General features: G+C 47.7%; 2 protein-coding genes and 2 pseudogenes across 2 annotated transcripts; 1 reads left to right on the top strand and 3 right to left on the bottom strand.

The window, feature by feature from the left end:
• The first annotated feature begins 67,858 nt into the window (after nt 1-67,858).
• Nucleotides 67,859-77,002, top strand: LOC114693805 (cathepsin B-like). The gene is made up of 8 exons (XM_028870335.2): nt 67,859-68,038; nt 68,561-68,646; nt 70,218-70,332; nt 71,053-71,171; nt 73,324-73,409; nt 73,656-73,799; nt 74,282-74,398; nt 76,897-77,002. Exons 1-8 carry the CDS (start codon nt 67,913-67,915, stop codon nt 76,962-76,964), a joined length of 861 nt encoding a protein of 286 aa, XP_028726168.1. The 5' UTR covers nt 67,859-67,912; the 3' UTR covers nt 76,965-77,002.
• A 3,945-nt stretch (nt 77,003-80,947) lies between these two features.
• On the bottom strand, nt 80,948-103,856 carry LOC114693804 (annotated as a pseudogene).
• Nucleotides 103,857-109,144: 5,288 nt separating this feature from the next.
• Nucleotides 109,145-121,686, bottom strand: LOC114693803 (endonuclease 8-like 2). The gene is given in 4 exon segments (XM_028870334.2): nt 109,145-110,147; nt 113,486-113,682; nt 116,820-117,169; nt 121,168-121,686. Coding segments are annotated over 4 exon segments (1,380 nt in total). The 3' UTR covers nt 109,145-109,833.
• Nucleotides 121,687-127,291: 5,605 nt separating this feature from the next.
• Nucleotides 127,292-132,817, bottom strand: LOC114693802 (annotated as a pseudogene).
• Nucleotides 132,818-143,834: the final 11,017 nt, after the last annotated feature.

The following is a 143,834-nucleotide window of genomic DNA, read 5'->3' as shown; positions in this document are numbered from 1 at the left end:
TCATATGGATTATACATATCATTATGGCTTATGTATATCATTATGGATTATGTATATCATTATGGATTTTGTATATCATTGTGGATTTTGCATTATCATTGTGGATATATGCCTATCATTTATTTTCCTTTCTGCTGCCGTGGTAAAACTTGGACAAAAGCAAGCTGGCAAAAGAAAGAATTTATTCGGCTATATACTTCCAGTCTCAGTCTTTCATAGAAGAAAGTTAGGGGAGGAATTCAAGCAGGAACTTGAACCAGAAACATGAAGAATGCTGCTTGCTGGCTTTATTTGGGTTTATTTTAGCTAGCTTTCTTATGTAGCCCAGGACCACTTGCCCAAGGAATGGTGCCACCACAGTGGGCTGGACTCTCCCACATCAGTCAACAATTAATACACACCCTCCCACAGCATGCTCACAGGCCAGTCTGATCTCAGCCACCCTCAACAGAGACTCCCTCCTCAGATGACACTAGGCTGGGTCAAGTTGATAATTAAAGCCAACGATGACACCATATAAGGCCCCAAAGTGTCGGGGAATAGAGAAGGATCTGGAAGGTTCCCACAGCAAAAATGACAGTGGTGGCTGCCTCTCTCAAAGCCAGCACTGGAATGAAGGCGGAAAAGGGTCTTTTGCATTAGACTGTGATCTGAGTTGTTCTAGAAGAGAAATAAGTGTCTCTATTACTTGTGGAAAAGAAATCACAGGATTGTAATTCACCAGCTTTAGATCTGATGATCCAAATACAATCAGGAAAAAAAAAAAAGTTCTTCAAGACCTTGCTTTCAGTGGCAAATGCGTGCTGGGGGTTGAAAAGGAGGCAAGCGCAGACATGAGGTGGCGAAGGCTCTGAGTCACGTGACACCAGGTCTGCCTCCACACCTGGTAGAGAGGGCTTCACTGGAAAGCAACAGCCCAGCAGAGGCAAATCCAGAAAAGAGTTCTAATTCAGGCTAACTCTTGTTTTGTTCTTTTTCTCCACTCTAGTCACCTGAGACAGGGTCTCCACGGAGCCTGAACCAGGCCCGTGGCCAGTGAGCTCCAAGCCATCCTTCCTTTCCGGCCACGGGCAGCGCTGAGGCTGCAGACACATGCACATGCTTGGCTCTTCAAACGAGCTCTGGGGATCTGAACTCAGGTCCTCACGCTTGTACAGCCAGCCTTTACTGCGAGCTGTCTCCCCAACCCCAGTTTCTACTTTTCAAGGCAAAGTAATATTTAATGTTACATATCTATCACGTTTTTGTCTGTTATCTATTACATTATTTGTCTGTGAGTTTATTCCTGGTAGACTCTGGGTTGCTTGGGACCAGTGTTTAACATGGGAGATGTTTGTGACATTTAGAGCCTAGACAAAGTCCCCTCACCTACAGGTGGGTTTTTTCAAGGAGCTCCATCCACTGAGCATTCTGCCTTTCAAGAACCCTAATTTACGAGGGCCCTTGGATCCTGCTATTCTTTACAGACCTCAGAACTCGTCACCCACCACACACACACTGTGAGATGCAACACCCAGGCATCTGGATAACAGGATCTACTTCTGGTCAACAGGATAGCTACTTCCCAGTCAACAGAGTCTGCTTCCTGGTGCTCAATACCTGTCAGTCAAACTCCAGCCACCCAAAACAGCTCATACTTAATAGAGTCTTCAATTCCTCTCCATGTCTGGAACCTCAGGATTCTTATCTTGCTTTGAAGAAAGCAATTGAAGACATAAAGACTTTTTTTTTTTAAATCCAAGACATAATTCAAAACAATCACTAGCATAGGGGCTTTTTTCTAATTGTTGTTGTGTTTGATTATTTTGTTTGTTGTTGCTGTTGTTTGGTTTTTCGAGACAGGGTTTCTCTGTAGTTTTGGTGCCTGTCCTGGATCTCACTCTGGAGACCAGGCTGGCTCCAACTCACAGAGATCTGCTGTCTCTGCCTCTGAGTCCTGGGATTATATTTTTAAATATATAGAAACAACCTTAATTAAATACAGATATGATGTAAATAAAAGTGCAGGATGTGCCTGGAATTTTTTTTAAAGATATTATGAACTTGTACCAGAATTGTCAACCACTGCTGCTGGCTTTTGCAAGGTGTCTCTGAACTGAGGCCACACAGTGGAGTGGGAGGTGTGTGACTGTGTCTACAGCCATAACTTGACATGATGCGATATCTCAGCAACTTCTTCTGCCCCACGTGAGTTCTTCCTTGCAGAGTCCAGATCCCACGCTGTTGATGTTCAGATGGTTCCTGCAGAATCCTCCCGGGAAAGGAGCGTGGTTTGTGACAGCAGGTAAATGAATCTGTCACACATGTCCCTGTATTGTCACCTCTGCTGAAGGGCACCATTCTCCTCCTGGCCACACGTGAGTCTGGTGGCTTGCGCAGTTCCTCGGGTCCACTCCAGGAAGCCTAGAATTGACAGAAGCTGTCAACAAGCAGGAAGTACTCCTGCTATTAACCCAGTTGCTGCAGGGTCCAGGCTACACATTTTACATGTTTGACGTTGGTTTGGTTTTTAAGGTTTACTTCATTTTTTTATGTGTGAGTGCCTGTGTGTATGCATGTGTGTTATGTGTGTGCCTGATGCCTAGAGCGGTCAGGAGAAGATGTCTGATCCCCTGGAACTGGAGTTACAGACAGTTGTGAGCTATCGTGTAGGGCTGGGAATTGAACCAAGGTCTTCTGCGAGAGCAGAAGGCACTTTTTAACTGCTGAGTCGTCTCTCCAGCCCTCTACATCGTTGCTATTTATTACCCTTCTATGAATGTAGATAAACAACATGTGGTGACTCAGAATCTCATATAGCATAATAAAGAGGTTATGCTATATAACCTGATCATTGCTGCTAATATGGCAGGCTATTTTAAACACAAAGACAAGTACATGAGACCGGGTCCAATATGAGCACCTGTGCGTTTTAATGGATGTTAATACTTTGCCACATCGGCTTTAGACACCTGCAGAAAAAAAGCCAAGCATCAGCAGTACAGCGGAGACCTTGGTCAGAACCTCTATTCCAGCCGGACAGATGAGCCTGCCAGCTGGAGGCTCTGTTCATCATTTACAGCACGTTGTGAGCTATTTCTGAGCATATACTTATAATATGCAGACAGAGCGACACAAGCTCACATTTTTTCACTTAAGTTCATCGCATTGGCGTGTTACAGGCACCTATGCAGTGCCTGCACACTCCAGTAGGTGCACTAGAGTTTCTATCAGTGAGGATTTTTTTTTTTTTAATTTTTCTTTATTTTTTTCATTAGTAGTTAGCTATGCTTTGCAGATTGAAGACAACTACCTGCAGAACACAAAGCTTTCCGTTTCTCTGTTTTTGGAAACAATAACCTGGAATCATTTCTTCCGATTCTTTCCCTAGACGGATGGCTCGTGGACAGAGGGCCTGAGCAGAGAAGTATGGGACTGCTGTGCTGTAGTTCAAGATGCTTGAGTCAACTGTGAACTTGAGGCCTGGTCCAAAGACAGGCTGGCTAAGGGACAAAGCAGCACCGCATAGCACCTCTGATTCCCTGGCACATGGCATGGCTCCCTCCAGACGATGGTTCTGAGCAGACAGACAGGAGATGGTTCTAGAAGTCTCCAGTTTGGAATCCACTCCTGCCTCTTGATGTGCGGGATAGACTTACAAGCCAAGGTTTTGAGCATCTTTCCCTTTGGGCACACACAGATTTAGCTGCAATGAATGGAAGGCGTAGTAGGTGAGGCGTTAGGCCGAAGACTCAAAGTCAGAGCGCAGACACTGGAACTCTCCCAGCGCTGTGTGGGCTATGATCAAGTCTGACTTCTCCTGAAGATTAGCCTGGCCCCAAATCCATGGCAGCCAGGACACAGGCATCCACTCCTAACCTACCCACGAAAAAGCCAACAGATACAGTAAACTGAGGAAATGGAGCAGCCACTCTGATGACCTCCAGGACTTCTGGTGCATTGTCTACCATTACATATCCCGGGTCCTGTGTCCGGGCTCAAGGACCCACAAGCAGACCTGGGGTTTGTGGAATCTCGGGTTCCCAACAGCTACCCAGAGGCTTAGAGACGTGCACCCGCACCACCTCCTCTCCGGCCCCTCCCTGACCTGCCCTCTCTGGCTCCGGGCTGAGAAGGCCTGGAGAGGCCGTGGGAGTTTGGCTACATTATCAGGCCTTATCAGCAGTAAGTTCGGCGACACGACCCTCTTAGTTCAATGACGAGGGCCGCCGAGGTCATTCCTGTCTCCAGAGAGCGGGCCTATCTCAGCGACCACGGAAACTTGGCATGAGCTCATGCTTTCTGACGACAGAGAGGGTCCTACACTATCATAGCAGACATCCCCCAACCCACCCGGGCGTCTGGCATGAGCTGGTGAAGGTCACTATTCTCACTGAAATAGCAACACTGATAATGCAGCAGACAGAAGTACATTGACGAATCTCCATTCGAAAAGCACTTTCTCTCCTCTGCTTGGTGCAGCCCTCCTGGGATGGAACGAGCATACAGGTTGAGTCGTTTCCCGACATAAGAATGTGAAGATGGTACCATCCACAGCCTGCAGAACCCAGGCTAAAGGATGCTTTTCCTCAGGCAGAAAAAAATGCTTTTGGATGCCTCCCCATGCACTAAGATGCTGGTGAGATGATTTGCTGGATTTGGTGAGGTAAAAGAGAGCCAGGAGTGGGAGATAGTCCACGGAGCATGTTGAGGAATCCCTGTAGTATCAAACAATCATAAAGCTGTTCTTTCCTGGCAATTTCATCTTTTGGGTACAAAGTTACCTTTCTGGGTCAGGCCATTCTACTTGAAAACTACTATGAAATTATTTCGGACCAAGAAACCACTTTCCTTCAAAGAGAATTCTTTGTTAATGCTTCTCCAGACTGCCATAGACAAGTTCAAAGCTTACCGCTCCTTGGACACCCACACCATGTGATTCACCCCTGGGAACTGGCATACATCTGGTTTAACTGACTTTGGGGTGTAGCTCTTCAGGACACCTGCACAGTGTGGGGAAATTTTTCTGTTCAGTCTTTTGACTGATCTGGGCTCAATTTATTTCTGTCTTTCATCTCTGAAAGGCTCTCAAACAAACTCCAGTTGGCTAGGAATGAAAATGTCTCCAGGCAGAGTGGCTTCTAGACTCTACTGGTATCTCTAGGGACTGTTGAGACTGGGGTTTGGGTCTGATTTGGTCCATGTTAATGACTGTATCAAATATTTGCGAGGATATTCTTAGTCTAAAATTTGTGCTCACAGTCTCCACAAGGGCTCCTCTGAGGCTTGGTTAGGAGGGAGGGAGGGGCTTCTGAGTCACCACACTGACTGTTGTGTGTGGGAGGGGGTTCCTTTGGGATGGTGACATGAATGGCTCAGCTCCAGTTGGCTACGGGCCAGTGACTCTCCTGTGCTTGCCATGTGGTCCCCAAATCTTATCTTGTCAAAACATCAAGGACAGTCTGACAGCAAGACCAAAGTCAGACTCCTGGGTCTAATACACAAGTGACACCGCTCTTGTGGCTGGTTACTAATAACCAGAAACAGCTACCGTGGGAATTCCACAGGTCGGGATACAGACAGCTAGGACTTCCAGAGACACTCAGAAACTGGTCGCACAGCATCCTGAGAGGCTCTTAGGCGTGGACATCATAACCTAGACCTGAAAGTGTTCTGTGGGACACTCCTCTGTTAGAGGATGCTGCGTTTCAAAGCCTTTATGCACAAGAGTCAAACCATTGATTGCGTTCAGCAATTACCTCCTGAACCTTTGTATGCTGGTCTTTAAACTAGAATAATGAATAACCCCCCACCTACCATCACCCACCACCCACGCCACCCCACACCCCCCCCCGCAAAGCTCATGCACCATCACAGCCTTATGCTATTACAGTATGAAATATTTACAGATTGCTTGGCAAAATCCTAGTTTCTCCAGCCTCCTGGATGTCCCTTGGCATTCCTGAGTCTTAATCCTGCCCCGGATCCCCTGAACTCAACTCTCCATCAGCTTGTGGGGATATGTCCAAAAACGGCATGTTGGCAAGTTAATGTAACAAAACGCTGCCGATGACACATACTCACTGTCACCATTTCTGTGGGCTAGGGGTCCAGGAGTGACAAGCTGGTCCTCTCTTTGGGTCTCCCACAACGTGACAAACTGTCAGCTGGAGCTGGGGCTCCTCTGAAGACCTGAGTCACCCACCTTGCAGCAAAGGCCCATCTGAATGTCTCAAATAACATCAGTGAACATAGTGTTGAGCATAGATGTTCAAGCATCCAAGACAACATTCAATATACAGCAAATTCACTTTGCTGATTACACTCTAAAATGGCGATGTGTGTGTGCGTTTGTATGTGTGCTTTTGTGTTGTGTGTGTGTGTGTGTGTGTGTGTGTGTGAGAGACATTTGCCAGCACTGAACTCAGTCTTGCACGGCTGTGCACACACTACACACTACACACTATACCACATGGCAACACCCTCATGGAGAACTTCTATAGTTGTCTTTGTTTTTTTTTTTAAGATAGGAGTAGCCCAGGCTAGTTTTGAACTTGTTATTTAGTTAGGGATGCTATAATTCATTATCACTTCCCAATGCTAAGACTACAAGCATCACCACAAAAAATTTTGAGGGAAAAAACAAAACAAAACATGGAGAGGAGGCTCCTCAGTCTTCTCACCGTGTGATCCATTAACAGGAGAAGCCAGAATGAGCGATCTAGCCTCTTCAGTTCTAGTCAGCAGTGGCCCAAGCAGGTCACGTCATTGCTTAGAGAGCACCTCTCGCCAAGCATGAACACCAGGCATCCACTTCGATACCATGTAGTCTGGTTATTAGAAGGCACACAGCACAATGACTGAGAAGGATTTGGTTTGCTTGGAAGAGCCTGTGCCCAGTGTTCCCTGCTGCCCCGAGGTGCTGGACCTGCCCGCTGGTTTCTTCCAGCGCAGCAGCCATGAGCTACATGACTGGGATAAGGCTCTTCAGCTTCTCCACATGTGGGTCCTTCTGGCTGCAAAGACAGTCTAGACTCTAGAGTCACTAGCCACCTGAATTCCACATATGTTCCTTCCGCTCTGGCCTCTTGTGGCCTGGTTCCCATCTGTGCCTCTCTTACGGTGTCTGTAGAGATCAAAACGAGTTTTGTGTTTTATAGAGACCTTAATTGCGGCATATTCAACAAATACAAGCTATTATTTTGAAACATTTTCATTTTCATTTTATTTTATGTGTGTGGATTTTGCCCGCATGTCATCTGTGTACAGCGCATGCGGTACCTGTGGAAGTCAGAAGAGAATGGAATTCCTTAAACTGGAGTTACAGATGGTGTGAGCCACCATGTGGGAGCCGGGAATGAACTCAGGCCCTCTGGAACAGCAGCCAGTGCTCTTAACTCTGGGGTGTATGGAGTTGCTGGAATCTCAGGTGAAGATCTTATGACCCTCTCACGCCTCCTTCTACGAGGGACCGTCCGCAGACCCAACATGGAGGGTCTTTTGTGGGTAACCACAGCTACTCTGATTAAGGTCGTAAGAGATGATGTGCTTGGTGCAGCATTCCACAACAGCGATGCAGGTATGAGACTGCAGAGCTAGTTGGGACTAGTGTTCACAGACAGATCCCCAAACTAAAGATGGGGAGAGTTGCCACTCCATCACCTTTCCCAGGACCTCCTAAGGAGACGCTTTGGTGAAGATGTTTCCACAGCAGGAAGCTTTAGCCTCTGAGCTACTAGAAGCCCCAGGTGGTACCTGATCCAAACTCTCCTTTGGTAAACAGCACAGTCACACAGAAGCCAGGCACACGGTTCGGGGAACTGGTTGACACACAGCTCCAGGCTCCACACTAGAGGAGGCTATGTAGAGAGGTAGGTGCCCAGAGAGGGTGTGACAGAGCCTGGCTAAGGGTGCAGGAGCCTGACCACCCTGATCCAGAGTTTGATATGACCAGCTTAGCTGGGCCAAGTCACGTGTCTGACCCTGTTCCTTCATCTCTGGTGGACATCTCTCCTTCCTTTCCCTGCCTCCCTCCGGTAGACCAACTGGTAGTCCTGGTAGGTGGCAAGCTTGACAGTGTGTTTCCTAAAGCATTTTCCAAACTTGGATTAAGTCTCGCTTGCCTGGCTCTGGCCCCTCCCTGCTCACCAAAGCAGCGGGTGTGAGATATCTAAGAATCTGCTCAAATCTAAATCCTGTCCCACATCACTCCAGTGATTGTCCCTCTACTACTGGATGCCTACGAGGACATACTAAACTTCAGAGCTTTTTTTCATATCTTTCCACCACCTGTTAAAACAACCCTCAGCCTCCAGCTCTGCATGTCATCCTGTGCTCGGCTCTTGACCTGGGCCACAAGAGAGGAAAGTCAGCTCATGAACCAGGAGTGGCCAGGGCAACAACCTTCGAAACAAAGACGTGGGAGGACTGTAGAAATTGGGTCAGGGTGCCTACCTACCTCCCTGAAGGCTTCCAGGAAGGAGACACCGTGGCTGAGTCTCCAATACACACAGGTAATGAATGGTCTGCTGCAGAGAGGAGGGCGGGTATGAGAGAAGAGATGCCTATGCAAGGGAGGTGGGAAAGAGCAGCGTGTCTCCGTAATCATGACAGAGGAGGGGTTAGTATGGATTGTCAACTTGAGAGTCACTGAGGAGACAACCCTCTGGACCTGTCTGTGAGGGGGGTTCTAGGCTGGGATAACTGAGGTGAGAAGATGCCCCTCCCTATACCTGGAGCAGCACCATCAACGGGTGGGATCCCAGATGCATAAAAGGGCACAACCGTGAGGTGACATCCATCCACATTCATCGCTCTCTGCTTCCTAGCTGTGCATACCACCGCTTACCTTAGCTCCTGCTGCGGTACTTCTCCCCATTACAGACTCATCCAGGGGCCGCAGCAGCGCCCCCACCCGGATGTGCTCGGAACAGCAGCCCAGAACCCGTCTGCTCTGTGTCAGGGGAAACCCGGGTGTCTTGCGCTTTCTCCAGGGCTCTTTTCCAGAGAGTTCTTTCTTCTTATCTCTGTAACTCCACCTTCCCTCAGTTGACCCCTGAATCCTTCTTCCTCCGGCTTGAGCTCTCTGCTCGTTTCCAGTCCCATCCCACAGCCTGTGAGCTGGCTGCTGGGCTCAGTGTCTGCGGCCATATCCGTACTGGTGCCTCGGAGGAATTCCCAGGCCAGGGCTAATGGACACGCAGGCAGACTCCTGGGAAGACTGTGGGGTGACGAGGGTGCAAAAGGTGACGGGTGATGAAAACAGGAAGGTGGAGGTGATAAGGGGGGAGCCTTGAGGGTCCTATTTTTAAAACAGTGAAGTTTAGGGAAGTCCTGAGCTGCGGAACAGTGGTTCTGGTCATCTGGCTCAGAGCAGAGCTGTCCGGAAACAGCATCATTCATTCACAGGTCACAGAGGAAGATGTGTCCGTGTGCTGCTGGGATTCTCTGGAGGCTGGTCCTCCTCATTCAATAAGGCCGTTGTTAAGGGGCTGTGGCTGTATGTGCACGCATGCACGTCTGGCCTGTCCCGGGCTTATGTTTCCTGAACATTCCAGGTGCACTGCTGCATCAACCTTGTATTTGATTTTTTTTCCTCTGCCTGATTAAGTTTCTGCGGCCGTCCATTCCTCATGTCACTTCTCAACAACGCTTTACAGCATCATGCTGTTTAGAATTAGAGAGCTACTCCCAGCTCACCCACGCTACCTGCTTTCAAAGTTCCTAACTTCTAGACCTGCCTTAAAGCTGAGTAAACTGCTGACCTCAAAAAGAGCTGTTGCACGCCCCACGCAGATGAGGATTTTGACTTTGTTACTGACACATTCTTAGGTTATTTATGCTCCTAACAGAATCTGGCATACAGTTGGAGCTCCACAAGTACTTGGAGAAGGGATAATGGACTGGGTAGTTCCAGGTCCCGGGAGAGAAGCCGGGAGGGAAAGATGTGTGTGCCTAAAGCTCCCTTGTTTTAGAGAGCTCTGACAGGAAGGTCACAAGGTGAGTGAGGCAAGACTCCTTCGGAATGGACAAAACCCATCAAGGAACCACTGAGCTCTGCTCCTGGGAGACAGTGAGGATAGTGTGCTCGTGGTGCTTTACAGTCCTGTGCAGAATGCCCACATCAGCGTAGACACACAGCCACTATGTGTGGTGACCCAGCTTCAGCCAGGCTCCTCAGCCCTCCTGCTCTGTCCTGGTCTCAGCTTTGCCACCTTGTCTTGGGAAGAATCCATCAGGTTCAGTTTAATCACAATCCTGAGTGTGATACCACCTCCGTCTCCAGATGTGATCAAGTTCCCATTCCTCATTCTTTGAGTCTTCGACTGCTTCAGCCAGAATCCTCTGCCCTCAAGACCTTTAAATAATGTTCAATCACTGGCTTCCTCACCCTGTCTTGCTACAAATGCTCCCTCCTGGCCTTGTCATAGTAGGAGTTGGAACCGATAGTCTCAACTCACTGAACTAGTCTTAAACTGACTCCTGATGTTTAGACAACTGTCAAAGGAGAACTTCTCTTTAACAGGAATCCAGCATTCATTAGACAGGAGCCTGACTTCAGAGTTCCATCAGTGAGAATTCAGATGCACAGATCAATAAGCAAATACAAGACCACAGGAGTGCAACAAAGTGTGATCGAATGCTGTCCAACTGCCACTGAATACTTACTTTACACCCTCATCACACTGATCAAGTGCGAGAACAAGAGACCATTGATTTTCAACCCTGACTGGGTCGTCTGTATCAACTCCCACCCAAGGCTCGGGACATGGTAGGGGAGGAGATGGAAAGACCGTGAGAGTGAGGGACTGGGGTGAATTCTGTGGATGTCTTCTGGATGTGACACAGTGACACTTGGATTCACTGTAGTTGGTTACGCACAGGATCAACCAACAAGATTGGTTGGCACGCCAACAGGCAGCACTTACTGGAATTGGGGGGGGGGGGCAATGGGAGGGAGAATATGATGGAAATGTCTCGAGGTGGGGCGCCGTGGGGGTTGAGGTGGATAGATCAAGATACATTGCATATATGTATGAAATTGTCAAAGAATAATAGAATATTTTCTTAGCAAAAAGGCATGGACAGATACTTCAGCCTGTACAAGTCACGGTCCTGCAGAAGGATCATGTGCCTAGACTTGAAGGATCATGAGAGTTTTGTACTTCTACAAGCTCAGAATTAGAGGCAGAAAATAATTCATCTTCAAAGATCGTCAATGGCCAGGTGGTGTAGTGCACACCTTTAATCCCAACACTAGGGAGGCAGAGGCAGCAGATCTCTGTGAGTTCAAGGCCAGCCTGGTCTACAAAGCAAGTTCAGGAAAGTGCAAAGCTACACAGAGAAACCCTGTTCAAAAAAACAAAAAAATAAAAAATAAAAAAATAAACCAGGTGTCCTTCACTCTAGGGGTTGGGGATCTAGCTCAGTGGTAGAGCACTTGCCTAGCAAGCGCAAGGCCCTGGTTCGGTCCTCAGCTCTGGGAAAAAAAAAAAAAGATTGTCAATGTACAAGATCCTTGACATCTAGAGCAACTGACTTTTTTCTTCATTTTTCATTTGGAGTGTGTATGTGTGTGCACATGCGCATGAGTGTGTGTATTTTCACAGGAAAAATCACCTGGATATATTAATTGAAATCGAGTGTGCTCCAGGGTAGTGCAATATGTCGATCCTTACTTTTCTGCGAGCTGTTTTGTACAGAAGCAGATCACATCATCTTGACGGTTAGAACTGTGGAGGTAGTGACAGGCTCATCCCACACCCACAGAAGAGCGTGTGGGTTTCAGGATGAGCAGCTGATGAACGTGTTTCCAGGCCAAGGGAATATACCCACAGTGTGGAGGTGGGAAAGCATGGAGTGTTTGTGGGGGGACAGGGAGAACCCACCTGTCTGGGTACAGAGTAGTTTGAATTAAGACTGGGAGATTCTTGGCCCTGAAGTTGCAAGGCTGGTGAAGCTTGGGCCCCTAATCTACAGCCTTGGGCCTTCGAGCACTAGTTAAGCAAGGAGGCCCTCTTCTCAGCGTTGATATCACTCTATCTTTTTCACAGGTGGCAAGACATTCAGAATAAACACAGTGGGGTCTAGCTCAAGTCACCCGACCCTGGTTCAGTCTGGGCTAAAGGACCCAGGGTCAGACACCTAGAGTTTGGCAAGTACAGGTTCCGGAGCTGGTGTGAGGCAGGACTGTGGAAGCATGCGCATGGAAGGGCTGATGCAGGAGACAGAGGCGGGGTGCAGGAGGAGATGAAGGTAGAGCTGTGTGGTAGGTGCAGATGGAGTGGAGGATGGGCAGGGGCTGGCTGTGGGGTACCAGGAAGGGCACAGGTGCAGCTGGAGGTGGAGGAGCAGGCAACAGAGGAGCTCACTGATGGGCAGGGGGAGGGGAGGGCATGGAAACCAGGCACTTGCCTTCGATGTGCTGCAGGCCCATACAAACTAGAGGTCATTAGACTGACTCACAAGAGGATTTCTCACTCTCCAAACACATCCGGTCTACAGACCTTGTCCCACAGAAACGGGAAAGGAGGAACACCAAAGTCATGGCAAAAGAAGTCAGGGCGGACAGCACTGGAATGTTCTAGCAGGAACACTGGCATTCCTGTGAGAAGAAAGCGCCTACTGGGAAGGGTCCATTCACTCAGTTGACCCTTCCTGCACCAGATTGGACACTTGGTGGCGCTGTGAGCATGAAAGGAGAACATGGCAGTCAACCAGCCGGTTGCAAAGACCAGAGCCTTGACTTGGGGAAAAGGCTCAGTGCAGTTTAAGGATCCCAGCCTACATCCAGGCTCCAGCTAGAAACAAATGAGACACCAGGAGGCAGACGGAACAGAATGAGGACCGTCTGTCTCACGGCAGGAAACGGGCCTTGAGGTTATGGGACCTACTCCGCTTTCCTTGACTCACTGCGTTTGACTAGGAAAGGGCATATGTGTGCCGTAAACATATGGGGGGAGGGAGTCTACAGGGAACTGGTGAACTCAAGCTGTCCCAAGAGACCTCCGGGAGTGAGGAAGAGGAAGACTCGCTAAGTGACCAGAGCTGGGAAACCTACAGTTCAAAAGAGTGAAGCAGAGAGTGTGAGGAAGAGCTCAAGGTCAAGGCTTGACTGAGGCATGGGTTTCCTCCATCCTCTCAGAACCCTGTGCCTGTTACATGGGGACATTGCACAGTAGGGTGACTATAGATGACAAAAATAGACTATAGGGTTAAAAAGGAATTCGATAGATTCATTGTTTTTGAGACGGGGTGTCTCTATGCAGCCCTGGAACTCACTCTGCAGACCAGGCTGGCCACGAACTCATAGAGATCTGACTGTCTCTGCCTCTGAGTGCTGGGATTAAAGCTGTGCACCATCATGCCCCGCTGCCTTAGTTGGGGTTTCTATTGCTGTGGAGAGACACATGACCATGGCAACTCTTATAAAGGAAAACATTAATTGAGGTGGCCGCTTAGAGTTTCAGAGGTTCAGTCCTTTATCATCATGAGAGGAGTATGTGGCGGCAGGCAGGCAGACGTGGTGCTGGTTTGTGGACTGTGACACTGAGTGAAGCTTAAAAAAAAAGAGACTCCAAAGAGTGGCCCTACAGTGGCATACTTCCTTCAACAAGGCCATACCTCTCAACAGTGCTGCTCTCTATGAATTTATGGGGTCAATTCCATTCAAACTACCACACGAGCCAAAGGACTGGAGTTTTAAGGCTGTGGTAGATTACTTGCCCAGCATGTAGAGGCCCAGGGTGAAGAGAAACAGACCAGGGGTTGAGATACTCACTGCTCTTGCACAGGATCTGAGTTTAGTCATCAACACCCAGTCAGGTGCTCACAGTCACCTGTAACTCCAACTACAGGGCACCTGATGCCTCTTCTGGCCTCCTTGGGAACTGCACTCACAAAGAGGTATAAATACAAGTATTTTTCTAAGATTGTTAAGAGAGAGAGAGTGTGTGTGTGTTTTCAGAGCCACCACCTTTTTTGTTTGTTTTTTCTTTTTTTCATTTTTGAGACAGGGTTTCTCTGTGTAGCTTTGTGCCTTTCCTGGAACTCACTTGTAGTCCAGGCTGGCTCGAACTCACAGAGATCCGACTGGCTCTGCCTCCCGAGTGCTGGGATTAAAGGCGTGTGCCACATCACCCAGCCCACCTTGTTATTTGAGGCAAGGGTTCTCATTGGCCTCAAGTTTGGCAGAGTGAGTAGATGGCCAGCCAACAACCTCCAGCAAATTTTACTCCACTTTGCCAGGGCTGGGATTATAATCCTGCCATCATATTCAGCTTTTCCATTTGAGCTCTGAGGATCAAACTCAGGTCTTCATGTTTGTGCAACATCATCATCGATTTACCAACTGAGCTATCTCTCCAGCCCTGCTTAATATTTTAACTGATACATAAAGACATACAGTTGTACATATTAAGGAAGCACTGTGTGATGTTTTGATGCATATGCACATTCTATAATGTTTAAATACATTAAACACATCTATTTTCTCAGAAATTATTCTTTTTAATTTTTCCTAAGACATCCCCAAAACAAACCACAATTATCTGTGTTTACACTAATCCTCCCTAGTTTCACACTATTGGTGGCAAAAATTCCTGAGTGCAACTTTTATACAAATCAAAGAGGTTGGGCGGTGTGTATGGCCCTAATCTCAGCAGTGGAGAGCAGAAGCAAGATCAGGAGTTCAGGTCATCCTTGGCTACGTAGCAAGTTCAAGGCCCACCTGGACTATGTTTGTCTTATGTCAAAGAACCAAATAACAAAGCAAAACAGAAGCAATCAAAACAGGGAGGTTAGGGTGTAGCTCTGGGGTAACTGCACTGTGAAGTCTCCCTGGCACCCCCACACCTGAAGAAAAGAAGGGCAGGTGGGGTTAATCTGGAAGCTTAAACCTTCATGTTGCTCGGCTCTAGAGCCCAGCTGACACTATGAAAAGGCTGTCTCTCTGCTGAACGCTTTTTTGCTGGGCAGCGTGGGCAGTGTTATAACACGTGCAACGAGAGTCTTCAATGGCCCCTGCCTCTGAAGTCAGTTATTCGGTGGCCTCTGTTGCACATGGCTGCTGGCAAAACGGTCACAGAAATGATGGTGTGATTTCACAGACCAGGTCCTAAGGACAGTCTTGCTTTCTCTTAGGTCACTCACTGTGGAGAAGTCAGCCACCTTGTTGTGGAGAAGCTGAGGATACCTGCCAGCGGCCAGCTCCAGTTGCTAGCCATGCATGCAGTGAGCCACCTCGGAAGCAGATCTCCAGCCCTAGTTGGGCACTGGCTCTCCGCAGAAGAGGCAGTGTGATGGGATTCCTGCAGACCCTGAGCCACAGCAGCCTGCCCCAGCCCCAGACTCTAGACTCTGCAGAACTGCTCCATCACTGATCCAGTTTGAGTAGAAAATGTCCTCCACAGGCACGTGGATTTGAAAACCTGGGCTCCATCCGGCAGTAAGGCTGTGGAAACTTCTGGACATGGGGCTGCTGATGGCCTGAAGCTTAGTCTCCCTTGCAGCATACGGTCCCTGTTTCCTGGTTCAGTCACCACTTGCGAAGCTCAGCCTCAGGCTCCAGCCTCTCTAGCTGTCATGGTTTAATCATCACGATGAACCCAGTGCCCTAAACTGTGAGCCTTGAGTTGCTTCTGTGAGAAAAGTAACTAATGCGGTCTTAAATGATTAATTGATAGTTGAAGTTACCTTTGGGAGGAAGCTGTTGCTCATCATAATTCAGCAGATGGAGTGTTTGCCATGTAGCATGACTAGAGTTCAGAGTCCCCAGAACCCAAGTAAAAGCCAGGTAGGCATCCTACTTTCGATCCTAGCATTTAGGTAACAGAGGCAGGCAGAACTGTGAGCTCGAGGTCAGCCAGGGCTATGTAGGGAAACTCTGTCTCAAAACCAAAGCCAAAGTAAAACAAAGTAAAACCCCAAATGAGCAATGAGCACCTGCAATCCCAGAGCCTTGTTAGCCAAGACAGGGGATTCCTGGAGCGAATCGACTAGTTACAGGTTTGTGCCCTTCCTTTTTTTTTTTTTTTTTTTGACAGGGTTTCTCTGTGTAGCTTTGCTGCCTGTCCTGGATCTTGCTCTGTAAACCAGGCTGGCTTGAACTCACAGAGATCTGTCTGCCTCTCCCAAGTCCTGGATTAAAGGCGTGTACCACCACTGCCTGGTTTTTGGTTGGTTTTGTTTGTTTGTTTGCTTTTTACATATTTGTGTAATGGAAGTATTGTAGGAAAATTGGATTTAACCACTCAGATTTTGAAGTAGAATTTCACAGATCCAAACTTATGTTAATAGCAACTTTTCAGCGTCCTTTCATGAGGCACAGTCATTTCTCTCTCCTTTCTGTCCAGTTTGCAGAGGCCTTATTGACATCAGGGAGTGATTTAAGAGGGTCCCTTGCTTAATCTGACCAGAACACCTCACAGGCAACCCCAAGCACAGGGACTCTGGCAGACAAAAGGGGAAGGGAGATAGCCTGGAACTGTGGATCAGGACTGTCTGCCACAGCCCAGGTCATCATGAGCCCTGCTACATGGAGAAATCAGAGAGAGATCAAGGAAGACACCCAGCGTCAACCTTAGGCCTCCACATACATCAACAGTAGCGTGTGTGCGTGTGCACATGTGTGTATGAATGAGCACACACACACACACACACACACACACAAGAGGCGCGCACGCAGAAAGCAGACACAAGCTGAAGAACTGAGTTTCTGTTCTGCTCCACCATGAGCTGTGTCATTTTCTGTCTTTGAATCTCAATTGCCCTTTAAAAAAACAAAACAGAGCTGGGGCATAGCTCAGCACTAAAGTGTACGCTTGGTGTGTGTGGTGGAGGCATGAACGTGCTATTTGCCTCACACGTAGACTTATGGGACCAAACAACTCGAACTGCACAGCACTAGGCCAGGAAGGGACAGCACTGATCCTGCAAGCACACACTTCTTGCTATCACTCGCTCACGTGGATGGGTCTTTCTATCTCCTTAGGGTGCTGTGAGAGCTCGTGGAAATCTGTGTCAACAGTCAGCAGGCTTGTAGACGCCGCGAAGACTTTGTGATCACGCTGGAGTTAGCATCTGAGGATCTGCCAGCATGACTTCCTCTGTTGGAGATTAACATGCAGGGTTTACTAGGGTTCTATTTTGCCACTGGTATACAAGGCTGTGGGTGGAAAGCAGCAGGAAGCCTGCTCCCACCCAAGGACATCCGTAGCCACAAAGCTGAGCTACTGGAAAACTCAAACTCCAAAGCAGATAAGGCATGTGATCCAACAGTCAGGAGATGCTGAACTCACTGGGGGTGTTCTAGAAAGGAAGAAAAACCCAGAGTAAAAGGTCTTTAGTGATGACGCTTGAAGAAATACGCTGAGCTCTGCTGTGCTGGAAATCTGTGTGTCCACCCCTTCCTGGGGCTGAGGGCAGAGCAGCCCTGAGTCCACAGTTCCAGGCTGATCTCCCTTTCCCCTTTGTCTGCCCCAGAGTCCCTGTGGCTTGGGGTTGGCCTGTGAGGTGGCTCTGGTCAGATTAAGCAAGTGACCCTCTTAAATCACTCCCTGATGTCCAATAAGGGCCTCTGCAAACTGGGGACAGGAAGAGGAGAGGAAATGACTGTGGCCTCATCAAAGGATGCTGAAAAGTTGCTATTAACATAAGTTGGTCTGTGAAATTCTACTTCAAAATCTGAGTGGTTAAATCCAATTTTCCTACAATACTTTCCATTACACAAATATGTAAAAAGCAAACAAACAAACAACCCAAAAACTAGGCAGTGGTGGTGCACGCCTTTAATCCCAGGACTTGGGAGGCAGAGGCAGACAGATCTCTGTGAGTTCAAGGCAGCCTGGTCTACAAAGCGAGTTTTAAGACAGCCAGAGCTACACAGAGAAATCCTGTGTCTAAAACAAAACAGAAAACAGAGAAATCAAGAAATAAAAGCAGAAAGTGAAGACGCAGCTCTGTGGTAGAGCACACCACACCTAACACACGCCACAAAATTAGGGTTATCTCATATTTGGGAGAGAGAAAAGCACTGGATGTGCACACCTGTAGTCCTAGCACATAGGGGTGGATTGTGAGTTTGAGGCCAGCCTGGGCTACCTAACAAGATCTTGTGAGGGGAAAAAAAAATCCTATAAAAGGAAATTTAACTGGAGTTGGGTGGCACAAACCTGTAATCCCAGCACTTGAAAGGGTGAGATGGGTCCATGACTGGTTTGAGAATAGACTAGGCTACACAGTGAGACCCTGTTACCAAAAAATGAAGAGAGGAAAGAAGAGGGAAGGAAGCAGGGAGAGAGAGAGGGGGAGTGGTGGCGCACACCTTTAATCCCAGCACTGGGGAGGCAGAGGCAGGGATCGCTGTGAATTCGAGGCCAGCCTGGGCTACCAAGTGAGCTCCAGGAAAGGCGCAAGCTACGCAGAGAAACCCTGTCTCAAAAAACAAAAACAAACAAACAAACAAAAAAAACCTCTGTGTTCTCTCGTCTTCTGTTAAGGACACACAGTGACTAGATTTAGGGTCCACCCTAACCCACCATGATCACAGTTGAATCTGCAGTCACTCTCGGAAGCTGCAGTGGACACAGACTGTGTTCTACCCTGTTGAACCCACAACTTTGATGCAGCCATTGGAAATACCAAGAGCTGGTTTTTAAAAGGAGACATGGATGGGCTCCCACAGGCAAGGATTCCAGGTTGATCGACTGCGACCCCAGGCCATATTGCAGGAAATTTGCTTCATGGGCTGAGAGTATGGCTCGGAGATACAGCACTTTGCCTAGCATGTGTGAGACACTAGGTTCAATTCCCAGGGACAGGGGAGAGGGTGGGAAGATTCCACTGAAAGATCGTGGAGAACTGTCCTTCCTGCTTCAGCAGCGAGGCACTTGGAAGGGGGACAGTGGCCAGGGCTTCTCTCACACCAAGGCTAGCTGGGATCTGGAGTATGCTATATCTCCAGGGTGTAGGACTGCTGGGATCTGGGATGCTATATCTCCAGGGTATAGGACTGCTGTTTTCTCACTGCTGAGTCACAGCTGAGTATGAGCTTTGTGCCTGGATATGACACAAGCCTGTGATCTGCTCCTGGGGTCAGAAATCTGGACCAGAACCGGTGGGGCTGTCCCTTTATCCTTCACAAGGCCCCATCATGGTGGTGACCACAGTGAAGGGGTCCACCTCCAAGCTCTCCTGTGTGGCTGGCTGACAGTCACTTCCTTTTAGGAGGCTGGACCAAGGGTCTCAGTTCTTGGATAGCTTTGACCTACAAGCACCCCAAGCTCCTTGCTGAGATGTCTAGACAGTCAGGGGGCTGCTCCCAGCATCATAGCCAGACAGGCAGCCTCCTGAGTGTCCTGCCATCTTCTCATGGGACCCTCATGTTTTTCTGAGGCCACCTTCTTCCTGTCTCTCCCAACCTCTCCTTGCGGGCAGCCATACAGCCTCCGTCATGTTCTCAAACGCAGTAGGCATCAGGGCTTCTGCCTTCATCTCACTAATACTCGACCCAAAATGTTCTTCCTCCAAACGGATGCTGCTCAGCTGCCCACCGTCCTCACCTAGGAAACTTTCCATGCATATTAAAGTTGTAAGGGGGAAATGAAAGAATGAAAGTGTAAGCCGCCTGCCCTCCTTTGGGACTCCCACCCACCCTCCGCTTTCATTTTCTCCATTGCTTATTACCATCTGATGGGACAGGCTATTGTTTACTTGTCTTGTTGTCCATTTCTGACTATGCACTCCAGGTTCTGTGGATCTGAGATTTGTTTCTGCTCTGAATACACCCTCGCTCCCAGAAAGACAGCTAGCAAATCGTAGTCACTTCCATAAATAACCGAGTTGCTATTTACTGTGACTTTGAACAATAATTTAGGGGGAGGGGAGGATTTGAAACAGGGTTTCTCTGTAGCTTTGGAGCCTGTCCTGGAGCTCAATCTGTAGACCAGGCTAGCCTCCATTCTCAATGATCCGCCTGTCTCTGCTCCCGAGTGCTGGGATAAAGGTGTGTGCCACCACCGCCAAGTGACAGTATTTTTTAAACTCAAGATTTTATGAATACATGAAAAAATAAAATTATGGTCTTTCTAAAAAAAAACTGTAATTAGCAATAAAACAAACAAACAAATAAACAAACAAACAAAAACACCAGCACTAGGGAGGCTGAAATGGAAGATTGGAAGTTCAAGGCCAGCCCGGATTATGTAGCAAAAACTTGTCTCAAGAAACTTATAATAAGCTGGACCTGAGGGCACAGGCCTATAATTCTAGCTCCTGGGAAGCTGAGGCAGGAGGATCTCACGGCCAGCTGGGTAACTTGTTGATACCTGCTTTCAAAATAAGAATAAAAAACTGAACTCAGTGGTGGGGCATTTGCTCAGCCTGAGTAAGGCCTTGGGTTTAATCCCAGAACAGGGAAAGTAAAATAAAATTAAACATCTACTTCTTGGCTGCCTGTGGTGATTTGGCAACTCCAGGCCTGGGCTCCTCCAGCAGCTTTCACAAGGCGGCAGGCCCCCAGCCTGCTCCACACCTGCCCTGAGGCACAGGAAAAAGGGCAGGAGCCTCCAGAGCCATGTGTCAGCCATGTCCCCGCCCTCCTGGTGCCCTCTTGTGTGCTCACAGGCTCTTTCCTGTGTGTTTCCTTCTCTCACCTTGAGTGAGCACCCAGGGACCTGTTTGGTCTTTAAAGCGATTCTTTTTTTTTTTTTTTTTTTTTTTTTTTTTTTCTTTTCTGAGACAGGGTTTCTCTGTGTAGCTTTGTGCCTTTCCTGAACTCACTTGGTAGCCCAGGCTGGCCTCGAACTCACAGAGATCCGCCTGGCTCTGCCTCCCGAGTGCTGGGATTAAAGGCGTGCGCCCGCCGCCCGCCGCCGCTTCTGTTTGTCTTTAAAAAACCCAACATGTCTAAGGTGCACGTTCCCTCACAAAAAGTGACCTGAAATTTAGACCTGAGTGGATGGTTCAGTCATGGACAAAACTGAGGAAGTCCCTAGATTTCCTTTATCTCCCCCAAATAGACACCATAAAGTACTGAGATGCCAACAAGCACCTGGAGGCTCCCTGAAGTGTTAGACCTGGACCCTAGATTTTGGGTTTCCGTAGGGCTTGGATATGGGCAGAGGATTCTCTACAGCTATGGAAGGGTTCAGCATCCCTGCATCCAAGATGATCAGTCACCCTGGAGACAAAAACCATCTAGCCTTGCTAATCAGGAGATTGAGAGTGTATTGACCTGGGCCATATCAGGAAGACTGTGGTACTAAGATGGTGGCCAGGAGGCAGAGCCATCAGAACAAGGGGACCTGGGTGGGACAAAAGGGATCCCAGGCCTAGAAGTTCTTCAGGAAGCTGTGAACAGGTTCTACCAGGGACAGATGGAAAGAGACTGTCACTGTGAGGAAGTCCACCATCTCCCCAAATGCTGAAAGGGGCTCGCTGGCCAGAAAGTCTTCAAAACAGAAAAGTGTACCCCAGAGTCCCATTTGCCCAAAGCACAACCTCCGATGACGTTTTTTTCTCTACGATGGTTCACGTTTTTCATCGAAATCAATGTTTTGTTTTGTTTTTGAAAGAACCCACAACTTTGTTCTTTGTGTGTGGCAGGCGGGGGGGGGGGGCTGAGGGAGGGGATAGAGAGGTCAGCATCAGGTGTCTTCTCTATCACCATCCATTTATTTTTTGAGGCAGAGTCTCTCATTGAACTTGGAGCTCACTGATTCAATGGACCTGCCGGCCAGCGGTCTCCAGGGACTTTTCTTCTCAGCCTCCCCAGTTCTAGGATTACAGGTCTGCGCCACCACTCCCAGATTTTTATGGGGATCCCAGCTCAGGTCCTCAGACATGTACAGCAATCACTTTACACTGCCCCATCCTCCCATAACTCTGGATTCTTCTTCTTCTTCTTCTTCTTCTTCTTCTTCTTCTTCTTTCTTCTTCTTCTTCTTCTTCTTCTTCTTCTTCTTCTTCTTCTAAGATTTATTTATTATGCATACAGTGTTCTGCCTGCATGTATGCCTACATGCCAGAAGAGGGCACAGATAGTTGTGAGCCACCATGTGGGTGCTGGGAATTGAACTCGTGTCCTCTGGAAGAGCAGCCAGTGCTCTTAACCATGGAACCATCTCTCCAGCACCCAATGTCTTCTTTTAAAAGTTTTTTTAAATTAGATTTATTTATTATTGACATGTGTGAAGGTCAGGTGACAACTTATGGGAGTTAGTTCTCTTTTTGACGATGTGGTCCTGAAAGTTCGATCTCAGGTAGTCCATCAGGCTTGGCAGCAAGTGCCTTTACCCGTTGAGCCATCTTGCCAGCCCATGAAACCAACATCTTAAAAGTAGGAAGCGAGCTGGAGAATAGCTCAGTGGTTAAGAACACATAATGCACTTCCAATGGCCCCAAGTTCAGTTCCCAGCACCCACTTTGGGTGGCTTACAACCATTTATAACACTAGCTCCATGCGATCTGATACATCTGGCCTGGATGGGCACCTGCACCCATGAGTATATAACAACTAGCATGCATGTATTTTTTAAATAAAACAAATCTTTAAAAGCAAAATAAAGCAGGAGTCATGATGAGGCATGTCACTCCCTCCCACTGAGTACTGCTGTCAGGGTGTGGCAGTACTTGAAGGAAGCTGAATAGGTGGCCCACCTCTCCTTCCTGCCTCACACAAGAAAGCTGGTCAAGATTGTAATGTTGAATAAAACAGGGCTTTGGTTGTTGGGTTGTGATGTAGAAGACAGACTATGTCTTTTCATATGCATGCAGCTCACTGAATCCATCTGAAGTCCACACCGTGACTACAGGACGAGCATGGCAGAAGACCTTCTTCTATAGAGAGCCACATATGAAAGGTACCACATATTGGGCTGGAGAGACCGGTGGTTTAGCATGCTTATTAGCTCTTGCAGAGGACCAATGTTCAGTTCTCAGCTCCCACACTGGGCAGCTCACAACTGCCTTCAACTATAGCTCCAGGAATACCAAAGTCTCTGGCCATAGCAGGCACCTGCACTCATTCCCACAGACACACACTCTAGACCATAATTTAAAATAATGAAAATCTTTAATAAAAAAGAAAATGCAGGATATATCCAGGATGGAATTTTATTTGCTGTTAAGAAAAAAATGATGATGAAATTTGTAAGAACATGATGGAACTGGGAAGTAATATATATATAAATTTTTTAAATAAATATAAGGAAAATTTATTTTGAAACAATTATTTGCTATATAGGGAAGTATTCTATTAAGGGAGGTGCCCCAGCAATCATAAAAACACCATGTGTTCTTTCTCATATGCAGATCCTAACTTTTAATATTTGCATTTATGCAAATAAGGGGTTATGAGACCATGAGAAGGGAACGAGCGGTGCTGAGAAGGGGAAGGGTGTGAAACATGTGAGAGGAAGGAGGTTTCTGGGGTGGGAGGGCATGAGGAAGGGAGGAGGGAGTGACGAAAGGGGAGAAACAACAGAAAGAAATTTTATGTTAAAACTCATAATAAAGCCTAATCTTTATAAGCTAAAAAATAGTGATGGTAAAAACAGGCAAGATTTTATTACATTTATTTATTTATTTAATGTGCATGTATATATACATCAGAGGACAACTTGCAAAACTCACGTAGTCAGGATTGGTGGCAGCCCCAAAATATTTTTTTCAGTGTGGTTAGAGAGTAAATATTACCAAAGAACTTACATACATGTACAAAATGCCATCGTGAAATCCACTATTTGCAAAATTGATAAACACTAATGAAAAGCATAAAATAAACCTTTGAATCATTTCTTACTCGACTATTTGTTAAAGCATGGAAAGATGGGGAGGAGCCAGTGAGATTAAGGCCAGGCCAGAGAAAGGAGAGCCACTATGGTGGTTTGAGTGAGAAATGTCCCCCATAGGCACCGTGTTTGAACACTCGGTCTGCAGTTGGTGGCAGAGCTTGGAGGTGGCGCCCCTTGATGAGGAAGTGTATCATGGGGTTGGACTTTGAGAGCTTGTGTCCTCACGGACTTCCGGATCTCCCTGTCTGCTCTCTGATTCATGACCAAAGAAGTGATCCTGCCTTGGCAGCTTGCTGCCATGCCAAACCCACCAATATGGACTCTCCTCTGGAACCCTAAGCCAAAATAACTCTTGAGTTGCGCTCTGCTGTGGGCTTGTCACAGCAACAGAAAAGTAATGACCACAACCACGATGACAGAGTTTGACCATTTCAAAGTCATGAACTCGAAGGAAACAGGGACAGAGTAAACAAAAAGGAGGTTTAGGGACAGGGGTAAGGATGTAGCTCAGTTAGTAGAGTCTTTGCCTAACAGGCATGGTCCAGGGATCGATCCCCAGCACCATATAAAACCCAACACATGCCTGTAATCCCAGCACTTGAAAGATGAAGCAGGAAGATCACTCAGTGATACACCAAAAATTCAAGGCCATCCAGAGCTACACAAGGCCTATTTCGATAGATATGATAGATAGATAGATAGATAGATAGATAGATAGATAGATAGATAGATAGATAGTAGATAGATAGATAGGTAGACAAATAGACAGACAGATAAAACTAAAAAGCAGCTGTCCTAAAGGCTTCTCCCACAATGCATCTGTTCCTGAGGCTGCAACTGGCTTTTGTGACTGCTGAAGTTAAAATCCTGGCCAAAAAAAAAGGGCAATCGCTGCAGGCAAGATAGCTGTGGCCCAGAAAGCACAGCTTCCTGCAAAGGTCAGAAGACTCCAGCCTAGAAAGCACCTGCTCTGGAGGCAGCTGGCACGAAAGCAGAAGAGGAGATGGACAAAAAGAACAGAGGTTGCCAAGATGTGTTGGTGTGCGGCCATCGCCCTGGCCCTGGAGGTAGAAGTCAGAGGAACCAGAGCGCAGGCTCTTACTGATACCTGTGATACCCGAGATGCTGTCTCAAAAAACAAAGTTGAATAAAAAGGAAAGAATAACGGTTCTTTTGGACAGTCATCAGTCACGTGCAGAGTTCTCCTACCACCCAATAGCCCAAAAGACAACAATACTCTTTTGCTTTCCGGAAGAGAGGGAACCTGCCTGGGTGGAAGCCTTGTTTTGTTTCACGTTGTGGTGCCTGGATTGAATCCAGAGCCTAGTGCATGCCAGGCAAGCGCTTTCCAGCACGGCTCCCCCCTCATCAGGAAAGCAGTCCCCCCTCTCTATGCAAGGGCTTCATATTGTATTGCTCCCCCACCCCCTTAGCTTCTCCCCAACTCTGAGGCCACTATTACCATTTGTCACAACCCTTACCTCTTCTCTTATAATAGAAATGTCTGTGTACTTGATTCTCAAGTGTGGAAAAGGAGCCCAGTGCCTACCACCCAGGGGAGCCTCTGACGAATTCTAATGAACCGTGTGGGGAGGGCTCCTCCCGTGAAACTCACTCCATGGCATATGTGAATGGTGTCCCCAAGAGCGGCACAATAAGCAGTTTCCACAGCTGAGCAGGGCTTTCTACAGGCACAAGAAATATTGCCTGTGGCCCAGACTTGAGTGAATCGGGGAGCGGGGCAGACTATGGCCAACACAGCCCTTTTAACTTCCCTGAAGAAAGGAGGAAAGGGAAGAGAGATTGGGTTGTAGTGGCAGACCACAGAAGAAAAAGAATGTATTTAACCCTCATCTGCTTTCATTTTACAATACACGGGCAGAGTGAACACAGGAGGCCCCTGGGAATCCTTGTGCAATCTATATTACCTGGCCTGGGGTTGTTGGAAGACTCCAGACATGGGTTTGACTGTTTCCTGGACAAGACCCCATCTTGATTCTTTCTGCTAAATAAAGAAAAAGTTTCTGGATGCTAAGAGACAGAGAGCAGGGCTAGGGTGTAGAGTGGATAGAGTGCTTGCTTGCCTAGCATGCGCAAAGCTCTGGATTCGATCCCCGGAACTGTATGAAACCAGATATAGTGGTGCACACCTGTAGTCCCAGCGCTGGGAAATGCAAGCAGAAGAATGGAAGTTTAAGGTCATCTTTGGCTACATAGCAAGTCTGGTGTCAGTCTAGGTCTAGGCTCCATGAGACAGTGTGTGTGTGTGTGTGTGTGTGTGTGTGTGAGAGAGAGAGAGAGAGAGAGAGAGAGGAGAGAGAGAGAGAGAGAGAGAAGAGAGAGAGAGAGATGAGGTTGGGGGTAGACTAGACTATGAGCTAGAGTACTATAGTATGCTACCAGATGTGGACAGGGAGACAACAAACAGCTTACAGATGGGTGTAAACACCAGAAATTGGAGGAAAAGATCATTTTCTTGCTAGCATTGATGAGCTCCAGTCATTCTCCAGGGAGCAGTACCTAAGTGTCTCCACACCCTGCTCTCATCAGGCCACGCTTTCAGGAAGGCATCGTTACATGCTAAGTAGTCAGGATGATATGAGATCTGGGCACTGATCCTAAGAGCATGGACAGATAGGTCTAAGCCATTTGGCTCCATCTGGATGGGGAGTGGCACTGGACGCCAGAGGAGAGCTGATGGCAAGGGCTGGGATACACTCCCTATCAGGAAAGTCAGAAGTCAGAAAAGCCTTGGGAGGTGTTGAGCACCCCACAGTTAAGTGGTCAGTGGCCAGAGTTTCAGTTACAAAAAGAAAGCATTGCTGAGCTTACAGCCTTTCAGAAATGGATTCTGTGAGATGGTGTTAGAGGTTACACTTCCTGGGGACAGGGAACCCATCAGACTCTGTGTCCTCAGCATCTGGGAAAGTGCCAGCACATAAAAGCATGCTTGAGGTGCCTTTCAATCTTACAATGATTGCATCTTTCAAGGACTGTAATAGCTAAACAATAATGCCTGTTGTGATGGCTCATCTCTGTAATTCTGGCACTTGGGAGGTGAGAGCAGAAAAATCAGGAGTTCAAGGCCAACTTCAGCTACACAGTGAATTCAAGGCCAGCCTGAACTACATGAGACTCTGCCTCCAAAAAGCCAAATAACTAAATACACAAGCAAAGCTGCTGAGAGAAACCTTCGTGCCAGAAAAACTCCTATCATAAGACTTAGTCAGTGATGAACCTGGTACACTGTTTGGGCCCAATATAGAAACAAATTCCACACTAAGGTGTGTTACCAGTGTCCTCTAGACACACTTGCAGTGTCCTGTGGAATCAAAATGCAGTGCACAGTTGTACACAATATCCAAGACTTGACAATCAGAACAAACTGATGCAGGTTTGTATATTTGTCTCTCTATGCTTTATCATGTTTAGGGGTGTTTTTTTTTTTTTTTTTTTTTTTTTTTAGGTTTTATTGTTTGTTTGGTTTTGGTTTTGGTTTTTTGAGACAGGGTTTCTCTGTGTAGCTTTGTGTCTTTCTGGAACTCACTTGGTAGCCCAGGCTGACCTCGAACTCACAGAGATCCTCCTGGCTCTGCCTCCCAAGCACTGGGATTAAAGGCGTGTGCCACCACCGCCCGGCTGTTTTATTGTTTTTTTATCTTGTTTACTGCTTGGGGGTTGTTTGTTTGTTTAGACAGGGTCTCACTATGTAGCCTTGGCTAGCCTGGAACTCACTATGCAGATCAGGCTGGCCTCGAACTCACAGAGATCCACCTGTCTCTGCCTCTTGTGTACTGGGCGTGCACACCATGCCCAGAATGTTTTGTTTATGTTGGGGATTGAACCTGGAGCCTCACACAATGCTCTGCTACTGAGCTGTATGCCCAGCTACTGTGAGCATTTTATACTCTGTGTGTGTGTGTGTGTGTGTGTGCACTGTGACACAGTGTGATGTTACCCAGCAGCAGCCTCATGCATCTTGAGTTTACCACACAACATGGTTGTAGTGTTTTCTTCTATATTTGATTCATTCTCCTGTTGTTTTGTTCATTGCGTGTTAGGAGTACTCTGTGTGTGTGGTGTGTGTGTGTGTGTGTGTGTGTGTGTGTGTGTGTGTGTGTGTGTATAGATAATAGGTTCATAGATAGTAGTAGAGAGATGGTAGATAAATGACAGACATATAGATGATTGATAGATAATAAGTTGATACATAGTAGATAGATGGTAGATTGATGGTAGACAGATGATAGATAGAGTGATAGATAATAGAGATGAGGAAGATGGGTATCTGCATGATCCAGTGCCCTAGTGTGCTTGGTTTGTTTCTTTTCTTTCTTTCTTTCTTTTTTTTTTTTTTTTTTTTTTGTTTTTTTGTTTTTGTTTTTTTGTTTTTTTCTTTGAGACAGGGTTTCTCTGTGTAGTTTTGGTGCCTGTCCTAGATCTCACTCTGTGTAGACCAGGCTGGCCTCAAACTCAGAGATCCACCTGCCTCTGCTCCAGAGTGCTTGTTTATGTCAACTTGACACAAACTATAGTTATCTGAGAGGAGGGAACCTCAATTCAGAAAATGTCTCTGGCCAGGCAGAGCAGCATTCACTTTTAACCCAGCACTTGTGGGGCAGAAGCAGGTGGATCTCTGTGAGTCTGAGGTTAGCTTGGTCAACAAAGCAAGTTCTAGGACAGCTGGGGCTGTTACACAGAGAAACCCTGTCTTGAAAAATCAAGAGGAAGGGGAGGAGGGGGAGGAGGGGGAGGAGGGGGAGGAGAGTGAAATGAGGAAGAGCAGGAAGAGGAGTGTCCATTCTTATCCCCTGTAACAGTCTTTCTAACGAGCCAGTTAAAGTAAGTAACATTTCCCAAGTTCTGTCAGCCACACTTGCAAATTCTTGAGCTCAAGAAGGTGCCATAGGAACCCTTATTTATAGCAGGCTTGTCAGAAGCACAGATTGCAAACTTTAGTTGACATCTAAAAGGAGTGGTCAGCCTTGGAACTGAGCCTTCCACCTGTGGGTCCTGCTGATAACTCCAGGTATATGGTCATGCTTTATACGGTCCGGATAATGATTTATAATAGCCATATTTTTGGCTATTTATTAAGTATATAGCAAGTTAAAGAATAAATAGCAAGAAATGATTGAAAGTTAGATAGATAGATAGATAGATAGATAGATAGATAGATAGATAGATAGATAGGCAGGCAGACAGATATCATCAAATTGGGCACCAAACACATTTATAGAAATTGACTGGCAGTCAACTGGTATTTCCAACTGAGATTTTTTTTTTCCTCCCCATGGCTGAGTGTCTCTGGCTGAGTTTCTAGCTTTCTCTTCCCATGCAGACACTTTATATCATGGCATAAAGAATGTCAACCTCTGTTGGAAATGGTGTTTTTTTATTCTTGGAGTGTTTGTGAATCTTTTCTTCCCTGTAACTGAGTTAGGTAGGCAGCTCGTCCCCAGACAAAGGGTCTGTGCCTGATTGGTCTCAGTGCTAAGAATACAGTAGAAGACAATGTCAGTTCATTGGTTCTCTTCCTACCATGTAGGAAAAGAACAGCCTGTCTTTGCTGCACAGCAATAGATCATTGCAAAAGGCATAGAATCTGAGTTATAACCATGGTTTTTACTCAGTTGCAACAGATTCTTGCTCATTTCAAAACCAAGAAACAAGTTCTTAGCAATACTGACTCAAGAAAAATATTCCAGAGCTAAGTGTGATAATATGTGCTCATAACTCCAGAATTTAGGAGGAGTGCCATGAGTTCAAGGCCAGCCTGGACTGCATAATAAACTGCTGGCCAAAACTGAGCTATATGTGAAGCCCTGTGTCAAGAGAAAAAAAAAAAAAAAAAGAAGAGAAAGGAGGGAGAGGGAGGAAGGAGAAAAGAGAGAAGGAATTGGGCCAGCAGAATGTCTCAGCAGATAAAGGGGCTTGTCATGCAAATCTGGCAAACTTGAGTTCAATCCCTAAATCCCAGGAAAAGTTGGAAGCTAGAGCCAGCTCCACAAGGTTGTCCTCTGATCTCTACATCCGTGTGGGTACACATGCTGGACCACAGGAGACCTAGCTCACAAAGTGGACTTTGGGATGTTGGCAGAGAGCTTACCTAGCATGCGTGAGGCCCCAGAACTGCATAAACCAGCACTGCATAAACACATGCCTGTAATACCAGAATTTGGGAGGTGCAGGCACAAGGACCAAAGTTTAAGGTTATCCTCTGTTGTATATCAAGCTCAAGACTAGTCTGCTACATGAGAGGCTGTCAAAGGAAATGGAAGGAAAGACAGAAAGGCAAAAAAAGTGCCTTGTGTTAAATAATTTCAGAAAGCTTCTACTGTTTGGCGGTATCACCCATACGAACAACCTACACAGAGTCAACTATGATGTTCCACCCCACCTGCTCCAAAGTAAGAGAAACGAAGGCTGGTTTTCTCTAAGAGTCCAGCTTAATCAGTTTCCACTGCCTTAATCATTAAACCAGGAAGTAGTTCACCTGGAGTCACCCTTACCAATCAAACAGCTCGTCTATTGTTCAACCTCCGGACCCACGGGTGCAAGGAAAGCAACTTGTGTTTGCTCCCGGCTTCTTCAAGTCCTTTTTTTTGTTTGTTTGTTTTTAAAGACAGGGTTTCTCTGTGTGTAGCTTTGTGCCTTTCCGGGAACTCACTTGGTAGCCCGGCTGGCCTCAAACTCACAGAGATCCGCCTGCCTCTGCCTCCCGAGTGCTGGGATTAAAGGCGTGTGCCACACCGCCCGGCTCTTCAGTCCTTTTCTTGAAACCGACTCTTTCTGTCTGGCTTCCTGGAACACTTCAGTTTGTTCAGTAAAGTGTTGCTCCGGTGCTAGAATAAAAAAATAAAGCTAATTAAGACCTTTTACTTATTTATTTGATGATTTGTTTCTTTATTGTTAGGTAGGGTGGTGGGTGCCATGGCATGCCTGTAGAAGTCAGAGACAATTTGTAGGAGTTAATTCTTGCCTCCTACCATGCAAGTCCGAGGGATCAAACTCAGATCTTCAGGCTCGGTGGCAAAACACCTCTACCCACTGAGTCATCCTGTCAGCCTCCATTTAAAACTTTTAAAGACATTGTTGTGATTCTGCCTTTTGATGCCAGTAAAGTGATGCTCTCAATGAAGACACTGTGGACCCAGACAGTCCTGGATCAACCACTGGAGGATATCCCAGAAAGGCATTTTCTTGCTAATGCCATAGAGAGGACCAGATGTGCTCATGTCATAAATAGCCTCACCCCCCCACCCCATGCCTTTAATCCCAGCACTAGGGAGGCAGAGGCAGAGGATTTCTGTGAATCTCGAGGACAGCTCTGGTCTACATAGTGAGTTCAGGACCACCAAGACTACATAGAAGGACTGTCTCAAACAAAAACCAAAGAACTACAAAAAAGCACCCATCTAGGAAAAAGACCAAAGATGTGCATCCTACCATATCCCTGGCCATGTGTGGGGCACCTGCCCCCACCTTTTACCTGGGTACTCTCAAGGAGTGAGGGATAAAAGATTTAGGTAGAAGGATAGAGAGGAGAGAAACAGAAACACAGGATAGCCTCATGAGTGCCTAGATCCTTACCCACGGCCCAGAACTTTATTCAAAATGGCTTTTATTACAGTGCCAAGGGACAGGGCAAAAGACCTCCCCCTTGCTAGATACAACCAGTGTAGAGTCTTCCAAACATCTGGTACCCGGGCCTGTGATCCAATCATCCTATGCAGTCCTGCTGGGTAAAGCAAGCTCAGATCTCCTTAGGAAACCTCTGTGGGCTCCCACACCATAGCACCCAGCTCTGCCTCAGCCTCACTGGGGACCCATGCCCCTGTCGGGTGCTGTCTTACTCATATTCAAGTACTTTCTGTAGCTATTCTGATACTTAGCTCACAACAACAATAATCAGACATTGGCCAAGTGACAGAAAGAAAAGTAAATAAGTGAATTATGACATTCAAACCCACTTCTCAGGGAGGAGCTTGACATACCCACTCCAGTTAGCTTTAAAATCCAAAAACTGGATCCCAATAACACAGGCCCTATAACATTCTTCAGAATCATTTAGAACACCCATATGGAGAGTTGAAAAGAATTAGGTGGAAATTTTTACATAGAGGGCTAGAGATGGTTCAGTGGGTAAAGCACTTACTGCAAGGCCTAACAGCCTGAGTTCAATTCCCAGGACCCACATAGTGAAAGGAAAAAAAAACCAGTTTCCAAAAATTGTTCTCTGACCTCCATGTGTGTGCCATAGCGTGTGCATGCAAACATGCACACACACACAAATAATCAATATTTTTTACATTACATGACACACACAGGCCACTTGAACAAGGACCAAGTAGAACCAGACCCCTGACTAAGGGCGGTGGCGGTGCTCTGAACCCCCTGCCCAGGCTGCCTGCCCGGAGAGGCACACCCACATGGCTGTGGACCCAGGCATTCACCTTATTGGGATCATCTTCTTCTGTGTCACTTGGGCCGGCGTCAACAGGCTAACATCACAGAACCGGTGTGGGCTACTACCCAAGCCCCAGGCTAGGGTCCAGACTGGCAATACCAGCCAGGAGCTCTTCTACCTAGAATAACCAGATGCCAAGTGACAAGACCACCCAGGAGATGACTCCCAGCATCTTCTTCAAGGAGACAAGCGCTGGCAAACGTGCCGAGGTCAGTGATGAAGCTCGCGCTCCTACACTAGCTCTTCCACCAAGGTGGCAGTTCATCATAGCAAGGGTGCTGCTAATAGCTTTGCCTGTGGCCACACTACACATCAGCACAAAGGTCACTAACCTCATCCCAGATGGAATTCACAAGCTGGCCGGCCGACCAGTGCATGGGGCAACTGACTCTGGTTCACCTGCCTGCTGGTGACCACAGCAAGAAGCCAGCTGGCTGGCGGAGATGGTGCACGCCTTTAATCCCGCACTCGGGAGGCAGAGGCAAGCAGATCTCTGTGATTCGAGGCAGTGTGGTCTCCAAAGTGAGTTCCAGGAAAGGCACAAAGCTACAGAGAGACACGTTGTCTCGAAAAACAAACAAACAAAAACCAAAAAAAACAAAAAAGCCAAGTTGGAGTTCTCCATTCACCATCTCCAGGTTTCTACAGGTATTGCTGAGTCCATCCTCGTCACCCACACCTCAGAGCCCTCAGATTGTGCTTTCATGGTAGACAAAGAGGCTATGGCATCTAGCGTAGAAACCAAGATACCAAATGCCCAAACTGTACTAACCTCAACTTCTTTGTTAGCCAGATCAAATCTTCCATCACCACTCACCTCAATTTTTTTTTTTTTTTTTTTTTGGTTTTTCAAGACAGGGTTTCTCTGTGTAGCTTTGGAGCCTTTCTGGAACTCACTTTGTATGACCAGGCGTTGGCCTCGAACTCACAGAGATCCGCCTGCCTCTGCTCCCGAGTGCTGGGATTAAAGGTGTGCACCACCACCGCTCGGTGAGAGCCTACATTTTAATTTACCACTTCTTTCCATGTATCTTCCATCTATCTATAGTCTGTGATTACTGGCCTGTCTGTAGTCTGTCTGCTGTGTGGTCTGAGATCTGTCCCTGTTGACTGTCTGTCCTGTTGTGCCTGTCCCTAACAAAGGCTTTGCTATGTATTTACTGAACAGCACATTAAAGGATATAGGAAAGCAACGAGGAATACATTTTTTAACAAAATCTTTAACAAAGTTCTCCAAGGGACAAGTTACCCTACTGACTCCAACTGACCCACAGTAGCGCTCAAAACTGCGAACAGACCTTAGCAACCTGTATCCCATATTGCTTCCGCATCTATAGGTTGTTTTGTTTAAGGTTGTTTTCAACCCGTTGATGCTTTCAGCAAATGATTACGATACACACATACATTATTCTGTGTTAGGAGCTGGAAAAGTGCATAGTTTAAGATTAAAACTATGTATTTAGCTTAGATTGTAAAGCTGATTGCCTGGAAAAGCCAAGGCATGGTAAGGTTTGGTTTCATTGTTCTCTTAAAGGCAGGTTAAACTTAAACAGGCTGAGTACACAGTAGGACATCACGTTAAGTACATACTCTTAAATGATCTCAAGGCATATTATTAACTTGGCCCCAAAGTCCAGCAAAGGTTCAGTCTCTTTGAAGACAAGAGATATTTTCAGAAAAAAAAAAAATGGATCACTACAGCTTGCCATGAGCAGCTAGCTCTCTGTAGGAGAGGTGCCAATGCCTCCTTTGAGCTGGCCAACCTGAGTGAAATATGACCATGGTAAATACATGGCTTTCTGCTTACTGTACCTTAGTGATGGGGTTCCCAAGGATGTCATTGCTGCTGCTGCTGCTGCCATCAGCTCCAAGCATGGTACTTGGCTTGTGGACTAGTGTCCTGCTAGCTTCAAGACTGCCGTTAATCACCAGCTTCCCACCATGGTACCTGGTAGAAACCAAGCCAAGGCTCAGCTCATGGTGTGCGTGCTGTGCTACACCCCAGCCTGGGCTAGCCTGGACCACAAGCTGACTCAATGCTTTGTTCACTGGTATGTGGCTGAGGGAAGGAAGGGAGGAAGGAACACTAATTACCCATGCCTGTCAGCCCTGCAGTAGACTGTAATCTTAGAATGTCAGCTTTAACCTTGCCTGACAGCCATTCAAATCATCTCTCCTTAGACTGTATTCTTAAAAAGTAAAAAAGGCTGAGAGGTGGCTCAGCCGGCAAGTGCACGCTCTTGCCAAGGACCCAAGTTCAGTTCCTAGCACCCACACCAGGCACTCACAAACTCTTGTAATTCCAGCTCCAGGGATGCCCTCCTTTGGCCTCCATGGGCACCCACACTCATGTATATATATATATATATATAATTTAACAACAATCAAACAAAAAATTAAAGCCACCATGGTTGACTTGGCCTCTGGTTGTTAGATGAGACTCTGCCTTCCCACTGGACCCTAGATTCCAATCCAGACAGGCTTGCCACTCAGTCCCCACTTGCCCAGAATGGCGCCTTGCAAAGAGCAGACCAGAGGAAGACAGAAACATTGCAAGCCTAGAGAAGGACATCATTTTTTCTTTTTTGAGATGGGGGTCTCTCTACATAGCCTGCTGCCTTGAACTCATAGAGATCAGTCTTCTTCTGCCTCTTGAGTGCTGGAATTAAAGGTGTGCACCACTATGCCTGGTTGGACATCATTTTTGTACTGATATAAACATGGATATAGTATTATAGAGTATAAGTTAATTATTCATATATATATATATATTTTCACACATACAGCAAGAAGTCCAAGATGGAATTCTCCAGGTTTCCATGGCCATGGTTGGGTCCTATTTCTCTGTCCTCACCATCCACAGCACCTTAGAGCACCATTGTACCAATGCTGAGATTACTGGAGTGAGTGAGGCTCCAGGAACCGTTTACCTAGTGCTGAGGACTGAACCCAGGGCTTTGTGCCTACCAGGCAAGCACTGGGCCAAGCCCCATCCCAGTGTTTACTCCTGTTTTGGTTGTAATTGTTGATTTAGAATCTCATACTTGTATACAGTGTATCTTAACCATAGACAGGCAGAATCTCCTGCTCCACTTTGCCCAGACCCTCACTCTGCTTCTCCCCCCTCTCACTTCGTGCCATCTTCTTTCTTAGGTTTTAAAGATGAAATCTGTGGGGCAAGTGTGCTTTCCTTTCAGGTAGATACCTCTTTCAGACATGGCCTCCCTCGGGAGGAGCTGGAGAACCCTGCCTGTCCCTTACCAGCTGCTAGGCTGGGTGAGCGGGAACACAGCTCAGATCTCTAGCACAGACAGCTGGTGCCCCCCACCCTCTCTGACCCCTCAGCTGAACCCAGTAAGTGCAAACAGGAGTCCTACTGACGCCAGAACTCCAATGTGAGGAACTCTAACCAGACAGACCGGGCTGGGGTAGGTGAGTCAGCTGTTGAGGGTTCAAAGTCCAAAAGGGCTGTGAAGGGACTCTAGTAGGCCTGAGCATGGCAAACATGGCTCTGGCAGGCCTTGCCCTTCAGTTCCCCCTTCCTTGCTAAAACAAAACAAAACAAAAAAAAACAAAACCCATTAGATTCCATTCCTAAAGCAAGCCACCAAGGTCTATTCCCTTATGTGGCCACTTCCTCCTCCTGAGGCTGACCACCAAAGTCCAGTTACCAAAGTATTGAAGTCCAGCAATCAAAAGCCCCCTTTGGCTACCTTAATGAACCTGTCCAATCAAAACTGAACACCTCATCCTCACACGGGATTTCCCTTTTCCCTTATAAACTGCCATTTGCCTGCGGGTCCTTCCTGTCTCCTCTCCATCCAGAAGCAGTCCTCTGTCCCTCTGGGACAAATATCCCTTCCCCCTCTCCCTCGTTCCTTTCTCCTTCTCCCTCTTCCTCTGTCTCCTGTCCTTGTCTCTTACTCCCTGCCCTCTGTCCCTCTGGGGCAAATAAATCTCCTTGGTGCCGAGAACTTGGTCTAAGGATGTCTTGTGCCAATGCCGGGCCTTTCAGTGTGAGCCTTCAGAGAATGGCAGGTCTTCCTGGTACAGGGATAGTGGAGGAAAGAGCTGTACAGAACAGAAAGGGAGATGTGTGAAGGTGGAGAGGAGAAGGGGAAAACATGGAGGGATCAGGGCTTAGTAAATTCCAGATGGGGGGGTGGAATCCAGATGGATTTGGGAGTGGTGGTGCACACTTGCAACCCCAGGGCTTAGGAAGCTGAGGCAGGGGATTGCCATGAGCTCAAGGCCAACCTGGGCTACAGAATGAGAACCTGTGTGTGTGTGTGTGTGTGTGTGAGAGAGAGAGAGAGAGAGAGAGAGAGAGAGAGAGAGAGAGAACCCTAAACCCTATGTTATGGATATATTTATTCCTGTTCCATTGCATGGCCATTTCTACCTATAAACTCCAGAGTTTATTTAGCGTGCCATGATTCAGATGTGTGTGGAAATCAAGAAAGGGACCAAGTTTTTATGGCCAGATTAAAGTGTGCCCAAGGCTCAGAAGCCAGGATTCAAAGACACCCACGGCTTGTTCCATCGGACCAAGGTGCTCCTTCTGTCACAAGGTTTGCAAACATCTTTTGTGTGTGTGTGTGTGTGTGTGTGTGTGTGTGTGTGGTGTGTGTGTGTGTGTGATCATGTATCACAGTGTACGTGTAGCAGTCAGAGAACAGCTTTCAGGCGTCAGTTCTCTCTTTCCTCCTGTTGACTGCACGCTCAGGGCTGGCACCTTGCCTGCTGAGCTCCCTCTTCGGCCCCAGTGAAAGAGGACAGAAAGCTGACTTTTTCTAGTTTGGATTCCACCATAGTTTGTGTGTGGGGAGGATCTGTGACTCAACTTCTGTGCAGCGAAGCAGCAAGAACGATTTCGCCCCCTTTCCCTTGAGTTAGTGGCTGGGCCAATCGATCAGGCTTTCTTTTTAATTCCGTTGACCATTGAGGAATAGGAACCACCATGGCTAGTCCCTGCTGACCTCTGTCCCACTGACCCACTTAGAAAAGGGGTTAGAAAGGCAATCATGGCTTCTGAGGGGAAGGGCTCTAGAACCTGAAAGTTTTCCCTTTTCTTTTCTGCTTAAAACTACACCCAAACAATCTGTCATAGTCTTATTTAATATGTAGATTGTGTCGTTGTACATAAAGTATGGCTTTTAAAACATTAGAGTATCAAAGGCAAGCTGAGTGTGGTGGTGCATATCTGTAATCTCAGCGCCTTGGGAGGCAGAGGCAGGATGATCAGGAGGGCTTCTAGATAATCCTTAGCTATAGAATAAGTTCAAGGTCGGCCTGGGGTATATGAGGCTTTGTTAATGATGACGACAACGGTGATGCTTAAAAAATAAATAAATACGGGCTAGAGAAATGGCTCAGCAGCTAAAAGGCATTTGCTGCTCCTCCCGAGTTTAGCTCCCACCCACACTGGACGGCTCATACTGTCTGTAGCTCCAACTCTAGGATCTGTGGCCCTCTTCTGTGCATGTACTCAAGCACAAACACACACACACACACACACACACACACACACACACACACACACACATGCGTTTTGTAACTAAATGAATAAATCTTTTAAAAATAAATGAAAAATTAGAAGCCTTGCAAATGGACGGCTTCTGCCCCTTTCACCTAGAAGAAGGCCTAGTCTCAAGCGAATTACCACAGGTCTGTGTCTATGCCAAGTCAGCTGCCTCCTGCCTCTGCCTCCATAACTTACACCAGCCCAGCTCCACTAGCTGGGACTCGACACCAGGGCATGCTAGAACCTTTCCAGAGCTCCTTGCCTCTGTTACTGGAGACAAATTTGAAGGGTTTACCTGCCTACAACCCTAACCAACCTTCCCTGTACTCCTGTGGGCTCTGGAGAGCTCACCTAGGTGATTGACTAGTAGAACTCCCAGATGACTGACTAGTAGAACTCCCAGATGACTGACTAGTAGAACAGAACACAAAGTGAAAGGCTGATGTGAAGGACATTTCCTGCACCCATCTGCCATCCAAGCCCTGCCCAACTTCTATTTCGAAATCCACCAGTTTCTGACGTGTCCCGATGACTGATCCACTACGCCCTACACAGACCCAAGTGAGATGGTTAACAACAGGAAAATGCTTTATATGTGCAGTCACAGACATTGCAATTAGCGGAAATCATCTTGCCTACACAGCGCTTTAGATAAACAACAAGGAGGGAAGGCTCCAGCAGGCAAACAGCTGGCGAAACAAATGATTTCATGTCTCCACATAGACTTCTAAAATCCAAACATATCCATCCTAATGCCGCAGTTCATAAATAATAAAAGACCAGTAAAATAATTTGTTTTTTGCTGTTGTCCTGAGAATAGAGCTCGGGGCATGAGCTTTACTGATGGTCTACAAACCCATTTCCTTAAAACCAATAAATTATTGAAAATTACTTATTGGCCATCTTCCGCATGCCTGTCTGTGTTTCTAAAATGGATACAGTACTCAGAACATCTTCAAGACCAAGGGTGTAGGTGCCAGAAGAAATACTACACAATAAAATGGGGACCACTTTTTCTTTTGTTTCAGTTTTGTTTTGCTTTGAGATCTTGAAACACCCCTGACTGGTCTCAAACTCACTGATGATGACCTTGAACTCCTAATCTTCCTGCCTCCACCTCCCCAAGTGCTGGCACTGTAGGGGTGCACCACCATAGCTAGGTTTTGAAATGGGCCAGTTAACATCTCACCTTCCCTAAACAAGGTGGAACTCAGTCAAACCATTTCTGCTGGCCTGTAACCAAGAAACTTCTCCCCATCTAGCCTGTGAGCTGGTCCAAAATGACAAGAAACCACAGTGGGTAGTCCCCTCTTGTCATCCTCTCTCGTCAAAGAAGTTGCTGAAAGTACAAAGCTGTTTTTCAGAGAGCTAAGTCAATAGATCTGTCCCAAAGGGAAATTACAACCCAGGACAAAAACACTCTGGAACATTCTATATGAGCTCCAGCTAGAGGACCAAAGAAACCAGCTCAGTTCCTGTAACTCAAAACTTCCCTGCCAGCTTCTCCGAGGCCTTGGAGAGTGTCCAAAGAGCACATCATGGTAAGGTGCTGACTGTGACCTCAGCAGAAGACAGAAGAGCCAGGCTGAATCAGCAGCCCTGGCTGCTAAGAGCCTCGTGACTGGCAACCTCTCTCTTCGGGTTTTCTCATCTGTAAAGTACCTACCTCCCGGGGATGCTAAGGAGCGCAAATTAAACTGATTATGAAGATGACAATGTGTTGTAAACATCAAGGAGTCGCCTGAATGTAAGCATTCTCTTGAGGAGCTTTCAGGATGGGCAGCCCTCAGTATCCACAGGCTCCAACCTGCAGATTCAACTCACCACCGATGGAAACATTCTAAAAGCTGAGTATGCATGCCTCAGCACTTGCAAGCTACACAGGAGGATATCATGTTCAAGGCCAGCCTGGGCTTCAATGACCCTGTCTTTGAGAAGGAAAGAATGAGAAAATTTGAAGAGATAAGAAGAAAGGAGGGACCTGTATACTGTAAGTCGACACTATAGTATACACCTATAATCCCAGCACTCGGGGGGAGGCAGTGAGATCAGGAGTTCAAGACTAGCCTCAGCTATGAGACCCAAGAAAGAAAAGGAAGGAAGGAAGGAAGGAAGGAAGGAAGGAAGGAAGGAAGGAAGAAAAAGAAGGAAAGTCAAACAAACCCAGCTCTATCCCTGGAGAATACAGAACAGAGACCACTGACAGCATGTACAGTGGGCTCTAGTCATCTAGAACTGGTTTCAAGTCTCTGGGAGGAGCTGGGGACATGTCTCAGTGACAGAGCATTTGCCTTGCAACCACAAAACCGAGTTCCGTTCCCAGAACGGGAAACACAGGAGGAAGGTCACGGTCACTGTGCTTGGCCTGTGCCAGGCAGAGGCACTGAGTGCTCTATGGGCATCCAGTCCCTGGGTCTAGGCTCTAACTTGGTGCTTGAGTGTTGGACTGCATCCTCAGAGTCTTTCTGTCCATCCCCAGAACCTCAAAAATTCCTCTAAACCAACCAACCATATCCTACTGATCACCATGGCACATTCTTGTGACTGCAGTTATTGGGAGTCACAGGCAGAAAGATAAGAATTCCTGCCCAACTGTGGCCTATAGGAGACCCTGTCTCAAGAAAAAAAAAAAAAGGGGGGGTGGGTGGCTCAGAGGTTAAGAGCACTGACTGCTCTTCCAGAGGACCTGGGTTCAATTCCTAGCACCCACATGGCAGCTCACAACTGTCAGTAACTCCAGTTCCAAGGGACCTGAGACCCTTCCTGGCCTTTTCAGGTACCGTATACATATGGCACACAGACATACATGCAAGTAAAACACATAAAATAAAATAAATAAATAAATAAATAAATAAATCTTTAAAAAATTAAGGGAAAACAGTTGACAACTTCCCTAAGAGCCCGAATTTCATAAATTTGTCCAAGCGGAAGGTGATGTGATCAGGATCATAAGCCTGAGGGACAGGCCAGCTAGGGGTCCGGAAGCCACGCCTTTTTCCTAAGCCTGTATCGAAGCCTTGTTCCCTTGCCCTGTAACATCCAAACAGATTCCAACAATGGAACGTAGCAGGAGCTTTGTAGATTCCGTCTGCAGTCCAGAGCAGATGATAGGCAGGATGCTTTCCTACCCACCCTCTGCTACTGGTTTAGACCCTGTAGATGGATGTATGGCAAGAGCTGGGAAAGCAGCCTGAGTCCCTCATGGACATAGCAGAGCCGAGCATCTGCGGGCTCACAGGTCTTCAGGTGAACGAGCAATTACCTGTTGTGAGGTTAAGGGTGCAGCTCAGAGGCACAGCACTTGCCCTGCGTGTGAGAGCACTAGGGTTTATCTGTAGCAGAGAAAGCAAGAGAGCAAGAGAGGGAAGGAAGGGAGGGATTGGTTCAGCAGGCCTATCATCACAGCTACTAGAAAGGTTAATGCCGAAGGATCACAAGTCCAAGGCAGTCCAGGAAACTTAGTGAGCCCTGCCTCAAAAGAAAAAGTGAAGAAAAGAAAAGAAAAGAAAAGAAGAGAAAAGAAAGAAAAGAAAAGAAAGAAAAGAAAAGAAAAGAAAAAAAGAAGCTAAGGGTATAGGTCAGCGTTATAGTGCTAGTCAGTGTTAGTTGACTAGTATATGCAAGGCCCTGACTCCAGCAGAGACAGAGAGAGACAAAGAGACCGGAAACAGAGAGAGGAGAGACGTACAAGCAATCTCAGTGGTAGAACATTTGCCTTGTGTGTAAATGGCCCTGAGTTTAGACCCTAGCCCGCCTCTCTCTCTCTCTCTCTCTCTCTCTCTCTCTCTCTCTCTCTCTCTCTCTCTCTCTTCTCTCTCTCTCTCTCTCGGGCTCGTTTGTTACACATGCTCATCGCCCTTCACAGGGACTATTGAGCCCTCTCTTGACAAGAGCCACGGGCACCATGTACCGGGGTGTGTCGTAGGAGTGTGAAGTCAGCTTTAGACATCAGTGTCAAACAGGGAGCCAAAGGACATCCTCGCTATAGAAACCCCGCATATCCTCTCTAGTGATAAACCCAGGAACAACACAGCAGCACCTGCAGAGCCTGCAGGAAAGACCACTGGCAGCTGCCGATTTCCTCCAGGAGACTCGCTTTGATGTCTAAGGCCTAATCACGTGTGAGCTGCAGCCAAGTTCTCTCCTGAGCGCCGGTACCCAGGTAGCGCGCGCATGTCACGTGGTGGATGCTCAGTAACTATTTGTTGAAGGACTAGCAGGCCTTTGCCCCCTTTGTTCTCCTCCCTGCTGTAGTGAGATGTTTGCAACCAGGAGCACCGTTGATGCCGTTTTCTCTCTGGGCTTTCCAAAGTCTCGGGCAGCCACCCTTTCTGGTTTGGTGTTATAGATTCAGCTATGACCCTCTCAAATTCAGATGGCAAAGCCTGGCCCCGGCCACCTCAGAATGTGACTTCACCTGGAGATGGGGACCCTGAAGAGGTGGTTAAAAACGAAATGAGGTCGGTCCAGTGGGCTCCGATCTGATGCAACAGGCGTCCTTCTGGTTTATTTTATTATTGTGAGACAGTGTCTCACGTAGCCCGGGTTGGCCTCAAACTCCTTGGTTATCTAAGGACGATCTTGAGCTTTCTGATTCTCTTGTATCTATCTCCTGGGTGCTGGATTACAGATGTGAGCCCCACCATGCTCAGTTTACGCGGCTTTGGGGATCGAACCAGGGCTTTGTGTGTGTTAGGCAAGCACCCTGCTGACTGAGCTACATCCCCAGCCCCCGGCTGGTATCTTAATACAGAGAGGAAATTCAAGCTAGGACTGGTGGCTCTAGTCTTTAATGTCAGATCTCCTCCAGATCCAGAGGCAGAAGACAGCAAATTCAACGTCCATCTGGCCTGGAAAACAAACTCCAGGCCAGCCTGGTAGAGGGCCTGCTTAGCTTGTACAAAACCCTGTGTTAATCCCAGTACCACAAAGGAAGGAGCGGGGAGAAACAGTCCAGATGCTGTGACACCTCAGGGACCCACAAGTAGAAAAGCCCCACCCAAGCCAAGGGGAGAGGTCTCCCTTGGAAGCAGCCGCTCCTACCAGCACCTGACTCTGGGCCTTCCGGCCTTCCGGCCTTCTGAACTTTGACATAATGAATTGGGTTGTTTCTACCCTGCAGTTTATGCTAATCTTGCTGTGATAGCCTGAGTGGATTATAACAGTCGTCAGGCTGCTTCACAGTTCATTTGGGGGCCCAGATGACCCTCTGCAAGCCCTGATGAGCAAATGTGCCTCCACCACACTCCCAGAGAAGCATCTTTCCAAACACTGCCCCAAAGTGCTGTACCTGAGTGTGGAAGGAAGACTCCCCCAGAGCCCCAAGAATACTGGGTGCATGTTTGCCTGTGCTGTGACTAGCCAGGAGAAGTATGCCAATGACTCGAATTTGCAGAAAAAACAGATGAGCTGCTGAGATAGCAAAACACAACACAGCCTGCATGCATGCATGAGAGTGTGTGTTATGCACATGCATGCATGTGTGTGTGCTTCCCAGTGCTAAGGGAGGGAAGGGATCTATGGAGACCAAGAGGTTGACATTAGGATGTCCTCCCCTCTTTCTTTGGCAGGATCTCTCTTCACTGACCCAGAAACTTGCTGTTTTAGTCAGATTGTGAGCTAGTGAGCCCAAGATCCATTACCTGTCATCCAGGGTAATGGACTAGCCGGAGTGACATGCCCATCCTCTAAGAACAAAGCCAGAGCCCCCGAGCCTTCCTGAAACAACGTGATCCTTATTCTGTTATACTGTGCTTAGGGCATCCTTTATTGGGTCAGTTCATGGCCACTGGAAAGAGTTCCCCAGAGATGGATTCATCAGCTTGAGGACACTCTGGATCACAGGGGGTGACTCTGTGACTGGGCAAACTTTGAGATGCACACCATATACCAACACAGCCTATCTTCTCAGTGGAGAAGGCTGGGGGCCTAGCCCCTGAGCAGTCTCCTCTTAGTTCAATTCAGGATAGACCATCGCACTCCAGCCCACCAGCCTTGGGGGACCTCCTGTCCATGCAGAAGCCTAACCTTGTGACTTCAGTGCTACACAATTCCACTTACAGACTAGGAACTTCTAAAAGCCGGCAGGCCTCCAAGAGTCACCCAAAGCTGTGTTGTTTTTCTTATTGTCCCGTTTTTTAACACACAGTCTCACTCTGTAGTCCTGACTAGCCTGAACTTCCTGTGCAGACCAGGCTGGGTGTGGTACTGTGTACCTATTGTCCTACTGGAGGTACCCAGGAAGTGAAGGTTCTCATACATACACCACTACACCACACCCAGGAGAGAGCAATGGTTTGATTCTCAAAGCCCACATGAGAGCTCAAAACCATCTGTAACTCCAGTTCTGGCGGCCTGACCTCCCTCTTCTGGCCTCCTCTGGCACTGTGCGCATGTGGTGCACAGACACACATGCAGGCAAAACACTCATAGACATAAAATAAAAATAAATACTCAGTAGGGCGGTGGTGGCGCACGCCTTTAATCCTAGCACTCGGGAGGCAGAGCCAGGCGGATCTCTGTGGAGTTCGAGGCCAGCCTGGGCTACCAAGTGAGTTCCAGGAAAGGCACAAAGCTACACAGAGAAATCCTGTCTCGAAAAACCAAAATAAATAAATGAATAAATAAATAAATAGATAGATAGATAGATAGATAAATACTCAAATTAGTTAAATATTACAGGTGAGTCTGGATGGGGTGTTCAAATATAATCTTTCACAGAGTAAAGCAAGGTGTTCATAGAGACACCACTGTAGTTTTTTTTTGTTTTTTCTTTTTTGGGGCCCCCGCCATTCAGCTCCCAAATAAATACAAAAAACTCATTGCTTATAAATGCCCAGCCTTAGCTTGGCTTATTTTGAGTCAGCCTTTCTTAAATTATCCCATTTACCTTTTGCCTCTGGGCTTTTACCTTTTTCTATGCCTGTGTATTTTTTCTTTCCTTCTTACTCTGTGGCTGGCTGGGTGGCTGAGTGGTTGGCCCCTGGCATCCTCCTCTTCTCCTTTTTTCATTCCCTCTCTTCTCTCTTTCTGCTATTCATTCTCTCCCTGGCAGCCCCACCTACCCCTCTCCTGCCTTGCTATTGGCCATTCAGCTCTTATTAGACCATCAGGTGTTTTAGCAGGCAAAGTAACACAGCTTCACAGAATTAAACAAAAAGCAGCATAAAAGAATGCACCATATCTTTGCATCATTAAAACAAATGTTCCACAGCATAAATGAATGTAACACATCTTCAGCTAATATTCCACAACACACCTTCTTTGTAGCACACATGCCTGTCATGCAGAGGCCTGAGTTCAATCCTCAGCCTATAGGGGAGGAGGGAAATGGGGGAGCAGGGAATCAACCGATCTTAAAAAAAAGACATTGCCACGCACAGCAGTTCAGGTCTATAATCCCACCACTTGAGAGGCTGAGGTGGGAAGGCTGCCATGAGTTTCTGGCTGACCTATGGTACATGACAAGTTTCAGACCATCCTAGGTTGAATATTGAGAATCTGTCAAAAAAAAATCTTGTTTCTCATATACAAGTATGAAATGTTTTAATTTATCAATGTGTAAGATAGGCATGCTGGCCTTTGCCTATAGTCCCAGTACTGAGAAAGCTGAAGCAGGAGGATTGCTTGAGTCCAGAAGTTCAAGACTAGTCTAGATAACTGTCTCAAAAGTAGAATTTTTTAAAGCCATGCATGGCAGTGTATATGTGTAATCAGGAGTTCAAATCATCCTTTGAAAGCCCTACAGTGAATCTAAGAACAGCCTGGACTACATGGGACCCTGTCTCACCCTCCCCCAAAATTATTAATATAAAAATCAGAAAGCATTGCAGCTCATTCAAAGGACACTATGAAGAGCAAGCACATTTATAAGGCAGTAATACAGCCTCTCGTGAGCAAATGGAGACAGGAAGGTGCCGTGTCCCAGTACGAGGAAAGGTACTGGGCCTAACCACATTTAGCTGATGGGAGCCGAGCCACTCTGTGTGGCTATCACTTATCTACAAATGGCAGGGCTCCAGCATGGTCACAGAAATTAGAGCCACACCCTGAGAGGAGGTGCTGAGGAGGCGGGGCCCTGCTCTCAGACATCTTATAGGGTACTGAGGAACAAGATGGAGGGTGTGATAAACACTAGTAATCGTGATAGTATGGATGACAAACGGGCCACGGGCCCCTAACAAGTGCCTGTCACTGTGTAATTGGAAGGCTAGTCCATCAGGAGTGCAGGGGCGGGAGTAACTATTAGATAACTGGCTGGGTAAAGCTTTTGGGAAAAGAGAAATTAAAGCCTACCCATCTCAAGAGTAGTTTTTGTAGGAACACTTCTATCTAGCACGTGCTGACCCTGAGTTCAATCTCCAGCCTGTAGTGAGGGAAAAAAGTGTGTGTGAGGAGGGGGATGGGGGGTGTCAATAGTGGTAAAAAAACAAACACGCCAAATACACTAGTTCATGCTCTTGACCCCAGCATTTGGAAGGCTGAGGCAGGAGGATTTCCATGAGTATTTTATTTTATTATTATTGTTATTTTTTTTTTTTTTTGAAACAGGATCTCATCTAGGCCTGGAACTCATGATATAGCCCCAAATGGCCTCGATCCTCTGATCTTCCTGCCTTTATCTTCCAGATGCTAGGGTTACATACATGCCAGCACGTCTTGTTTATGTGGTCCTGTGGGTCAATGCCAGGGTCTCATGCATGCTAAGCAAGAACTCTATCAGCTGATCTGCATCCCTACCCAGGTTTTATTTTAGAATGTTTTTGTGTCACATGCTTGTAAGATGAGACCATTATTCTGATACGTTTATATGCAATTCTTCCAAATAATGTCCCTTTGTATTCATGGAAAACTGGTCCCAAGATACCATCTTCCCCAAGGATACATGAATCTTCCAAAAGTCCCTTGTGTGGTGTTTTCATAGAGCCTACATACTTCCTTCCCTATGTGTTAAATCATCTCTGAACTGCTTGTTATACCTAATGATGTAATGCTATGTACGTATTTGTCATATTGCGTTGTTATCAGAACACTGACATGGAAATGTTCAATATGTGTTCAGCACAGACGTGTGTGTGTGTGTGTGTGTACATAAGGAGGGCAGAGGACAACTTGCGCGAGTCAGTTCTTTTCCACCATGTGGGTCCTGGGATTGAACTCAGGTTATATGCTTGATGGCAAGTGCTTTTACCAACTGAGGCTTTCTGCCAGCCCGGTCAGTGTGTGTGTGTGTGTGTGTGTGTGTGTGTGTGTGTGTGTGTGTGTGTGTGTTTTAAATTTAATTGGTAGAGTATTTCTTTGCTTTTTTTAAAAAAACTGTAGTTCTCAGGAAAGACTAATTTTCATTATTAAATTGTGGTGTCTCTGAGGGAAGTAGATATGTGTATGTCATCTTCTTAAAAACAACATTTGTATTTATTCTTTGAAAGTGTAGCATGGATTCCGTGTAGTTTGGTTTTATCCATCTGTCCTCAGGACCTCCAACTCTCCTCTGAACCTACCAACTCCCTCCCTCCCCACTTCATATTCTCTTTTTGTTGTTTGTCGATAGTGCTTGGAGTTTAGTTAAAGCTGATCCTGTGCAAATGCGGTTATTCTAGCTACTGGGGCCTGGAAAATCTCCTAGCAGCCACACACTCCCAAAGGGACTCTCCTGACGTTGGCTCGCCATCATCAGCCAGTAGCTCCCCAGCTAAGGATGCAAAGCGTCGTAAGACACAGTGACTGTCCCAACAACAATCTGCAAGAGCCCCAGCTCCCATCTCAGTCAACATTTGGTGCCTGAATGTTTTTTTCCCCAGTTCTTTAGAGAGTTATATTATTCTTTATATGTTTATATGTGTCTGCATGTATGTATCAACACATGAGTGAGTACCCTCGGAGGCCAGAAGAGGTGTCAGATCCTCTGGAGCTGGAGTTGCAGGCAGTTGTGACCTACCAGACTCGAGTGCTGGGAACTGAACTCCTGGCCTCTTCAAGAGCAGCAAGCGCTCTTAACTGCAGAGTCTCTCTCCAGGCCCTGTCTTCAGTGTTTTATTTGAACAGGATTCCCAGGGCCCTGGCTTTGCTCTGCTTCGTATGGGGTTCTGGCCCATGCCTGGCCTTAGGTGTCTAGCTGTAGGTTTTCCTTACACACCCTGTTCAGACACTGGGGATGGGGGGGGGGGGCGGAGAAACTGCAGAAGTAGGATTCAAAGTCAGTTTTTCTGGCTCCGTGCTTTTTGTTGGGTGGTTGGTTGTTGTGAGATTCCCCCCACCCCACCCTGTTTGGAGAATCCTGGGAAGGAGGCCCCTGTGTGAGGGAGTGGTACAGAATAGTCTTCAGAGTGTAGGTTATGGGGATGGTGGTTCATACAAGATCTGGAGTTTTTGACAAGTGGGTGTGAATGAGTTAGGAGATGAGATAAAGGAGTGCCAAGGACAAAAAAAAGAGAAAAGAAAGAAAGAGAGAGAGAACAGCTTAAAAATCTTAGAATTGTTTTTTGTTGGTTTGGTTTGGTTTGGTTTTTGGTGTCTTTGCTTTGTTTTGCTGTTTTGTTTTGGGTCAGGGTGTCTCTTTGTAGTCCAGGCAGGCCTTGAACTTCTGATCTTCCTGCCTCAGCCTCTGGCTCTGAGATTACAGGTAGAGGATGCTTCAGCTGGCTTTATTCTGTACTTTAGAATCGGGCAGCACTTCATTTCATAAAATGGAGTGTGTTCCAATGAGTTGAGCAGAAACCAAAAAAGATGACTCCTGGTGAGGCCAGATCAGGCAAACTGAACAATAGGTTAACAATGGCAGGTTGAGAGCTGGCTAGCTCAGGTTACCCTTCTGTGGAGGGGTTAAGGCAGGGTCAACTTCATTATCAGTTCAATTAAACTGGCCCTTTGAGAAACGTCTCAGGCCAGTTCAACAGCTTTGTTTCAGCTTGGTGATATGGAACCTTGTTGTGGGAACCCACCAGAGAAGACTGCTCAGACGTGGGTTAAGCCAATAGAAAGTCTTCATGAGTCAGCTGGTGACCACGCGGGGTGTTCGGGATCCCAGTGTAGTCCTGAACATTTCTCAGGGAGAGCTTTTAAGTACAAAAACCATGTCCTGGGGTTGACATATTTCAGTTAAGAAGAACAGTTAGCCAGAGGCAGAACTACAGAAGCCAAAAGGCAAGATTAGAACACTTGGAGACTTGCCCAGAACTATGGACTTTGATGGATTAGGTCTCTGTTTTCATTTTGGCAGGTGGTTCTGTCTACAGGCTGAACACCCATTGCTTTGGTTCTCACGTGAGGACCAATGCAGTATAACGAAGTGTGATCCTAATTAGTCTTATTAATAAAAACCAGGAGTCAGATATTGGGGGGTGGTAACCTGAGAGATCAGAGAAGCAGAGAGGCAGCCATCAGAGACTTCTTACCTCTACGAATCCTCAGACTGAATGAGCCCAAGATCCCATCTCCACCTGCCTTATATTCCTGTCTCTACCCCCCCCCCCGCGCCCCCGATTGTGCTGGGATTGAAGGTGTGTGCCACCACACCTGGCCTCTATGGTTAACTCGCAGCTAGCTCTGCCCTCTGATCTCCAGGCAAGCTTTATTTGTCAGAGCACAAAGTATCACACAACAGCACAAGAAACAAATGAGCCTGGCCTAGCTCAGTTTGTAGAGTGCTGCCTAGTATTCAGGAAACCCTGGGCCCAATGTTCAAGGCCATCCTGTACCATGAATGAGCTAACAGCCAAACAGCAAATAAAAGGAAGTAAGGAAGAAATGTGGCCGGCGGTGGTGGCACGCCTTTAATCCCAGCACTCGGGAGGCAGAGCCAGGCAGATCTCTGTGAGTTCGAGGCCAGCCTGGGCTACCAAGTGAGTTCCAGGGAAGGCGCAAAGCTACACAGGGAAACCCTGTCTCAAAAAAGAAAACAAAACAAAACAAAACAAAACAAAAAAAAAAAGAAAAGAAATGTGAAGAGTAGGCTTGGTGTCAGAAGTAGGCAGATCTCTGGAAGTTCGAGGCCAGTCCAGTATACATAGTGAGCTCCAGGCCAGCCAGGGGCTCTAAGCGTTACCCAGCTCTTGGTGGAGAAAACTGACCCAAGGCCATGGGGCTACTTGGAGCCTGGTATTCAGCATTTTTCATCTCACAGGATGCTTTCCTGTGAGAATCCAGATACAGCTATATTTTCAATGGGGCAGCCTTGCTTTACCCCGCAGACTTTTCTAAAATGGGATGTGACATCCGTAGGTCTGGTTGGAATGTGAGTCTTTGAAGCAGTCCTAACACAGAGCCCCTGAAGAGGACACTGAGAACAAAAGGCCCACAAGCAAATGGACAGATAAATTCTTAGCAGGGGGACCCTGTGCTACTTTTCTAGGCTATTTGCTTGGATGTTTGTGTAACGGGCCCCCAGACCTTAGCACAACTGACTCCATGATGGAAGTACCACGCAGGCCATAAAACTCAGCATGTAGACAGTGCCACCTGCCAAAATGAAAACAGAGACCTAATCCATCAAAGTCCATAGTTCCGGAAAGTCTCTAAATGTACTAACCTTGCCTTTTGGCTTCTGTAGTTCTGCTTCTGGCTAACTGTTCTTCTTAACTGAAATATGTTGACCCAGGACATGGACCCTGAGAAGGGGGATCACAAACACCCCCTGTAGTCACCGGCTGGTTCATAAAGACTTTCTATTGGCTTAACCCATGTCTGAGCAGTCTTCTCTGGTGGAGACCCACAACAGTTTGTTCATCTCTTTTCTTGTGGTCCTGAGGATCAACCCAGAACCTCAGGCAGGCTGAGACTTCTCCACTACTAAGCTGTATTTCCATCCCTCACTTTACTTTTTATTTTGCAGTTGGGTCCCACTAGGTCTCAGGGCTGGCCTTGATGTCTCTCTTCAGCGCAGAAGGGACAGATGGGGGCACTTCAAATTGTGCATTATGAAGATACACATCTACCCCACGTTGTAAAATGGACCGTCACACACAAGAAACAGTTTGTCTGTTGTGTGTTGTCTGTTTGCCTAAGCCCAAACATCTACAGGATGAGGGAGGACAGACGAGATGATGTGAGGAGAGAGACAGGAGACTGCAAGAGCCCCAGTTTCACACCAGTGACTGCTGAGTGGTGACTTCCTGGGACTTCACTGGTGTTAATGTTGTCGTCTTTCGGGGGATGGTGACAGTCTTTCCCTGTCACCTGTGCTGTTGCCCCCTTTTTTTTTTGTCTTGTGGCTGTCACCTCATCATTATTAATATTATCGTCATCACTACACCCACTCTTTGCTAAAAGGCAGAGAAACAATTATCATTATTGTGATTATTATTATTTGTTGTATTGGGGGTTAAACCAGGGCCTCATACAGACTGGGCAGATGTTCTTTCAAAGATCTATAGCCTCACCTCTGGAGCTTTCTCTTCCTCTTCTCCATCTCTTCTTTTAATAGAGACAGGGTCTCATAATAGCCTAGGCTGGCTTTGAATTCACTATGTAACCAAGTTTGGCCTTGAATTTCTGCCTCAGGCTCCTCAGTGCTGAGATTACAAGCATGCGCCACCACAACTAGCTATTTTTATTGTTGGGATTATGCTGGCCCCAAGTCTGAGATCCTCCTGCCTCAGTCTCCTGAGTGCTGAGATTCCTCTTATCATAAGGAGTCACCTTGTAGAGTTCATACCTGTGAGATAAAACTGGCCAAAGCTAAAGCCATCAGATGCCACTGTCAATCTATGGAATAGCCTTTGTTGTTTGTTTGTTTTGTTTTGTTTTGAGACAGGATCTCACTTTGCAGCAGTGGCCTGCCTGGAACCTGCTATGTAGATTAGGCTAGCTTCAAATTCACAGAGATCCATCTGCCTCTGCCTTCCAGGTGTTGGCACTAAAGGTGTGCACCACACAGTTCAATTGGGTGTGGTGGCACACGCCTTTAATCTCAGCAGTAGGGAGGCAGGAGCAGGCAGATCTCTGTGAGTTGAAGTCTACATAGTGCACCAGGACAGCCAGCACTACATAGAGAGCCTTGTCTCAGAAACAACACACAAACAAACAATCCCAAAAATACTGAAAAAAAATGAAGTGTATGGGTCTATAGTTCTCAACACTTTCACAAGGTTGTGCAGCCCTCACCAGGGTCTTAGAGAATTTTATAATTGCACTAGGGTCCCTTTCCAGACTCAGATTTCTTCTCCCAAGGCTGAGGCACTACTGGTCCACTTGCTAATCTATCTGTATACTGGCTTTCTCCGGACACTTGCTGTAAGTGGGAAGATACAAACGTGGTCCTTCCCCTCACTTAGCAGTCTTTGGAGGTTTATCCATGGTGCATGTAGTAGCACTTCATTCTGTCAGGGTTGAGTAAGTCCCTGCTTTGCCATTACCTGACATCTGTTTATCCAGGCATCAGTTGATGACCACGAGCTGCGTCCTCCACCTCCAGGCTCCTGTGAACAATGCTGCTGTGCACGTTTGGTAATGTTTATATGAGGACCTGTGTTTGCATTTCTTCAGGGTGTGTGTCTAGTTTTCTGTCCACCTGTTCAGCAGGAAGAGACTTTTACAGACTCAGGCCAAGATCCTCTGAACATTCAGAGAACAAATCCTGAGCCCAGACATGGCGGGGAAGCTGAAACTACTCCCCCTTGAAGGCCCACTTCATTCTTGAGAACACGCTTATCCTTTAGAAGGCTGAAGATTCAATGTGGGAAATAAGGGAATTAAATACGCTGGTACAACTTCCTCCCTGAAGCTCCCCACAGCCTCCCAAGAAGGGCCAAACTCCTCTCTGGTAGTATTCACTTATGTATTTGGTTATTTGTTTGAAACATGGTCTCTTGCAACCCATGCTGGCCACAAATCACTATGGAGCTTTGAACTTCTAAAATTATTATTATTAAAGTGTGTGTGTGTGTTATGGCACGAGTGTGGAGGTCAGAGGTCAACTTTTTGGAATGTGTTCTCTCCTTCCACTGTAGGTTGCAGGGGTCAAACTGAGGTCACCAGGCTGTGTAGGAAGCACTTTTACCTGCGGAACCATTTAACTGGTGCTGTGTGGCCTTGAATTTCTGACCTTTCTGCTTCCACCTCGGAGAGTGTGTGCCACTATGCCAGGCTTATCTGGGGCTAGGGATGGAACCCAGGACCTCATAGAAATTAATTAGTCAAGGACTCTACCAACTGAACTATATTCACAGCCCTGTGGATTGGTCATTTGAGACCGGATCTCATGCAGCTCAGGCTGGCTTTGAATGTGCAGTATAGTTCACACTGACCTTAAATACTTGACCCTCTCCAGCCTGTCAACTTTCCAAGTGCTGGCATTACAGGCTTATATCATATTTGACTATTTGTTATTGTTTTGCTTCAAAAGCAACTTCTCGACTAACACCCTGTGATAACGCGCACACAGCCCTGGGCACATCTGAAGTACCACGACAGAGGAAGGACCTGCTATGGTCTGTGTGGCCTCCCGTTTGTGCCCACGTGAAGGATGACATATCAAAACACTGGCTTGCAGTCTGGCATCCTCAGTTCTCAGGACAGACCGGGTGAGCAGGCAGCAGTAACATGGGGATACCTTAACGTTCTGACAGCAATGGAAGCTTTTCCAGCTCCAGCAAGGTCCCCCCAGCCAGAGGCCTTTGGGTTCTTGTCTCTCAACTTTAAAAAATGAAATTCATGGACCACAGAAGGTGAGCTTTAGAGGGGGGTAGGTACAAGCAGGGAGCTGAGGGAGAAGAAGGCCAGCTCCTGGGCAGTGGAGGGGTCTGTGGGAGGGAGTGGAATTGCATTGAGCTTCGCTGCCTGGGAGTTAATGGGGCTTTAGTGGATGGAGAAGGGAGGGGATGAGCTGGTCAATCCAGTTCTCATTTCAGGTGTTGAGGTCACGGCAGTTTGGGTCATGTCCATCCTCAGTATGGCTTCCAAGAAAGGGGCACTGCTTTGGGGGAAAAAAGATGGAGAGACCCTTCTTGGCATCTCCAGCCTCTGGCCATGGTAAAACCAGAGACATTTTTGGCTTAGACACTTCAAGAATCTCTCGCCTCTGGCAAGTACAAGGCTGTGGACATGCCCAAGGACGTTTTGGCTTTTAGCCAAGAAAGACTTTTTTTTATTCAGGCTCTTTACCAAAACTAAACTGCCTAGCTAGTTTTCACCTGTTATCAGCAGCTGGGACAGCTGGCCTTGGACTTGCCTCTCCCACAAGTTTCCTGAGTTCCTGGGCATTCCACTCAACTGGGGTTCAGTGACCACACTTCCACTCCCCTCCTTCACTTGGAGCCTACCAGCAGGGCCCTGGAATCTACTAGAGCCATAACTTTCTTATAGTCACAGCCTGGCTATGAAATACCATGATGTCATGGGGCCATTCCTAATTACAAGGTAGACCTAAGAGATCTGAAGGTGCTTGAAGGAGACCCTGGGGTGGGGGTGGGGCGATGCTATGACCTGTCAGACAGAATAGGCCAATTTCTTTATTGGCTAGCTTACTCCACAGGGAGATGGAGGAGGTTCCTACATGGGACTGATGGCCTGGCGGGTGTTTGGAACTTCATAACCTTGGACAAGAATTCAAGGGTTTTCAGCCGGGCGGTGGTGGCGCACCCTTTTAATCCCAGCACTCGGAGGCAGAGGCAGGCGGATCTTTGTGAGTTCAAGGCAGCCTAATCTACAGAGCGAGATCCAGGAAAGGCGCAAAGCTACACAGAGAAACCCTGTCTTGAAAAAACAAAAACAAAACAAACAAACAAAAGAATTCAAGGTTTTTTTTGTTGTTGTTGTTTTTTACTTGGAATTGAACCCAGGCTTTGTTTTGGTAGGATAGAGTTTCTACCACTGGGCTACAGCCCCAGCCCAGTTCTAGTTTTAATTACCTTCCTTGGTCTGAGTATTCCTAAGCCTAAGCACTAAGCCAGGATGCTCCGAGCTTCAGAATTAATGAGGCCAGGAGGCTCCACTCGGACGCCAGCCATTTCCAGGTCCCCGATCCCGCGGGGCCTTTTCCGAGGAATACGGTAGGCGGCATATGTCACTTTCTTCCCGGTGCTGGGCTGCAGCAGGGGTCCCCGGAGAGCATCTCTGCTCCAGTGGAGAGATCAGACAGACTATCGACTTCTTTCCGGGATTACCCCAGTTTGCGCGGTACAGACCTAGGATAAGCAGCTTGGGAGTCCCGGGACGAAGGGGCGGAGCCAGCGACGGCGCGGGGCGGGGGCGCGGCCGACGGGTCACGTGGCGAATCAGCCCAGTTGTGGGCGGAGCTGCGCGGGTACTTAGTGGTTGCGCCCGAGAGGCCAGGTGCGGCTCGGTTCGGCTCGGCAGCTGCAGGCCCAGGCCGTAGCGCTGGCGCTCGGTGAGTGCGCCCGGGGCGCAGTGACTCCTCGAAGTCACCTTGGCTGGGGTCGGGAAGCGGGCGGCTCGCGGGTGGCGGCGACAGGCCCCTAGCTCGCCCAGGCGCAGGCGCGGTTCCTTCCGCGGCCCTGGATGCTGCTGTACCGTGAGTGGGTCGCGATCCGCGGGTAGAGGATTCCTGAGCTCGGGCACTGCAGGAGAGCAGCACGGGCGGCCTGCCCGACCTTACGGCGGGACCTAGTGACCCCGCGCGGGTCGGCTTCCCTCCGGTGGCCTTGGCGCACTCCAAGGGCGGAGCTGCGACTTCCGGGGAGCTCGGAGGGAGGAGCCTGCAGGGAAGGGTTCGGCCCTGGCCCTCCTGCCAGCCCGCAGGCTCCGGGTCTCAATGGTGCTCAGGGCGAGTATCGACTGCGTCTAGTGCAGGTTTGTGGCTTATTCTAAAAGAATCTGCCCCGGCAACTTGCCACACACAAGCCCACGCAGTGCCTGGCACCCTAAAAGACCGGTCCTATTGAAAAACAGAAACCTGGTAGTGGGTGGCTGGGGTGGAACCTGCGTGGAGAGTTAAACCGGAAAAACAGGAAGAGAAGCAGAGTGGAAGTGGAGGATAGGGGTGCTTGCGCTGCACTCCCTTTCTCTGGAGGGGGATGGCCAAGATGATGGGATTGTGGAGGGGGAGAGGTAAATGTAGGACAATCTCCTTCAGTCAGGACCCTGCTGGCCCGGAAGAGGTGTGGGGTCGGTCTGCACGGGCAAGGGTGTTGGTCATGCGGACCAGGAGATAGGTGAATTGGACTTGGTCCCCTAGGAGCCTGGAGTAAATGACTAAGCCCACCCTCACCTTTGCCTCCACCTGACCAGATCCCTCACCCGTTGGGAAGGGAAGTAAATTGTGGGTTCAAAGGGAAGCTTAACACGAGGTGTCTCCTCTGGAAGGGAGTGCCGAGGAGGTATGTCCATCCTTCAGTCTCCAGAGTCAGAAGGGTAGCATATGGAGAACGTTGTTGAAGGTGCTCTCATCCTCCCTCGCAAGCCAGCCCTTCAGGGGAGAATTGCTTCTCCTAAGTTCTGGCCATGGTGGCCTAAAGCTCCAGGGGCTACCCAGAGCCAGGCAAATCACAACACTTGGAAGGCTGAGGCAGGAGGATCACTGTGCATTTAGAAACTAGCCTGGGCTACGTAATGAATTCCGGGGCAGTCTGACTAGAGTGAGACAGTTTTCATCTCCAAACCTTCCTTCCTCCAAAAAAAAAGGACATGCTTGAAAAAAGGCGGCACCCTGGAGGAAACTGACCTCTGCTCCTTTAAAAGCCTGTGTCCCGGGCCTGTAGGGACTGCTGGGGCTTGGGGGTAGAGGGTGGGCTCATGTTTGTGCTTCACCAGCCCAGGTGGCCTCTGAGGGTTCTTCCGGCACTCCTCTTGGTGTGGGTTCAAGTCAACCCTATTTCAGACTAGTCAGGCAGTGGAGGGTCGGAGCTCTTGGCTCCAGGTTGGAACTGCCCCGTGGAGGTGCTGATTCAGCAGTCTAGGCTGAGGCCCCTTTGTGGTATGTATGGGTGGAAACCTTCAGGTGTCAGAGTCTCAGGTTGGCCAACTGACTTTTGATGGTCTGTTGAAAGGAAAATATGAGAGACGTGTGAGTTTGAACTAGATGCAATTGGAACTTTTGAAAGTCAGAAAGAGAAGCCAGGGACTTGAGTGTGATTGCTATGACGGGAGGTGGTGGGACTGGCCAGGGTGAGGTGGGTGTATAAACGCCTGTGTTGTCTTTGCTCAGTTAACAGTCCATATCCCTGGTCCCGTCCTCTCAGTATTCTCCGGGAGCTGCCCAAGAAAGGGTAGAGGATCCGTTTGGAGTCCTTTCGTTGCCATAGTTTATATTCCGCCCTACATTGAGCTTTGGATGTATCCCTGCTGCACGCTGGAAGTGTCTGGTTTTATCTGTGGTGCTGAAATCCAACCCAGGGCCCCCCTGTGCACGCTAATCGTGCGCTCTGCCCCGGACTATACCATACCCAGCCAGCTTTAGTCTCCTCCCCTCGCCATCCTACTCAGCTTTCTAAACGAATCTCAGCTGAACTGCTTCTAGAAAGCCTGAATGCTTAACCAGCCTAGTTCCTGGTTTTCACACCTTATATACCTTTCTGCTTTCTGCCCTCACTTCCTGGGATTAAAGGCTCACTTTCTGGGATTAAAGGTGTGTGTCACCATACCTGGCTGTTTCCAATGTGGCCTTGAACTCACAGAGATCCAGACGGATTTCTGCCTCTGGAATGCTAGGATTAAAGGCGTGAGTGCCACCATTTTCTAGCCTCTGTATCTAGTGGCTGTTCTGTTCTCTGACCCCAGATAAGTTTGTTAGGGTGCACAATAGTTTGGGGAACACAATACCACCACAAATGGGTCTCATCACTCACTGTGTAGTCCAGGCTAGCTTTGGAACTAGGTATGTAGACCAGGATGGCCCAAGCTTGACTGAGTACACAAACTCTCAGAGATAAACCTGCCTCTGCCTCACCAGTGCTGAAATCAAAGGTATATAGACCACCATACCCAGAGGTCCCTTCATTTTTAGCTTCAAAGTCTGGACTTCCCTTTCTGCAGACCTGATGCCCCTGGGCTCAGGTTTGGGATGGAGGTGGGTGGCTCTGAGGGGACATGTTTTCATTGTGGTCAGTTTGGCTCCTCGGCTTGCTTTGTCTTTCACAAGGACTTAGGCAGCTGTTCCCTCCTTACCATTCTTTCCTGCTTCGGTTGCTTGATACAATGTTTCAATCTGTAAGTATTGTTTTATGTCACTTACTATACTATGTGTCTTGTTCACCCAGTTTGAGATTTGCTGATGTTGATGCCCTCAGATTTAATGTGTCTGACAGGTAGCCCAGCTCACACTCACCAGGTAGGTGAGGATTAGTTTGAACACCTGATCCCCCTGCCTACCTCCCAAGTGCTGAGATCCCAGGTGTACACGCACCCTGTCATGCCAGGAAGTTTAGGTTATTAGTCTTTTTTTTTTTTTTTAATTGTTTGAGACAAGGTCTTTCTGTGTAGTCCTGGCGGTCCTGAAACTTACAGTGTAAACCAGGCTGGCCTTGGACTCACAGACCACCTGCCTCTGCCTCCCGAGTGCTGAGATTATAGGCGTGGGCCACCGCGCCTGGTTTTGAATGTGTTGACCTGAGGGACAAATCAAAACTTCCTCCTTCCATTTTTTTCCTCCTACCTCTTCAACTCTTGCTCATAGTGGCACAGTGCCTTCTCTTGGGCAAAGCAGAGGAGACAGGATCAATTGCTCAACGTAGACCCGCACACCTTCTGTTCTGCTCCATAACGATGACGTCCTCTTTCCTCTGTGGCTGGGTCACCTTCTCTTTGCAGTTCAACACTAAGATCTTACCAGACCCTAATTAATTGTCAGTGTGATGGGTTCAGATGGTCCCCGTGCCTCCATTTGCTAGGAGTAGAAATTCGAGTTCAATTCCTGGGCGAAGGAAAAGCCTTCATTAGTGAAATGCTCCCTGGTTTTGCGGTTGGTCACAAGGAGCGCTTGTGCTAACGTTCATTTTGTTGTTGTTGTTTGTGGTTTTTGTTGTTGTTTTAAATATTAGGTTTTTTTTTTTTTTTGGTTTTTCAAGACAGGGTTTCTCTGTGTAGCTTTGCGCCTTTCCTGGAACTCACTTGGTAGCCCAGGCTGGCCTCGAACTCACAAAGATCCGCCTGGCTCTGCCTCCCAAGTGCTGGGATTAAAGGCGTGCACCACCACCGCCCGGCACTAAATATTAGGTTTTTAGCTCAGCATGATAGTACACTACTTTAATCTCAGCACTCTCTGAGTTCAAGGCCAACCTGGTCTACATAGTGAGTTCTAGGTCAGCCAGGGCTACATGGCTATCTTAAAAAAAAAAAAAAAAAGTTTGAGTTAGGTTTGGGTTTTGTTTTTGAGACAGGCTCTCATATAGCCCAGGTTAGCTTCAAACTTGATATGTAGCCAAGGATGACCTTGAACATAAATTTTTATTTCTATGCTCAGCCTTTCAGGTTCTAAGAATAGACAGAAGAAATAAATACATACTTGTATGCCACCATACATCTACAATTGTCTGAGTTCTTTAGGTCACAAACCTGGGTAGCTGAACTTAGCTACAGTTAGATGTAGATTCTAAATAGTTGTGTGTGTGTGTGTGTGTGTGTGTGTGTGTGTGTGTGTGTGTGTGTGTGTGTGTTTATGTGTCTGTGGGGGACAGAGGTTGAATATTGAGCATTATCCTCAATTGCTCTCCACTTCATGAGGCAGGGCTACTTATCCCCAGAGCTCACTGATATGGCTAGCCTAGCTAGCCAGCTTGCCCCAGGAATCTTTTCTCCGACTCCCAAATGCTGGGATTACAAATGTAGGCCACCAAGTCCTCATAGCGTTTACTTGGTATTTAGGAATTCAACCCCAGGTCATCATGACTGCACAGCAATACTTTCCCCCCTGAACCATCCTCTCCAAGCCCTAGTTTCTAATTTTGTAAATTCAGGAGGTATGTGAGGTTGGGGGACTCTAGAGATGAAGAAAGTGAAGTCACCTGCAAGTCTGTAACATGGTTAGAGTCACTTAGGTAATGATGGTGGAAACTGACCTGGAATTTGGTCTCCAGAAGGTTATTGATGCCTACTCAGGTGTCTCCATTCGGGGCTTGCCTATGGTCTCCTTTCATGCCTTAGTTTCCCTCACCTGTGAAATAGAAGCCTTCTACAAGACAGGAGGGCCCTTTCCAGAACAGGTGTTTTATAAAAGCTGAAGTCTGGGAAGGACCTGTGATCTGTGATCTCAACTGTTAACCTGTTTTTACTGGGTCAATAACTCTGTAGTCTGGTCAAGATAATACAGCTTTCGAGCAGGCAGGGTGGAAGAGAATGGGGCTGATAAATGCCAAGTTAGTCTCCACAGAACACTAGAGAACACTTAGATAATATGCTCTCACAGCAGAGTTGGCTGCTCTCTGCCCGCTGACCCGCTGATCTGGCCCAGGCAGGAGGTCCTCATCCACAGGAGTCACATGTCCTTCTGGCTTGCCTAAGGCAGATGGTGCTGGCTGGCTTGTGCCAGTGAAAAACCGTATCAGGATTCAAGCAGCCTGCCACTCATTCTCGACTTATTGATCCCCTCTGGGTTTTGGGCTATACTTGGTTTTGATAATCGCATGGTAGAGTATGTACCAGCATGTGAGGCTTTATTATAAATTGCATGATGGTCATAATTTTTTACCCCAATTAGGAGAGCAATTAAGGAGAATAGGTGTTGTGAGACAGTCTCATTATTCGAGGCTGGCCTGGATTCACAGTATAGCCAAGGATGGCATTGAACTCCTCCTCCTGCCTCTTGATGAGCTGGTGTTATGGGCACATACCATTACCTCTGGTTTAATGTGCTGCTGGGGACTGAACCCACGATGCTGGGCAAGCACTCTGCCAGCTTAAGCATATTCCTGGTCTCAAACTGGGATATTTTTAAAGATCAAGATAAATTACCCCCAGGATAGTGAGTGTTGACTGCTGTGTGCATAGAGAGCTATATGGTCGGTTTGCAGACCCCGGAGTTTGTATCTGATGGCTCTGCCTGCTGGTGGCTGCCCCCCCCCCCCTGCCTGGTACAGGGAGGCACTTTCCTAAAGAGTACCTCTGTCTATCATTTCTGTTAGCCGTTAGAGGGGACTCTTTCTTCCTGGGGCCCTAAGGAAGGAGAAGATGCTCAGCTCACAGACACAGTGTTTCTGTTGCTTGATTACATGTCTGCCTAGGCCTCACCCTGAGCAGCCTGGAACTTAATTTATCCTGCAGTCGAATTAAGGAGCAAGCTGAGAAGCATGGAACATGAAACACATTTACATCTCAAGATCTTTAAAAAGCCTTGTACTGTGTATATTTTAGGAGCAGACTTTGGGGAATGTACTACCCCATGCATCTGGGAAGGGCTTCTGCAGGCCTTGAACAGAGCTAGAGAACAAAAAGCTTCTGGGAATGTTGACTGTCAAGTCAAATTGTCGTATTTTCTATCAACAATTAAATGTGTTTCCTCTGGGGGCCTACCCTAGTTAGGGTCGCTATTGCTGTGATGAAACACCATGACCAAAAGCAAGCTGGGGAGGACAGGGTTTGTTTGGCTTACGTTTCCACATTGTAGTCATCATTAAAGAAGTCAGGACAGGAACTCAAACAGGAGCAGATGCAGGGGCCATGGAGGGTGCTGCTTACTGGCTTTGCTCCTCCTGGCTTGCTCTGCCTGCTTTCTTATAGAACCCAGGACCACCAGCCAGGGGTGGCACCCCCCACAATGGACTGGGCCCTCCCCCATCAATCACTAATTAAGAAAATGCCCTATAGGTCTGCCCACAGTCTGGTTTTATGGAGGCATTTTCTCAGTTGCACTGGTAAGTGTTCTGCCTCTGAAATTATATCTGTAGCCTCCCCTTCCAGATGTGCCTTGGGTAGAAGGTAGCTGTGGATAGCCCCAAGCTGTTTTTTGTTCTTAAGGATCAGCCATGAATCAATTACACACTTTCCTACCAGGACCAAAGATGTGTAGTCTGGAAGTCCACATCAAGGCTGTGATTCAGACCTAGCAAAAGGGGGAGTCTCCGGCCTCCTCCGGGTCTGCTCTGCACTCCTTTGAGATAGGATATCAGCTTCCACTATACCTGCCCCAGCATGGGGAACGACTGGGCAAACCAGTCAAAAGGAAGTGAAGCTCGCACGGTCTTGTTCTGTGGGTGGACTGAAGTGGTCAAAACTGGAGGAGCAGGTGCCCTTAATGACAGGTAAAGCTGAGACAAGTTTGTTTTTATGGAAGAGAAACTCGTAAGTACAGTGTTGAGGTCCCTGCTGGTCTCCCCATCCTGTTTTCCCACCTTCCTAGCGTAAAGCCCCCCCCCCCCCTTGCACATCTGTGATGGACGGTCACAGTTTGTGGCTATTGGCAAATGAAGACATTTCATGCTTCTGAGAGTTTAGAGCTGATGTGTGAGAGGTCAGCCCCGTGTTCCTGGACCACTGTCAGGAGAGCAGGAGATACAGACTGTTTGGATGTGTGTGCACTTAGCCTGTGCCAGGACGTGGCAGGTGGCCTGAAGGACTTTCGGGTCTACCTATTCTGTCTCCGTACAGCCTTTAGAATATGACGTAGACTCTAGTCTACCTGAGGCATTGCCTACCCAGGAAAGCATTCTTTGTCAAGCTTATCGTCCCCCCACATCCCTTCTTTTTTGGTTTTTCGAGACAGGGTTTCTCTGTAGTTTTGGTGCCTGTCTTGGATCTTGCTCTGTAGACCAGGCCTGCCTCGAACTCACAGAGATCTGCCTGGCCCTGCCTCCTGAGTGCTGGGATTATAGGCATGCACCACCACCACCTGGCTCCCCCATTTTTAAGGGTGTCATTACATGATGCTTCCTTCACCCTGGCATCAACGACTTCTTGGATTTTCCATTTTCTCCTAGAGTCCCAGGGACTATATTTGTCCAAGGAAGGGCATCCAGCTAGTTTGGGAGGTGGTTTTGCTGTTGATGGGATCACCAGTTCCCCACCCAATTCTGTGCACGCGACAGTGTTGTGTAGAGAGACAGCAATCGCAGGATGTTGAGACATCAACGGCTATGTAGGTTTGAAAAGGAAGAGGATGGAACCCAGGACCAGCCGACCTGAGCTAGAAATAAATTCTGCCCACAACTGCGCTGTACTTCTCCACCTGGAAGAGAAGTCTGGTTAGCGGTGAATGTACTTGTCTGTTCCAGCCCCTTCTTTTGTGAAATAAAGACTTTCTGTTAACTAAAAATAAAAACGACAGAATTGGGAAATAAAGGGAAGTGCTTGCCCAAGTAGGGGGAAGTGAAAACCAGGGGCTCTTTCAGGCAGAGAGACATGGAACCCGTGACAGGGTTCCAGACAGCTTAGCTTAGCTTATCGTGTCACTCTTGGCTGTGTCACCCACGGGCCTGCGTGTGTGATCTCTGGGAAGAGTGACATCCTCGAGGAGTCAGTGCACTAGGTGGTGACGGTCTTTGGACCCTCATTGTGGAATTCCTCTTGACGAGGCTTGTGGGTTTCCTGAGGGTGGAAGCTTGTTTTTACTTCAGACTCTTACCACGGGCAGGCTTTGAGAGTTGTGTTTGGAACAACTGGAACTAGCCAGCACAAGCTGGAAGGGAGACTTGCCGGGGGAGAGGGTGGGGTGTGTGCACTGATGCGGGGTGTCCCTAACCTCCGCTGCTCCTCACATCCCCTGGAAACATGGTGCTTATCACCACCGCAGAGGTACAGGATCTGAGCCTCAGTGCGGGGCAGTGTCCACGGGTAACAGTGGCGGGACCAGGGTCTAGACATTGGTGTCAGTCTCCTGCAGAACCTGGCCTCCTCAGCAGTTAGTGGCCAGGTGAGGAATGGGGAATCTAGGGATTTGGGGGTTCATCTTGGTATAAGTGGGGTTAGACACTGGGCGGGTACAGCGGGGCCACTGTACCCCAGTTCCTGGGTTTGTTTGCAGCTGGGCAGAGCCCTGATGGTGGGGAGAGTCAAGTCAGATGGTCAGGGGTGGAAACTGAGTTTCCTGGAAAGTGTCCTGTACCTGCAGTGGCCAGGGGCTGTGGGCCGAGGGACCTGGGAGCCCTTGGGGGGGCGTGAGAGGACCTGCCACAACAGAAATCAAAGACCTCTTGTTTAAAATTTCAAGTTGCCATGGAAATGCGCCTCTCTACTCAGCTTATATTCAACAGACGCCAAGTCCCTGAGGGTATCTGGGGACACTCCTATTCTCCACATACAGTATGGTGAGATCCCAAGGGGTCAGACCTTTAACATAGGAGATCCTAAGATACTTACAGCCCCTTCCTTAGTCCAGACTCCGACCCTAGGGAGTGGGCACGCCAGTGTTTCTGTATTGGGGTCTCCTGTCTTGGAAGAAAGGTTCAGATGCCGGGCTTTGGAGATGACTTAGTTGGTAAAGGGTTTGCACGAGGGTCTGAGTTTGATTCCCAGGACCTGAGTCATCTCCAGAACCACGTAAAAGAAGCCAGGCTTGTCGGTGTGCACTTGTAACCCCAGCACTGGGAAGGCAGAGGTTTGGGCAGCCAGCCCTGCCTTTTGGTAAGGTCCAAGCATTGAGAGACCTTGTTTGGAAATAAGCTGGATGCCACCTGAGCCACAACACCTGGGGTTGCCCTGGTGTCCAGAGTCGTGGGCATATATTGTACTTGCGTACACTTGAACATGCATGCACACAGAAACGCACAGAAAGGTTAAGATGCCAAGTACAAGTCAGGGTGGTTTGGAGGCCATGTGACGGCTGACGCATGGTCATGTGAAACAGGCTTCCCATGAGTCACTGGAAATGGGGGCAGTAAGTGTTGGATAAGTTATACATATATATGCGTGGCAGTCCATTTTTCACTATTGTAGTGAGATTCTCAAAGCTGGGCACTGTAAAGAAGGGGTTGATTATATAGCTCAGTGTCTGGGAGGCTGAAAGCGCAAGACCAGGCAGTCCACAGATTTGGCTTCTGTCCAGGGCCCCTCACCTTGGAGCACACCATCATGCCGGTGCCACGGCGGAGATGCCTGTGATGGGGGAGCCCCTGCGTAGCTAGAAGGGAAAACAAAAATGAGGTGGAGGCACACCGAGACCTCCCACCAAGCCCAGCCTCGAAAGCCCACCTGTTTCAACTGAGAACCGAGTGCTCGCTGCACATAACCTTTGCAGGACACTCTGATGCATCATAGCCATAGAAGACCGAGAAGGCGTCTTCAAGGTGCGGTCACCGCCTTTGTGTGTTCTCCCTACGACAAGACTGCGTCTGTGTGCCTGGCTTGCCTGCTTGGTAGACACAGCCCCTGTGTTCCTCGGCTGTCTGCTGCTTTTCCACTTACCTGTGGCACGGGGGTGTTTTACTTCATTTCTGCAGGGCCAGGTCCTTCAGCTCGTTCATCTTTGCTGGCTGTTTTGAACTCTGTTGAGCCCCTTGCATTGATTTATCAGTTACTGTGCCACTGGACAGTTGTCTCACTTAGGGGCTTGTGTTCATGCAGAATGTTCGGTGGACATTGTGTGCTTGTGTCATTGTGTTTCGGGGTCATTCTCTATGGGGGTACATGTCTAGTGTCCAGATGCAGACCCCATGTGGGTAGGTTTCAGTTGACAGGTCTAGGCTGGCCTCTGTGGTTCCAAGGCCCCTCTCCCTTCTCTTATCGCTCTGAGAAGAAGCACACTGCTTTGGCCTCCGGGACTGAAGCTTCTCCATGTTACCTGCGCCTCTCTGAGGCTGAACACATTCCGATCTGCACTGGCCATTTGCCCTTTTCTGTAGTCACTGTACCCACCTTCCCACCCTGCTCTCCCCATGTTTCCGAGCGTGTGTGTGGTGCTGGGGTTCAAATCCAGGGTCTCATGTATGCTAAGCCTGTGTTCTACTGAGCTGCATTTCAGCCCAAGTCCTCTGACTTTCGAGTCTTGTTTGATCGAGGACACACAGCTCTTAATGGGAGCATTTTTCCATCTTGGTTGCTGTTTTTAGTATGAAGACTTGTTTATTGTGTGTGCGCATGTGGAGGTCAGAGGACAACATCAGGAGGGGATTGAACTTAGGTTCCTGGGGTTGGCAGCAAGCCCCTTTATTTACAGAGCCATCCCACCAATGTAAGACTGATTTTAATGTGATGCCTAACAGGTTTTTGTTTTATGCCAGTTTTAGGCTTTCCAGGGAGGGAGTTTTGTTTGGAGCTTTTCACTTGTTTTGTGTATCGTAGTGTAGCCCAGGCTAGCCTTGAGCCCTAGGGTGACAGCCGTGCCTCACAACCTGCTCAGACTTGTGTGGTTTTGAGGTCTGCCTCCATGAAGCACTTTTGCGTGGGGGAGCCAGGTGTGCAGAGTTGGCCCTCTGTCTTCCCAGGGCGGGCAGCCAGCTGTGCAAGCACATCTGCAGGAGTGTGTCACTTCCTCTTTCCCTGTCCCGCCCCCCCACTTTTCCCATACCCAAGATGGGTTTTGCGTGGTCTGACTTTTTTTTTTAAATGGAACTTTTCTGAGCCAGTATCATCACGCATTTTATAATACATTATGATGTTCCAGAAGGTCTCCCTGGGAGCTTTTCCAGAATAGTCTTTCTGTATGGTGATATTTTATTTGTGCTAAAATGTGATTTTATTTGTATGTTAATAAATAAAGTTGCCTGGGGGTCAGAGCTAAGAGGAAGCCATAGCAGAAGCCTGTCGGGTGGTGGTGGCCCACACCTTTAATCCCGATCACATGACAGGCGGATCTCTGTGTGTTCAAGGATACAGCCAGCATGGAGACACACGCCTTTACTCTCAATACCAACCATAGAAGACCTGGAGGTCTGTATAGACAGGCAGTGACGAGGAGGTCATAGTTGAGTTGCTGCTCAAACCCCCTCCCGCATGCCCATCACACACACACACACACACACACACACACACACACACACCAGACTTACCATCATTCTAACTCTTTGAGAACACAACTCTGTTGCTTGAACTTAAATGAGAATTTTTAGTTTTCCTTCAGTATGCTTTTATGCCTGTGATCTAGCACTCAGGAAGCAGAGGCAGGAGTTTGAGGCCAGCCTGGGCTAGATGAGATCCCGTCTCAACTTCCCACTCCACCAAAAAGTTCTCTAGGAATGTAAGTCTGGGTTCTAGTGTCCCTTTGACCCTGATGTAGTACACTTGCTTCCTAAGTCCTACAGTCAAGACAGGGTCCCAGCTCTATGCACACATACTGCTGTTCCTACTAGGCCCAGTCCCAATTGTCAGCACCTAAGGACAGACCTGGCCTTTATTAGTTACTTGGCCAGGAGGGTGACTCATGGGTTGAGCTGGAAATGACTGGTCTCCTGACTCTGGAGCCAGTTCACAAGGTCTGGAGGCCAAGGTATTGATGTAATAGTTTTCCTTCTCAGAAGGCGGAAGCAAAGCCCTTGGTTGACAGGAAAACCAGAGGGGCTCCTGGGAGCCTGGTGCCCCAGGCGCCTTCAGTGTGGTTCCTTAGTTCTCAGCAAGTGACACCAGCCCAGCTTCTGTTGGCTTGAAATGTGCCGGGGATGGAGCTGGCAGGACTGGGGAGATGACTCAGGCCTAAAGTAGGAGGAAAGGACTGGCTCCCGGAAGTTGTCCTCGGACCTGCACATGGTCGCACATATGTACAAACAAAACAATTGAAAAGTTTTGTTTGTTTGTTTGTTTTTGGGTTTTTTTTGTTTTTGTTTTTTTGAGACAGGGTTTCTCTGTGTCGCTTTGGTACCTTTCCTGGAACTCACTCTGTAGACCAGGCTGGCCTCGAACTCACAGAGATCCACCTTCCTCTGCCTCCCTCCCTAGAGCTGGGATTAAAGGCGTGCACCACCACCCAGCTGAAAATGTTTTTAAGTGAGGCTTATGAACGTTACTTCTTTTAGTTTCCTCGTCCATCAGGACATACACAGATTGACTGGGTTTTGTTTTTTGTTTTTTGAGGCAGGTTGGAGCTACATGGTCAGACTGAACTCCTGACACTCCTGACTTCCCCAGTGCAGGGTTTACACACATCCAGCTTCAGGCTAGCTGTCCTTCTAGAACCCTGATTGAATCTCTTAAACCTAGTCCATCAGGTACATAAGGTTTTAAAATAGCCGGGAGGAGACATGCCTACTGTCATGCGTGGTGTTACAGGGTCCCATCAAACCAGCCTTCATATTGGGGCCATAAAGGCAGCCAGGAGCCCGAGCAGTGTCCTTGTGTGCAAATTGTTTTGATGCCACCTCTGTGCTTTCTAGGTGGGTGCAGGATCCAGCTTCCAGAATGTGGTGGTCCTTGGTCCCTCTGTCTTGCCTGCTGGCACTGGCGAGTGCCCACAGCAAACCTTCCTTCCATCCACTGTCAGATGACCTGATCAACTATATCAACAAGCAGAATACGACATGGCAGGTGGGCCGTGCTGCTGTTTCCTGTCGTCCGTCCGTCCGTCTGTCTGTCTTTGTGGGTCCCTGCTTTGAGTCACCTTGGGCACACTGCTTTTGAGGTGACTGACTAGCCATAGGACATTCCTTTCTGGAAGTTGAAGCTTATGAACCACACCAGCTTTCCCTCTGATCTCCACATTGTGTGCATGGGAGTGCACATATGTGTGAACACTTGAACATGGAGCTGTGTGGAGGGTAAGTGAGCTCCAACACCAGGTGGACCCTAGGAAAACTGCCATGGAAGGTGAGGTGGGTCCTTAGTGCTTCTTGCCGCCATCATTTCCTCCATGTCCGGCAGGTCTCCTGCTAACAACTGGCAGCAGACCAGAGGATGCACGATGGTCTGAGAACTGTGCTCTGACCCTGAATCCCTCTGCCTGTTCCCCTAGCTCCTACCTAGAATTGGGCAGGACCCTTGGCCTACCCATCCCTATCCTGGGAAACCTCTTGGTCAGTGGGTGACTGTCCTGCTGTGACTCTCTTCCAGGCTGGACGAAACTTCTACAATGTTGACGTAAGCTATCTGAAGAGGCTGTGTGGTACCATCCTGGGTGGACCCAAGCTGCCTGAAAGGTGAGTGACAGACCCCAGAGTAGACTGCCCCCAAATATTGGCTTGTGAGCAGTAGTGCTAGTGTTGGGGTGTAGGTAGAGGTAGAGGAAGCCCTCTGGATTTCCCACCTGTGCTCTTCCAGGCTGCAGAGACTGCCTCAGATACTGAATTTACTATTTTGTCTCCAAGGTGCCTCATCCTCAGGTGAGGTCCCAGGCTTGGAAGTTGAGGTCTGGCTACACTCAGCTCTGAACAATTCAGGGCAAGTCCACAGGAGCTGCCATTAATGTTTTATTTTTCTGTAAAACTGCCGTGGACATACTCATGCGGAAATTGTTCTTAGCAAGGATTAGGGATGTCTGTCCAAGGATGAGGTAATCAGTGTTGATACATGATGGGGATGATGTCATCTGACTCAAGTCAGGCTGTAGGCAAGGCACAGTTTAATATTGTTAAAATTCCAAGTCAGAAAGGCGGGAAAGCATGAAAAGCATTGGTTTAGAATCAGGGCAAGATACATACAGGATCGAAGCCCACACTGCAGGACTGTGCTTGGCTCTCTTCTGACGACAGACAGCCCCACAGTGTGATCCTCGATAACACTGTGCCCTGAGGGTCTTGCTGTGGCCTTGAACTCATGATCTTTCTGCAGATGAGCACCTCTATATCCAGCCCCCACACCAGTCCTGGGCATCAAGCTGAGGACTTACACGTGCTTGACAGGTGCTCAGCTGCTGAGCTACATCTGCAGATTTAGTGAGAGAATTTGAATGTTTTCTGTAGATGGCTGTAGTGCATTGTTAAATGTCTCTTCAAGGAAAATGAAATGAAGTCCCAGGGCTGAATCTCAGGGCTGTCGATGGCTTGGCAGTTAAGAATACTTGTTGGTCTTGCAGAGGATCTGGGTTCAGTTCCTAGCATCCATATGGTGGCTCAAATGCATCCGTAACTCCAGTTCTAGGGGATCTGATGCCTTCTGACCTCTGAGAGCACCAGGCATGCATGGGCACCTGGAATGCACAGACATACATGCAGGCAAACCAGTCGTACACTAAATAAATCTAAAAGAAAAGACTGAATCACAGATGCTCTCCCTGCATATCCACTACACCAACCTAAAAATAAACCCGAAGGATTATTGTTGTTTAAGTAGTTTGAATGAGACATGATGGGGTATGCTGGTAACTCCAGCATTCACTAAGGACTTGGTCAAGATAGGATGAAGAGTTCCAGGGCTACATAGTCAGACCCTGTCTAAAACAAAAAAGAAAAAAGACTGTCTGACTTTTCTTTTGAGGTGCTAGGGCAGGTATCTGTGGTGGGGGCAACAACAACAACAAACAAAACAAAACAACCTGTATGCCATGTGAAGAATGTTTGAAAAATATACCCATTAAATAAGCATGGGTGGGGGGGTGTATGCAGTGCTGAATCAATCTCACTGAACAGTGTAAAGCGGTAAAGGACACCTCCTGCCTGGGTCTCACCACCTCTCTAGGAAGTACAACCCAGTCCAGAGCCAGCTGCTCTTTACCAACCCTCTTCGGGCTGGGGGAGTGAACTGTAGTTTGTAACAGAGTCCTTTCGCTCAGGGTTGGGTTCGCTGAGGACATGGATCTACCTGAAACTTTTGATGCACGGGAACAGTGGCCCAACTGCCCAACCATCAAACAGATTAGAGACCAGGGGTCCTGCGGCTCTTGTTGGGTAAGACCTTGCTGGTGGGGAGGGCTTCCTGAAGAAGTCTGGTTGGGATGTGATCGGAGTGTCTAGGGATTGACCGGAGGGGACAAGGCAAATGAGGGAATGTTTGGAGTCGTTTCTTTCCGTCATGACAGTGTGTGATCCTCGTGGTTGGGAATTGCTGCAAGGATGACGTGGATGACGGACATACAGATCAAGGTCCATGTATAGGCTGTGGAGCCATATTCCCTCAGTAAACACAGCGACTCTAATACGACACAGCTTCAGGAGCGTTCTGTGTCTGTTAGTGAGCTGTTCTGTGGTTTTTGAATTGTGGCAAAATACGAATGACGGAGAATGCAGGTCTAATGAGAGAATTTGTTGCTCTTGCAGAGGATCTTAACTAAGTGTATAGTCCAGTGGCATTAAGTATGTTCCTGGGCGGCCAGTCCTACAGCCCGTCCACACAGTCCTTTCCTCTCCCCCAGATGAACCACTTCAGTCACACTGACTCCTTGTGGCTCTCCTCTGCCCATGGTGGCTCCCATCTGCTCTCTGCCTTGGAATTTGCTCCTTGTGAGCTAAGGCCCTAGGTAGAAGCTTGGATTGGTCTCTTTAATGCTAAGTATGAGCCCAGAAGCTTCACCTGCCATTGAAAGGGTCTACCCATTTAGAAGGTTCAGGGCCCTCCCTGCTTCAGATAAGGTAGGCTCCTCACCCCAGTGGGACTTACTATTCCTACAGGCATTTGGAGCAGCAGAAGCCATGTCTGACCGGCTCTGCATCCACACCCATGGCCACGTCAATGTGGAGGTGTCTGCTGAGGACCTGCTTACCTGCTGTGGTTTCCAGTGTGGGGATGGGTGAGTGTTGGACACCTCTTCCTGGAGACCCTGGCCCCTTCCTCCTTTGTACTTAGTAACTCAGGCTCCCCAGGGAGGGGAAAGCTGTTTTCATGGTTGAGACAGAGCGGCATGGGAGTCTGTAGGAAACTGACTCTGTTGTAGCTGCTGCTGTTGAACTGCTCGGGACCAGGATGGCCTCAGCTCAGTGGGGATAGAGTCTTGGTAGAACATGGTCTCCAAAAGTTTTGCTTACTTTCTGTTCTCTGCCTGGCTTTTACCCCACTTGTCCCCCTGTCACTTCTCACCCCCACCCCCAACTCAGGGAAATACACTGTCTGCTCTATAAGGATGACAGATCCCAACTTGGGTGGGGGAGGGGTCACACTAAACTCAGTCTGTAACTCAGGTGCTCACCAGGGTCACCTGGCCCTTGGTCTATTACAGTGGTGCAGGTTAGACATGCCTGAGAGTTACAGAAGAAATGTTGTGGGTCTCACACCAGGAGCGTAGGAGCGGCAGGAAGGGAGGAGAAAGGTACTTCCCACCTTGCCCCAGGTAGAGCCCCACACTGCCATATTCTGCCTAGTGAATTGGAGCTGCACCGCACCTCATTTTACAATTACAAGGGGTTCTGCTAAGTACAGCTCCCCTCCCCCAGGGGATGCCTTAAACCAGGGGCATAACCCTGCATTCGTTCCACTCACAGCGTTTCCATATTCACTGTGGCCATAACTGTATAGAGTCCAGTGGGTGGCAGCGAAGCCAACCTGAATCCCCCTTTCTTCATAATTTAAGGTGTAGAAGAGTCATTCTTACCGTAGATCTTAGCAACCTCAGTTTATGACTTTTTTTCTTCTCATTAAGTCCAGAACTTGTGCCTTTTCACATGAAGAAGGCACTTACAGCTTCCGTTTGGCACGTCTGAGCTGCCAGCATTACCGCTCTTAGAGTTAGCCATCAAGGATTAGTGGAACCCACACTGCAGCATCACAGCTGTTGTTGACTTTTTACTCTTCACTCTTTCGGGGCCCGCCACCTAGCTCCCAAATAAATACACAGAGACTTATTCATCCTTATGAATGCCTGGCCTTAGCTTGGCTTGTTTCTAATCAGCTTTGCTAACTTAAATTACCCCATCTACCTTTTGCCTCTGGGCTTTTACCTTTCTTTATTCTGTCTTTCTTTCCTTCTTACTCCGTGGCTGGCTGTGTTGCTGGGTAGCTGGTCCCTGGCGTCTTCTCTTTTTCTTGCTCTTGCTATTCATTCTCTGCCTGGCAGCCCTGTCTATCCTTTCTCTCCTGCCTACTTATTGGCCGTTCAGCTCTTTATTAGACCAGTCGGGTGTGTTAGGCAGGCACAGTTTCACAGAGTTAAACAAATGCAGCGTAAGAGAATGCAGCACATCTTTGCATCATTAAACAAGTATTCCACAGCATAAACATGTAACATATCTTCAACTAATATTCCACAACACATAGCTGTGGATTTGATGACCAAGATGACTCTCAGTTGACTAGAGATAGTAGCGTATACAGCATGGGTACTCTGGACAGAGATGATTATGTTCTATGCTGAATGGAGCAGAGAGTGTGAGAGTTCATCTTGCTACTCAGAACAGTATACAATTTAAAGTTGAGGAATTCATTCTGGAATTTTCTATTTAACGTGTTTGGACCTTAGTTAATGGTGTAACTAAAACCTCAGAAATCAAACTACCCAGGTGTGGTGGTGCATGTCTTTAGTCTCAGCACTCAGGAAGAGGAATCTTAGCCTGATCTACAGAATGAGTGCCAGGACTACATAGAGAGACACTATCTCAAAAAAAAAAAGAGAAGAAAGCCCCCCTACAGTTAAGGGAGGGGGGCTACTCTACTCAGGGTTTATAACATACTGTGCAGTTGAGGACCACTGTTCCAGAAAGAGGGGGGCTTTCAAGGTCAGTTTGATGTGGACATGAAAAAGAGTCCTTGTGGCTTGGAGGGTCCTTGTGGACAGAGATGGAGCTGGGTTGAGCCCCTGTGGGGTGACAGTGGGGAGAGGATGAACTGGGATATTGGATTATGGGAGGATTCTTGTGAGGACGGTGTATCCCCGGGGGCGACCTTGGTATTTGCAGTGATGTGTGGGAACAGATGGGGTTAGCTCCACATTGATAGAAGTGTTTTTCCAGCTGTAACGGTGGCTATCCCTCCGGAGCCTGGAACTTCTGGGTTAAGAAAGGCCTGGTGTCTGGTGGGCTCTACAATTCCCACGTAGGTGAGTGTGTGCCTACAAGCCCTGTCTCTCAGGTGGGTTTCATGGGCAAGTATTGGTGGCTTCCTTTTCTATTGTAAAGGGAAGGTCAACGGTAGAGGCCAGCTGTCCACCTTCGGTACAGGGGCAGCCCCCACAGGAAGTAGACAGAGTCTGGCTGCATTCCAGCTCTACCTGTCTGGGCGGGGGGTGGGATGTCTTGCATGGAGGGTCGTAGGCTGATGCCATCTTGTCCCCTCCATCTGTCAGGCTGCTTACCGTACACCATACCTCCCTGCGAACACCATGTCAATGGCTCCCGACCCCAGTGCAGTGGAGAGGGAGACACTCCCAAGTGTACCAAGAGCTGCGAGCCTGGCTATTCCCCATCCTACCAAAAAGATAAGCACTACGGTAAGCTGGGGCCTGCTGAGGGAGGAAGAAGCCAATGCCCTTGAGTGTTGAGAGTCCAGCGCCGGGTGGTGGTAGTGTACCTTTCAATCCCAACACTTGGGAGACAGAGGCAGGTGGATTTTATGAGTCCAAGGCCAGCCTGGTGTATAGACAGAGTTCCAGGACGGCCAGAACTACACAGAGAAACCCAGGAGCCCCAGGAAGAAGAGGGGGGAAGCTGAGTAATTCCTACCTGTCTCACTGGACGGAGCTGCACACTCCATGCTCTGTCTGGTCCACACTCTGTCCTGCCTCAGCCCATTTGGGCTCCAGGGGACCAGACAGACCATTGTTTTGCAAGGGGTTAGAACCTGGTTTTAAACCTTAGGGTCGTCTTGGCCTCTTCTAGGACTGTAGCTCTGCTCACTTCTTACTTAGGGAAGCCTTCCTTGGCCTCTTCTGGAGGCACCTTCTCACCCTGCCCGGCTTTGTTCTTTCTGCAGGGTACACTTCCTACAGCGTGTCTAACAACGAGAAGGAGATCATGGCGGAAATCTACAAAAATGGCCCAGTGGAGGGTGCCTTCACTGTGTTTTCAGACTTCTTGACTTACAAATCAGGTACCTATTGACTCCAATGGCAGCCAGGGTTGAAAGTCAGAGCTCAAGGGCCAGGGTCCGCATAAGCCAGCAGCAGGTCTCACTGGGAGGAAGGCAGAGGCTTTGGAGAGCAGAGCACTGGGACTCGGCCTCCTTCCCTACTCTCTCCTCTGGGCAGATAGTCAGCCTGTGGTGCTGGTCCGGTGGTCACAGCTTCCCACCTGCTCTGCTCACTGGCTCGCTCTCAGCGTGGTCTCCACAGAGCCTCTCTAGGGGTCCCTTTTCATCCCTGCCAACCCAGCTCAGCTCCCTACTCTACTGATTTTTCTTCCTTAGCAATCACCCTCCCTGTCTTTGTCTCTCATCCACATTTGACAATGGTAGTTCTTCTTTATCTTTACAAAGGCCTGGATCACCTCAGCCTTCCACTTAGCTGGGATCACAGATGTGACTTGTGGTTAGCAGCTCATAGTATCTGTGTAGTCAGGCGTCTGGTAGAGCAGTGGTTCTCAATGTGGGTCATGACCCCTTTGGGTCAGTTTGTAACAATGGAAATGCATCCTACATATCAGATATTTATCAGCAAAATTACACTTATGAAGTAGAAACAAATAATAATTTTATGGTTGGGGGTCTCCACAACATGAGGAACTGTATTAAAGGATTGCAGCATTAGGAAGGTTGAGGACCACTGCTCCAGAGGAACAGAACTTAAAAGAATGAATAAATCTGTCTATCTATCTACCTACCTACCTATCATCCATCCATCATCCATCTATCTATCTATCTATCTATCTATCTATCTATCTATCTATCTATCTATCTATCTATCTATCTATCTATCTATCTAGGATTTATTAGAATGGCTTATAGGCTGTGGTCTACATAGTCCAACAATGGCTACCTGTCAATGGAAGGTCCAAGAATCCAGTAGTTGTTTAGTCCACAAGGCTGGATGTCTCAGTTGGTCTTAGTATTCACCAACTCCCGAAGAAGTAGGTTGTAATGCATGAAGGAATGGACTTGTTATTGAGAGCAAGCTGGCAGAGAGAGACAGAGACAGACAGACAGACAGACAGACAGAGAGAAGAGAAGAGAAGAGAAGAGAAGAGAAGAGAGAGACAGAGAGCAAGTGCGCTTTCTTTTTCCATGTCCTTTATAAAGGCTGCTAGCAGATGGTGTGGCCCAGATTAAAGGTGGATCTTCCCACTTCAGAAGATCAGAATTAAAGGTCTGTCTTCCCACTTCAAAGATCCAGAGTAGAGGTGGATCTTCCCACTTCCATGATTTAATTAAGAAAATAGCCTTCACAGTGTGCCTAGCCTTTGGGTTTGATTCCAGATGTAGTCAAGTTGACAACCAAGAGTAGCCACCACAGCACTTGTACCCACATCACTTGAGGATACATTTCAGTTTGAGAAAGGAGTCACCCTCAAGTGGAAGGCCTGGGTGACCAGCTCTCTGAACACCTGCGCAGTGTCTCGGTCGCCAGGCAACAGTGGCGGCCATCCTTCTCTCCCTCACGTCCCCCAGTGGACTCCAGAGCAGCAGCCTGAGAACTTTGCAAGCCTTGTAAAGCTTGACAGATGAACCCTGACATGGAGTCTCAGGGTGTAAAACAGATAACTGTCCCTCAGACTTTAAGTTTGCTTCCTAACTTAGAGTTTATCAGAACCTTATTTTAAAGTCAACTAAACAATATTTTTGTAGGACCCCACTTTAATATTTAATCACTTAAGTATTAAATACTTAAGTGTGGTGGGCTTCCAAAAGTATTTTTACAGTGCCAGGCATGTTATTAATTCCAGCACTCAGAAGGCAGAGACAGGCAGACCTCTGAGTTTGAGACTAGCTTGGTCTACATAGTGGGTTTCAAGCCAGCTAGGGCTATTTATTAAGACCCTTTCTCAAACACACATGCGCACGCACGTACTCACACTTCCATACATATATCCACATACATACACATGTGTATAGTTAGATAATCTCCTAACACTGTGGCTCCCCTCGTCATAGGCACTGTTCTACTACTGTGAAGACTCTCCTTTCCTTAGGAAAGAAAGCATTGAACGGGAGCTTGCTTACAGCTTTGGAGCTTTGTCCATTGTTATGGCAGGCAGGGAGCATGGGGCGCACACGCTGGAGCGGGAGCTGAGAGCTGAGAGCTACATCTTGGTCCACAGGCAGACAGGGTGGAGTGAGAGTGTGGGACAGGCTGGAGACAGACAGACACTAGGCCTGGCTTTTGACACCTCAGCCCCATCCCTACTGACACACAAGGCCACACGCCCATCCTTCTCATCCCTTCAGATAGTGCCATTCCCTGGTATTCCATGGCCTTGCCGTGCTGACGAGTGCTCATCCTGAGCCCCTCTCTAGCCTTCTAGAGATTTTTGTGTAGGAGAGTAGTTGGTTCCTGTCAGCCTGTTGCTTCTGACTGGTGGCTGGCTGTCTTAGGGGACTCTGTGGGCAGGCAGTGGCCTGTGTCCAGTCCGAACTGCCTTTTTTTTTTTCCTCAGGCGTATACAAGCATGAGGCCGGTGACATGATGGGTGGTCACGCCATCCGCATCCTGGCTGGGGAGTAGAGAACGAAGTCCCCTACTGGCTGGTAGCCAACTCTTGAACGTTGACTGGGTGACAATGGTGAGTAGCCGTCCCTTCCTCAGATTGCATAAGGAGCGATGAGCCAGAGCATCATGGCCCCTTTGTTCCACTGTGGCCTGAGGCGTGGTCCTGGCTGCCTCAGTGTATAGATACTTTGGTCTAGAGCCATCTGAGCCCTAGAACTCCACATGGTTGTGTATACAGTTCCCATTGCATGGGCAGCATGTGAAGGGAACTGTCTCAGATGATGCTGGGGGTCCCATGACTTACATTAGGTTTGGATGAATCTGGGTATACCATCAAGGTTCAAGGCTGAAGGCCTCTGGACATGGCGGCTCTAATCCCTGCACTCCTGGAGCTGTAGCACTCAGGATGCTGAGGCTGAAGGGTGGAGGCTGAAGTTGGTGGCCAGCCTTGGTTACAGAGTGGAACCAAACCCAGAGCATACTTTGAAAGAACCTTACTTTTTCTTTTTCTTCTCAGGCCTCTTTAAAATCGTCAGAGGAGAGGACCACTGTGGAATCGAATCAGAAATTGTGGCTGGCATCCCTCGCACTGACCAGTACTGGGGGAAGTTCTAATGTGCTGTGGCCTGGTTGGCCAGTCCTTAGGGAGTTTTTCCCTAAATTTAGCTACCCAGGCTGGGAATCAGGCAGACAGGAAAGTTTGATTCTCTGAATTCACCTAAGATACACGAAGCATTCAGCAAGGCTTGAGTGACCGGACCAGAGCTGCCTGCCGTCAGAGCTGTCCTCCATTTTCTCCTTACCTGGCTCCCTCCTAGCCTGTTCCAGCAGTGATCACAGCCTGCATCCTCGCCTCCCCTAGACTAGTGGTCTGTAGTGTCTGCTGCTGCGGCTCTGCCTGCCACCCCACATCTCCAGAGCAGGAGAGACCCAAGGGCTTTGGCTGCAGGTTTTCCAAAAGAATGGAACACCAACTTCATGATGAGGACATAAGCCACCTGTCAGCTGCACCTTGAAGCCAGCCACTCCCTAAGTCTGTGGCAGGCATTGATGGCCCAATGCAGTTCTCTGGAGAAAGCTACCTTTTCCAAGGTACCTACATCCATCGCCCTTGGTAATGTGGCAAGCCCTGCCTGGTCTTGTCCTCAGCCGATGCTTTTTCAATGTTTTTGGTTTTTTTTTTCTTTTTTGTGCACCTCAGCTGAATATGTGAAATGAACAGGTCTAATTAGTTGAAGATCTGTACTGGTTTTACAGATTGTCTCCTAAGTGTATGGCTTAAAACAAGCCAAGTGGTCCTGGTTTGCTGGGTGACTTACTGACCTCAGACACCACAGTGAAGCTAGTCTGGGAAAAGCCTCTTTTACGTTGTAGACACCACTTCACCCTGTTAGTTTATCAAGGAATGACTGTGCCAATAAACCGATTCTCCTCTGCTCGATGTCTGCTCTCATGGCCTCCTGGAGGCAGGGTGAACAATCAATCCCATGCTGCATTTTCAAGCCCTCTGTAGTGCCTCTCTCCTCAGTGTCCTGAAACCCTTCTCTAAGCCGTTTCCACGACTGTGCTCAGGCTCGGGAGACTCTTCCTGCTCAGAGATAAGGAGCTGCACATTAACCAGTCCCGTATGCCTGTGTGTATTTCATATGAGAGGAGGCTGTTACCTTCCTAGAGGGCCACATCTCCCTTGGTGGAGCCAAAGCTTGTGTACTGTGTCTTAAGTTTTCTTGGTCACTGAATTACATGGCTGGTCAAGAGATTCATTTATAAAAAAGTATCCTATTGATCTATTACTTTCCTTCCTGCCAAATGGGAGGGGCTGGTTCCTTCTAGAAGCTGAGGAAGCTTGCCTTCCGTAAGATGGAATCAGAACTCTATCAAGCTCTTTTAAAGCCTGGTGAGTGCTGGAGATATAACTCAGAGGCTAAGTCAACCTGGCTTTGGGTACTGGGGCTTCAGTACTGCAAGGCATCTCTTGTCCCTAAACTATATCAAATAGTTCCCCTCCTCCACATGCCCACCTGCAAACTCCATTCCTACCCCTAGAGCCAGTGGAGATGGCTAAATTAAGAGAAGGACCTGGGGCATCCTCACAGTTGCTGGGATTAACGTAAGAATCATAGCTTCTGGAAAGGATGAGCATTAACATCTTTGTGCTTCCGTGAGAACAGAAGTTAACCATGTAACACGTTACTTTTGACTGGTTTCAACAGGGTGATATTTATCCATGGTTGAGCTGCAAATGATCAATTAAATGAAGGCTCCATGCCCCAAGTGGTCCCTGGTAGTCACAGTAAGGCAATCTCTGCTTACATACAATGCTGGCTGAAGTTCCTCAGTTCATACCCAGCAGGCTAAACAGGGAGCAGACTGCACTATACATGCATGTCTCAGTGTGGTTTTGAGTGGCCCTCAAAGGATCATACGCTGGAAGCTTGGGCCACAGTTGGCAGTGAGGTGGCTGAGGCCCAGTGCAAGGTGATTAGGTTTTGGAGGCACTGTCCTCAAAGGAGGTCAATGCTTGTCTTCCAGAGTTAGTTCAACTCTTGCACTCAGAAGGCTGAGGCAGGGGGATCGCAGCTACACAGACGCCCAGGCCAGCCTGGCTAGTTTAAGACTGTCAGCATGCTTGAGTTTTAACTCTCTTGCTTCCTGTCACATGTGCTCACTCCTGCATGTTCTACCAGTGTGCTGTCATTACCCATGAGGCCCTGCGGAGGCTAAAGACGGGGGCCACCATCTCAGGTCTTCATCCGCCTAGGCTGTGAAAGAAATAAACCTTTCTTGGTAAAGCAGTTGGCCTCAGGTATCGTGTTATAATGGGAACATCAGTGTGTTGCCTAGAGCCTCGCCACTGTCGTGCCCAAACGCTGGCTTTCAGATACCCGGTAGCCAGGGGCCATCGTGACAGTGTAGCAGACTAGCCATGCTAGAATTACCAACAGAGGAGAACCCATCTTCCTGCCCTTCGTCCTTTGTCTTGAGATACCAGTATAAAAATGGGGAGGGGAAACCAGAACAAATGACTATCGAGGTGGCTGGTAGGGCGAACGCCACGGTGGTGCCGCTGCCTGCTGCTCTCCACCAGCAGCAGCACCAGGCAGCCATCGAGCCTTTCCCAGTCCTTACTAAACTGGCTTTGTTGCGGTGACAGATGACCGAGTCTTGGGATCACTATACCATCTGCCTGGCTTTCAGGTGAACTGCTCTTGACAAATTCAGTCATTACAAGGGATTTTTAAGTTTGTTGCCTTGTGGTGCTGGGGGTCAAATCTAGGGCCTTTATGTAGTTTGAATGTAACTGGCCCCTCAATCCCAAAGGGAGTGGCACTAGGAGGTGTGGCCTTGGTGGAGGAAGCGTGTCCCTGGGGTGGGGTGGGTTTTGAGGTCTCTCCTGCTCTAGCTTCACTCAGTGTGACACAGTCCACTTTCTGTTGCCTTCTGATCAAGATGTAGCCAGCACCATGTCTGCCTGTCTGCCGCCATGCTCCCTGTCATGATAATGAACTGAACCTCTGAACTGTACGCAGCTGCCTCAATTGAATGTTTCCCTTTATAAGAGTTGCTGTGGTCATGGTGCCTCTTCATAGCAACAGAAGCCCCAACTAAAACAAGCCTTGTGCGTATTAGGCACATGTTCGACCACCGGAGTTACATTCCAGCCCTTACAAGCTATTATAAAAACCTCAAGGTCAAAAGCTTTTACTGGAGGCCACGCTCCTGACAAGGGACCAAAGGTACCAATGATACTTCAGCTCCCTTTGAGTGAGACAGACACACCTGCACTCTTGGGAGGCTTGGCAGTATCACCTAGAAATGATGACGATTAACGCATTCCACTGTCAAACCGATGAGAAAAGCAGGAAGCAGACAGAAGGAAAAGTCACCTCATTTTCTATTATGATAGGTATTCAAAGGCTGTTTCAAATTAAATAAGTTCAGTTATCGCTCTAGCCAGGTTCACTAGGATCTCGTGGCATCCCATATGGCCACCCTTCTAAAGCGCAGCAGTCAGTGAGCAGGCTGCCAATGGCTACAAGAGGCAGAGGAATCCCGCACGACCCAACAAGCACCAGGCTGCTGACGGCAAGGTGTCCTTTCCTCTGCAGTTTCTAAAGGTCCCACACACAGTTCTCCGAGAGAAAAGTAGGGAAAACGAAAGGGAAGTCAAAATCCACCCGGAGGAAAGGTAAATAAACCCATTCATGTGAACTTCGGCTTCCGGCCAGATCCAATCAGTGTTCTCCTGTCTGCACATAGTCTTCTGTGACCTGGGACAGGGTGCTCAGGCATGCCAGCTCAGGGCAGCCAAGAGCATGACAAACGACAGGTAGATGGGGAGTAGTGGCTTCGGGAGATGAGCTGACAGTTGGGAAGGTTCTGTGTCCGGATGGTGGAGATGATCTGCTTGGTTTCGCTAGAAGACGGGTCTGTGTTGGGGATCCGGTGATAAATCTGTTAGGGAAAGAAGAAAAGCTACTTAGCACGGTCTCGAGTACGCCACTTGCAGACATTTTCCCTGGTTGGTTCTACCTGTTCTCATGTCACCAAGGAGAAAGCTGAGTTTGGAGAACAGCAGTGACTTGCTACTCTGAGAAAGCAGAAGTGCACCTAGGTGTGTCCTGTTGACGAGGAAGCCAGTCAGTGCACACCCCAACAAGGAGCACTAAGTGCACCACTCCAGATCCGCATACCTCACGGTGCCCGGGGCATGTTGGCATGATGCAGTTAAGCTGACCAAAGGCATGGGCTGGATGGGAGACTCCAATCCCAGCAGCTGGGCAAAAGTAGCTCAGGTGAATGGCCTAACGTAGCAGGAACTGCAGGGAACGCCATGCAGTCCTTCCGGGACTCCTCAGGGCTGCTCCTTACAGGAACCTCCTGCACATCTGCAGAGTCCTGTTCTCCTTCCACAGCCATGCCGCCACTGCCTGAGTCATGCCTTAGTGACTCACATCTGAGCCCCAGATCCACTCATCTGTTCAAAGGTCAACAGAGATGGACAACCTGTTTCAGTAACTCCCGTGCCCTCCCATTACCTGCAGCTCCTTGCTGTGGACGTGAAGTGACTTGGCCATACCTTCTTCCAACTGCACAGGCCCCTGGGTGCCTCTCTTCACACAAGCAAGGCCACTGCCACTTCTTCTCCTCCCCACTACACCCTCCACAGTGCACCTCCAGGTACCGTCACCAGTCTCTTGCCTATCCCCCAAGTCTCAACTGAATCAGACTGCCAGCTTACTGGCAGGAGGGATGACAAACTGAGCCAGAAACTGGGGCATGAGGTAGAGATGATGGAACAGGCATTGTACAGATGTTTAGCCAGGCGCATGGTGTCCATTTCATCATTTAAGCACCCAGGAGGATGTGAGTTGAGCACAGCCTGGCTATAGAGTGAGATCATTTAAAAATAAACAGGACCCAGGGCTGGAGCGATGGCTCAGCAGTTAAGAGATCCGTTCACATCATTCACATGGAGGCTCACAGCCACCTGCAACCCCAGTTCCAGAGTTCCTGGTAATGCAGGATTACCTCTAACCCAGTAATGCAGGACTTCATTCTACAGAAGAAGCCAGAATACATGAAGGGTGAAGGCCGGTTGTACCATTTTGTTTTGACATGTCATTGACGGACATAGCAGCTTTCCATCACTATAATGGACTATCCAAATTAACTTTCAAAGAGAATGGGTTACTTTGGCTGAGTGTTGGAGGTTCTAGCCCATGACTGACCACACCACTATTTGGAGCCTGTGGCAGGGCAACACACCATGCAAGTCCATAGTGATGTAAACCCTGTATATCCAGAACTAGGGAGTAAAATGAAGAGACCGGCCCTGTCTTCTTCAAAGCATATCCTTGCCATACACTCCATGTCCTGGCCTTTATGGGCAGGGGGAGAGACCTAGAAGGACCGGCCCCAGCCTGTGGGTGAGAAGTAGAGCATGTGGGGTTTTCACTCATGTTTTCTAGTGCTGTTATAAGCAGAATTTTTTTTAATCTAAAATAAGTTTTAAATTATTTTTTGCAAATGTGTGTTTATCTGTGTGAGTGTATGACATGTGAATGCAGGTGCCTGCAAAGGACAGAAGTGAGTGTTTGATCCCCCTGGAGCTGGAATCACAGGTGGCTGTGAGCCTCTTGGTGTGAGATGCAGGGGACTGAACCCCCAGCTCTCTTCATAAGCCGCAAACATTCTTAACCACTAAGCCCCTACACTTAACTTTAAAAATAATAGATAGGGCCTGGGGAGATGGCTGAGCAGTTAAGTACATTTGCTCTTCCAGAGGACCTGGGTTTAGTTCCCAGCACTCACATAGCAGCTCACAACCATCTCTAATTCAGGACTCGGGGATTCAAAATGCCCCTCTGACCTCCACAGACATCAGGTACACACATGGTGCACATACATACAGGCAAAACGTTCATAGACATAAAAAATAAATCTTTAAAAAAAAAAAGTGCAGTATTGTATACATGTAATCCCAGCATGTGGGAGGCTCAGGTAAAAAGATCAGGCGTTCAAGGCCAGCCTGGGCAGCAAAACAAAGCCTTGGCTTTAAAGAAAAAAAAAGAACTAAAGATACTAAAAAATTTAGTATCGCCTCTTTCCGATTTTCTGTTATTTCCCTATATTAATTCTATTTGGGTTTCTTTTGGGTGCGGGGGTAAAGAATATCAGATACTTTTGTGAAAAAAAATCCACTGTATAATGAAAACTTGGAGATAAAATTATTATTACTATTGCTGGTTTTATTGATTACATATTTATGTGTGTGAACACATACATGCCATTGCACAAGTGTTGATTATCTCGTTCCATCAAGTGGGTTCTGGGGACCAGACTCAGGTCATCAGGCCTCGGTGAGAGGTGCTTTATATCCACCAACCTATTTCTCTCGTCCTATCTACTTATTTATTATAATTATTATTACAATTATTATTAAATTTTAAGGATTTATTTTGCTTTATGTATATTAATGCTTTGCCTACGTGCATGTATATGCACCATGTATGTGCCTGTTGGATCCCCTGAATTGGTGTTACAGATGGTTGTGAGCCACCACTTAGGTGCTGGAATCAAATCTGGGTCCCCTTAATAGCAACAAGTGCTTTTAACCACTTAGTCATCTCTGCAGCCCCAGTCCTATTTATTTTTATTTTATATGCATGGGTGTTTTGCTTACATGTATGTCTGTTGTACCGTGTGTGTGGCAGTGCCCATGGAGACCCGAGAAGGTGGTCGATCTCGGCATGTGAGGGCTCTATGTGTCCCAGGGATTCCATGATTAAGGTAGATGGCAATGTCATTAACAACTAGAGTTCATGTCCAAGGCATTAGCTGGGTAATAGCCATGAAACATCTACATGATAGGAAAATAAACAAAATCAAGACAGACTGCAAAGCAATTCAACATCTAAAGGATAGCAGAAAGGCAGAAAGGCTCAGGAGCAGGAAGAGGAGGGGTCAAACAGGAGACAAGCATCTCTGAAGACAGGAAAGCAACCAGTTCCAAAGAGAAAAGAGTCATTGTGTGACTCTGGGGTGGGGGGGAGAGCAGGATTTAAAACACACTGGTTTTCCAGTTTATCAAAGGCCATCAAATCATTTCTTCCTCTTCTAGGTTTATACACACCCAAGTGCTAAATCTGTACAGTTAAGAAGGCCCCAGAGCAGCCACATGGAGGCACAGAAACTTGAAAACAATGGCCCTTGCCAAGGAATTCAGTTGTCAGAGTAGGAGATGGAAGTTTCCAGGTGTTTGCCTACACATTACTTCTATCCCAAAACAGCAGGAAGAGTTCCCTGGCTGACAGGTTCGCAGGCTGCTCTGAGCCAGGCTGTTCTGGCTACTTCTGATCTATCTGTCCACCTGCTCAGAGGACATGGGCCATCACTGCACCTCTCTGTAGGCATTAGTGGCCTCTGGGAAGCCTTTTTTCCTGGTACATTCTCAGTACAACTGAGGAGACAGACAGCAGAAGAGACACGCCTTCCTTCCTACAAGGGCAGAAGCGATCTGAGGAGAAACAGGATCGGCTGCAGCTGGCATCTAGACACCAGCAGGTCTGACTGACTGATTTTGAGACAGTCTCTTGTAGCTCAGGCTGGCCTCAAACCTGTGATGCAGGTGAGGATGACCTTGAACACCTGATCCTCCTGCCTCCAACCTCCCCAGTTCTGAGATTATAGCCATGTTCCACCATGGCACACTTGATATGGTGGGTGCTGAGGATCAAACCTAGGGCTTTGTGCATGCTTGGCCAACACTACCTGCTGTGTTATATTTCCAGGCTGCACATCTTCATTATAAAAACATCATTGGAAATTTTCCATAAGGCTGACATAAAAGCTCAGATTTTAATGTCTGAACTTTACAATTTAAATTTTTTTCTGCATCAAATCAACTTAAATACTAATACAAACTTTACTTTGCATCATTGGAGTAACTTTAAAGAAATTAGAAAACCTAGATTAGAGGTCAGCAAGCTTTCTGTTAAAGGCCCAGAGCTATTTTTAGCTATCTGGACTCCTCTGTTGTAACTACTCAACTCTGCCCTGAAGTTGCAAAAGCAGCCACCAGGAGGGAACGCAGTGGCTGAGTTACAGAGGAGGGAACGCAGTGGCTGAGTTACAGCTGTGGCTTTCACAAAGGCAACCGTGCCCCCTTCGGCCACAGACTCAACCCACAGCAGTACTGAATCCTAATAGTCAAGAAAAGCACAAAATAAAATAAAAAAAATGAATTTTAGTGTCCATGAAAGTTTTCAAAAAAATGATTTTCTAAAATTAGTCATCAGTGAACCAGGTAATTCCCAAATCAGGCCTGTAGTCCCAGCACTTGGGGAGTTGAGGAGGGAGGGTCAGAGTGAGTTCAAGGCCAGCCTGAGCAGACACTATGCTCCAGTCACATATTACCTGCTATGCATGCTGGCACAGCCTGGGAGGTATGATCTGCTGAATAAAGTGGGTTTGGCATTTGAAATGAGAGTTGCACAAACAAACAAACAAACACACTTAAGAACTGATTGCAAGTAACAGCCTTACTTTGTCTACATCTCCTACTGGAGGTTTTCAAGTAAGATCCATGATATGATAGAACATACTACACTGAGCATTTCAACACATAAATTCACTCAGCCATGCTCTGCATTAGCTTCCGCCTCATATCCTTCACCCATCAAACAAGCTTGGCTGGTCTCTAACATCGTCTCACAGCTCAGGAGACTTCAGAGTACAGCCTTGCTTCTTCCATGTCATCATAGGGCCTGCAGGGCTCTGTGCGTGTGTTTTCTAGTAAGGGATACCAACTACTCTCTTTAGGCTATAACACTAAGTAGTGAGGACCATCTACTATCTAAACATGATCTGGTTCATCGGTGACATGATTTAATGCATAAAACAGCTACAAATTGCCCAGAAAACTAACTAAAAACCCACCTCTTCTATATACTGGTGTATGATAGCTTTGACAGCTGGCATGTTGGTGGCATCCATCATGAGGGTAACCGCTTGCCCCTTCCGAATCTTCACGACCCCTTGAAAACCTGCTGATTGTTGTAACAGGCAGCCAGTGTAGCGATGGCCATTACCTACAGGTAACAGGAGAGGGAGGAATCTCAGTTCATGAAGATGTAACAAAAGGTGCTGTATGCACTCAGAGAGTTACTATAACAGAAATATATTTCAAAATAATATCTGGAAAGAATTTTCTAGTTTATCCTATTATGAATATAACCATTATCCAGTAAAAATTGTGAGATGAAAACAAGGGGAGTGGTCTGTGATCAAAAGTGAATGATTCTTATCCTGATGGAAACCTAAGCTGGGTATACAGATTTAGCTGAGCACCATTCAGAGCTGTCAGTACCACATAAAACCAAACTTCTGAGGGAGTTAATTACAGAAATAACTGGTAAAAGAAGTTAATAAGTGTAAGAATATAGAAGCAGGGCTGGACAGATGGCTCAATAGTTTAAGAGCACTAGCTGCTCTTCCAGAGGACCTGGTTCAATTCCCAGCACCCACATGGCAGCTCACAACTGTCTGTAACTCCAGTTCCAGGGGTTTCTGGTACCCTCACACAGACATACATTCAGCAAAACACCAATGCACATAAATAAAAATAAGTTTAAAAATATATACAGAGGCTAGATCTATATTGCTATCTTGAGTACAGAAAAGGATAAAAATACTTAGGTATTTAGTGAAGAAGTTAATCCATTTATTTATTCATTTCATGTATGTAGGCAATGTGGAATGCTAGGAATCTAACTCAGGGTGGTTACTCAGTGGCACGAGCCATGACTTGCTAAGATGCCTCATGTAATAGCCTTACCTGGTTTTAACAGCATGCTGGCCATGCAGGCCGAGGCCAAGCTTTACTTATTAACATAATGATCTAGCTAGTTTAGAATAGATGATGGAAAAAGGGTAAATCTAGATAGAAGGTAGGTTCTGGAAAAGTTGACTTAGTTCTTGAATGCTGTAACTCACTGCTCCTGAGCAAAAAGAAAATCCACCAGAGTCACTTTTTTAAGAAACCATGACCCTGAATACAGCAGAGCAAGACAGAAACTGTCTTCTACCCAGCCCAAGCACGACACTCCATACCTGTGGAATGGCACAGAAGTTAAACACACTTTGGTTCCGGAGCCTTGACAGGTAGGTGATGACGTGGGGATATGGTACAGGGAGTTGGTTATGAGTTCATTCAAGCACTGCACGGCCACATCTATGTTTTCTGGCTTAGCAAAGTCTTCCAGCTTCTTAACGTATCTGCCCCACACCTGATCAGTCAAGAAATACAGACAAGTCAACAGGGGCACAGGTGGAGAATTTACATGTATTATGAGGTTTCCTCAGGGGTTGGAGGGGGATCAGCATAGACCATTTAGCATGCAATGGGTGGGGGCCCAGGGCAGGCTTCTTGATATCTGTTCTTATATCTTAAATGAACCCATTTCTATAAATCTGTATCTTGCCACATGGCTTGTGGCTTATCGGTATCTTACATCATGTTTCCCGTGGTGGTGGCTGGCAGTGTCTCCTCTGCCTCAGCTTTCCACTTCCCAGAATTCTCCCTTCTCTTTGTCCTGCCTATACTTCCTTCCTGGCTACTGGCCAATCAGCATTTTATTTATTAACCAATCAGAGCAACACATTCACAGCATAGAGAACATCCCACAGCACTTCCCCTTATCTTTTTTTCAAAAGGGAAGGTTTTTAACTTTTTACATAGTTAAAATAGTAAAATTACATATAACAAAACAAATGTAGATGTAATTCTAAAACAGTCTTATTAAATAAGAAACAAGAGGCAAATGCAGAGTTAAAAGCCCAGAGATCAGAGCAGTAGCCAAGAGCTGAGACCACCTTATCTTAAACACTCCATGATGTTCCTTCCCCTCAGAGAGACCTTCTCCTGTGTGACCGCGTCTTTTTATTGCCTTTCTGTTCTACCTTCTCATTGCTTTAAACTCGACCACATGATTCCTTGTCACTGCCTGTCTATATAGACCTCCAGGTCTCTATGGTTGGTACTGGGATTAAAGGTTCGGGTCACTGCTTGGCTGTATCCTTGAACACACAGAGACTCTGCCTGCCATGTGATCGGATTAATGGCGTGTGCCATCACCGCTGGACTTCCACTAATGGCTTGCTTTTAGCTCTGACCCCCCAGGCAACTTTATTTATTAACATACAAATAAAATCACATTTCAGCACAAATAAAAATATTACCATATTTCCCCTTTCTATTATAATAAAAAGGAAAAAGTTATAACTAATAAGAAAAACTATATACAATATATATAGACAGAAAGGCAATAAAAAGACAGGACACAGGAAGAAGGTCTCTCAGGGCAGCAAGTGATAAGATAAAGTGGTCTTAGCTCTTGGCTACTGCTCTGATCTCTGGGCTTTTAACTCTGCATTTTGCTCTGTGTTTCTTATTTAATAAGACAGTTTAGAATTTCATCTATAACCAAAGGGTAGAGCTAGGCAGGAAACCTTCCTCAAGTCTGTCTGCCTAAGTCACCTGGAAGTAAGTGACCCTACATGCTCATTTTTCCACAAGATGGCTGGTCTCTTTGTTGCAGTCCCAGCACCCTCAAGGCTGGGCTGGAAAATCCTGAGTTCAAGGCTAGCCAAGGCAAATACCCAAACTTTAGACTTTGAGATTTTTTAAATAAAATAGTTCCTTTTATATTAGAATATAAATTTTTGCATCTGTTATATGCATTGCAAATCTATTTTCCTCACTTTGTGACTTATCCTTTTATTCTTATTCTAAAAGCACTTGGCTTTAGAACATTTTATGAAAAGTAAGAAGAAAATCCTGGAGGGATCTCAATAAATAGTCACTGAATTTTCAAGCTTTTGTTCAGGTTTAATTAAATCAGGTCGCGTATAGTGGACATTCTGCAGTTTTCGCCCAAGCACCCGCGGGATCCAACCCATCCCACTTGTGTTGGCAAACCTACTGAGGGTTGCAGTCAGAGAGCTCAGGCTGTGGCTACAGGAGTACATTCAGGGAAAAGTCCCAGCCCTGAGAGCTCAAGTTGGTTTGCCCAGGATTTACCTATGATTTGGAGGAAGTCTGCCAGAGACAGAAAAGGTATTCATTCACAAAGCCTGAGTTCCCTGGATGCAGCCAGTCTAGCCAAAGCAAATGACTTAATTAATGGACTTTATCCATTCTGATGCTGCCAGGGTTATTTTGATTAGTCACTTGCAATCATTGGGTTCAATGATTCATTTTTCAGAGTCTAAAACTGTTTTCCCCTAAGCATCCCATATCAGTTACCTCTTGAGGCCAAAACTCTCTTCCTTCAAGTTGGTCTTCCAGATAATCACGAATGATATTTGTTTTCTGCAGGAATAAGACCCATTGAGTTGGCACACTCTGTGTCCTCACCAACTAAGGGGTCTTCAAACTCCGAGGCCGAGAGACAGACGAGAAAGGCCAATTCCTACCAGTCCAGCAACGTAGTGGCAATACTGCCAAAAAATTCCAGTGTAACACCTTTAATAATGACACAGAAAGGTCTTACCAGGCATCACTAGCCACAACAGAGGGAGTCCAGAACACAATATCTGAGCTGTCCTTTTGAGTAAACCCAAAGCACATGAAAATACAATCAAGATGTAACTACACCGTGTTCCTGACTCCCTGTGAGCACTGCATGCCTTCAATCCACAAACACACAAGGCCTATGTCAGCCCCCCACTGCACAGATGACAAAACTGACAAACAGGTCAGTTACCTTGCCCGTGGTCACTCATCTGCAAAGCCTAGGGCCACAACCCAGAGGTGTTTATTTTTATTTTATTTCTTCTCTTTTATATTAGGGTTTGAACTGCAGAGCTTTGCTTTTTGTTTTGTTTTTCTGAGACAGGGTTTCTCTATGTAGCTCTAGCTGTCCTGGAACTCACTCTGTAGACCAGGCTGGCTTCAAACTCAGAGATCCGCCTGCCTCTGCCTCCCGAGTGCTGGGATTAAAGGCGTACACTAGGCAGGATCTTACTCCCTTTATTTTTGCCCTATTCTGTAGACCAGGAAGGCCTCAATCTTGTGACCCTCCACTTCAGCATCCAGAGTTGCTGGCTTTTAGGGTTAGAACTATGAATCCGGCCTAACCAACATTTCTCAAAAGGTCTTAGCAAGATTTTTTGGCAAATGTAATGTTTAACTGCCAAAGAATTTCTTCCCCCTGAAAGTGCTTGCTCTGCCCCCCCCATCAACTCAAAAAGGGATATAATGTACTGTTCACAGTAACACAAAATCCAGACTAGATATTGAAAAATATTCCTGCATCTACAGTGCTAAGAAAACTGCGTTTTCAAGATAATAGCTCTTGGGTAGAATACCTCTAGAACAGAGACCTATAATTTATCTGCCTTCAAAGCTGAAGGGAAAATAATTCATAAAGCATTCAGTTATATCTGATCAGAACTCCCATTCAACACAGATGAAAAGGGGTTAGTCCTGAATGAGCCATGCCAAGAGTTGGCCAGGACTTTGAACTCTGCATTGGAATTAGAAACTGGTCTAACACCCAATCACACATGTCCTAACTTGGAGGGTATAAGCAGCAGTTCTGAAGATATTTCCACTAAGTCTAAGGGCTTTGTTTTGTTTTGTTAGTCAAGGTCTCGCTGTGTAGCCCCTCACTGTCCTGGAACTCATGGAGACCAGGCTAACCTCAAACTCACAGGCACTCTGTTTCCTGAGTGCAGGGATAAAAGGCACAGGCCACCATGCCTAGCCAAGTTTGGCATTTTGTTTTTTTTTTTGCTCAGAGCCCAGGGTCTGATTACATCCCCTGAACCCACACTGAATCAATGAATATGTCAGTCTATTTCAAGATCTGAACCTAAGCACTGTGACAAATACAATCACATAAACTCTTTATGTGAGGTCAACACATAAGTGAGCAAGCAAGCACTCCTAAGTCAATCGTAGCCTACCAAGTCCTAGCCTGGCCTATATCCCACACTGCTGGTAGGGAAGAAACTCTGGCCAGACCAGCTACTACTGTGTTTGCTTCATCCTTCATCTCCCCAGGAAGATGCACATGCCCACAGGAAGAAGATGCACACGCCCACAGGGACAGCTCTTCTCTCGTCAGCAGTTGCTATGGATTCAGTTTCTCTAAAAGCACATGCTGGGAAGTCTCCAGTGCAACAGTGCAGAGGCGGAGATGCCTCCCTCGTGGGAGATGAAGGCCTTGAAGGCTCCATCCTCATAAGTGGATTAGTGCAAGTTACAAATGGGCTTCAGGCTGGGACTTCATCTAATGCTCTGCTGCGCTCTCCATCTCTCTGGACATGTTACAGTGAGAACTGCAAGAAAGTCCTCTCTAGATACGGCTTAACTTCCCAGGCATTGAGAAAGAAGGCATGAAAAACTTGTATACATCTACTAATTATTCTTTGTCTTTTTTTGGCATCACTGGGGATCAAAAACCCAGGGCCTGAGGCTTGCTGGACAAGCACTCTACCACTGAGTTACTCTAAAAGCAAAAGAAGAAATAACTCGTCTGGTGACTCACACACTAAAGTATGTACATGCACAGTATTCCATAATGGAAGAGAAAATAACAACAAGCATTGTTTTTAAAATCTGAAAAGCACTGTTATTTCTGCATATCGAAAATGATTTGGCCATTTACCTAGTCTTTCACAGCACCTCAGGGATAACGTCACAATTCACTCTGGCAACAGTAAGCCCTCTGGGGTATGCACTGTCACTGACAAGAGGATTCAACTTTAGGCTAAGTGGGTATGAGGACACGGTCAACTGCAACAGATGTTGGTTAACCCAGAAAACCCAGATCTGGAGGCTCTGCTGTCCTTGCTCTGAGCTTCACCATGGTGACAGCTGGCTGTCTAACTCAGCAGAGGTGGACCCTGCTTACAGAGACACTGACCTTGTCCCAGTCCTGTTTGGAGGTCACACGCTTGTCCACAAATTCTGCCATCCCACATCCCATTTTCTGGCAGATGTCAGCAATCACTGTTTGATATTTCTCAGCCAAATTTCTAAACTCCAGGGAGATCTGAAATGGAGGCCATAAAAACAAAACACAAGATTACACACTTCGTGCTACCAAACAGAAAGGCACAACCCCGTAGAGCTGACAAGCCAGACCAGACAGCCACTTCCCTCATCAGTCAGGTTCCCCAAGTACTTTTTTCTTGAAGCTAGTGTCTTTAATTCAAGCAAATGAAAACAAAAGTATCCAGTGAAACAAGGAAGAATTCTGTCTTTCTGGAACCCTGAGGGAAGGTCTGCATTTTTCTTCAGGCTCTACTGTGGGACACAAGCCAGGAGGGCTTCTCCCACCCTTAGGGAACCGAGTCACAGCTATGGCACACTCCAGGTCCCAGTATCACTTGCTGGCCATTCCAAGGACATGAAAGGCACATTATGGTGATAAGTCTCTTGGGACAATAAAGGCAAATCCAAACAGGGCCAGAGGCAGATTTCATTAACTTTCAAAGAGAAACTCCTCCCCTTATAGACTGGACAGGCCTTGGACAGATTACATTAAAACACTGGCCGATTTGTTGTCCTAAGCCCCACCCTCCTTCTGAGACAGGTTCTCATGATGATATTCAGAACTGACTTAAACTCTTGGTCCCCCTACCTTGGCTTCTCTGGAATTACTGATGTGTGCAGACGTGCCTGGCTGTTTTAACCTCTTCTTGTCATGTGGGTTTTTTTTTTTTTTCAGACAAGTTTACATATATTCTGGCCTCAAACTCACATGTAGCCGAGGCTAGCCTTGAGCTCCTAAAATCCTTCTGCCTCCACTGCCTTACCTCACCCAGCTATGAAGAGGCAGCAGAAAAGATGCAGAGTCAGCACAGGGTTTCTGGGCCGGGCACCCTGGGTTCAATCTTGACTCCCCTGTTAGGCAAGGGACTTTAATTTCTCCATACCTCAGTTTCCTCATATGCAAAAATGTAGAAAGGACAGATTACACCACAGATGGTATAAGTATAAGCCAGGGGTGGTGCACATTCCAAAGGCCAAGGCAAATATGGTGGTGGTAGTACACTCCCATGACACTGGAGATACAGAGGCAGGCAGATCTCTCTAAGTTCGAGGTCAGCCTGGTCTATACAGCGAGTTCCAGAACAGCCAAGACTACACAGAAAAACCCTGTCTTGAAAAAACAAAACCAACCAACCAAACAAAAAACCCTAAAGGCTGAGGCAGACAAACATGAGGCAGCATGCTCATACACAGAATGTGTATCAAGTAAAAGAGCGTTTGCTTGGCTTATTCGCAGAACAAGAATGCATGCAAGTGGGAGGTCTGCACATCATATGTGGCAAAACTTTTAAATTTATCAACTGAGCTAAGAAATTGACCTTTAAAGTACATTCTATCTACCCTGCCTTGATAAGCATATTTTATAAGGACTAGAAATCTTTTAGATTTGAATTTAAAATGCCTGATACCTTACAGGTTTTTCAAACCCAACACCCCACTCCGCTCCTTTCCCTTCCTGCCACAGCTCTGTCCAGCACTAGGACAGCACCTTACTCCTAAAGAAAGGTGTCCCAGGGCCAGACTTCTCTACAGCCCTTCTGAACACATCTTTGCCACATCTTCCTATCTTAAGCTGATTCCCAGAGATGAGAGGATCTCTCATTCAGATAAAAACACGGCTTCTCGATGCTTCCCCTCTATCAGGATTATCAACGCTCACAATCACAAGTGGCTTTTTCTTCTTTCTTTCTGGCCTATAACTTTCAGCTCCCTTTTTCTCTACCTGGGACAATTCGCTATTTCCTAACCTTCCTGTTCAAACAGGAAAAGATCAATTTGCTGCTCACCTTTGAAGCCTTCCAAAGCCAAACATTCCCTTCCCATAGGACTGCCACAAACATCAAAGAAGACACTGGACTTTCCAAATGTACTAGATGAGGATCTGAAAATTATCTATCTCCCCCAAATTATTTTAACTAACATTCTCACATTTTTGTATTCTTTCTGCTGGGCAGATGAGGCTATATTAAAATTTGTATGATCCATATAAGAAAATTATCCCACAACCAGAAAGCATTTAAAGGTTATAATGTCCCAGCATGAAAAGTAGTTTTGGACGGGTGTGGTAGCCCTTAATCCCAGCACCAGGGAAACATTGGCAGGTAGGTCTCTGTGAGTTCCAAACCAGCCTAGTCTACAGCCAGCTCTAGGCCAGCCAAGCAACACAGTAAAAAACAAAGCGAAATGTATTTTGGGAGGCAAGTCTGGTGTTCCTCATGAGGCTGGGGTAGGAGGGTTACAAGTTCAAGGGCAGCTTAAAACACAAAGTGAGTTCATAGTCAGCCTGGGCAAATTACTGAGAAACTATCTGAGAGAAAAAAAGGGGGGAGGGTAGGCTGAGAATCTAGAGTAGTATTAAATAAGAGTAGCTAGTGATCGTAGGGTCCTGGGTTCCATACCTAGTATGGAAGAGACAAACAAAATCCATTTCTATTACTAAAAGGTGCAACCAGGTGGCTCACAGCATTTCATCTCCGTTAGCAGGGCTCAAAGGCTCACAGTGAGTTTTCAGAGCAAACACATTCACTGGCTGTCGGGTACCTGAAGGACACCAATGCCCCAGGTCCTTCCCTACGTCAGAGCTCTAACAGCTCACTCATTTCTCCAGACTTTCTCAGAGTCAGAGTACAGCACACCGTATTTTGGGCTTTGGCCCTAAGAACATGATCTCAGCAAGTGGAAACAGACCTTTCCCAAAAGAAGTCTTTCTCAAACCTGGCTGGACTCCTCTCTATTCACCTGACTCTCTCCACTCAAAGGTACAGACTAGATTCCTTCACTGTCAAAGTCATATAAGGACGTTCTCCAAAACTCTAGCAAATATGCACAAAACAAATGCACTCTGTGGAGTATCAGGAACCACATGACTTTGCTAAACACGCAAATTCTAGAAAAAGAAGTGAGGTCCATGGACAACATGAACTTGAGGAGGACTCCTAAAGCTTAGGGCTTTAACTCTAATCCACCTCAAGAGCTAACACCTACAGAACACTTAGTATGCATCAGGCACGCCTAAGAACTTTATACCTAAGAAACTACCCAACTCTTGCAGCTCTACCCATGCAGATTGAAATACTGAGTCACAACTAAGGAAAGTTCCAAGGATCTCACCTGACTGCTGCAGGAGCCCATACCCCACCCACAGGTGTGATCCATGCTGAACAACAATCTCAGACTGCCAGCCTCACTACAGGCAACAAGTCTGTGTGAGCCAGTCTGGAAATCCATTTTTTTTTTTTTTTTATATTTGAGAGTCTATCTTTTAGAAGCCTGAAATGTGAATGTATCTTTCTGTAAGAACAGACTAGGGACTTATAGTATAGAACTGGGGAGCTGTTATCGTCTCTACCATATAGAGAGAAACCAAGGTAGGGAGGAGGTATATATCTCATTACCACTTAGTAAGCTGGGATTCTAACCAGAAAGGTCTGGCTCTGGACTCTCAGCTGCCAGAGTTCTTAGCCATCACATCTGGCTGCCCTCCAACTGTCCTACTAATTATCACCATAGGTACCCAGAGGAGAGTCCACTACCGTGGGGAAGTCCTCCAGCACTTGGCGGTCCTTCTCCTTGCTCTCTGTGAAGCGCCACTCTGGTTCGTAGAGGAAAGTGTGAAAGTTGCGCAGCATTGGGATCTTCTTCTCCACACTGATGGTCATGTCATCCTCCACAGTGTCCAGAGCTCGGAGAACCAGGTAAAACACACATACTGCGTGGCTGTAAAAAAGGGAAGGCTGTTAGCATGGCAACAAGCATGTGCTTTTCAACATTTATTTATCTATTGTGTGTGTGTGGATGTGTCTGATGTGTGTGTGTGTGTGAGCATAAATGTACCCCAGCACATGTGGGACACAGCTTCTGGAATCAGTCTTTCCTTAGCACATGTGAGTTCTGGGGACTCAACTCAGGTCACCAGGCTTGGCAGCAGGTGCCTTTACCTGCTAAACTATTTCATCAGCCTCTTTTTGAAAACATTTATTTTTAAATAACATTTAAAGCAGAATAGCGCTTCATGCCTGTAATCTCAGCTCTGGGGAGCCTGAGACAGGAGGCTCTTGAGTTCAGGACAACCAGGGCTACAAAGTGAGCCCTACTTCAATAACTGTCATTTAACTTGTTCCAGGCCATTTCTAAGGTGTCTCACCAGTAGCTCTGCAGGGCTAGAAAGTGCTATCCAAAGCCTAGCATATTTAGCACTTAGATCCGTTGCCGTCTCAATGGGAGTAATGAACTCTACAGTCTATTTATAAAAAAGTAAAATGAAATGCTGAGCAAGTGGATGCCATACCACTCCTAGAATGCTTAATGTTTAACCAATGCATGTCTGAGACCAACAGGCAACTGTTTAGAGGGAATGAGTATTTAACTTTTCAGCATGAATGCTGTCACAGTAACGTGTGTAAACTTGTGTGTAATGTGCACATGAGGAGGCTTCTGAAGGCTCAGTATGCTTAAAATGTCAGGTGACAAGCAGGCCAAGAAAAACGCCGGGCCTGCTCACTGACAGATGCAGGTGCCAGGACTAAGCGAAAGTAATAAACATGGCTGCCCCACCCCCTTCTCGGGAAGGGCTGGCCTGAAAGGACGCTGGTAGATGGCCAGGTGCCTGGAAGGGCATTTGCAAGTAAACACGTGGGCGTAGCGGAGGGGGGTTAGTCCTGCCTAAGCCACAACAAGGAGCCCATAATTCTAGGTGGCAAGTCAACGTGGCTGCAGTGACTCAAAGTCCCTGGAAAAGCGGCTCCCCAGTCAGGGTTCTCCACTAACCGCATTTTCCCATCCAGCGCTGGATGACGGCGGCGAAGCTGCGACTGGTTTGATTCAGATACTTGTAGCAGGTCTTCAAGCTGCTGCTGAGGGAGTCCTGTGGGCAGAGAAGACACACCGTGGTGGCAGACGTGGAGCAGGAGTGGGGCTGGGGCAGGCAGCTGGCAGCTGGGCTCCGTGCCCGGGACCAATCCTTGCAAGGCCAGGAGGTCGGGGGCCAGGAGCAGCCCGTGGGGGCGAGCCGGGAGTCCTGGGCGCGGCGACCGGGCTAAGTACCAAGGTGCGCTTGACCAGGGCCATGGCCTTGGTGCTGCCGGTGACTGCCATGAGGAGTGTGGCGTGGAGCCCTTCCTCCATAGGCCCACCTCAGGGCTGGCTCTGGCCAGAGTGGAGGAGCCTCACTGAACAACACCACACGACACGTGCAGGTCCTGGCCACGCCCACTACCGCCCCTGGCCACGCCCCCACCGGCAGGAACCCCTTGCTCTCCCTCCCTGTGATGGGGTTTTTCCTAGACAAAACTATCAAGACAGGCTGCTCTGAATCTTCTTAACTAGGCTGGCCCTTGGTAAACTGAAGTGCTCTATGTTTGTTTTGTGTTTGAGGCCAGTCTCTTACGACCCAGCTCTGGTTGGCTCAGAAATCACTATGTAGACCAGGCTGGCCTCGAACTTGACTGTACAACCATTCTACCCGCCCCCGAATGAGTGCTGGGATTACACGTGTGGACCCACCACACCCAGCAATGTGTCTGTCTTTGCACAGCCCAATTTCAGCTGAAAATGCCCAACCTAAACAAGTGACCACACTGGCCCACCTAAACAATAACCCATACCCTCCGAAGTTTCTCTTATAATCAGGAGTGAGCCCATTTCTACCCCGAGGCTTCTTTACCCCACTGCAATCGTTTTCTTCTGAAGAGAATCTGGCTTTCCGCGACTGCGGCACTGCTTTCCTGTCCCTAGCCCAGTTAAGACCGCCAGAAACCCTACAATCGCTGCTCTTAGAAGCGCAGCGATGTGCAGTGAGCTGGTCTTCGCAAAGAAAAACATGGAAGGACGAAAAACACTTTGCAAAGAACTAGAGGTTTGGAAGATGTCTTACAAACGCCAACACAAAACTGCCGTTTTGTACTGTGTGTGTTCTATATGAACGTTTTATGAGCAGGAAAACCGAGCTGAAGAAGGTACAGAATTTCCCCATGCCCTGTGTGTGTGTTTTATATGAACGTTTTATGAGCAGGAAAACCGAGCTGAAGGTACAGAATTCCCCCGTGCCCCTTGCACACAATCTCTCCACTCATTCTAAGAAATGGGAAACACAGTTACCTAACGAGGGAGTCCTTTCTGAAATACAGCATATCTGCTAGAAGGCAATCCACAGTTGCACTGGAATGTTAGAGACCTTGGACCCTGGTGGGTCCTGTGAGCTATGTCCCTTTATTTGTATTTCCTACATTTCCTAACATGGATACACATTATTTTGTCCAAAGAGTAAGGCTTTCTTTTAAAGAAAAAAAAAAAGATATATAATCCTGACTTTCATTTTATTGCCATTTCCAATAACATATATTAGTGAAAAACAATACTTACTAATCAGCATATTTAAGTAAAATTCTCCTTTTATAGAGGAAGAGAGAAACAGTCCCCTGCTCCAGATCACAACCCTAAAATCTGCCATCCCCTGACCTCACCCCTCCGACCTCTTGTGACTTGCTTTTTGGTAATTTCTGCTTGAAACTCTGGTTATTTGTCTTACCTCCTCTCCCAATAGAACACGTTTGACAAAAGCCAAGTCTCTGCCTAGGTTTTTTTGTTTTGTTTTTAAATTACATATACACTCTGGCCTGCTAACTGGGTTCATGCAACACCTGAGCTTTTTAAGCTGACTAGCCTCCAAGCTAGAAAGAAGCACAGTGTGCATGTGTGACCAGGCCTGGTGAGCTTCCCAGAGACACCTGTAATCTGCAAAATGGCAGCAACAACAGTATTTGTCCCTTTCAGATTATTAAGAGTGACAAAGTGCACTAAATTGTAAACATGGCCACAAAAGTCTGTGACTCTTCCCATCATGAGGGATTCTTTTTCTCCTCCTCATACCTGGCTCCTCTGGTGACATTTGGGGTCCAACTGGACAGTAACAGATGTGACACATGCAGAAGTCTGAAAAAGTGTGTGGGCATTGTGGTCTGCTCCCTTCCAGTGTCCAGGAGTCCCAGGACAAGCCTGCAGCCTGGTGAGATGGGTGTCTCCCCTATCCTGGCTGTACCCTGCTATCCACCCCTTCATCCAGCCACAAGCTGCCTGTCAGCTGAGCAGGCCATGGAGAAATGAACCCAGCTGTCCCAGACAACTGTGAAGAACTAAAGTAACAGTTGTTCCTTTAAACCACTAAGGTTGGTTTCCTAAAATTAGGACAAATATACACATAGCATATTTTACACTAAGCCATCTTTTAGTCGTTCACTAGCATTAGGAAGCAGCACATGTTTCTACAATCCCAGCCCTAAGCAAAAGTTAAATGAGAAGCTGGCAAGATGTCTCAGAGGATCAGTATGCTTGCTGAACAAGACTGGCCACCTGAGTTCAATTCCTGGAACCCACGTAAAGAAAGACGGTGGAGAGAACCAACTCCACAAAGTTGTCCTAGGACTGCCGTGTGTGTGTGCAGTGGCATGTGCTAGAACTCACAGAAATCCACCTGCCTCTACCTCCCAAGTGCTGGGATTAAAGTCTTTTTTTTTTTTTTTTTTTTTGGAGACAGGGGTTTCTCTTAGCTTTGGAGCCTGTCCTGAAACTTACTTTGTAGACCATGCTAGCCTTGAACTCATAGAAATCTGCCTGCCTCTGCTCCCAGTGTTGGATTAAAGGTGTGTGCCACCACCGCCCAGTGGGATTGAAGTCTTGTCAGAAAGAAAAAAAACAAAAAACCTTTTACTATTTATTTACTTACTTATTTTTGTAGACAGAGGGCAGTGTGTGCCACAGCAGGTATGTGGGGGTCAGAGCTGTGCTCTGTCCGCTTCTACAGTGTGGGTCTGGGGAGTTGAACTCCGGTTGTTAGGTTTGATGGCCGTGCTACTTTGCCTGCCAGTCAGGCTACTTAGTTCCTAAGTTCCTTTGCTGTTCAAAGCCTCTGAACCACTGAGGACAGGCATTTGTGTGCAACAAGCTGGTGTGTCCACCTCTTAGCTGCTTAGTGTACCTCTGGGCTTCATTACCCTAAGCATATCTGGATAAAGAGAGCTCTGGAGGGGATGGAGAGACGACTCGGTGGTTAAGAGCAAGTACTGCTCTTGCAGAGGACTGGAATTCGGTTCCCAGAATTGGTATCAGACAGTTCACAACCACCCCTGACTCTAGCTCCAGGGGAATTCTGATGCTCTCTTCTGGACTCCACAGGTACTGTACTCACCTCCACAAAGTCACACAGACACTGTCACACACACACAAATTAAAAAAAAAATAAAAGTGAATCTTTTTTAAGAGAGTGAACAAGCTCTGTGCTCAGACTGAGAGTCAAAACCCAGCTTCCACGCCATAGCTACAGGACCTCAGCTAACTTACTAAGCTCTCTGAGCCCCATCTACAGAACAGGAAAACAGTAGATCCGCAAAGGGAGGCTGGATGTTTATGTAACAACAGATGGGAGGTATGTAAAATAGTGTTTGGCACATACCAAGAGCTAAATAAACTAACTAAAAGGAACACATTTCAGTTTCAAAAGTCTTTCAGCAAGGTACAGGATGGAGGAAAAAGTGCCAGACATGTGTCATTACAGATCTGGGGTGCCCACAGTTGTAAAGCCCACAGCGTGAGGAAGACTGCCTGAAAAAGCAGGTGAACACTGGCGAGGGCCGAGCAGGTCAAGATCAGGCGCAGAAGCGCCTTGTCTGCAGGTATGGTCCACTTTCCTGACATCAACAAGTGTGTTCAGCTCTGAACTAGATCTGGACAGGCTACTGCTGTAGTTGTTTCTGAATATTTAATTTCTTAATAAAAATAAATGAAGAGAACGAAGTAAATATGACAAAAAGAATACATACTGAACCTCAGGTACAGTTTGTTATATTATATCTTTTGATTTTTTTTTTTTGCATGAACTATCTTGTAATGAAAACAAATTTTTTAATTGGGCTTGGAGGCTAACACCTGCAATCCAGCACTCAGGAGGCTCAGAGTTCAAAGCCAGCCTGATTGAGTTCCAGATCAGCTTACACCCTGTCTCAAAAAACAAAACGCCCAGAGTGTTATCAGTTAATGCCATCTTAAGGTATGGGAACTAGAAATAATGGTATCAATAAGAAAGAAATGTAAAGTTCTGAAGCAGCCAGACCAAAACTGCCCAAGTACCTTGTAATCATGGAAACTGAACTTTAAGGGAAAAGGAAGATCCGGGACATGGCCTGGGAAGAGTACCATCATACAAGTAACTAAATGCACATAGCTTTGTAACAATATTTTTTGGTCTGTTGTTCCAAACGCTCTCACTATGTATCCACGGCTAGCCTCAGAACTCGATATGTAGATCAGGCTGACCGTGAACTCCTAGAGATCCACCTTCATCTTCTTCCTTTATGGTTGGATTAAAGGCGTGTGCACCACCACCCCTGCCTATGAATCAGTATTCTTAGAGACCATGAGAGTTTAATTACTTTAAGGTCTGTATGCAAAATCAAATATGAATCTCCCTTTGGCTCTAAAGCAGAGCAAAGGGTAGAAGTTCAGCCCAAGACTTTCTAACACTTGAACTTCCTGGAATGGGAGAGACAGTGAATACACCTCCCCAGAGGGTGAATTACCATCACCAGAGGTGTCAGCAGACAAACAACCTGGACTGTAAGCAGACAGTCTTTATCTTAGGTTCCAGATCCCTGTGACTACAAGGCCAGCCTGGTCTACACAGTAAGTTCCAAGGCAGCAACAGCTACACAGTGACACCCTGTAGATCAAAGAGAGAATCTTACATCCGAACGAGGCTAAAATATAGACTCTTACATCTGAAAGTGAGTTTGAGAGCTGACTGCTAGACTACAGGAGTTGAAGAGTTAAACAGTACTAGAGACAGCAGGGAAGCGAACCTCACATGTCAGAACTCCTTCTTCAGATTTCTACAATACAAACAATGTGTGACACTTTATAAGGGTCCTGACAAGATGGAACTGGCAGTGACTGGAGAAGGCAGAAGTGAACAGCCTGTCACTGGAGCTGTCACAGACCAAATGTGTGTGTGACAAAGCAGAGAAGCTTTGCTTTTGGTCACTTATCATTGCAAGAATCTAACAACTGTGCATCCTCTCTTTGTATTTATTTCTTCAATGGTCTTCTGTCTATGCTCTTTACTACACTGCCATCCATGCTTTACCAACACAGCACCTACTTATCACAGTGCAGGTGTCCCCTAAGTAAGTGTCTGCAGAATGGCAGCAAGGTGGCACTTGTCTGAGCTAAATCTTTTTGGGGAGGGGGGGAGAGGTTCAAGACAGGTAGCTTTGCACCTCTCCTGGAACTCACTATGTAGCCCAGGCTGGCCTCGAACTCACAGGGTTCCCCATGGCTCTGCCTCCCAGTGCTGGGATTAAAGGCGTGGGCCACCTGCCCAGCCAGAGCTAATCTTAAAAACTGAGGATTCTGCGTTTACGAGAATATCAAAGCGTTTTAACAAAAGACACCAATCAAGAATCTCTTTAAATAAAATACAGAGTCTGTGATGTTTCCAATGGAGGGGAAATTTTTTAAATTTTTGATGTAACCCATTAATTCAAGCAACAGTTACATACATTTATTAGGCATCATAAAAGCACGCATTTAACAAAGGGTACAGTGCGATGAAATACAAGCAAGTTTTGGGGATTATGTGCGCACAACAAAAAAAAAAATAGAAAGAAAACAGTGGCTGCAGGAAGGTGAGGATATGAGGGAGGTGATGTGTCTGAAAACTGAAAGGAGTGGGTGGATGTGGAATTAAGTTTTCATTCCAGAAGAGATAGGCATATAATCATTCCTACAGGTTCCTTATGTTCACAAAATTTTCCCCAACCCTGTTCTATCTAATCTCAATTCTGGAACGCGGCCGTTGGAGTGAAAATAAACCCCAAGTTCGGGAAAATAAAGTGCGCAGCCAAAGTGCGCACAGGTAAAGCAATGGCTGGAACAGGCAGAAACCTTTGAAATCAGGTGGGGGGTAGGGCGGGGCCTGTCAAGAGGACGGGGTCCAGCCGGGATGCGCGACCCAGGCCGGGACCCCTCCTTCCACGGACCCGGGGCGTCCGGGGCCGTCCTCCCGTATGGGCCCCAGAACCGCGAGGGTACAGGGATGCTCGGCCTACCTGGTCCATCTTGGGTATGAACTTCCGCTGGCCTCCCATGCGGAATCGCAGCAGGTTGTAGAACTCCTCCGGGTGGCCTAGGCACTTGACGAACTCCATCCTGGCGGCTGCCGGACGCGGGGCTCACCTGTCTGGATCTCCAGCTCCCAGCGGTGTCTAAGATACTGGGGACCAGCGAGGGCGAGGAGGCGGGGCCAGCGCTGGACGCTCCGCCCACCTCCCGCCCTCCTCAACCGGCTGCGCCGCTCGCGAAGCCGGCCTAGGGCGAGCGCTGTGGACTGACGGGCGCTGATTGGGCAGAGCCTCTCGCACCAGGAAGACGCCGGCCAATCGGAGGCCGGCGGAGTCTGGCGCGATGACCACACCCTAGAGTCTGATTGGAGGGCTAGAAAGAGGCCAGCGAACGCGATTGGTGCACCGAAGAGGGCCTTTGTTTGCGGGCAGCGTGTCGGAGGTGAGGAGCGAGCGCCGTGGGTGGGTGGGTGGGCGTTCGGGACAGTCCGGATCCGCGCGTTCCCGGGTGCTGGGAGGAGAGGTTCGCTGGCTCCTGCGTGCCACCGCCCCCAGTTAGCATTTACCTCTGGAGACGCCTAAGGATGGGCTAGCCGGGCGGTTGTCACACTGGGAGGGGGCGGGGACTGGAAACGCGGCTGGCGGCTTGCAGGTAAGCCGTGGCGGATCGCGTCTTGCTTTCCTGCGGCTTTCCTGAGCTCCTAGTGGGACAGCGTACAGTATTTCTCAGGCTTCCCCCGTCCCTCATTTGTGAGACATCATGGTGATGGTTCTTGGTCGTATTTTCAAAGCTGCTAAAACAAAGGGAACTGGGCTGTTGATGGACATACCTCTCATGGTCTGGTTAATGTGAACCAGGATTTATGTGGTGCTTTCAAAATCTGCACAAGATTGGACCCCGTTTGGGGTGAGAGGGACAGCCAACCACCCCTCCAGTTAAGGGTTGCAAGGGTCGGGAAGGGCTCCTTCCCTTAAGATCTGTATGTGGTTAATGGTTGCTAGTGGAATAACTTTTTTAAAATAGTTATTAGCTGGAGGGATGGCTCAGCCGTTGGAGGCTAGGCTCACAACCAAAAATATAAAAGTTATTAGCATAAACGATACACGAGTTTTATTATGGACTCTTCATACATGTATGTATATAGTGTATTTTGCTTATATTCTGGTGATATTTTATTTGTGCTGTAATGTGGTTTTATCTGTATGTTAATAAAGTTGCCTGGGGATCAGAGCTAAGAGCAAGCCATTAAGCAGAAGTCTGGTAGTGGTAGCACATGCCCTTAATCCGATCACAGGGCAGGCAGAATCTCTGTGTGACACATGCCTTTAATCTCGGTACCAACCATAGAGGCCTGGAGGTCTGTATAGACAGGCAGTGATGAGGAAGTCCTGTGGTTGGGTTTAGAGCCAATGAGAAGGCAGAACACAAAGGCAATAAAATGACAGGACACAGGACGAAGGTCTCTCAGGGGAAGGACGGCAGTGAGTGTGAATGGTAAGATAAGGTGGTCTTAGCTCTTGGCTACTGCTCCATTTCTGGACTTTTAACTCTTTATTTGGCTCTGTTTCTTATTTAATAAGACCGTTTAGAATTTCATCTATAATATTCCCCTTTAATCCTCATGTAGCTCCCACTCATGACAATCCTTTTTATTATATTTTGATGTGGGCATAAGTATGATCACACACACGCCATGTCAGTTCTCGCCTTCCTCCGTGTGAGTCCTGGGAATAGAACTCGGGCCATCAGGTTTGGTGGTGCCCTGTGTGAACTAATGAGAGACAGATTTTCTTCAGTGGTCTGACCACTAGTAAGTTGCCCATGCTTCTGTTAGTATCCCTAATTAAATCCATTGATTGGTCAAGAGGAAAAATGACAGTCTCAAAGAGGAAGAACATGGAGGGGGACAAGAGAAAATAGGGGGTGAAGATGACTAAAATGCATTATATACATTATGAAAATGTCATAATGAAACCCATTATTATATATGGTGAATATATTAAGAAAGACACTTGTTCTAAAGTATGTGCCTGTTTGGTTCTGAATGCTTGTGCCTCTCCAAAACTCCCATGTTGAGGCTTTAGTCTAAAGTGGGGAACTTCAGAAATGGAAGCTTGGGAGGGATGGTATATAAACAAGGTCATAAGGGTAGATCTTAATATGATTCCCATGGTGTTGGTGTCCTTACTGCAAGAGAAAAATATTAGAAGAGCCCCACACCACACACATACACACTGTGAGGTAACAGTGTTCTAGAACGTGCCATCCGTAATCCAGAAGAGGGATTTTCATCAGATAACTGAATGCTGTCTTGGTTTTAGATTTCCATCTTGCAGAACTAAGAGAAGTGAGATTACCCAGTCACTCAGTCTTTGATTTTATTTATTTATTTATTTATTTACTTTGGTTTTTTGAGACAGGGTTTCTGTGTAGCTTTGTGCCTTCCCTGGATCTCGCTCTGTAGACCAGGCTGGCCTTGAACTCACAGAGATCCGCCTGCCTCTGCCTCCCAAGTGCTGGGATTAAAGGCATGTGCCACTACCACCCGGCTTGATTTTTTTTTTTTTAATTTCCATTCAAAACATAATTGTAGCAAGCACATACCCTGGTTATGGGGCAGGAATAATCACTCTTGATTCAGACTTGGTATAACACTCATTTATTCACACAGTAAGATTACAAGCAATATTCATCCTGTCTTCCAAATGGAAGCAGGAGTACCTCTCTGGGTGTTCAGGTCCAGACTCGCCACGTCTGTTCCTCTGGATCTTGGGTCAGCCTTCCTCAGGTCAGCCACATCTGCACTGGGGACAGGATCTCACATCTCTGGTGGAGGAGAGGGCCTGAAAAGCTCTGTTGATCGGGTCTGAGGCTTCATCTTTTATATTCTTTCCTGGCTGGGTTTCTAGTCTTTTTTTTTTTTTTTTTTTTTTTTTTTTTTTTTTTTTTTTTTGTAGACCAGGCTGGCCTCGAACTCACAGAGATCCACCTGCCTCTGCCTCCTGAGTGCTGGGATTAAAGGCGTGCGCCACCGCTGCCCGGTGAGTTTCTAGTCTTTTTTTTTTTTTTTTTTTTTTGGTTTTTTCGAGACAGGGTTTCTCTGTGTAGCTTTGCGCCTTTCCTGGAACTCACTTGGTAGCCCAGGCTGGCCTCGAACTCACAGAGATCCGCCTGGCTCTGCCTCCCGAGTGCTGGGATTAAAGGCGTGCGCCACCACCGCCCGGCTGAGTTTCTAGTCTTATCCCTACTTCCACACATAGCTTATCACTATTCCATTTGTGGTTTACTTACATCATTCTGTTGCTTATCACTCCTGACCAGGGTTGTTCACCCTAGGCCTTACATGTGTTCCTTACAGGTACCTATGTCCGGCAGCAGCCAGAGGGCTTATTCACTGGGTGCAGTGGGGCCATACCCACAGCTTGCCTACTGTGGCACTCTCCCAGTGCATGCTAAGTCCTCTGGGAGGCCACTGTTGATCATGACAACCAAGCCCTGTAGAGAGTTCTCACCAGTGAGCAGGTGGATGATCTCAAAGGCATGCTTGATGAACATGCACACTGTTGGGCTATAGGGAGGTGCTCCACAGTAAGGCGAGGTGCTCCACAGTAAGGTGTGGTGTGAGCTTTGTAGAAGCACTTGGTGGGCAACACCAGGCACAGCAGCCTGGGTGCCTGCTGGGTTTCTCAGCTGGGATGCAATCCTGCAGGGAACTGTCACCGATTTGCACATTCTCAGTGCTCCAAGTCTCTGAGAGCTTGACGTCAGAGGCCTCTGTTACCGCCCTTGTGACTGCCTCCCACTCGGTCACCCTAGGGGCACAGCTAGGGCATCGCTGGCACCTTTTCCTAAGGTGTCCTTAAGTCTGAACGTGGCTGTGAGCCTTGTTTACTGTTTGTTTTCTCTTTGAGGCAGAGTCTGCAAGTCCAGGTTGGCCTCAACACTGGGTCCTGCTGCCTCAGCCTCCTAAGGAGCTCCGATGACAGGCGTGTGCCACCACACTCACTCGGTTGAACTGGGCGGTCTTAAGTTCCATAACCACCCCAGACTTCTCTTTACTCACACATAAAGGGAGGACAGCAAGAATAAGGGCTCAGTACTGAGGAAATGGCTCATTGATCAAGAGTGCACACTGTTCCAGAGGGCCCAAGTTTAGTTCCCAGCACCCACCCAGCACCCAATCAGGTGGCTTATAACGCCTGTAACTCCAGCTTCAGGGGACCTGACCTCCTTGGGCACCTGCACTATTGGGCATATAACCCCCACATAAGACACACACATTATTAAACATAAAATCTTTAAAAAAGAATCACTTTGTAGACCAGGCTGGCCTCGAACTCACAGAGATCTGCCTGCCTCTGCCTCCTGAGTGCTGGGATTAAAGGTGTGAGTCACCACTGCCTGGTGAAAATAGAGCATTTTTTAAATGGTAAAACCATTTTCATGGTTTAACCATCTCCATGGATTATCCTGTAGATTCTGAACAAGACCTAAGTGGTGAGTGCCTGGTATAGGCGTACAAGGTATGCCAGGAGCTGGAAATGCAGCTTAGTGGTTAAGAGCTGTTCTTCCAGAGGCTTTTAATACAATTCCCAGCACTCACACAGAGCAGGTCAAAACTGCCTGTGAATCTAAATCCAGGAAATTCCCACATCCTTTTCTGGCTTCTAAGGACAATGGACTCCTGTCCACATAACACACACACACACACACACACACACACACACACACACACACACACACACACACACACACCCTCCCTCCCTCCCTCCAGAGATCAACAGAAGTCAAGGTGTGGTGATATTGTGTTTCCCAAAATATTATGCACCCTAATAAACTTATCTGGGGTCAGATAACAGAACAGCCACTAGATATAGAGGCCAGAAAATGGTGGCACACACACCTTTAATCCTAGCATTCCAAAGGCAGAGATCTGTCTGGATCTCTGAGTTCAAAGCCACACTGGAAACAGGCATAGTGACACACGCCTTTAATCCCAGGAAGTGATGGCAGGAAGCAGAAAGGTGTTTAAGGCATGAGGACCCAGGAACTAGAGCTGGTTAAGCTTTTAGGCTTTTGAGCAGCAGTTCAGCTGAGATCCATTTGGATGAGGAATCAGAGGCTTCCAGTCTGAATAAACAGGATTGGCTGAGGAAATGGCAAGGTGAGGTGGCTGTGGTTTGTTCTGCTTCTCTGATCTTCCAGCATTCACTCCAATACCCAGCTCCAGGTTTGATTTTATTAATAAGACCTGTTAAGATTCGTGCTACACCAAGGTCCTTCTAGTTCTCCGAGGCAGAAGGGCAGATATGTACTTTTCCTTCCATCCTGCCCCTAAGTGGATTCATTAGGCCAACCCCGCAAGCCTGGGAGGAAGCCACCTTCACACAGGGTGAGAGCTGAACAGAGCTCAGTGGTACAGTCCGTGCTTAGTATAAGTGAAACCCCAGGTTTCAACTCAGCACCACAAAACAAAGCAAAATAAAAACCCCACACACAAACAATTTCTGCCTAATGAAGACAACATAGAAAACATCACACTTTTATTTTCAGTTGCTACCCCAGTTCCATGAAGCTGTTGCTAACAACCTGATGGGTTGTTTCTCTACATCCCTGGACACCGGGATGTTCAAACATCCACCGTCACAAATGCCCATAATAAACCAGCATTTTTTCTCACAGTCCTTGGGGGCACACCTCCCTGCCTACCCTGGAGTCTCCAGGCACCGGGAAGGCACCAGGCAGACTGACCAGCAGTACCTGCCTGTGGCTTTGCCCTCATCCCTGACCCCTCCAAGGGGAAGAAGAAAGAAAAATGGAGGGACTCAAAATCAACCAGTTCCCAAAACACAGTACAACCCACCATTAGCAAAGTAGTCTGGGAGTATAGTATCCCTCAGCTGTCCCCAACAGCTGCCCCCACCCCCCCAGCTGTACCCCCATTTGTCAGACTCAATGCTATTCCAGGCAGCTTCTCCAACCCTGTCAGGATTTTGACAGTGTGGTGGGATTACATAGAATTAACCAGAAAAGGAAAACACCTATCCCTATGAAAGCCACGGCTGAGGCATAATCCAATGAAACAACAACAATAGTGACCCTCTGGACCATTTCCCGATCTGTCATACAATTCCTGCCTACACCCTTCTCTCGGGAGACATGGTATCTGAATCTTCAAGGCTACAAGTTCCGTGAAGAAGACCAAGTGTTTTAGGAGGACAGCAGCTTCTATGGCCCCTCAGATGACAGCTGTGGCTGGCACTGAGGGCACCACCAGGTGAGCCTCTGGAATCCTCCGGGGGGCCCAAAGGTCTCCTTCATGACCTGGTGACCGGAAGGGCACTGCTGCTTCTGGTAGATCTGTGTGTGCTGTTTCTTGCCTTGGAATTTGTCCCGAAGCCAGTCTGAACTGAACTCCACCACATGATCCACGAGGGCCTCCAGAGAGGAAGAACTCAGGAGCGAGCCGAGAGAGAGGGGATGGATCCCTGCTCTGTACAAGGCTTCATTCTTTATAATGTTCCCTGAAAACAGAGACAGACATGAGGGTAGGAAACACTGTCTACATAACCTCACCCTCGCTATGGGGCCCAGGCTAGCCTCCTGGTCTTCCTGCCTCGATCTTCCAAGTGTTGAGTTACGTATGTGCCACCACGCTGGCTGGCAATCCATCTTAAGTTAGGATGAGTGGGGTCCGGCTTGCTGGGCCACTGAGCCATGACCTTGCTAAGGAGAGGAGAGTAAGCTAGATGACACATGGTAGCGATAGATGAAATAATTGTGTTTTTTTTTCCCCAAGAGTTTCATAATTGCACTTCCAGTTACAGGTTCTCTGCAAACTTGAGGGGCAGGCTACCTGGACTCAGCTGCACCCTCACCAGCAAGGTGCCCTTTGCTTTAGTATGGTGATATTTTATTTGTGCTGAAATGTGATTTTATTTGTATGTTAATAAAATTGCCTGAGGGTCAGAGCTAATAGCAAGCCATTTAGCAGAAGTCTGGCAGTGTTAGCACATGCCCTTAATCTGATCACATGGCAGACAGTGTCTGTGTGTTCAAGGACGTAGCCAGCATGGTGACACACGCCTGGAGGTCTGTATAGACAGGCAGTGATGAGGTAGTCATGTGGTTGGGTTTAGAGCCAATGAGAAAGCAGAACAGAAAGGCAACAAAAAACAGACACACAGGAAGTAGGTCTCTTTTCTCAGGGGAAGGATGGCGCAGCTGGTAAGCTAAAGGCTATTCGCTAATGCTCTGACCTCTTGGGCTTTTAATTCTTTATTTGGCTCTGTGTTTCTTATTTAATAAGACTGTTTAGAATTTCATCTACACTTTAGTTTCCTCACCTGAATAGAAGGGAAAGCTAACAAGTGATTATCCCTGGAGCAGTAGAGGACAGGACCGTGTGCCTGGGTCACTGAAGTCATGTAAGTCACTCTGGCTGTCACCGGTATCAATGTGCAGTCAGATCTCTGTATACATTCAAAAGCTGCTTCTGGAAGCCTTGTGCACAGAAGCAGACTCCATTGGTTCTCTTATGAAAGTACAAGGCTTTCCCACCTTCCTAGAGTGAGCCATGCCTATAGGCAAAGTCACACTTTCTATAAGGACTCAGCTTTGCTAATACCAACGGCTATAATGGCCAGCTGTGGTGCACTTACCACTCTCCTGTGGGTAGCAAGAAAGCTGCCACTGTGGAAATCAGTATGGCGGTTTCTCAGAAAATTGGGAATCGATCTACCTCAAGACCCAGCCATACCACTCTTGGGCATATACCCAAGGAATGCTCAATCATACCACAAAGATACATGCTCAACTATGTTCATAGCAGCACTATTCGTAATAGCCAGAACCTGGAAACAACCTAGATGCCCATCAACGGAAGAATGGGTTAAGAAAATGTGGTACATATACACAATGGAGTACTACCCAGCAGGAAAAACAATGACAGCATGAAATTTGCAGGCAAATGGATGAACTAGAAAATATCATCCTGAGTGAGGTAACCCAAACCCAGAAGGACAAACATGGTATGTACTCACTTATTAGTGAATACTAGATATAAAGCAAAGAACAATCAGACTGCAACCCACAGAACCAGGGAGGCTATATAGCAGGGGGGACCCTAGGATGACTCTGACTTATAAGTTTTGGTTTTACTCAATTACTGGCAAGTAATTGAGTGAATTAATTTCACTATTAGGATAAGAATTTGTACTGTATCAAGCTGATAATAGAAAAATAGATAAATAAAAAATGAAAAAAAAAAAGAAAGAAAGAAAGAAAAAGAAAGTTGCCCTCTCTGGTACTAAGAACTACACACACTCCTTGTCTCATCTAGAAATGCTCACAGTTTCACCACTCAGTTTGAAAGGACCAAGCAGATGCTATAATAGGTTGCTCAGTCTTCTCTCAGAGATCAGGCCTCAATTTCAGTTTCCTGACTTGAGCAAACAGTTTCTGGGAGGGCCATGAACAAAAGACAATTAATCACTGGTGCCCCTGGGAGCAGGGACAGGGAGATAGGACACACCAAGCCGGGGCCACTGAGCCAGCCCCCACAGTCAGTACGTGCTAGGCCAGCCAGCCTTCACAGCAGCTCAAGGACAAAGCCTGGGACTTGCCCAGGCCTGCCCCAAAATGGGTAACTGTAACCCCTAACTAACCCTAGCCAATTCAAAGTTACTAACATGATTGCCACTCACATAAACCAATCCTCATTCTGTTCCTATGTAGTCTGAAAACTCCAAGACTCCCCTTACTTTATTTACCCTGCCCCTTGCTACTCAGGGTCTTGCCTGCTCTGCTGCTGCATCAGACAGACGGAGAGGCCCAAGTTAACTCGCAATAAAAAGACTCTGCTTTTGCATAGGATTTGGTCTCTTGATGGTCTTTGGGGGACTTCAGGTACAAGTTCTCCAGAGCAGAAACCTCCTTCTTTCTCATGGCTTCTGGGAGCCTGGAGCTGATCTGATGCCTGCCTCTGTTTTGGCAGCAGGCATCTCCACTGCCCAAGAGCACGACCTAGTGTAGGAACACACCTTCCTCTCTTCTAATAGCCTTCAGGACAACCATTCACAGCATGTCATGACCCAGAACCTTCTATATGCTCCGTAGGTCACCAGGCTTTAGAGGGTGCCAGGCGCAAGACATTATCTATCCCTCTGTTAGGTGGTCACACTAATACACCATCAGGAGGCTCACAACTGACAGTCCTATCATGTCAGGACACAGCTGAAGAAGAATATGGGGAGAATTCTGAGTGCTTGAGGAAAAAAAAAAGGAAAAGAAGAAAGACAAGGGTCTTGCGGCCTCTGTTTCTTCAAAACAGAATGGTTCTTGGAATGTGTTCTTGTGCTTCCCCCAGGTGCAGTGGAATAGGAGTGTGGTTACTTCATTGTTCATTACAACTGGCTGTTGTTCCTTGTTTATGCCTCTGTGGAAAAAACATGGTTTTGGCATCTATGGCTTGTCCTTGTGGCTGGATACAGCTTGAACTCATGAGAACTTTACTTGGGTGACCTCTCTCAACCCCCGGTGTATAAATTGTCTTGATGCTCTGAATAAAGTTGGCTACGGCATGAGACTTTAGTCTGCCTCATTTATGGGCTCCATTTTCCCAGGTCCCACACGGCCTCTAGAGTGATAAACACTATCATGACGTGAGTGCCGCACCAGACAGAGAAGTGAGGACCTGCCTAACCTAACCTCTGAGTCTAAAATCAGGGATGCTAAGCCAACCTCCAAACCAGGAATGTTGGCACAACTGGGTTAGGAGTCCTCAAGTTCTAACTGCCCTACAGATGTGTGACTTTCCCATTAATCAACTCTGTGGGATTCCACCCTATCACATGAGGCATACCTAATCCTGAAAAGTATCTCTGGTCCAATAGCGTATAGCACACAGGCTGAGCCTGCCTTAGAGCTTCCAATGCTTGTCCTCGATGGAACTTTTCAGACAAGATGTCGCAGGCGGGCTCAACCACTGGGGGAGGACTCCATGACATCTGGCAATTATAAAATGCCAGGAAGCCACCACCATCAAAATGGAGTACAAGCCTGAGAAGACAGAAGAGATCACACATACAGCATTTTCAAATACAATGAGGTCATACATTCCATCCACCAATGTACAGTCAATTCATAATACATAAACAGACCCCTGTAGAGTAAGTTTACATGTACATATAGTTACCACAACATAATTAGCTCACACATACAACTATCAATGTACATCACAATATAGTTACCACTGAATAATTATGCCACATGAGCATACAATGACTACTATGTAGCTCACATTTGTACACAGTTACCATTGGAAAGATAACACATACACACAGTTTCTACTCTACAGGTAGACTGTGCATTAAGCTTCTATACTAGTCTGGATCAAACTGGGACAAATCATAAACATCTCAGGGCTAGGTGGAATAAAATAAAACATTGCTGTGGATATTGTACTTTATAAATAAAACACTGATTGGCTAGTGGCCAGGCAGGAAGTATAGGCGGGACAAGGAGAGAGGAGAATTCTGGGAAGTGGAAGGCTGAGTCAGAGAGACACTGCCAACTGCCCACCATGACAAGCAGCATGTGAAGATGCCGGTGAGCCCCGAGCAATGTGGCAAGGTATAGATTTATAGAAATGGGTTAATTTAAGATATAAAAACAGTTAGCAACAAGCCTGCTACGGCCATACATTTTGTAAATAATATAAGTGTCTGTGTGTTTATTTTATAAGTGGGCTCCAGGACCGGGACTGGCCAGACTTGGTTGGGGGCTGGAGAGAAATTCTCCAGCTACAAAACATATGTATACATTGTTTTCTAATTACATTGTAGCAATACATGTTGACAGTTAAAAACATGAAAAGCTGTACATATACATTGTTTTCTAATTACATTGTAGCAATACATGTGACAGACAGAAACATGAAAAGCTGTAAGTCTCAATCCAGGTTAGCGGCAAACTGAACAGAAGTGGGCAGGCTCACTGGGAAATGGTGGCAAAGATGGCACCACTTCCAGTGCCAGGCTGGATTCACCTATATATATGTGTGTGTTTGTTCCTACACATATAGGTCCCTGAGCCTTTTGGATGTTAGGACAGAAAGTGTTAGGACACACTTTGGTGAGGAAATAACGTAGGGATAAAACTTTGTAGGGATAGCTAATCCAATCAAAGCAGCCTCCACATCAGAAGTAGGAGAACCCGAGTCCATGTCTGACCTAGTTAGTGTTCTTGGGAAGGGCAGAGGCAACTTCAGAAAGCTAAGAGCTGGGTACTGTGGTGCATGCCTGTAATCCCAGCAGTCAGACTGAGACAGGAGGATTATGAATTTGAGACTAGCCTAGGCTATACAGGAAGACTCTTGTCATAAGATAACCCAGCAATATTTCTTGTTTTTAATTGTCAGAGCCTACAGATGGCTCAGAGGGTAAAGGTGCTTTCCATCAACCCTGATGACTTTGATCTCCCAGGACCACATGCTCCAGAACTCACAGAACCAACCTGCTGCGAGTTGTCCCCTGATCTCAACATATGTGCCATGGTGTATACCCATACACACACACACACACACACACACACACACACACACTGAATAAATATAGTAAAAAATATTTTCTCAAGAACTGTAGGTGAGGCTCAGAGGATTTGCTTAGCAACAATGCATAGCACCACAAAACAATCTATCAAACTTACAGAGTACCTGTGTCATTTCGCTAGAAGGAGACTCCTTTGCTAAAAGGGAAAGTCACACATGACCATTGACCACAACAAAAAAACCTTAAAAACCCAAAATGGCCAAAATGCTTTATAAACACACTCAAAGGATGCACACTAGCCTGGAAACAATCCTGACAACACAGGTTACCAAATCCTAAAATACATCAGCATGAGGCTGCTGAGTTGACCTAGCAGGCTTGCTATGAAACCCTGACCTGAAGGGTTGGGATTTAGCTCAGTGGTAGAGTGCTTGCCTAGCAAGCACAAGGTCCTGGGTTCAGTCCTCAGCTCTGGGAAAGAAGGAGGGAGGGGAAGAGAGAGAGAGAGAGAGAGAGAGAGAGAGAGAGAGAGAGAGAGAGAGAGAGAGAGAGAGAGAGAGAAGAACCCCTGACCTGAGTTTGACCTCCAGGATCCACAGTGAATGGAGAGAATCAACTCCCGGAAATTGTCCTCTGACCTCCACACAGGGTTGCATGCATGCACAAACTCATGCAATAATAATGAAATACATACTTTTCATTGCTAGCGTGTATACTAATAACCCAGTGCAGGTAAGAATTGACCAAATCCAGCCATAAGTACTTTCATTCCCTTCCAGAAGCAACTGGGAACTGACTGAGGAAAATAATCCTAGATTGTTCTTAGTGCTCACAAACTGAGTAAGAAGGAAAACCATGTCCCTAAATTCAGAGCACAAGAGTCTAGACATACGCTTTTCTTCTGAGACAGTTCACTCTCAAGTGTCATGTTGGCTGGAAACCTCACTCTGTTTTCTCAGTGACCCAGGCAGTTACAATCTTCTGGAGTGCAGACCAAAGTCCAGTTCTTATGGGTAAACATGCACCTCTTTCTTGCTGTGGAATAACCCTTTGGACCCTCTAAAAGATTTGTCACTCGAATTGGTTTAATAAAAAGCTGACTGGCCAGTAGTCAGGCAGGAAGTACAGGTAGGACACCCAAAACTAAGATGCTGGGATGAAGAAAGGCAGAAAGAGAGGAGTCACCAGCCAGACAGAGAGTAAGCAAGATATAGATTAATAGAAATGGGTTAATTTTAGTGGTAAGAGCTGGTTAGTCATAAGCATGAGCTATCGGCCAGACAATTGTAAATAAGATGCTGAGTGGTAGCCAGGCAGTGGTGGCGCATGCCTTTAATCCCAGCACTTAGGAGGCAGAGCCAGGTGGATCTCTGTGAGTTCCAGGCCAGCCTGGGCTGCCAAGTGAGTTCCAGGAAAGGCGCAAAGCTACACAGAGAAGCCCTGTCTCGAAAAAACCAAAAAAAAAAAAAAAAGATGCTGAGTGGTTATATGGGAGCTGGCAGTCAGGACAGGAAAACTCCACCTACACTTTCTGCCTCCAGGATAGCAAGGTCTGGTCATTCCCAAGTGTGACTGTTCAGCCATGCCTTGCCACAGAGAGAACCACATGAACACTGCAGACCCTACCAGGACCCCCGTACATGTCACACATTACCTGGCACAGGGTCTTTCCAGTCACCTCTCTTGTTAGCTTTCTTTGCTCTGGAGAAGTCATTCACCCAGATACTGCCAAATAAACCAAACCTGACCTCTAGCCACCTCTGGGCAACTGCTAAAAGGCTGTGTCCCCTAAGACCATAGGGACCATCAGATCCACTAGGAACAGGCTCCTCAGATCCAGAGGGGCCTGCAGACGTTTCCTGAGCATTGGGCCCCAGGGCCAGCTCTGGGTCCATGGCCTCCTTCTGCTGCACTCCTTGTCCAGGCTGTGGGCCGCTGCCAAGTAGCTCCATCTCCTCATCGGGATCAAACTGAAGGAATAATTTTTTCCCATGTACCTAGCAAAACAAAATGATAACAACAATGAACATGTATTGATCCTTAGAGCCCTATACAGGGGCCAAAGCTTCATAAACAGCTGGCTGCCAACAGTCTGGCTCCTTTTCCTCACCCAAAGTTTGCCCCAGCACAGAGACCTTCTTGTGTTGGGTATAAGGTCTATTCCTTCAAGAGTTTTAACAAGTAAGTGTGTCTTTGTCCATGTTCTAGTGCTGTGAAGAGACATACTGACCAAGGCAACTTTTAGAAAAGAATGCATTTAACTGGGCGCCTGCTTATAGTTAATCTATAATCATCATGGCAGGAAGCAGGCAGGCATGGTACTGGAGCAGTATTGGAGAGCTTTAGATCCTGATTGACAGGCAGTAGGCAGAGAGAGAGAGAAAGACTGGCCTGGCATGGGCTTTTGAAACCTCAAAGCCCTCATCTCCAACAAGGCCACAATTCCTAATCTTTCCCAAGAGTTCTATTCTCTGACGATGAAATATTTAAATATCTGAGCCTATGGGATTCTTCTCATTTAACCACCACAAAGTGTTTTATGCCCATATCCAGTGAAGAAATTAGAGCAAAGAAACCGAGAACTTGTTCAGCTCACATAGCTAAGCAGCAGTAGAGCCCAAGTGTTACTGTACAAAATCCACCCCATGTCCTATGTTCAGATGCTCATAACTAAGCGAGAAGAATCTAAGACTGATGAGAATACAGCCTTGCCCTGTTTCGGTCTCACTACACACCATGAAGAACACATGAGCGTAAGAGTGTAACAGGAGAAGTAGAGGGTATCCCAGAGGGATGGAGGGATGATTTCTCAGCTTGGCAAAGCAGACAGGATAGCATAGCCAAGTGGAATATGAAGAGAGACTAAAACTACAATGGTAAACTGAAGGTAAACATGGGCGTGGAAACAGTCGAGAAAAAAAAAAAAGAAGGAAGATGTGCTCAAGCAGGGGGAAACATGTCTACACTGTGGGCACAAACTAACTGAGCTGCAGGTAGCTAATATGAGCAAAGAATGACTTGGGGCTAGGTGCAAAGCCAGAGAGACAGACATGAGGTCAGTCCACGGGGAGTCCCTGAGCCCACTGAAGAATTCTGACTCCCACTCAGGATGAGAAGGTCTGAATCCAGAGCTTCAAAAGTGCTCATTCCTTACTTTGCAGCTGGCCTATGAGGCCGTGCCACTAAACCAAAGATGCAAGGAAGACAAGGAAAAGTTCTCTAGATGATGCATGGAGTCTTCAGGTCTTTTTGTATGGGTTCTTCATAGTTCCCAGACCACTGGACAGGAAACCCACACTGAAAGAACAGGGCCACATGCACTCCTAGCATGGCTGTCCAAAGCTTAAAGAAAAGATGCCATCGTCGTCAGTCGGTAGTGGCACACGCCTGTAATCCCAGCACTCGGGAGCAGAGCAGGTGGATCTCTTTGAGTTCAAGGCCAGCCTGGTCTACAGAGCTAGTCCAGGACAGGCTCCAAAAAGCTACAGAGAGACCCTGTCTCAAAAAAAACAAAAACAAAAAACAAAAACAAGAAAAGAAAGAAAGAAAGAAAAAGAAAAGATGTCACAAGACATCCTGGCTAGATGTCTTCAGGGGAGGTGGGCGGGGCCAGCACACTTAAGCCCTGGGAAAGCAAAAACTCACCTGGCATCCTGAGCCACAGAGCCTGGAAGGAGGCAGGGTGGAGCTTCTTACTGCTGCCCCCTGTCTTGACTACCTTCTGGCCCACGAAAGGGGAGACAAGGTGGTGAAACTTCCTCACAGATGCCCTTCCGGCATCTCTGCAGGTAGAAAGTGGCAAAGGAGACCACACTGACTTAGCTCGGTCCTCCCTAGCACGTCTGATGGAGTGTACCCAGGGAGCCAGTCCGGATCACCCACTTTAAGAGTATATGTGCCCCAAACGAAGCCTGACTGAGGTGGGGAATCAGATCTCAGAAAGACAGAGCTGGGCAGGGTAAGGGCCAGCTCTCAGCAATGGTTTCTCTTGCGGGTCTCTCACTCTTATCCACGCAGCAGATGTAATCAACATAGTGTGCTGGCTACTGTCTACTTCAATGGAACTGCCGCCTCAGTGGTCAGCCACTCATTTGCTTGGTTTCTGAGACAGGAGTTCTGGTGTGTCGCTATCGGGGAGCCAGTACTATGTATTTCTAGCTGTCCTCAAGACTCAACAGCTCTCCCCGTGCCTCAGGCTCCCTCAGGCTCCTTCAGGCTGGGACGACAGCGTTGCAACACCTCCTTCTTACTTTTTGCTGGGTATATTAGACCTCTAACTCATCTCCATGCTTCTTTCTCTGTCCTCCTTCCCAATGCCACCCCCAAAGCAATCATTCCGATTATCCTCTGCTCACTTATCTATACTTGGATCTGGCTCTCTCAGGGCCACCTCAGGGAAGGGGACATGCACTAGTTATGAGATCTCCAAAAGTGGTTCTCCAGCTCTGACCACAGTGCTGGCTGGCAGAGCTCAGAACTGTGACAAGTAGACACCAGCCAGGCAAGGAGGCCACCAAGCCGCTTAACTCCTGATAACATGCCTGATGGATGAGAGGCCGCCAGTAAAAGCAAGGCAGGACTGTCTGTCACCCCTCCCCTCCCTGTTCTCAATCATCCAAGGTCACTGAGAGCCACCAGGATGAGTGAGAGAGCCTGAGTGCCCCACCCGGCAAGGGCCACCTAACTTTATCGACCACTCACCAGCACCAGGCTCCATGAACTAAGGTGAAAACTAACAAAGCACATGGCTGGTAGTGAGTATTTCAGTGTTTCTAAAAGCAGGTGTTGGTTGGTGTTGGTTTTGTTTTGTTTTGGTGTGTAGTGTTTTTAAGTCTCACTCTGTAACCCAGGCTGGTCTTGAACTCTGAACAACAGAGTCCTCCTGCCTGAGTCCCCAAGTGTGAGTTACTGGAATTATAAGTGTGAGCCACATACAACTCCCTCTCTACTAAGACACTTAAAACTTACATTTTAATGGAAGACTTGGGATACCTAGCCACCCCCATGAATTTTCATAGCTTCGTAAGCAACACATTCAATAATGCTGTTTTTCGTCTTAAGACAGGTTTGCCTATATTCCAGATGCCAAGCTGGCCTGTAGCCCTTGTATGGATGGCCTCCACTCTCATAGTATCACTGTTATTACAGGCTGAGTTACCACTCCTGTTTATGCACAAACCCAGGGCACCTTGCAAGCTAGGCTACCCCCCTTTCAACTGTGCTAAATCCAGGCTTCAATAATGCTTACGTAAATTAAATTCCTCCACACTTGGATGCCCACCCACATTCTTGGAAATGGGTAAACAGTTCATCTACTCAGACCTTCAGGGTTAACTGCTGGCCGGAAGGCGGCTTGCCAGTCACTGGCACCGTGACCACCTCTCAGTTCAGAGTCCCCGGCCTCCGTCAGAGAAAGTTCTGGAAAAAGCCCGCCTGTCCAATGCACCATCATCTTAAATCTCTACAGCCCCATGTGGTGCATAAGCCTTTAATCCCAGCACCCCCAGAGGCAGAGGCAGGAGGATTTCGGAACTGCAGGCCAGCCTGATCTACATTTTGAACCCTGGCTACATCTGAGATCTTGTCTCCAAACAAACAAAACTCGTGGGCATGCTTTGATGGTCAGGAAAGGAATGAGATGAGAAAATGAGAACCTTGGCTTCGTTGCTAGAGCGAGATGGCCAGGCTATGCAGGACGCGGTCCCTGTTCTCCAGCGGCCAGGCAGTCTTAGGAGGCTGCGGTTTCTCAACTCTTCAGTGCGTTTGAAGGGGGAGTGAACAGGTCACGAGGGCTCGGGAAGGTGGAAGGCAACGTGATCAACAAAAACAAACGCACGATCCCAGCTGCGCGTGTCCGAAGAAAACGCTGCTTTAGTTTTTCTGTAATTGACTTTTCACCAAAGATTAAAAGAAAAAAAAAAAAGTGTTGACAACGTGCACTTGTGTGTGGCCCCGGGAGGGTGGGGAGGAGGCCGAGGCGCCCTGCGGGTCCCACAGAACCGTACACTCCAGGATCCGGTCCCCGCGGCCGCACAGGACCGCAATCCGCCGCGCCTTCCAGTTCCAGACCTGGGGGGAGGGCGCGTGTGGTGTGTGGGCGCGACAGGTTCAGCCTGCGTGAGCACGGGACGGGGTGGCGGGAGCCGAAGAGCTCCTGCGGGGGGTAGCGGGAAGCTGCTTCCGGGACTCCAGGGCTCCTCCCAGGGACCGAGCTCGTCCTAGAGGTGATGCGAGCTGCGGCTTCTCTCCTGGAGCTCTGGAGATGGGACCTCCGCGATGGAGGAGCTACAAGCTTTTCCCCTGGAGGTGGGTGCATCGGAGATGGAGAGCTGCGGTTTCTCTCTGAGGTGTTGAGATGCGGTTCGCCGCGGAGGGGGACGGCAGGTCTTCTACTCAGGCTCCTCCCACAGGTGGGAGGGATGCTGCGACCTCCTCCCTGCGGTGACCACAGGAGGCTCCCTTCCCTGGGCCAAGGTGCAAGCTCTTGCCCTCGCTCGAGGAGCCCTGGGAGCATATTCGCCCGACCCCCCAGCTTCCCCGCCCCATACCTACCCCCCTCCCCAGCCCCTCCGTACCTCCGACTCCCCGCAAGCTTGCCAACTCCTTAGGGTCTAGGAGAGTGGACTGGTACCTATCCAGTGGTACCGCTCACAATCCAGTGGCCTTGCGTCATTCAGGCCAAGACAGACGTTTCAGGTGTTCCGCACTCTTCGCGAAGCTTTTGTTCTTTGAGACAAAGTCTCACAGTATAATGCGGGCTGGCTTGGAGCTCACTGTGCAACCTTGGCTACCCTTGAACACCTGGATGATCTCCAGTTTTAGTCTTTAAAGTGCCGGAATTTTAAACACAACTAACATGCCCGGCCTGAAAAAGCTTTGAAGAGTGAGATTGTTTTTAATAGTGTTTGAATTTTTTACTATACGCTTTAAAAAATGTTTTTATTGCGTACTGAAATTTTACTTGGAAGAATAAAGACGAGTAGCAGGTTGTTCAAAGATAGCTAGGACTCCAAGGAGCATGGGAGCCAGCACTTTCCAGGAAGTTAAGAGACCTTTGGCCAATTCTGAGCAGGCCTACAGGAGGACTTGGCCAGCACAGGGAAACAGCCCTACTTGGGTAGCACTTCAGCTAACCTTCCACCATAGCGCCTGTTACAGGGTGAGAGCAGAAGAAGAGGCCTCTGAAGTCTGAGGGCGAAGGTCCCCTAGAGGCAGAGGGTGAGCTTGAGGACTTGGATTTGCAGGAGGGGGTCCCTCCTTTATGGATAAGTGCTGGAGTATGCTTTCCCACTCTGCATCTGGCTCCTCCGAGAATCGCATCAAGGAACGCTGGCGCTGAGAAAATGAATGGTTCCCAGCTTGCTGCCGTCACTTCACATCACGAGTTTTAGTTTGCTGAGCACATGCTATGTGTAAGACACTCTGGAAAATCTTTACTAGACTGCTCGTTGTTAGCTGTGGGAAAAGAAGCCAGCCACAACACCCAAATCTAGTCTTTATATGGTGCGGGACGGCCACCCACCAACCCCACAGTTTCCCACAGTTTCTTGAGTGAGAACAGCAGGAAATACTATTTAGAGATTGGAGATAAACAGATAGAAAATACAGGATAGCCTCGAGAGGGCCTGAACCTCTTCCAATTGGGCCTGACTGTCTCTGCCCTAGGGAGCAAAAGACCTCCCCCCAGCACAGCCAAGTGCAGACCATCTCAGACACCTGCACTCAGGCCCGTGGTCCAATCATCCTTTCTATGCAGACCTGCTGGGTGAAGCCATGAGGAACCTGAAAATGGGCTCCCACAATATGGGAACATCTGCGTTATAGACATAAAGCTATATTTCATAAACCCTGATATGTATCTGAGTCACTTGGAAACGTTTAAGGGTAGATTATGAGAATCTGTAGCCGGGCTAGAAATGTGCCTTTCTGACAAGCCCCCCACTGACGCTGCTTGCCCAGGGAGCACACACACTTCTGGCTTGCAGAGTGGTGCTAGGAGGTCCCGTTCATTGAGGGAATGCTTGAGATACTGGTTATGCTCACAAGCTAAAGATTGCTTAGCTCAGGCTGCGCAGGGGCACCCCAGCCTGTAAAGTTTCTTGTTCTATGGAGTGGATTCTGGAATCCAGAAGTCAAGTTTTATATGTTTGGTTCTATAGTAGTTCTGTGGCTTTTAATGAGTGACTTGAAATCTGTATCTTTGTGTACAAATCATGATTGCAAAGATGTACCAATGTTTTCCTGAAGCTAAAACTATCAGAGTCTAGCAGTAGTAAGGCTCAATAAGCAATAATGCTTTTGAGTAGCACAATTTGGTTGAGGATAATCTCAAATTAACTGATATATAATCTGGATTATAAACTGATTATAAACTATAAATAATTATAAACTGATTATAGCTGGAGAACCAACAATAATGGATATGGAAAAAGAGAATGCCTGCGCCCCACGTGGTGAATGTGTGAACTGCAAGCACAGTGCTCCTGGTATTCAATCCTAGGGAGGGAGGTTAAAGTACTTGTGTCTTCACCAGCCTATGGTAAGGAAGTTCTCTGGATGGCAGCACTAAAGGATTTGATCTTCGATGATCTCTGCGACCTCTATGGTCTGAGTTCCTTTTTCATACTAGATTGTCTTCATTCTCCGGTCTTCCAGGCCAGCTGTTGAGACCATTGAGACACTAAGTTTCCACATTCTAAACAACTGAACCCCTGTAACTCCACTAAACTCTCATAGGCTTGTACCTCCAGGAAGGGATGGAGGGACTAGCAGAAATTATCCAACCCTATTAAGCTAAATAAGGCTTTCCTCGGGCTCATTGTCCACCAAGTGCTAGGGCACCTAGACAGACTTGAAATGGTTAATCTGACAGCCTTCCAAGCCCAGACTATACCAGAGGCTCAGAACTCAGGCTGGTCTTGAACTTGTGATCCTCCTGCCTCCACCTCGTGAGTGCTGGGGTAACAGGTGTACAACCACACCTGGGTTATGCAGTGCTGAGGATCGAACCCAGGGCTTCATGCATGCTACGGCATGCACTTTACTAATGAAGGGAAATCCCCAGCCTTAAACCTTTCTCGTTTAAGTTAATTATCTCAAGGTGTCTTGTTATGGCAAGAGAAAGGTGACAACATGGTCAGCATACCAAGCTTTGGGGTCAGGGTTTCCTCTCTAAATCCTCCAGCCCCATTTGGTGCATATTCAGTGACGAGAAACTTGCGGCCATTACCATCAGCCCACCCCAACACAGTCACAGCTAAGCTGCCTCCCGCTCAGAAGCTGGGGCCCACACATAGCCGACTGCATATGGACTTAACCTGGGCTCCAAACGGTTTCTTCAGTCAGAAATGTGATTTCTCACGTAGACTTGTCCCTAGAGAAAGTGATTTATCCCAGTGACATCATTTTGTACCCTCCCTCACTTCTCCTCCTCCCAGCGATGTCCTAACAATTTGGAAATGCATCATTGTGGTTTGCTGCTGATGACTGAGACAGTGTTCACCACCAGGCTTGGCCGCATCTTTTATTGTCTTTTGGAAACAGTGACTCGGGATTCCTTAAGGATTGCTTGATTGGGGGAAGCAACAAGTCTGATGATCAAGGAGGCCAAGTTATCTTAACTGGAGAGGGTACCAGTTGTGATCGATGCAGAAAGAGGCATCTACCGAGACCATGTAGCATTTTGTTCTAAAATCCATTTCTAAAGAGAAGTGATGTAAATGTTTTTAAACAAAACGCCCTAGCCAAAAACCCTGAACCTCCTCTGGCTAACAGTTTGGAATCTCTCGTCTCACAAGGACTCACCTTCCGTGACCGACGGTAGCTCTCGGTTTAATGGGTTTGGCTATTCTTTTAAGAGTTGAGAAGTCTTTCTGTGGGCCAGTAAGATGGGCTGCTTGAGCACAGCACTTGCCCCAAAGCCTGACAACCTGAATTTGATCCCTGGAACCATGTGGAGTGGAAAAAGAGAGACCCGACTCCCAGACGATCTCCACCAGTGTGCTATGGCATGTGTGCCCTTCACACAATTAACTAAAATAACTTTGAAAACATTTTTAAAGCGTTTTCTGGTTTTACATAGAAGATGAGTCTCTCTGTGTGTTATTACTACTAGAAAATAACCAGGATGTCATGAGATCTGAGCCCTAGATGCCTGGTAGATTTTGGCGTAAGCTGGTCCTGAAGGTGGGTGATATGCAAACCCAGCCAATGCAGGGGGACCAAATGAGACATGGCTTTAGGACCAGTGATTGCTCCGCACTCCTCATACTTCTGAGGTGAAGCAGATAGGCAGGTATGGCTGAGAAGGTGAAGCCAAAAGAGAGCAAGGAGACAGTTTTGTCTTCCTCTCACTGGGTAAGTATTTGTCCCCTGGGGGCCATTCAGGATGTGTCCTACACCAGGAGACAGGAGAGATCAGGAACATCCAGTTAAATGGAGCCACAAGCACTCAGGTAAATGCTCTAAAAATGTCCCCGCTCACAGGGTGACATCTATGTGAGAAGATGGGGACAGGAACTTCAGCTAAGGCTGCTCGGTCCTCTCCAGGAAGCTAAACCTGTCCTGAGATTTTCCACTACCATTCTCTCACCAGCCTCCACCACCAACTCCAAGGTGCCGCCTACCAAAACCATGAAGGGGAAACCTCATGGGTAGAGGCAGCCTTTGGTCCACTCAAAAGAGAATGAGCATCAGTCCCTCTAGAAAAGAATTCTGAGGGAAGAGGAATACAGATAAATTATTAGTTAAATACTGATTTACAGCCATTTCACCTTAAGACAATGTTAACAGGTTGTGGAGGCGGGGAGGCATGGAGGGCAGCCTTGAGGAAGAACACAGTGTAAATGATGATTACAACAGAATCTGGGTTCAAAGCTATTCTCTGCTACGCCGGCAGGGTTTAGGGTGGGGGCTGGGAGTTTGGGGGAACAAGGGGGTAATGCCATAGTTGGCTACAGCTCTGTGGGTGAGGAGGACAAGGAAGAATCTTTGGGGGCCCAGTAATGGGAGAGGAGAAGGCCAATTCTAGGACAGCTATAAGCATGGCAATCCCATCAGGCTCCGAGACATCTTCCATCCGTCACCTTTGTCCTTTCACAAATTTCGCTTTGTTGTTTTCTGCTTTGAATTATGTTGCAAACACTCTGTATTTCCTAGACAAAGGATCTGTGCTGGAGAAAGGCCCAGATCCAGGTAACTGACTTGAGAGCCATGGATGGCTTGGCAGGCTCAGAGCAAGCAAGCTGGAGTCCTGGAACAGGATTGTGCGGTAGACACAACCTCCAGAGGGACCCAAGGTGCAGATGAGTGCAGTCACCAGCCTGCTTTGGTGGCCGGCTTTGTCCCTCCGTGGAACCCCTGCGCGTGGGAGCAGCACCAGGTGGCAGTAGCCTGCTACACAACTGAGCTCTAGCTTTGCAGGGGTGGGAGATGTTCAGGCTGGAAAGCAAGGGGTTTAATGTGGAGGTCCTGGGAGGAAGAAGGGAAGGCACCACTGCTGGGCTGTGATTGGATGAACATCCTGTGTGATGGGCCTTCTCCACCATCTCCCCAGGGAGCACTCGGTAACATCTGCATCGCAGCCAGCACTTTTGGAGTCAGATCTGGTATGGGGCATGCAGGGACACGCCATGCCTCAAGGGGAGTGTTGACAAGGGCAGGGCTGCCGCATCCAGTCCACATCAGGTAGACACCCTGCTCAGGCTGTAGACGGTGTCTGGAAGCCCCGGGGCCCTACAGCCACCCTAGGAGCACAAGGAAAAACCACTACCTAGAACCCCTGGGGTGAAGGGTTGGGTGAAGGAGATTATGTCTCTGTCCTGGACAGGCAGGTGGAGAATGAGAAAGAAGTCTCCTGCTACATGGAAGAGCCTCATTGTGCTGCGCTCACAATGAAGGTGGGCTCCGTCTCTAAGAATGCAGGCTCTCTCCAGCGCTCCACCTGGAAAGGGTGTCTGAAGAAACCAGCACCCACATCCCTAAGCGATTGCCAACAACTTCAAGTTCTACCCAGTTGTTCTTCGGGAGTTGTTCCCAGACAAAGGGCTGGCCAACGCGCCCAGCCGCAGACTTTGCTGGCCCCCAGGTCCCAAGTCCGAGCAGGAATTTGAAGAGGAGAGGGGATGATTACGCGGTAATTATGTCCCCATGACTGTCAGCCAGGACCAGGCTGTTCCAAGAGTCCTGCTTGGAGCTGGCCTGTGATGTCTGAGTGACAGGAGAATGCATAGCCTTGTGGGGAGAGCTTCAGAGCCGACAGCAACTGGATGGATGGAGGGCCCGTGGCCGGACACAGTACTGACAGAGAATGCTGGAAGGCAGAAAGCACAGTGAGTTAGTAGGATGCTCCTGGGGGACCAAGGACCAGGGCTTGGGAGAGGATGAGGGAGTAAGCACTCAGCGGCTCCCCTAGGCCCTAGACCCAGCTACAGGGGTTCGTGTGCTTCCACAGTGGCTCCTGAGCACAGTGTAAGCACAGTCATCACCCAGGAGTTGTGTGCTGCTGTGTCTTTTTTTTTTTTTTTTTTTTAAAGGCTCTGACAGCCGAAGGAGACACTCTCATCACCACTTCCAGGTCAAACAGAGGTCTTCCTGGTCAGATTGAGGTCATCCTCTCCATCCTGAAAGGGTCCTGGCACTTTTGCTTCTGTGGAACCAGGCTCTCTCTGGTTCGCTCTGATGGTAGAATGCCCAAACAGCCTCTCACAATTAGAGGTAGTGGGGCTGGAAAAAAAGAAACTGTGACTTCCTTATCCCCAGAGAGGCAGAGGAACGGCACCATCATCCCTTCAAGAGGGCATGGTCCCCTGCTGTGCCATTCCAGAAGGCTCTCAGGAAGCTGGAGCTCATGAAAATAGCTTCCTGCCCACCACTCACCCACCCTGCCCTCTGTGGTTCCCAAGCCTGTGCCCTGCTAACAGGGTCCTCCTGGCTTCTCCTCTGAAAAGCCTTCAAGGCCGAGGTCAACACACTTCGAGCTCTAGGGTCCAAGTTGGCTTCCAACCCCAACACCCAAGTCTGAGTTAGGGAGTAGTTGTACACATGCATCCTGGTGCAGTCCTGTGTCCTTCTTCTTCCCAAGGGCCACAGCACAGGGACGATGCTAACCACGTGGTATTCTCTGTGTCCAAATCATCACCGCTGAGGGACAAGAGATACCAAGGACTCCGAGGCTGGGCTCTTTGGGGCTCAGCAGCTCAGGGTCAGGCGACAGCTCACCTCCCAAGGCTGACCTGGCCACTAGGCATCTAGAGTCTGTTCTCCATTAGCCGGTCACACACCACCTGGGATATGGAGGTACTGTTGTGCCCATAGGGAGATGACAGCCCAGGTTCTGTCTTGATGGGGCGCATCTCTTCGCTGCTGCTACTGCTGCTGCTGGTGGCGGCGTTGTTGGAGTTGCTGGAGGCGCTGCTGGTGGGAGGGAGGCTCTCACCAGGAGGACCTGCAAGGAGGCAGAGTCAGGAGACCCAGTCCAGCTAGCTGCAGGGACAGAGCCCCTATTTACGTTTGCTGGGGACAAAAGCAAGGAGCCTTACGGTGAAGAACAGCGGTTCTCAGAATGGCACAGAAGCATCCACATTCCGAGGAGACTATTTTACCTACTTGAAACAGTGTCTGATGTAGTCCAGGCTGGTCTCAAACTCACTATGTAGCCAAGGGTGCCATTGCACTGTTTTTCCTGCCTCCACCTCCTGAGTGCTGGGATTACAGGCCAGTTTATGGAGTGCCGGAGATTGAAGCCAGGGGCTTCGTGTGTGCTAAGTACTCACTGAAGCCACATCCCCAGCCTAAGGGAACTTTTTCAGAAGACTCATGGCTCTAGATCCATAAGCTCCAGAGACCACATTCTGTTTGGGGGTTCCACACTCTCAGTGTTGTTTTTAAATGTAAATACTGTCTATTTCAGGATACTGCCAGAGGGTTCTCGGACAACAACCTATAATGAACTATATTAATTTCTCTGTAGCAAAAATGTGAACAGCCACACTGCTTGGATAAGTGGAGATTACAAGTGGCCTGGCCACTCCAGAACAGGTCCTGCTACAGAGTTTATCTTCCTGGATTCCGACTTAGAGGTAGAGGTCTACACCCCCTGAACCAGGGCTCTGCTGCAGCCACAGTCCCGGAGGCAGAAGAGGGTAGGACAGGACCCCTGGGGAGTGGCAGAAGGTCCAGGTAGGAACTACTTCTTCCAGAAGCCCCTGTTTAATGTAGGAACCTAGAATGCTGCCATGCCTTTGGTGTGAAAATGGGCAACTTTGTGAAGCTGCCTGCTTGGCACCGGGGAGAAGGTGAACTGTCCATATCACATGAGCCAATTCATTTCCTCTGCTGAAGCCAGTCACATCTAGTTTGGTAGTGCGGAACACAGAAGGCTCTGGTAGGGGGACATTAGTGACTCTCTCTCTCTCATATATGTATATATATATATGCATATATATACATACATATATATGTTAATTTATTTTCATTTTATGTGCATTGGTGTTTTGCCTGCATGTATGTCTGTGTGAGGGTATCAGAAGCCCTGGAACTGGAGTTACAGACAGGTGTGAGCCACCATGTGGGTGCTGGGAATTGAACCCGGGTCCTCTGGAAGAGCAGCCAGTGAGTGGTACTCTTTCCCACTGAGCCACCTCTCCAGCCTTGCAACACTCTCATTAATCTAGAAGTTAAGAAGGCATTGCCAGGTGTGTTGGCTCATGCCTATCTATAATCCTGGCACTTAGGAGGCTGAAGCAGGAAGGTCATGAGTTCAAGGTTACTCTGAGTCACATAGAAACTAAGAAGACAGAACAGCATATTGAACAGACTATTGAACCCGGAGTGAACATTCAAGATCCCAGTTAATAGCGATGTGATTTTAAGTCATTACACTTGAGCCCCAGTTTGTTTATTAGGAAGTCAGACTAACAGACTGCTTCTGTGGGGTCTTGAGGAGATCCCTGAAGGAATGTGTGCAGGTTCAGAGCACTATGTGACATTAATGTTCCCCGATTGCAGATCAATCTGTCAGGAGCGTGGTTAATGGGAACTTGTCTGATTTGATCACAGCATCAAAAGATGGGGCCAATGAGCAACATTACTCTCTCAGGCTCCACACTGGTCCAACCAGCCTATTGTAAGGTACTGCCTTCTTTGCTGGGTTATCTTTCTGTTCTGAGAGAAGAGGTTGGAGGAGGAGGTTACCACCCTACCCTGGCAGCCTACCAGAGCAGACATGGTTCTCAAATGCTCTGGGAACGCTTGACTTATTCACTGTACTCACACACAGACCTATTCCTCACCTGCGTTGTCTTAGATTTATTCAGGTTCTTGGGCTTTCGTTTTCTGGTTTGAATTCCTCCTTCCGCATTGCAAGAGGCCTGGTACCTGAAAGGGTGGAAGTTAATATATGAATTTCCATTTGCAGATGTCTGCTATGGTATTGAAACTCTCTCCTTCGTTCCCTCCCTCCTCCTTCCTTCCTTTCCTCCCTCCCTCCCTCCTCCCTCTTCTCTCTCTCTTACACACACACACACACACACACACACACACACACACACATACACACACATACATGCACACGCACACGCTCACACACACACACACACTAAATGAAGGTCTGTAAAAGAAGCAGCATGTAGATTCTATTCTTGAGGGAAGACAAATGAGACCTTGTTGTTGATTATTATTTTAAGATGTGTTGCATTCATTTATGCTATGAAACATTTGTTTAATGATGTAAAGATGTGTTGTATTCTTTATGTTGCATTTAACTCTGTGAAGCTGTGTTACTTTGCCTGTCTAAACTACCTGATAGTCTAATAAAGAGCTGAATGGCCAATAGCAAGGCAGGAGAAAGGATAGGTGGGGCTGGTGTGCAGAGAGGATAAATAGAAGGAGACATCTGGGGGCGGGAGAAGGAAGACCAAAGAACCAGAGAGAAAGGAGGAGGACTTCAGCAGCCATCCATCCAGCTATCCAGCCATCCAGCCATCCAGCTACACAGCCAGACATGGAGTAAGAAGTAAAAAGATATACAGGAATAGGAAAAGATAAAAGCTCCAAGGCCAAAAATAGACAGGATTGTTTACAATTAAGGAAAGCTAGCTAGAAAACAAGCAAGCTAAGGCCAGGCATTATAATTAAGAATAAGCCTCTATGTATGATTTATTTGGAGCTGGGTGGCGGGCCTCCCAAAAGAGCAAAAATAACCAACGAGACCTGCAGAATGGAAATGGAGGAGACTCCCATCAGGCAGAGCTGAGGGCATGAGAGGGCATGAGAGGCATAGGCAGGGCAGAGCAGGGCATCCACTCACCCCGTGGAGCTTCATGTAGAGGCCGCAGGCATTGCACACAGGTTCACCCTCGGCATTGCGGCGCCACAGTGTGGTGGTGGTAGTCTGGCAGTTGGCACAGGAGAGGCCTACTCGGCGGGAAGCGGACTACAACATAGACAGAAAGGAAGTGTTTTGTGTCTAGCAGGGCTATGCCAGAATGGTCTCATGTGATCCCTCAGGCCAGTCTGGCACTGTCTCTGGGTATCCAGACCGCTCACAGGAACAGATGGGAGCCAAACAGAGAGGACCCCAGGGTACAGCATGAATGACCTGGACACTGTCAACAGAGCATCTCTTCCCAGGTGGATCTCATTGATGCCAGTGTCTGTGTGTAGAGTGAGGAACTTGATGGGCCTCAAAAAGGAAGCTTCAAGATTTATTCTCTCTAGTCCCCTTCCCTGTCATACACCAAAGTGGGTCGTATCGGTCAGAGTCAGGTGGAAAAAAAAAAAAAAAAGAGGCACAGACAGCAAATGTCTGGTCCCAGTTCCAGGCCTCCCCAGCCAGGACCCACACCCACTGCTCTGCCTTCTTGGACCGGGTCTTTCTAGGGGATCAACTGAAAATAAGACAACTTCTGGTTTATGTTGGTCTTCAAGACAAAGGGACTGGACTGGAGATCGGGAGGCCTGGATCTGGCTCCCTCTGGCTGGGGCCACTCACCTCTCTGAGCTTCATTTTCTACTATTGCATGGTGATGGGGTTGTAATAGCTGGGCCTGCGTCTTTGAAGTGAGCCCAAGCTCACTCTAAAGGTGTGAGAAGCTCCCCTCTTCCTCCCACCTACCTAACCCCTCAGCCCAGATCCTCCAGTTCCAAAATTTAAAGCTGGGCAAGAGTCGCAAAGCCAGGTACAGAGAGGAGGGTCGAAGCTGGGTGCTCTCCAGGCTGGTGGGCTGAGTCACAGAGATGCTTGCTTACCAGCCGGCGCTGAGGCTTAATGAGGGGTCGGTTGATGCCGTCATCTTGTGGTAGAGGCCACAGGCATTGCACAGTAGTGTCCTGTCCATCTCGCCTCCAGAGTGGGGTGGACATGGCCCACAATTGACACACTCTCTGCCTTCTGAGAAGTCATCAAACATATCTACTGGGGGGAAACACGGGAGAAAGGACACACATTATTACTTCTTTGTTTTGCTCGGAGATCTTTCACCTAGAAAGCAGGGCTAGATGTCTCCCCAGGAGATTCATTCTTCCTTGGTCAGGACTGCAAAGTGAGTGGGTTCCACTCTGCCATCCAGATGCAGCAGAGCTGCCCGAGGAAGTGTCATCAGCTGCCTAGGCTAGAGGGGACACTTGTGAGTCCAGATCTTGCCTCTAGTGTCTTCATGGCATCACCTAACCTACTCAGAACCTTTTCTTCATTTTCCTTTTCAAAAGTATGACTGTGTGATGATTTGAACATGAAATGTCCCACAGGCTCATGTTTTGCACACCTGTTCCCCAGCTGGTGGCACTATTTGGGGAGACTGTGGAACCCAGCTAGGAGGTGGGGCCTGGTTGGCAGAAGTCGATCACTCAAGGTTCTAGCGGGCCCCTTGGTCCTTTCCTGTTCTGCCTGCCTTCTGGTCTACTGCACTCCGAGAAACCCACAGTATGCTGTCATTCCACCACTCTGCCTGCCTCCCTCACCACAGACTGAATCCCTACGAAATCATAAGCTAAAACAACTCTGTCTTCTGTAAAGCAGCTTCTCTGGGTATTGCAGTCATAATAAATGCAAAAAAAACAAAACAAAAAAAACAAAACAAAACAAAACTTCATACGGATTATTTTTCCCTTTGGGTAAACATATTTATATTATAGGATAATTAGTGTTAAAACATGTAAAGAAAATACAGGTCACAACCAGTGTTGTGAGCATGTTACTTCATTCTATCCTTTGTAAGACTTTCTGTGTTGACACATACTTTTTGCCTCGTTGAGGTCAAGCGATACGGCCAGCCTATCTTGCTTTGTTTGCTTGACGTCCTAATGTATTACCACATTAGAAATGTATTATAAACGCATTTCAGCACAGTGGAATAGCCTGTCATTGAAATGTGTCCCCTCTCACTTACGCTTTTCAGTAACTGCTGAATCTCTGTCTAGTTTCCGATGTTTGTTTTGTAAACACTGGTCTCTTTGTAGGAAACCCGTGATGAGTTTCTGGCTATCACTCTGAGTACTACCCTAGAAAGGAGAGTTTCTAGGTCACAGAGACTAGCGTTCTATTTACATTCTTAAATTTATCGGTCACTTAGTTTCCTGCTTGTGACGGTTAGATGTAACTGTCAACCTGACACCTCAGAACTATTATCAAACTAGAATTACCTCAGAAAAGAGTCCTGTGAGGGACGGCCTACCTGGGATGGGCTGTGAGCATGTGTATTGTCTGAATTAAGTTCAACTGATAATGGAAAGACCCTGCCTAATGTGGGCAGCACCATTCCCTGGCAAGGACTTCTGAACTGTTCAAGAGTAAAGGAAAGGAGCGCAAGCAAGCAGGCAAGCATGCGTGGATGCATGCTTTGATTTCTCTCTGCTCCTGACTGTGGATGTGCCTCAAGCTCCTGCTGCTGTGGCTCCCTACAGTGATGGACTGCAACCCGGAACTGTAGCCTAAAATAAACCCCCTCTCTCTTCTCTCCATTTTTTTTTGGGGGGGGGGGTCAGAGTATTTATCACAGCAACAGAAATGAAACCAGCATACTACTTTTAACACATATGCATGGCCTTATGTTATGGTTTGCCATTTTTCCTTGTATATGGCACAGACAATAAAGACAGCTAATTTAATCCACTGCACCTTGGAGCCCAGCAGACGGGAGTGTCAGTCCTCCCCGAAAGGCTGCTTTCATCTGTCACCCCTTCATCACTAAGCCCTTCCTTTCTCTTCCATGTCCGTAGAACTCTACAGTTGGTGAACCCCTCATGGCCCTTCTCCTTGCCTGAGTGAGAGGGTAGGTTTGGTTTCCTCACTCCTTTGACCTCTATAAAGCCTGCTTTAAAACTCCCAGAAGTCTCCTCTGTCTCGAGCCATCTAAGTTTTCTGTCCTTAAGCAATCGCCACCTTGGTCTCTTGGATTGCCCTTGTCCTGATACCAGGCAATGCTGAGTTTCTTCTCTGGGGAAGCCATCGTACCCCTTAGAGGGCAGGACTAAAGGTCCATCCTCCTTCAGGCCCAGCCCCCGGGGTTTAAGGCTACACGGTCAGCTTCACTCGTTCAGTAATCAGCTCTAAGGGAGCGTTGCTGGAAGAGGGCAGGGTTCCTCCCATACATCTGGTATACAAACAGTCATTTACAACCTGCAAACTGGTAGTAGTGTGTCATACAAGCAAACAACGTTACAGGTGTGAGGGGCTGTTTACTCAGGCAAGGGAGTTAAGGAAAGCCAGCACCACAGAGAGGCTATTTTTACACCTGTGTCACACTGAAGCGCCTTCATCAAGGTCACCTGCCTCCAGAGGTGACTCTTGTCCATGTTTGCTCCTGCCGGGCCACACCATGACCAACCAGCACCAGCACCAGCACTTGCCGGTGGTCTGTCACCTTGCTTTTTCTTCCCAAGCCCTCTGAGAGCAGTAGAAAGGCCAGGAGTTCCTAGAGCCAATATCCAGCAGGGCCCGGAACTGGCGGTGGCAGCCCTTCGTTTGCCATGAACACTAAGATGGCAGTACAGCCTCAAGATTGAAGCAAGGCCACAGCCCGTAAGTTAAATCGCACCATGGGAGAGAGGACTTGGTTCATCGGTCTAGTCCAAACCTATGCCGGCCCTTCGATGGTTTTTCTTTGCCTTGAAAAAGTTACATCCAAAGATGGCAGAGTATAGAAACACTCCTATTTAACCATCAACCTGCTTCTGGCGATTTGTGAACCATCTCACTAACCTGGACCTCTACTACAGAAGGAAACTGAGATCCTGTCACTCCAGCTCAGTAATGTCTCAATGTGTTTCTCCAATGGGTAAAGATGCTCACACCAGTTTCTCTCTCACTCTGGTTCATTTAAACTCAGGGTGAACCCTCACCCCCCGCCCCCCCTCCCCCCCGAGATCTGTTTTGCTGTTTCTGAGAGGGAAGATCCTGCTTTTCTTCACTCTAGTACATTACACATGTGCATACATTATGGAGGGAATTAATAGCATCTGTGAGTACGTCCTCTCTGCTACTCACTTACCCTTCCCTGCTCTGAGGCCTCAACACAAAGGTTGACCTGGGAAACTCATGGAGGTACAGCTCAGGTTATGCATTCTAGCAACTGTTTTCCTACCCAGATAAAGCCACCAGGCATCGGCAAATATGTATTTGTCACCCACAAATATTTACCAAACACCTGTGACTTAAGCAGGACAACACAGATGCCACAGGAGCTAAGAGGGTGCCCTGCTCCCGGAATGCTAACGACCTAGTTTAACAAACCGGGCCTGAAAATCAATAAGTGAGTGGCAAGATGACTCATTCCATTTTCAGAACTCTCGAGGGAGTATGGGATTCATGGCAGGTACCATTGGTCTAGGATAGGAAATGTGGAAGTACAACCCAGATAGACCTGTCAGTGTAACTCAGGAGCCAAAAGAGGGAACCGGGCAGGAAGCAAAGACCATGTTTCCTCAAGATGGCCTAGCCAGCATACCTGTGTACATATTCCATCGCAAAATCTTACTACCCAACCAGTTCAATGAAACGTTACGTGAAATTTGTATTTTTAAAAAAGATTTGTTTATTTTATGTGTATGAGCATTTTGCCTACATGTATGTACCTGGGTATGTATGTGTACCGTGTGTGTGCCTGGTACTGGCAAGGTGAGAAGGCATTAGACCCTTGGAACTAGAGGTACTGATGGTTGTGAGCTACTATGTGGGTTCTGGGAACCGGACTCCAGTCCTCTGCAAGAGAAACACGTGCTCTCAGCCACCGCCCAGCCATCCCTCCAGCCCCTGCGTGGAGACTTTCCATGATTAGTACGGAGGACATGTAATGGAAGAGCAAAATGCTGACCCTGGCATGCAAACGGAAAGCCAGAGCGTGCGGTACGTCCTGTAGAGTAGTGGCAGCAGAGACCACAGAAGACCACTTTGACTGGACTGATGGTGGGGCCTTTTGTTTTCATGAAAGCACCGGTCTACAACATCCTAGCTACTCATTTTAAAGTTCTGAGTTTGGAAACAAAGAAATCTGATCCCCCAAACAGCTCTCATCACTCCCCTTGGGAGGGGGCATTTTATGTCTCACACAGAAATACATTCCCATGCTAAGAATGCTTAGCACTTACTTTGGGGTGCCGGGCTGTGAGCCCCAAGCCGGCACCTCTTACTCCTTCACAGGAAAAGCACAGGGTGTAACTTCCCAGAGGGCCCAGCCATGGCTCCAGCTGGTGACAGCCTGTCTCTCAGTCCCACCCCTCTCCAGTACAGGCACTGGTCCACCCACTGGGGAGCAGTGGGACTCCAACCCCGGGAGAGTGGAGAGTGGGTCTACTCTGAGAGGACAGTCTTGTAATAATAGCTGTAAAGTACTTTGCAAATAAGAGGAAAAACTTCCAACAATGGCTGTGGAGTGCTCTGCAAACACCCAGTGAGATAACGATGATGGATTATTGTTCTGTGGCTGGAGAAGAGGAGAAGAGGGGCAGAGGGAGCGGGAAAGACAGGGACAATGAAGACAACCAGGGAGAAGTTGAGAGAAGACTTGGAAATCTAATGCTTTGGGCATAGATGAGGCCAGACTCGGTCCACCAGGTTCCCAATTCAAGTTTGAGGCTGCAAGCTACAAAACACTGGAAGAGAAAGTTCACACTCTATACCTCAGGGTTCTCAGAATTGCTGCTCATGGGAAATGGAACGGTTTCCTAATCCCAAAGATGGGCACCTAACTCCTCACTACCATCCCATGTCTTACTTTAAACATGTCTCTTTTAAACAGGAGTACATTGCTGAAGGATGGATATTCCTAGAAATCATGGCAAGCTATACCCATCCAAGGGCCTGGAAGGAAAATGGGGCCCTGACTTCCCTAAGGTTGATGCAATCAAAGGTCGGGACTCAACCTACCCCTGACCTGTTCCATTCCTCCCTCGGAACTCACCCATCTGGCTCTGCAAATCACAGACAGCAAATGTGGGCTGGGAGAAGGACGGATGGAGGAGTTGAAATTGAGAGAAAAGGAGCAAGGCGGGGGGGGGGGTAGCAGCACCCCCCTGGGCACTGTGGAGAGCAGCCGAGCAGCGATGCCCCTTGACCTTTGGGAAACAATCCCAGGTAGCTGATGCTGCACTGCTGGTTGGCACTTGAGTGTCACCCAGGCCCTGACCTGCTTTTTGGAGGTGCCCTTCGCCTCTCAGCTGCTGCTGGAGAGCTGAGTCTCGAGCCAGAGCCCGTGCTGGGAGAACTCTTGCTCTCCTGTTTGGGTATCAACTTGATGCAGCCTCTCCTGGACTTCTGCAGCTCCAACTCTCACCCTGTGTCTACTATATACGGACCCCTGTGACAAGTGCTGAACACACAGGCATGGCAGAAAAATTGGAGTGAAATCTCTGTCCCAGGGTGCATTGGCCAGCTGAGAAGACACAGCCCCAAACAGAGAATTCACTAAATGGGGCACAGTGCAGTGAATCTGGCCTTCAGTACCCTCTCTCCACTTCCACTGTCCTAGATCACCATGTCGTCTATTCAGAGAAGGGTGACACACCACACAGCGATAATGCCCATGTTCAAAGCGACTAGCTATCAGGGTTAGGAAAAGGGCCAGAAGAGAAGCCAAAAAGGAGAATCTTTGGGTAAAACAAGATACAGTCTAGGCAAAGTGCAAAGGGACCTTTCTCAGGGACCAAGGGACTTCAGGAGAGAAGTCTGCAGCCCCACCCAAATGTCCCATGTTGAACCCTAACCTCACACACATCCAAGGTTCAGCAGATTGGGTTCCTGACAGGCCTCAATTCATCCCCCCGTGGCTGGCGCCTGGGTCTGGGGCACAAGAAACAAACAAACCCCAGGATTTTTCTGGCAGCTGCTGAGCTTCGTCTCTCTGGGCTTCGTCAGGCTGCAGCAGAAGCCTGTGACAGGAAGCTGACTGGCCGTGAGGGCCACAGCTCCTCTGGTGCTCAGATAGTGTTGAAGCATCTATTTTAGAAACCCTGGGACTCTGAAGCAGAAGTGGTTACACAGCCAGGCTCGGGGGTGGGACCCTGTGAAGATGGCCCTAGCCTCTGCTTCTGGAGCTGAGAAGCATAATGCCAATGTCCACGTGAGGACGCTAAAATGTGACTAGGGCCCTGAAACATCGTATACAGGCAAGGACATTCTCGAAGGGCGGGAGGGAGGGGAAAAAAACCTCACCGAAGTGAAGAGGAAGGAAAGAAGAGAGGGGAGGGGAGGGGGGTAGACAGGAGAGGACACTGAAGCACACATGACAACAGAGACCGGTTCAGCCATTGCTAAGAGCTTGAACTCACACACTACACTCTACACAGTCCCGTCACTGCAGCAATGAAGGCAGGAAAGGAGGAAGCAATTATTTTTTCCTCCAAGGACCAACAGCTCTTCCCTCAGAAGTCCGACAATCCCAACTACCTACGCCTGCTCCTGCCTGGCCTGTCACCGTTGGGTCAGGGTTAGAGGTCAGCCCAGGCAGGGAGCAACTGAGGAACGATCTATAGCTGTGGCTGAGAAAACAGAGGCATTCGTTGGTTCCCTACTGATCTTGTGGCTTTTTCTGCTGTCCCAACCCTCTCTGCCCAGAGTCTATAGACGGCTGTTTTGTCCAAAACTCAGTCTCAAGAAGATAGAGGAGGGCCTAAAGAAGTCCAGGACCCAAATATAATGTCTCAGAGGCTTTCAGAGGCAGATTCCTGTCATTATCCTATAGTGTGCCCCACAAGAAGAAGGCTTCCCACCTCTACCACTGGACCTCCAGGTATAGGACAAGAAAAGGCTTCCCTGTGGAGTGCAGGATCCACCACAAAGCTCCAGGAGATCGTGCATGTGTGCTCAGGGGTGATTCTGTTCTGGACACCTGTGCACCACAGAGCTGGGCCCATGCAGGACACAGGCAGCACTGTGGTATCAATACATATGTCCTTTGTCTCAGCCAGACCCTTCCAGATCAGGAGCTCATGGACACCAAACACATGGCCCACAAAATCCTGCACCACTGTTTCTCTGGTGAGTGGTGACACCCCAGAGCCCTCCAGGCTCCAGGGTAACAGCCGTCAGTTCAGCTACACCCCAGAGTCCTGATGAATGAACGAGCAAAAGGCTTCCTGGACTCGGCCAAGGTGCCCTCTTTTTCCCGGCCATCTGACAACCGTGCAGTTCCCTACGCCTTCCCCCATAGGCTCATGTCAGATAGCAAGGCTCCTGGAGAGCGCTGGTGAAGGGGGTCCTAAAGCAGGAAGTGGGGTGCTTGCATTTCCGTGAGTCTTCAGAGGAAATCAAGGTCCAGGGAAGGCAGGTGACCTGAGAGGGAATGCCACTCCCAGAGAGGTCGGTGACCTGATCTGACCTCCCCCACGCTGCTGTCGTCCTCTGCACACGACATGAGCTCAGTGTGCACTGACCCATGGGACCGAGAGAGAGAGCTGAACCTCTAAGTGTCTCAGAGCAGAAGATCCCCAGGAGGGGGATGCAGATTTGAGCGACACTCTGTCCTTGGCCATACTCATACTGTCTATGCAGCAGAGGTTTGCAAGTACCCCAGCTGCACACACATGTAATAAGCGATGTGTGCACACGTATAACTGTGTTTAATGGATGCGTGTCTGTAGAAAAGAACACCACACCGCACTAACCACCACTCCGACAATTCACTGGAGTATTCTCAAAGGGGAAATTTCTATTTTAAATATTTTCATGGCAAAATACTGGAAATAACCCAAGTGCTCAATGATCGGAGCAAGAAAGAAAACACGTTTCAGTCTCGAAATAAAAATTTGGAAATTTTTTTAAGTTATAATTAAAAATATTGAGATTTCCTTCCTCAAACATGACTTAGAGTAATTAGCTAGGCAATCAATCAAACAAGTAAGTTTCCTTAGTATGTGAAGGGTGGGGATGTCTACTCCCCTCCCCCTTTAATTCTTTGGATATTCACATCTCCAAATAGAGGGAAAGAGCCAATCATGGTGGTGCACACCAATAATCCCAGCACTTGGGAAGTGGAGGCAGGAGGAATAGGTGTCCAAGCTACCCAAAGCTCTATTGCAATTGTATCATCCTAAGACACATGAGACTGTCTCAAAAGACAAGTAAACGGGCCAGTGAGAGGGCTCGGCCAGTAAAGTCACTTGCTGACAAGCCTGATGACCTGAGTTTGATCCCTGGAACCCACATGATAGGAGAAAAGCAATTCCTGAAAGCTGTCCCCTGACTTCCACAGGAGAGACACGGCATGCCCATGAGGGGCCACAAAAATAAATAAATAAATGGTGAATAAACACCTCCTCCACAAAGTTACCGTCCTCCTCAGGACCAGGATTCTCCTGTCCAGAACAGTAAACTCATCCAGCTTAAGTATCCACCATGGCATCGAGTTTTCTGCAGAGGGAAAGGGAACGCTCTCCTACAGAGGACAATCCCGGCCAGTGTGAGAATGGACGTACAGCTTATCAAAGGATGCTGCCAACCACACTGTGGACAAAGTCCAGCACTGGTCCCGTCTCCTCCAGTCACTGGGTGTGTGCCAATGTCCCTTCCCAGCCTACCTCCATCTTTTTTTCATGGTGTCCTGGGATGGGGTGAGAAACAAGCATCCCAGGCATGATGAGGAGTGTGACAGGAAGCATGACACAGCCCAGGGGGATGGCGACTTGGCGACGTCATATTACAAGTATACACAGTGTGTGCAATTTGATCCAACTGTGCCACGTCTATGTGTGCTGTGAGCCCACGGACCCTTGTGTCAATGGCTTCTGAGGAGGAGAGTCCTTTTCTGCAATAGCAGAAGACTGGGAAGATAACACAAATATCCTTCCCTATGCAAATGACTGATTCAGTGAGCACACATACCAGGAAGCCTGTTTATGTTGTAAAACGTCAGAAGCAAAGTACAGGGCAACACATACAACGCCTCTTACCAAAGGGAGAGAGGGCCTAGAGGTGTGTCTGTTTGTATTCACAGGCAGACTCTGGAAGGATGGAGCAGGCACAGTAGTAAAAAGTCACTTCCTGAGAGTCATCTTGGCCTCTCAGGGAGACCTCTCACAACACACCTTTTTGTACTGTGAATGTAATTCCAAGGAGCAGTGAATAATTATTTTGCATGGTCAGGAATGTGACTAAATATGCCACAGACTGCACCACCCCTGCTCCGTGTAGTAGTAACATTTTGAAGTCAGGCAGGTTTCATGTTCTGATTTTTTTTCCATAAAAGCATCTTCCCATTTCACAAGTGAGAAAAGGAAATCCCTTCTCGAAGTGCTTCTCTGCTCTGCTGTCCTGTCACCTTTCTCTGCCCCCTCATTCTGTACCAGAGTCCCACAAGAGCTCCACAGGCCCCAGTTTCTAATCGCTCTCCTCGCCTCTGCACGGCACACTCACATGAGTGCCGGTGGCTCTGCGTGACTTCTCGAGCTCAGTTACACTCATGCACAGGACCCTGGCTCCTTTACGCAGAAGCCTGAGACAGCGCAGGCTTCAGCCAGGCCACCACCCCATTTGCCTCTGCACCCCTGTCAGGAGTAAGGTAGGCTGCCAGTCTAGACGGAAACACGGAACAAATTGCCAGGGTCAGTCCCCTGGGGATGAGACAATGGGTCTTGGGGGAAAGCCGATTTCCTTCCAGGCTGGCAGCCACTGTCAGAAGGAAAACAACTTCCTCTCTTGGACAGAATGGCAGCAGCCAGCCAGCCAGAGGGGAGATTTATGGAGATATAATGTGACCTCTTTATTGCCCTGGATGCTAGGGAGGTGTTTCAGGGGAGATTTACGCCTTTTCGGAGGGGAGGGGGGCCAGGGTGCTGAAATATATCCACCAAGTCTGTTTTCCCCTGTCGGGGTTTCTCGGGGATTACTTAATCAAACCAAGGTTAAGCCCCAATCGCCTGCACTTAACATCTTCTCCTGCTAATGTACCCAGTCACCCTGAAAAGCTGCAAGCTTTTTGCATGAAATATGGAGTCTTATGTGAGTCGGCAAGGTTGTTCTGTTCGGTTCTGAGTATAGTTAACAGAAAGCAAAGCAAAACAAAAAGATCAACTGCATTCTTCTATAGGGTCAGGAGACTGCGCCCCCCCCCCCAACCGCTACAAAAGAGGGTGTTATATAGAGGACTAAGTTTGGGGCTGGGAAGGAGGTGGCCCAGCTGTTAAGAGTACTAGTTTGATTCCCAGCAGCACAGGGAACTGGTGTCTGTAACCGCAGTTCCAGGGAATTTAACCCTCTCTTCTGGCCTCCAAGGGCACCAGGCATACAGGCAGTGTGCAGACATACAGGCAGGTAAAACAATCCATACATATGAAAGGAGTAAATAATCCCCGACTAAGGTTCTCCCCACTAACAATTATTCAGGTTAAATACATCAAATGCTGTCTGCACATTACTCTTTCTGGAGTGAGGTGGGTTTGTTTGTTTGTTTGTTTGTTTGTTTTGTCATTTTTAAGCTGTAGAGTCTTTTTTTTTTCTTTCTTTTTTGGTTTTTTGAGACAGGGTTTCTCTGTGTAGCTTTGTGCCTTGCCTGGAACTTATAGAGCCTTTCTTTAAAGAAAATAAAAATTAAAATAACTTCAAAAGACAGAGCCACAGCCGGTTGGCAAAAGGGTTCACAGTCTCTAACTAGACACTTCCTAACATCCACCTGACATGCCCCTGAGGAAGGTCCTCCAACTTGTAGAGGGTACCGTGGGCAGCAGAGAGCCACTGTTCTGTAGCTTTAAGGTGAGACTAACACACACCAGCCAGTTTCAGTATCCAAAACTTCATTTACCAGACTTAAAGATGAGGGTCACAGAAACCAATTGCAGAAGCAGCCAGAGGTGGGAATGTTCACCACAGGGGTCTACCTCTCTTCATCTGGGCTCCACAAGCTGAAAATAAAGTCTGTAGAAAAGACGGTTTCTGACTTCCTGCCTGCCAAACCACCTGATTTGGCACTCCATTAGAATGCTCTGGATTAATATACTTCTAAAATATACCTAAAATTTCGTACTTAAGCTAGATAAATAAAAATTGCTATAAAAATTCAAACCATACTTTAAGAGAGAGCATCACATTTTTTAAAAAGTCCCTTACTGACACCATTATCCAATCCTAGTAATGGTGACCGGCCAGTTTATAGTTTTCAATATGTCTATTTTCTTAATTATAATTTAGGAAATTTATTTTTAGGAAATTTTTAAATCATGGAAAATGACAAAAAAAAT

Source organism: Peromyscus leucopus, unplaced genomic scaffold (assembly GCF_004664715.2).
Source record: "Peromyscus leucopus breed LL Stock unplaced genomic scaffold, UCI_PerLeu_2.1 scaffold_243, whole genome shotgun sequence".
In the NCBI taxonomy this organism is placed as follows: domain Eukaryota; kingdom Metazoa; phylum Chordata; class Mammalia; order Rodentia; family Cricetidae; genus Peromyscus; species Peromyscus leucopus.
Note: the sequence above shows the minus strand (reverse complement) of the source record. Positions and strands in the feature narration are given on the sequence as shown.

Excerpts from the sequence above, each read along its gene's own strand:
- LOC114693805 (XM_028870335.2), top strand. The coding sequence starts at position 67,913 with ATGTGGTGGTCCTTGGTCCCTCTGTCTTGCCTGCTGGCACTGGCGAGT. Across the intron at positions 70,333-71,052 it reads GGTCCTGCGGCTCTTGTTGG|GCATTTGGAGCAGCAGAAGC; the intron begins GTAAGACCTTGC and ends CTATTCCTACAG. Across the intron at positions 71,172-73,323 it reads GGTTTCCAGTGTGGGGATGG|CTGTAACGGTGGCTATCCCT; the intron begins GTGAGTGTTGGA and ends GTGTTTTTCCAG.